The 144,179-nt window shown below is 33.9% G+C and overlaps 2 protein-coding genes and 4 long non-coding RNA genes across 13 annotated transcripts; 4 read left to right on the forward strand and 2 right to left on the reverse strand.

Moving 5' to 3' along the window:
• The first annotated feature begins 19,276 nt into the window (after positions 1–19,276).
• On the forward strand, positions 19,277–27,841 carry LOC140014349 (uncharacterized). 6 transcript variants are annotated; one of them, XR_011821095.1, is made up of 6 exons: positions 19,277–23,006; positions 23,124–23,201; positions 23,565–26,156; positions 26,242–26,773; positions 27,342–27,437; positions 27,511–27,841. It is a non-coding gene; the product is annotated as an uncharacterized lncRNA (long non-coding RNA). The 6 variants fall into 6 exon arrangements; XR_011821093.1 differs by having other exon boundaries at positions 19,277–23,201; XR_011821097.1 differs by lacking the exons at positions 23,565–26,156; positions 26,242–26,773 and having other exon boundaries at positions 19,294–19,642; positions 22,065–22,098.
• Positions 27,842–52,143: 24,302 nt separating this feature from the next.
• On the reverse strand, positions 52,144–55,992 carry LOC113708419 (putative late blight resistance protein homolog R1A-3). The gene has a single exon (XM_027230874.2). It carries the CDS (start codon positions 55,990–55,992, stop codon positions 52,144–52,146), a length of 3,849 nt encoding a protein of 1,282 aa, XP_027086675.2.
• Positions 55,993–58,715: 2,723 nt separating this feature from the next.
• LOC140014037 (uncharacterized) lies at positions 58,716–61,466 on the forward strand. Its single transcript, XR_011820910.1, has 3 exons — positions 58,716–59,238; positions 60,373–60,430; positions 61,025–61,466. It is a non-coding gene; the product is annotated as an uncharacterized lncRNA (long non-coding RNA).
• A 7,995-nt stretch (positions 61,467–69,461) lies between these two features.
• LOC113708669 (uncharacterized) lies at positions 69,462–79,650 on the forward strand. Of its 2 annotated transcripts, none has more exons than XM_072064377.1 (8): positions 69,462–69,766; positions 70,766–71,081; positions 71,728–71,858; positions 74,289–74,388; positions 74,959–75,498; positions 75,660–75,997; positions 76,294–76,438; positions 79,420–79,650. In XM_072064377.1, exons 2-8 carry the CDS (start codon positions 70,913–70,915, stop codon positions 79,578–79,580), a joined length of 1,584 nt encoding a protein of 527 aa, XP_071920478.1. In that variant the 5' UTR covers positions 69,462–69,766; positions 70,766–70,912; the 3' UTR covers positions 79,581–79,650. The 2 variants fall into 2 exon arrangements, with proteins under 2 accessions (XP_071920478.1, XP_071920479.1); XM_072064378.1 differs by having other exon boundaries at positions 69,463–69,766; positions 77,464–79,650.
• A 9,634-nt stretch (positions 79,651–89,284) lies between these two features.
• LOC140014032 (uncharacterized) lies at positions 89,285–91,201 on the forward strand. 2 transcript variants are annotated; one of them, XR_011820903.1, is made up of 2 exons: positions 89,285–89,536; positions 90,295–91,201. It is a non-coding gene; the product is annotated as an uncharacterized lncRNA (long non-coding RNA). The 2 variants fall into 2 exon arrangements; XR_011820902.1 differs by having other exon boundaries at positions 90,337–91,201.
• Positions 91,202–129,873: 38,672 nt separating this feature from the next.
• Positions 129,874–137,016, reverse strand: LOC140014051 (uncharacterized). Its single transcript, XR_011820928.1, has 3 exons — positions 134,465–137,016; positions 130,735–130,814; positions 129,874–130,062 (listed from the first exon to the last, which is right to left on the reverse strand). It is a non-coding gene; the product is annotated as an uncharacterized lncRNA (long non-coding RNA).
• Positions 137,017–144,179: the final 7,163 nt, after the last annotated feature.

Consider the following 144,179-nt stretch of genomic DNA (forward strand, 5'->3'; position numbering starts at 1 on the left):
TGGTGTCCTTGAGATAGGTGCTGTTCCCGGAGTTACATCAATTTTAAAAGCTATTTCCCGTTCCGGGGGTAGAGATTCCAATTCTTCAGGAAAAACATCAGAAAATTCTTTCACTACCGGTGTGTCCTCCAAATTCACCTTATCGCTAGGGGTATTAATAAGAAAAATCAAATATCCTTGAGCTCCCTTATTTAACAATTTTCTATCCCGAATTCCCGAAATAAGTGCAGACGAGGCTAACTTACCCCTCACTTGAGATCTTGCATTCTCAACCCTTTGCGCTTTCTCTAAAGCCTCAGTAAAGGTAGAGATTTGGGCTGCAGCCAGGCCCTCCTGAAGTTCCATATTAAGTCCCTGTATGAACCTTCTAATCCTCCTCCGTTCATTGGCTACTAACTCAGGAGCGTATTTGGAAAGTTTAGTGAACTTCCCTTCATACTCTGCTACAGTAAGGGTTCCTTGTTTCAACTTAATAAATTCGTCCTCCCTCTTCTCTTGGATTAAGGGTGGAAGAAACTTTTCATTAAACTCCCTTGTGAAATTCTCCCAAGTCCAAGGGGTTCGAGCCCTTTCCCATTTTCCTTTTATCAAATCCCACCAAGCACGGGCTATTCCCTCAAATTGGAAAGCAGCAAAGTTCACTCGCCTATCCTCAGTGTAGTCTAGAGCGGCGAATATATTGATCATCCTCTCTAACCAATTCTCCGCTACTTCAGGATCAGGTTCACACATAAACTTAGGCGGGTTAAATTTTAAGAATTTTTCCAGGGCTCTATCCTCTCATCTATCCTGACCCCCAGGTTGGTTAAATGGTTCAGGATCCTGTCTCTCCGCTAGACGTTCTAGGATATCAGTCATCCTATTGATGGCAGTAGCCACTTGGTTACCCTCAATGTTTTCCTGTCCCTGGGTCGGTCCAGTTGCCGATCCCTGGTCATCCCCCTGAGGTTGGGCCTGTCTAGACGCTCGCCCACGGCTTCGACCATTCCTTAGTCCTTCCATTAGTCTAAATGTGCCTAGTGCAAGAAATAGATTAATTTAAGCGAAAAAGAAGAAATATATCAAAATGAGAACCAACCAAGAAAGCATTAAAATTAACAATAATTTACATTCATAAGCATGTCAAGTTCGTACAATTAGCAAGTTAGGGACAATTCACAAAAATATAGCACACAGGTGCTCAAAAGTATACTTTTAGTCACAGAAGACTAAAGTAAGAACAAGTGCCCAAAAGTAGGTCACACAAGCATGCAAAATACAATGGCCTCAGCACTCGCGTCACCCTAACTAGTCCTAACTGTACCGGTCAAAAGTCAAAAAGGGGTCAAAGATTAAGATCCTAATCCACAGCGGGGCTATCAGGAGGAACCTCCTCCTCGGGATCCTCCTCCTCCTCCTCAGCATCAGGAATCACCTCAGTAGCGTCCTCAACCAATCTAGTAGCATCAGCCAGGATCTCGAAAGTCCGATTACGGACATCCCGTCCTAACCTAGTAAGTCGAGCCCTAGTATCCCGAAACTTCTCACTACAGATGTGGCTACCTCACCCTCTAGCACCTCCTCGAGTTCGGCAATCCGCTCACCCTGAGCGCCAACCATCTGCCTAAACTCGTCTACCTCAGCCTGTAAATCGCGGTTGGCATCCACCAACTGACGACGCTCGTTGTTCGGAGCAAGCACTATATGGTTCGGGTAGACGAAAGTCAACCTACACGAACATCGATGGTATCTATCTTACGGTGAGTAGCGTACTCGAGCTCCTCCCGCTAGAGTTCGGTAGAAGATAGTCCTAAGAGGCTCATAATGACCATTCGCATGGCCATTCCCGTTAGCTGTCGGGGCTCCATTTTCGTCATCCATCCCTGCAAAATAATAATACTTTTCAGGTTAGAAACTTAGATCACTATCTAGTTCCAATATCCTGCAATGCATGCCTAACTTAATCGTTGGCTCATCCCAATTGTCACTTGAGGTAGGATTAACTTAGTTGCTAGCTCGCCTCAAGTATCATTTAGGGTAGGATTAAGTCATCCCATATTGAGTCTTAAAGGTACAGTATCTAATATGTCTCCCATATAGACCTCTAACCTAGTGCTCTGATACCAACTGTGACGCCCCACATCTCCCTAAGGCGAACCAAAGGGTATCCGCGGACGCCTGCCCAGCTCTCGCCAGGACTCAATCAATTCCATTCAATTTAAAACCGGACTAAACACTTCGAAGAGTGTAACATGAATACAATAATGCGGAAACGTTCAAGCTTAACAAGTCACTTAACATGTAACCAGTACATCCGTAATCATAAAACAACTTAAATTCAAAATACACGTCAGGGCCCAAACTTTTACATTTCAATTCCAAAAGTACAACTCAAACCAGGGCCTAGTCAAAAAATAGCAGGAGTCTTAACAAAAGTACAACGAAGGGTTTCTCCATACTTCTCCAAGATTCGGTCCTGTTAAGGAAAACAAAACTAAAGGGTGAGCTAAACGCTCGTGAGGCCAAGAAGACACATGCAAGCACTTTGTTCAAATAGCAATTCCAAATTTTATAGCATAAAACCATGATATTTCAATAATCAATCGTTCGAACAGGAAAAGTAATCAGAAACAATTCAAAGATATAGTAGCTCTCAGGAGCTAAGTTCCACTCGCTCTGCCGATGTCATTCGTATACCTTCCCGCGTTGACCCTCCTGTCAATCGGGTCGGTATTTCCATTTCCGTAGATCACCACTTACTTCCCTCCGTCCACCGTACACCTCAAGGGCCCACAAGTCATTTATAAGGCGATACTCCACGAGTATGCCAAGCAAGACCTCTCTTTAGGTCGAGCTTATAAATCTCATGGCTCGCCCAAGTTCCCGACCAAGCCCATTGCCGGCTCGAGTCCAAGGTCGGCCTATGAGTTTGAGCGCCCCTCATTCATTTGAAAGTCGAGGAGGTTCACTCCAACGACATATGTAATCATAACATAACATTCCATTTCATTCATTCATTCAATACATTTCATTCATTCAATACATTTCAATCATTCATTTGAAATTAGAACGAGTGCGATAAAGTACGCACCCGCCCTTATTTTTAAACTTCCAACAATTACCACAAATAAGCAAGTATCAAAGATTCACACACTTGGCACTCACCGAGCAATTCAATAAAAATTGTTTTCTGGGAGTTCAAGTGTCCACAGTGAGATCCTCTTGAAGGTCTCCTTGTGCGCCTGGCAATTAATAGTGGATAATCACTCAATAATCCAATTATCAAGGAAGATTGTACACTAGTACAATCTAAAGATTATTTCACAAAAGGAACCTCAATTACTCGTAAATCGAGTTTCAACTTGCCTTTTATTATGTACAATATTATTTGAGTTTTTATCATTAAAATCGAGGGCAAAACGTTTGAATAATACTAAGAGAATTAAGAGTTTTGGAAAAACTCCTTTGCCTTGAAAATTGAGAAATTTCAGTTTTATCCTAAATCTTTGAAAATTCGAATCTCTCTCGATATAAGCCTAAAATTGGTAAACTTTATACCGTTGGAAACCTTTTGGAAAGTGTTAAAAGTTCTTAGAAGACACCTTTCCATGAATCTAAGTGGAAAGTACTCAGAAGTGAGCTTGAAGATACAGACTCGGCGTACAAGGCAGAATTAAGTTGGATTTCGGCCAACTTTGAAAATTCGGCACGGTTCACACGTTGCAAACCAGCCTCTGAAATTTGTCATTCAAGTAGTGTTGCAAGTGAGGTTTATAACAAAACAAGCGGATCAAAAATCGGAGTTTCGAGTACCGAGATACGGTAGCTCGAAATTGGGGAAATTCAAGACTGGAGAAGAATTTCCAGATTTGAACCTCCAACACTAGAAATTTAATTAGGTATCGAAATGAACTTGGATTGGTACCAAATTTGGCAGTACTTTACTCCTATATGAAAGGTACCGCCCTATCAAATTTCAGGGAAAAATACCTTCGGAGAGATAGTTAATTAGTCAACCAAAGTTCAGGAAAATTCTAAGGCAATCTGCCTTTTGACTTTCATTTCCCAATTTCAAATCGTTTAACCAAGAAAGCTATCCGACCATGGTTCATTGGTGAAATAAAGGTCTAAGATACATCCATGATACCTTTTGTAATGGTTTAGCATCAAAATTTCAATTAATAAGATCACTCCCAAGTTTTTGTCCCAAATCAGTCCAAATATTACGTTTTTCCAAAACAGGGCAGTCCACTTGTTTTAGTCACAACTCAGTCAATTTAACTCGGAATGAGGCATGGTTTATGGCGTTAGAAAATACATTCATAGGACTAAAAGTTCACAGAAGGAAATGTTCTGAAATTCGGCAAGCAACCAGCTCGAAATTGAGTCTCAAGTTGCTGCCTCTACAAACCATTCCAGCAAATCCGAGAGACAGGACAGCCATCTTAAAATGTTTGGTTCGGCTCACTCACAAAGAATCAGAACGTGCATTTTATCTCAAATTAAAGCCAGGAATGTCTAGTTTCAAACGTCACCGACGGCACTTAATTTCGACACCCGAGGACAGAGTTATGGTCAAAATGCTACCGCTGGACAGGGTTACCCGAAAATAACTTTCCAGCTTGCCTAGTCCACGAATAAATTCATTTGTCCATCCAAACGTTAATGTTTTCCAACGAAAATTTTTACACATATAATATAACATATAAACATCAGGTTCATGCCAATAAATCACCAAAAATTGGCCTTATAGTGGCCCAACAAAACAGGGGCAGTTTCGGAAATTTCTTGTCATGACCTCAACTTTGAGTTTCCAACAATAATACTCCATAAATCCATCACTATAATCACTAAACTACCATTAAATCCAACATTAATCCTCTAATCAGCAACAACAACCCAAGTGTGGGAATTCCAAGAGCCCACTTTCACAATTTCCAACTATATCAAGCCATCCATACACATGCAATAACTTAAAGATGCATTTCTACCATCATAATCCAAGTTTAAGGTGTAGGATGAAGTTATACCTCCTTAGTGCCTTAACCCAGAAATTTTCGGCCCTCAAGAGCTCCAAGAAACCGTGAATTGCAGCCTTTTAGCTAGCTAGATCCAACCTCCAAGTAGTTTGCTAGATGATCTTCAAGTTTGGTGAAGATTGGTTGAGGTTTTGGGTTGATTTGATGAAGGAATTTGTGAAGCAAGAGAGTGAGAGAGAGAGGGGTGTTGGCCGGCTGCTAGGTGAGAGAAGATGGAGTGAAGTTTGATCAAAGTTAGCTTCCAAGAGAAGATTAAATGAGTGGTGCACATTCACTCCAAAGTCAACTCTTATTAGGGCTCGTTTGGCACGTTTTAGGCTCGATTTTCTCGCGCGTTTGGTTCACTAGTGCACTGAACCTCCAATGCATTTATATTCATGTAAGTATTATTCACTCTTAATTGTCCCGAAATAAGGGTCTAAAGTCCCTCAAATAAAGTCGCGCGTGTGAGAACGCGTACCGTCAATTTTAACGCTATAACGCGGAACTTCCAATAAATTCTTATAACGATTGCACTACTAACTATCACTTGAGTATTTATTCATAAGATTACCTATTTTAGAACCATAGTACAAGTCTCCAATATTCCAAACTTATTGTGCTCCTACGCGGATAAAATCTCCAAGCACTATTCACTATTTTTACTAAACGCGCTCCAGGAAATTAATTTTTGAAACGAATCATTTTAAAAATATAACGAAGTTATATTACCATGTATTTAGGTCTAATAAGACTAGAAAATATTCCTTGGGATAAAAATCCAATTAAATAATTTATTAAGCCATAAATTAGGCATAAAATAATAGTTTTTACGAGTTCTCACACACTGTCAGTATATACATTATCATGGTTGGATGAATAATATATGAATAAATTTTGAATTTCAAATTCAAAATTTGCACATGTATCATATATCTAATGGTGACAGTGTATACATTGACAGTATATATAAGATTTATCCTTCTTTTAACGGAGGCAAGTTAGCTTACTCACAAAAAGGATATATATATTTTTTGGAAATAAGTTATCCTATTGTTTTTGGTAGGCCTGTCAATCGGGCCATTTGAGCCGATCTTTCATAAATTCATGCTCAACTTATTTGGAACACTATTGGATTTTGGGTCATAAGTTTCCGGTTGATAAATGTGAAACTTATATTTGACTCACAAAATATTCGAGTTTTGATCCTTATTCGATCTTAGTTCAAGTTCACTTATTACTCCTCAATTCTCTTAATATAATTATTATAACTGTTAAGTTGTAAAACTAATTCAACATTCACGGGACCACAATATTCAAATTATACATGAACAAGTAATAATTCTAAAAGTACATAAATTAAAATTTTTTTAACAATATTTATATCTAATTCGTTTAAAATGCATTATCAAAATATAATTAGATACCCACAATTATATATAATATCAAAATATAAATATTATATACATATATATATGTTAGAGGTGTCAAAATGGGTGATTTGGATGGATTTGAGTTGGTTAAAATAGGTAATGAGTATAAATGGGTTAATTCATTTATACCCATTTAATTAGATGAGTATAAATGGTTATGTCCAAAAATGAATTGGGTAATCCAATTATTCATTTGTAACCCATTTATTTTAACTTTTTATAAACTCATTTAAATTTATTTTTGTAAACTAAGTTATCAATTTATACACCATCACATCTTATTAGTTTTTTTTATAACTTATTTATATAAAGCAAACACTCATATTTCTTTTTTCCATTTTTCTTACAAAATCTCATCCTCTCATAGCTCTTTCTTTTTAATTTTCAACTCTCTCTCTCTCTATCCTCTTTTTTTTGTCACTCCCTTTTTAATCAAACCTCTTTATTTTTAATTTATTGATGTTTTCTTCTATCTTTTAATTTTGTTTTTGTCCATTAAATTGAAAAAAGTTAAAAAAGAATTATTTTTTAACCCAAATTATTTAATGCTACAACCACTCACTTTTATCTCATTTTTTGTTTCTTATCAAGTTTACATTTCTATTTTTGATTTTCTTGACTTCCTTCGAACTTCAAACTTCCTTTTTTAAATTGCAATCTCTAAAACGTAAATTAAAATTTAAGTTCACAATATCTAATTCTCATAGACGTGAATTTTGTATAATTTCAAAATATTGTGATATGTTTGGGTTGGATTTAGATATAATTGAAATTGAGATGAAATTTATTTGTTTTAATTTATAATTTAAAATTTTTATTTTTAAAAAATCCAAGTTATTAAAAAATAGTAAACCTTTCATCATATAAAGTATTAAATTAATCCATTACATGTCTTATTTTGTACATATATATATTTATATAAATAATTTTTTAAAAAATTCATTGAACCAAGGTTGAACCGGTCCGACCGGTTGAACCTCGATCCTTTTACTTCACCGGTTCAATTAACGGTCCGATTTTTAAAACATTGATGAAATCTAACAAACAAACTTTATGGTGCCTCTCATACACTGATCTTCTTATGTAATAGTGTACCTGACTCTCTCTCCTATGTGAGGGCCTCTCTCTCTCTCTCTTTCTCTCTCTCTCTCTCTACATGTGAGCTCACTCTCCCCTAAGTGGGGAGTTTTCCAAACTTTTCAAACTTTGTGGCTAGTTTGGGAGTTTAGGCTAGAAAAGAAAAGAGAAGAAACCTTAAGTTATGAAAGAAAAGAAAAGATGAGAAAAGAAGAAAAGAGATTTTAATGTTGTTTGAGAGTTTAAAGAAAAAAATGGAAAGGTTTTGAATATATATGTCATTAAAAATTTGTTCAGTAACCATTTAAGGATACAATTGGTATTTTGAAAAAAATTTATAGATTCTCTTCCACTTTCCGTCCAAATCAATGCAAAATGGGCAGAAAGTTTTTCTCTACTATAGCCTCCAAACACATCCAACCAAATTAGCTCATTTCCCTTCTTTTCTGACACGAAGAATCTCCTAAACGATGAAAAATTGATTCCCTTTATCACTTTTTTTTTCTGGGCAAATCCCCCCTTCAAACGCACCTTATAACTACAAAACTTCAAAGTTCTAAATCTCAAATTTTGCAAACTTAAAAACTGAAACATTCAGACAACCAAATCCCAAACACAAACTCCAACCAACTCAAACCATATTGGTTCCTTTCTTCAGACTGGTTCCTTTAAGTTTCATTATTAGTAACCCACCTAGATTTTTTTTTCATTTTGACTTTGATAACCTAAAAACCATACTACTTTTACTATGTTTTTGCTATCTTTTCCTAGGTTCACTACATATTTGCACATGTCTACACCAGTTTATGTGATTGAAGCAGAATCCCTCAAGTACTCTAGTTTGTTAGTCATGAAGGAGGAGCTAGCAGAGATAATTCAAAGATTTGCACTGCCCTTATCAAAAATAAAAGGAGCTGAATTAGACAGGAATGATGTAGACTGTGGAGTGATGGAATGCCAGAATAGCTCAATCAGCAAGATAAAAGGTGAAAAAGTTGCTAATTTCACGGAGTTAAGAAGTTTGTTAATAAAGCATAGGGATATCCTAAGGAGTTGAGAATGAATGAAATAGGGCCAAATCTATTCCAGTTCATAATCCAAAAAGCAGAAAACTAGGAGAGAATTCTAAAAAGGGGTCCATGGATTCTGGACAACCAAATATTAATAATCAGACAATGGAGAGCTGGAATTGAAGAAGATGAGGCAGCCTTTAACTTAGCTCCTTTATGGGTACAAATATGAAATTTACCCCTGCATTGGATTGCAAAAGAAGTTGGGAAAAAAATAGGACACATCTTTGAAGAAGAGAAGTTATCATACCCCGGGGGGAGGGAGGGAAAGAAGGAAAACACTTGAAAGTATGGGTAACAATGGGTATAACCCAACCATTACCATGGGGTACGGCTGCGAAGATGGATGGAGTTTTCAAATGGGTACAGTTCAAATATGAATGATGCCCAGATTTTTCCTACCAATGTGGTTTGATTGGGCATAGTGATAGGAACTGTAAGACAAAATTAGTGCTAAGTAAAGGACAAAGTGAAAGCCAATATGGTCCATGGACGAGAATTGGAGAAGGAAAGATGTCACCACAGAAAGAGAGCAGTATCAGCCACAGCCAACAAATGAAAAGCAACACTGGATTTTTAGAAATAGGGAGATGATTCCTAAGTTTCAAAATATATCACCACATCAAAAGGAATTGATGGACAAATTGAAGGCAACAACTAGAAACGACCAAAATGGTGAAGGTGCAAGGGATCAAGAACTTATCATTGCATATATAAGAAGGGACAAATTGCAAAGAATAAAAAAGGATCGAGGATCAGGAAAAGAGGAAAGGATGACAAAGGAATTAGATGAGCAAAGCACTAAAGCTGCAACAAACAGCAAACAAAGCGAAGTGAAAAGGGATGGACTAGGAACTACAAAACAAACAGGCACAAAGCTAGAGGCGAAAATAAAGGACAGATTCACCAAGGATAACCAAGAGGATAATAGAATCAATGATTCTGTGGACACGCATGTGGATCTAGAGATACAAAATAGGTCAGAGATCAGAAGTGCAAAAGCTGTAGGGAGGAACAAGAGAGGAGTCAAAATTCAAAATAGACCAAGATAGGCTTTAAAAGATATAACTAACTAGCAAAATGAAACGCAGGAAATGGGAAAAGGAAGCTCTAGATTTGTGATGAACCATGGAAGAGGCAATTGATCATGATCAGCTGGGAAAAAGAAGCAGGATGGAGGAAATCCAAGGACAAGGGAGCAGGAACAAGGAAGGGATGCAGATCAGCCTTAATTGGTCCCTAAATAAGCCATGAAGGTACTGGTGTGGAACTGCCAAGGAGCAGGGAGCCCCTTGACAATTCTCCAACTGAAGGAGTTTAAAAATTTCCTCTCCCCAGATGTTATAATATTAAGTGAAACAAAAAACAAAGGGGCATGCATGCAAAAAATGCAAAGAAATCTAGGAATGGAGAATTGTTATTTGGTTGAGGCAATTAATAAAGCAGAAGCGATGGCAATAATGTGGACAAGTGTGGTACATACTAAAAAAGTGCAACATACCACATTTACCACAAAAGCTCAAATTGAAGATGGTGATGCAAGAATAAGTCGGTGGCAAGTTGGCATATATGCAAGTTGTGAAAGGCAAGTGAGAAAAAAACAATGGGACATCATCACTGAAAGGCAAAAAGTGTGGGGCGAAAAACTAATCATAATAGGAGATTTTAATGATATAATGTTGATCTTAATCCCTATCTTTTGATGTTTACAAAACAAATGGATGATACTAATATCTCTCCAAGAAATATTTTCAGTTATGAAGTTATGTGATTCCATGAACAAGTGCTATTGAAAGAAGACAAAGGTTGCTGAAAGCTGTCGGACGCTCAAAAAGACTGCATCGGATGTCCGACAACCATTGAGTATCTTCGGACGTAGAAAACCAGCCTACCGGACGTCCTAAGGAATTGAAGAAAAATTCCCAGTTTTACATCATACCTTCGAACGCAGAAAACCAGCCTACCGGACGTTCGAAAGAATTGAAAAAAATCTCTTAAACTCTCTGCCTGCTGTCGGACGCATAAAACAGGGCTATTGGACGCCCGACACTGCCAACGGATAGTTGACTGTTCAGTTATTTTCTATCCGTTGGAAGCATTTATGAGGCACTTTCTTGGCTCTATATAAATAGTGGTTGGTCAGATATTTCAAATAATTTTGGCACACTGAAGATACAAAAGATCTAGAGAGATTTTAGTGAGAAAATATTTTTCAAAGAAGATTTGTAGTCTTAGTGGTGTGAGATTCATTGTAAGCTTTTCATTTGTGAGTGAATACTTCATGAGTGTAGTTCTGAGAGGGTCATCCGAGTGATAGTAAAACTTTCTTGCTTGATCAAGTGCGGCTTGGGGCGAGGAGGAAGTGATCATTCCTTTGTACACAAGAGTGATTGTAATTCATCAACTTGAAATAGCTTGTTTGAATCAATCTACAAGCTCAAGAGGAGTTGGGTAGTTAATTGGTTTGCAATTCTTTCCTTTTTATTTACTTATTCTTACGTTTATGATTTTTAAATTGTTTATCTCTTCTACTCACAAGCACTTGTGCTTTCTTATCAACTGCTCCATTGTGTGGTCACCTAGAAAAGGGTTGTTTTCGGGCCTTATAATTGGTATCAGAGTTTGGTCTCCTAGAGATTAAACTTAATCGGCTTTGAAGTAAAGATGATAACCAACAATGCTATGTTTTTTAAAGGACATTCTGTCATTAGACCACCTATGTTTAATGGGTCAAATTATGTGAGTTGGAAAGAAAGAATGATTATCTTTTTGCAATCTATTGATATTGAACCGTGGTTTATCATTAGTGAAGGTCCATATAATGCCTCTCTTATAGATGAAAATACTCAGAGATCTAAACCAAAAACAAGAAGTGAATTAACTGCTATAGATAGAACTCATCTCACCTTAAATGCAAAATCCATGAATGTGTTATATTGTACTTTAGATTCAAATGAATCTATTAGAGTCAAAGGCTGCAAGTCAGCCAAAGAAATTTGGGATAAATTGAGAGAAATTCATAAAGGTAGTGAGAATGTTAGAGAACAAAAGAAATTCATTCTAGTTACAAAGTATGAATCTTTCAAGATGCAACCTCATGAAAATATTGATGAAATGTATTATATATTCAATGATCTCATTAAAGATTTAGAGGTGCTGGAAAAAGAATATTCTCTAGGTGAGAAAAATAGAAAAATTCTGAATGCCTTGTCCAATGATTGGAAAAATAAAGTGACTGCTATTGAGGATGCTAAAGATTTGAATACTATGCCTATTGAATCTCTTATTAATTCTCTTACCTCTTATGAGTTGAAACTTAAGATTAAGGTGCAAGAGGAAGAGGATGCAAAAGTGCGAAAAAATATTGCTCTAAAAACCTCACAAGATGAAGATGATTCTGCCTCCCTAGATGAAGAAGATGTGGAAGGTGATGACAATGATATCGCACTCATCACAAGAAGTTTCAAACGAATATTCAACAAGAGGAGATTCAGAAAAGGTGGACTTAGCAATTCATTCCCAAATCAGTTCAACAACTCGAGAAATAAAGGGAAGCTAGAGTTCAACAAAAAGCAAACTGATAAGTGTTTTGAATGCGGCCAACCTGGACACTATGCAAGTGAGTGTCCAATGATGAAGAAGAATGAAGGAAGAAAACCAAAATTCAACAAATTTCAATTCACATGGAATGAGTGCAACTCCGATGGTGAAATTGAAGAGGATGAAAAATCTGCTCAATTGGCTTTTATGGCCATTAGAGATGATGGGGTAACATCTTCTAACTCTCAATTTGAAAGTGATGATGAAACTGATGATGATATTGAATCTTTCATTATAAAATTGCATGATAGTTTGAAAGAATCCTATGTTAGAACAAGGAGTTAAAACAGAAAATTAGTTTTTTGTTTCGAGATAATGCAAATTTTATTCAACAAAATAAAAAGTTGATTGCTGAAAATGATTACTTAAAAAAGAGTGAAACTGCTTTACACTTTGAACTTGATAGAAAAACAAAGTTTTGTGAATTGTTCAAAAAGGAATAAGGTGATTTGAAAAGAAGAATGGATGGTCTAAATGAGTTGCTTAAACACAAGAAACAAGCCTGTTTTCAAAAGAATAGGTTGAATTCTAATTCCAATGAATTTGCTATCCATAGGAGAAGACAAGTAAGATTTATTAAACATGTTCATGTTAATAATTCTTTGGTTACGTGTAATTTTTATTGTTAAAAAGGTCACATGAAAAGTGATTGTTATGTGAGAAAGAATATGAGAAGATGCATGAAATGCATGTGGATAGTTAGACATGATGCTAACTTTAACAAGTAGTAGATTTTGTTAATCATTGCAGTGATTCTTGTTCACAATATTTTTTTCTTTTGATATTTCTGATACTTTGATCTGAGTTTTCGCTGATATTTTTGAATACTACTGAATCTGTATGATGTCAAAAAGGGAGAGAAAAGAACTATTCTGATCTAACGATGATTTGCTAATCTCTATGTGATATGTTGGTATGTTGGTATTGCTGAATTCTGGTATCAATTCTCTGTTAACTTATGATGACAAAAAGGGGGAGAATATTGATCTTAATCCCTATCTTTTGATGTTTACAAAACAAATGGATGATACTAATATCTCTCCTAGAAATATTTTCAGTTATGAAGTTATGTGATTCCATGAACAAGTGCTATTGAAAGAAGACAAAGGTTGCTGAAAGCTGTCGGACGCTCAAAAAGGCTGCATTGGACGTCCGACAACCATTGAGTATCTTTGGACGCAGAAAACCAGCCTATCGGACGTCCTAAGGAATTGAAGAAAAATTTCCAGTTTTACATCATACCTTCGGACGTAGAAAACCAGCCTACCGGACATCCGAAAGAATTGAAGAAAATCTCTTAAACTCTCTACCTGCTGTCGGACTCATAAAACAGGGCTATCGGACGTCCGACACTGCCAACGGATAGTTGACTGTTCAGCTACTTTCTATCCATTAGAAACATTTATGAGGCACTTTCTTGGCTCTATATAAATAGTGGTTGGTTAGATATTTCAAATAATTTTGGCACACTGAAGATACAAAAAATCTAGAGAGATTTTAGTGAGAAAATACTTTTCAAAGAAGATTTGTAGTCTTAGTGGTGTGAGATTCATTGTAAGCTTTTCATTTGTGAGTGAATACTTCATGAGTGTAGTTCTGAGAGGGTCATCCGAGTGATAGTAAAACTTTCTTGCTTGATCAAGTGCGGCTTGGGGCGAGTATACTGTATGACATGGAGGCATTGCAAAAATGGCCAATACACAGTCTCATCCGGGTACAAGATTTTGCAACAGGGAAAGGGGAAAAAAAAGAAGAAAAAAGAACATGGGAGGAATGCAGCTACCAACAAATGGACAACAAGCTGTGGAAAGCACCATGGAAGCTACCCATCAAACAAAAACTGAAAATCATTGTCTGGAAATGCATCAACAATGGAATGCCAGTGAAAGACAAGATATTCCAGAGGACTCAACAAGGTGATCCAATATGCTGTGGCTGTGCAGAAGTAGTAGAGACCATTGAACATGTATTGTTACAATGTAAAAAGGCAAGGGATATATGGAAATGTGCACCACTGCAATGGGATGGATTGGAAGATCAGACTGGATGTTTCAAGCAATGGTGGAAAACTATAATGCAAGCAAGGAGCAGGAACGAGGGGGAAGATTATATATCTTTAACAATACATGTGCTTTGGCAAATCTGGAAAACAAGGAATGACAAAATCTTCAATGCAACTAAACACAACCCATTCCAAATAATGAGAAAACTATAGAGGAATGGCTAGAATATAGGGAAGCAAGACAGCAGCAACCAAGGAGGAGCATAACAGAAACAATGACGCATCAAGACAACAGTTGAATAGAACAGTTGGACCAGGACATTGTGATAACGAAGCTAGCAATTCAGCACCAAACAGAACAAAAAACTGTTGGCATTGGAGTAACAGCTTCAAATGCTTTAGAACAAGGCATGGAAGCATGGTCTCTGAGAGAAAGACAATTAGTAAACAAAAAGCAAGACGATGTAGATACTGTTAGACTATGTCTGATAAAAGCAGTAGAAAAGGGATGGAGGAAAGTTAGGATACTCTTTGCTAACAGGAAGTTGTTATCTCCTTTCTGATAGGAAGTTGTTATCAAAAATCCAAGCTAACAAAGTGGCTGACAATGGGATAGCAACCATATTGGAGGACATACAAAAAATGGCCTCTTGGTTTTGAATGTGCTCTTTTGGTAGGTTAGATCAGGAAACCTATATCCTAAGTCATAGTTTTAGCAAAATTGCTCTACTTAATTTTTGTGACATGGAGTGGTCCTATACCACTCTATTGTGCCAATATGCATATTTGTAAAGACTGGGGCCTTTACTCTGATACTATACAATTTTGTGAAAGTTATAAAAGCTCCTAACATTTCAAAAAAAAAAAAATACACCGATCTTCTTTCTTTTTTTTTTTCAAGAAGAGGACTTCTGTAGGATCCATAACAAATCTTTACTCTTTTACATGATCACTTTTCAAGGGTAATCCTAGAATGTTGGAAGAAAATTTATAGTATAAATCAAATTTTGGAACAAAGAAAAAGGAAACATGACAACAACAATAGGATGGAGTGAATAAAAAAATATAGTTTAACTATTAATTGAAAAAGGAAAATTCTTCCACCATCTCATTCAACTCCACCACCAAACAGCTAATCGACAACCACCATGAAGCCTCCACTAAAAGAAAAAAGGAAGTAGAAAACAAAAAAAAAGAAGGTAATTGAGGAATAATATGAGCAAAGGCAATGGAATTTTCAAATTTTTTGCGTTCAATTCAAAGTACTGAGATTCTTTTGTTGAACGTTTGATCCCAATCCAATTAGACATAAATAATGGTTTCAAGTTGAGTTCGGGCACCCTTGTATGCTACTTGAATGCTCAACGAGTTTAATCAAGTAGTTATATATATATATATATTAGAAAATTTACCAGAAGTTTTGTACACTAAGAAATTCTTATATGAAAAACAAGTAATAACATAATTCTAAAATACTAGACAGAGCAAACCTTAACAAAAACCACTAAAATTCTCAAAATTCACGAAAAAAGGGAAAAATAAAAAAATCGCAGCATTTGCTGCCTCTCACTCTCCAATCTTCGATTGCCACTCTCTTTGTTCATCTCTCACTCTCCAGAGATTGCTTTTGCCTCTATCGTCTCTACTTTTCCCGTCTCTCACTTTTCGGTCAACTTCTCTTTAGTTTCTTACTCTCATCATCTTTATTCTACTGTTCGTTTCTCGCTCTTTGACCATCACCACTATCTCAACCACACTTTAGGTCTTCACATATGCACAAAAACCACCAAAGCTACAAAAGAGAGTGTTAAATTTTATTCACATACCACCTTAAAGGGGGGTTGAGATTGCAACTTCAATTTTTAAGTGTATGAAGGAGTGGGATATCGAGCACAGGATACACACAATCTCTACTGACAATGCTTCGAACAATGATGTTGTTGTTAGCCTTTTGATGGATGACTTCTCTAGAACAAAAAAAAAAACTGCTGTGTGAGGGCAAATTATTCCATGTCTGATACTGTTATGGTTCAATATGGCCTTTTCGAAATCATGGACATCACCAATGTCATTAAGGAGTTCATGAAATGTGTGAAATGCTCAGAGGGTAAAGCATTGTTGTTTATTAAGATTGCCCATCATCTCAAAATATTGAAAAAAAGTTGCTTTATTATTGTCAAACAAGGTGGAATGTCAACTTTGAAATGCTGAACTGTGCCATCAAATTCAAAGATGTCTTTACCACATTTCCAAGATAGAGACCAATGTTTTAAAACTCGAACTGGCAAGTGAACCGGTTGACTCTCCAATTCACGGTTCAATCAGTTTTACTAGTTGGTTCAACGGTTCACTATCTTTTAAAAAAATAAAATAATTAGTTTTACTAAAGATAACGCTAAGACTGCCAATTGCCGAGGAGGATATACTCTATTCAAGACAGCATATTCTAAGGGAATATTTTACTCCAAAGGAATATTCTGTTAAGAAGCATATTTCAAGAGAATAATTTATTAAGAAAGGCTAAGAAATTAGAAACAATACATGATTATCATCATCAAATTAAAATTTATCCGAACTTTTGCCGATTACCAAGGAGGGTGTATCCTATTGATGGCAGCATGTTCTAAGGGAATATTTTATTCCAAAGAAATATTCTAAGGGAATATTCTATTAAGAAGCACATTTCAAGAGAATAAAAGCTAAGAAATTAAAAAAAATACATGATTATCATCAATACATTAAAAATTTATCCAAACTTGAATTAGTTACATTAGTTTACACTTTACACATCATCACAATCATCTCACTACTGACAGGTCGAGAAATTAGTGTAGGAAATTTTTAGATAAATTTTAAAAAATCCAAAATTTTTTAAAAACTACAAAAATTCTAAAATTTTGAAAAAAAGTTCCTCAAAATTTGGACTTCCAAACAGAATTCCTAAAAACTTAGAAAATTCCAGAAACTAGGAACTTAGAACCCGGTTGTTATGTTAAAAATTTTTAGAAGATGTTGCAATGGAGAATCGAACCTCAGACCTCAACCACAAGAATGAAGCACGCTCACCACTAAACCAGCAAGTCATTTGGTGCTTACTTAGCCCTTCTAGATTATATATTAGACCTTTATTCTTATCTTATTTCTTCAAAACAAAGTTTATTTAGAATCTTTTAATAAAATTTTATTATTCCCCAAATTCTATAAGGTATGAATGGATTTAAAAAATAGCATATTACATAATTCATTTTAAAGACAAATATTATTCTTTATAACTTTTTGCACTTAAAATTCATAAATAAACTAGATAACTACACTTAGATAAAATTTTATACTTGAAATTTGGTGGATTACTAATTAAATTTAGATTTTGGTAATTCTTATAAGAATTAATGATTTTATAATATAGTGGACTAACTGAGTATTTACTATGACATAGTTTATTATAGTTTCAACCATATTAAAAATTATGAAATATAATATTTAAGTATATTTAGTGACCCACCGGTTGGACCACTCACCCATTGGTTGAACCAATAATCTGTTGACCCACTTCTTTTACCGGGTTCCTTCTCGGATCGGGTTTAATAACTATATTTTCAATTGAAATCCCTACAGATTAGCCAAAAATTCCCAAAATTTTGAACTTTTAGATGAAACTTCAAAAAATTCTACAACTTTCTTCCAGACCTCTTGCTGTCTCTTCATCTTTTCCTTATCTGTACTATTCAACATCTCCCATGGATTGCAATCCTTTCTCATGTGAATTTGAAGAAATTAATGTCAATCCCCATCAATTATATGAAAAAAGCTATAAACAACGTATAAATTAACAACATACATAGAATATAAAGTAAGAAGCCAAAAAAATTTTTGAGTGAAAGAACGAGAAGAAGCAAAAAACAAAGAGGAAAACTAAAGCTTCAGATCTGGTAATGGAAAGAAATGGGTTTTGCACCAAATTGGATAGTGACAGTGAAGAAGGGTGATTAAGAAGTTCTGGAGCCATGGAGATTACAAATATGAAAAGTAAACACAAATTGAAGAATTGGAGAAGGGTCTAGAGAGAACATAAAAAAGAGAAGGAAATAGTAGAGACGACTAATTATTGGGCAAAGTGAATTTTAAGGGTTTATGTTTGGTTGTTAGTGTGATGATTAGTAAGACAATAATAAAAAAACTGATGGTTCATTGTTTGTGTGGTTTTTTCGATTCACCAGTTTTTACCGGATTTTGACTACTATCCGACTTTTAATACAATCAGACCGGAGCCATGGCCGGTTTGTGGTTGAACCAATTGAACTGACTGGTCCAACCCGGTTTTAAAAACACTGATAGAGACTCGCATTATGATTTTTTTTCCAATTTTCTACGGATTAAAAAAAAGTAGAAAAAGTTTGCCCCATCTTGGAGAAATTTTAGGTAGGCACATATATAATGTTCGGGGACAAATTATCCAACAATTAATTTGTTCTTTCAAGAGGTTGTGAAGATTAAGAACGTTTTAAATGCTTAAGCCAATGATGAAGATGACTTCATCCGAGCCATGGTTCAAAAGATGAAAGCTGAGTTCAACAAATACTATACTTGTGAGAACTCGAGAAAATTATGTGTAAGCCCTGAATTAATTTCATTTTATTTACTTTGTTATCAGAAATATTATATATAACAAATAGTTGGTTAAATTAAATGTCTAATTGAATTTCTATAAAATTGAGAATTTAGAAATATCCTAGAATGGTGTAGAAAAAAATTTATATGAATCAAATAAACATATGATATGAATATTGTAATTTGTGTCATTTGAATATATTATATAATTGAATAAGTTACACGTCTAGTTAAATTTCTTTAAAATCAAATGTGTGAAAATTTACTAGATCAATGTAAGAAATTTTTCAAGAAAACACAAACCACGTCAGGAGTTAATATATGAAACAATAAAACTATAGCCTTAGCAAGCACATGAGCTAAAATTGAAAGACCAAATCAACCTTGAGTTTCGGTTGAACTACCATGCAACCAACAAAAAAATCAGCCATCAGAATTTTGAGCAAAGAACTGAGGAAAGGACAAACATTTGGAGAATCTAGAATCGACTGGAAGTAAGGCAATCAAATGCTAAACAAGCTTGGGCGGTGCTTGAGAGAAACCAAAGGAAAATTCACAGCCAATGGTCTGCTAAATACAAGCGGTGACCGAAAGGAAAAGCAGAAAACTATCTGCTAAAATTTGGGCGGTGGCTGAGAACAAAATAAAACTTTAGTTCCTCTCTTTACCAAGCCAACACCGAGAGAAAACAGAGAGAGTGAGAAAAGAGAGCAAGATTGAGAAAGTGAGACCGAGAGCCTGGTGAGTTTCGTCATTAACTAACCAAGGACTGGAGAGAACAAAGCTGGAAAGGAAACTGATTTTGGCTGCAATTCCTAACACTTAAGGCAAGAGGTCTAACACTTAAGGCAAGAGGTAAGTTTCGTGAATAACACTTATATACTGAGTATAACTAAGTATATGTTTAAGCTGCAAGTTGAGTTTGGTAGACGAAGAGAATAAGCTTCGGTAGAAAGATTCTATTATGAAGATGAAATGAATATTTGACTGAACTGGTAGGAACTGAGAGGTATCAATAGAAATTGCAGTTCGATTCGTAGTGTAAAAAGGAAAAGATAACAAAGGAAGAACTTGTTATACAGATAACTTAGGTATTATAAAGGTTTAGCTGCAGGAATTTTGGGAGAAAGTTGGAAAATTGAAATGAACAAACGAAAAGCACCTGCTGGAATTTCCAGCCTCATCCGATAGGAAAAATGGGAGGAAATCAGCTGACTTTGTAAATAATAACTCGAAAAATCCTGTATTAATCTGTACATGTTGCACAGCATCTTGATTTCTTCATGCGTGAGAAAGTGAGCATGAGATGGAGAGAATTGAGCACGAAAGAAATCTGATGCATGCTGCTATGCATCAGATTTGCAGTCAAACGCAGACATGAGATTGAATTCAGTTTTTCTCTTGAATTTTGGTCATAAACTTCCACGTTTTGTTTAGGATAATCTGTAGTTGAATAAATATCCTCTGCATGATTAATTGGAACATAAAATAGAAGAGTAAGCTATGAGAAAATGTCAAATGATAAACTACTGCTCTGCTGGAAATTTATTGGCTTCAACCGAGATGAAAAAGTAGGAAACTCTGGTTGTCCTCTGTAAATTTTAGCCTCTAAACCAACGTACTAAGTTGTAACATGTCAGTTTTAGCATGTTTGTTGGATTTGAGTACATAATGAAGTGACTAATGGAGAAAATTCTGATTGAAAGCTGATTGCTACTGAATTTACATCATGGCCGAGAAAGAGAGAAGAGTTTTGATCAGTCTTTCCTTTGAGTTTAGCTACAAATTTTCTACGTTCTGTTTAAGGCTACTTTGTAGCTTAACAAATATGATTTTCCTGTTTAGTTGGAACATGAAATTGAAAGGAAGGATTTGAGGAAAAAAAACAACAAATGTTGGACTGTTACACTGCTAGAAAATTTAGTTGGGGAATGTTATAGTTCATGACAGCTTTTGTATGTGATTTAGCCGAATAACATGCTGAAATTATGAATTACTCACCTTAGTTCATGTTGAACGGGATGTATACTAAGCAACTAATGTTTAAGCAAGTGAAAGATGGAATTTGTTGAAGATTTAGAAACATTTGAGCTAAACTTCTTGCTTTGACTGACCGAATGTGTGAAGAGATGAAGCTCTCATGAAATTTTTGAAAATTTAGGTTAAATGGTTGTGAATTTATATGGAGCATCTTATAGCATCTTGAAACTATTTTTATGAGCAGTTTAAAGAACTTAAAAAAATTTAAACGAGATTTAAACTATAGGCAACTTAGAATCTAGTTTAATCTAAAAAAGAAAGAATGAAAAGTCTATTTGCCTTAATCTTAGAATAATGAATAAAAAATGGTTTAATCTTAAGCTAAACATCTTATAAGACTTTAAACTTGGAATATATGTTATTTCTTTAGTTTAAATTGATAAAGGTGATAAGTTTTGAGGTGAAATGTAAGATAGGTATTGAATATGTTATATCTTGTATTTTAAAGCCAAAACTCGACTTTATTTTAAATCATAATGTAATAAATGATAAGTGGTCATCTCTAAATTGTATATTCACTTTAGAGTTATAAACTTGTCTCAGGGGGGTAGCTGTGAGTCAGAAAGTAAACCCGAGGCTCGAGAGTAATTTATTTGGAATTTGATGAGTGTTTCCACATTTGTGTGTTTAAATTGCCTATGTGTTACTTAAATGATACTTTTATGATTATGCCAGTGCTTTATTATGAAATGTTTTCAATTGTCCCTCGCCTTCTAAGTCGGGAGTGTACTTTATCGCACTTGACTTAGTTTGAGATTGAAGGTTGATAATTGACCAAGTGTTATCGTAAGTGTGCATGACTGTAAGCCGTGTGTGTACTTTACTGCACCGACTGAACTGGGTCCCAAAACCCTTGTTCAACGGATTATTCGAGCTAACAAAAGGGTTTGGTCGGATAGGACGGTAGCTTTGGGTAAGTGTATTGGTATGCTCGAGTATTACCACGGAGTAGCAGATTACTGATATTGATATGGCCATCTAAGTGAGGGAAGTGATTGTTTTGGAGGTTATAAGGAGGAGTTTGGTGGAGTGTGTAGTGCATTGAAATGGCTCTAATGCGAGCATCGTATCCTTTTAAAAGTGATTGTTCAGTGAAGTGTTCTCTAATTCATTCAGTGAAGTGTTCCTTAGTTGTTTAATTTTGTTATTGGCTTAATTGGTTTAAGAGTTTATTGATTGTTAATTGTGTGGAACCTCACTGGGTTTCGCTCAACCTTTTAGTTTGTTTTCCTTACAGGAATTGAAGTTTGAAGAATGATCGAGTTGAATTAGTAAGTTGTTTTGGAAGATCTGTTAGTGTGTATATATTGTAGCTATGGTTTTCCTTTGTACCTTGAAATGGTCGAACCTTTTATCATGAGTTTGGTGTGGTATTAAGAATGGATGTTTAGAACATATATTTTGTTTCTTTTATTGGAAAAATTTATGTTTCAAGCTGATTGGAGTTGTACTTAGGATTGAACGTTCAGTTGTTTAATGGAAATATTATCTCTGAAATCAATGTGAGTGAGTCAGTTCTGATGAAAGTCAGGCAGGCGGTCCGCTAACTTCTAGGGTACGCCCTAGAAGAAGGTGGGGTCATCACAATGTTGAATGTAATTTGCTAATGACAGTTGCTGCCATTTTAGATCTGAGATAGAAAATATGGGTTATAGAGCTTTTCTACCCCAGCTTTTGAGAACATTTCCAATATTTGAAAAGTTATATTTGAGTTGCATGAGGAGTATGTTGCTTTGACAGTGAATGCAAATGGACAAGTAGTGGAAGACCACTCTTCAGAAAGGGTAGGAAAAAATATAGAAAGGGTAGGAAAAAATATACAATATTTTTCTGCTTAGGATGACTTTGATAAGTATTGTGATGAAATATAGAATATTGAACCCTATAAATATGAATTTGTTGATTATTTAGACAAGTCTTGCCAAAAGATTGGAACAACCACCAAAGACTTTGATTGTTTGGAATTATGGAAAATAAATTGGATCCCATACCCAGTATTGTTTCAGATGGCCTGTAATCTTTTGGCCATTCTAGTAAATACAGTTGCATCCGAGGCCACATTTAGTGCCAAGACTCTAGTAATTGGTACCCATCAGGCTTCACTTCACCCAGATACAGCTCAAGTATTGATGTGTGTAGAAGATTAGTGTAAAAATCTTCACGGGATAAAAAAAAAAAGGTAAACTTTATTGTTTTACTGTCAAACATCTACTATCTGTGTACCAGTTACTTGCTTTATTGTTCTTAGAATTTTTTGTAAATTTTTTGTTTTGAATTTTTTTTGTTATATATGCAGGAAGTAAAGACAATCAAAAGAAATTGAGTTGGCAAAAGTTTGAAGATTTATCTCACATGGACCAAGTTGCATATTAAGGTATATTCTTCTTGTTCATTATGAATTGTTTAATCTTTATGGCCTGTTTCATTCCTTCAACTTGATACCTTTCCAATGCCATTATAATTGTTGAAATTTACTAATTCTAGAAGAAATTTAAGTTATTATTAAGAGATCTTATTCTAAGCAAATATACTTTTTTTAGCAAAATTATGGGTAAAATATAGAAAATCCCCTTGTGGTTAGGAAAATTGACACGAAACCCCCTTATTGTCTAGAAACACTCACTTAACTCCCTTGTATTTTGGATTTTTTTGGATTTTAATAGCTAACTGGCTGGAAAGCCAGTAATAATATAAAATACCAAAAATACCCTCATTTATAATATCTGAAAAGGTACAGATGCAATTAGCAGATCTTGAGCGGTACTTCATGTGTAGAGAGAGAAACGCTATATCTACAGCCAAGTTCCGCCCCAATCACTGTCGTCTTCTACGGCACTGATAAACAATGGGATTTTCATGTGTAACTCGTAGACAAAGAAGGCATTTCTGTGCAGATTGGTCGAGGGTTGTGACGTATTGAGCATTGCATAGCTATTAACGAAGTAATCTTAGATCTGAACCCTAAATTTTAGAGGTGTTGATTGGTTTGATGGAAGGTGTTTTGGTAGTAAATTGTTGGGGATATTTTGAAACTTGGTAAAAAGTGTCAGTTTTGGCTTAGTCAGAAGTTTTTCTGACAATCTTTGTGGGAAAAGTTTTTAAAAATTGCTAAATATGCAAAAAGTAGAAAAGAATGGATCTTTTTGGAGTAACCGGGACTATTGTAGCCCATACTGGTATTATGTTTTTTATCCTTCTAGATAGGTGTGTTAATGTTGACTATGTTTTTTTGAAACCGAAAGTGTATGAAATATTGCCCGTTCTTTTCGATACATTTGAAAATAAAATTAGTAAATTAATCTCTGTTACTTTGGTTTAGGTGTATAAGAATGGAAGATCATCCGTTTAAGACCATATATATACACATGCATTATGATGGATATTTCAAATGAAAATCGATAATTAGATACACTGGCAAATATGTCAGAGTATTTTGTGGATGGGATCCTGATGAATTATCTCCATCTGAATTTCAAAAAATGAATGTCACAATTGAGCGCGGCATAACAAATATGAATTTCTGGTACTCTATCCCCTTTTATGACCTTGATATTGGTGTTGTTAGCATTAAGGATGATGTTGACATCGAGTTTTAACATGTTATGAGGGACTTCAAAAAATGCACATATATGCTGAGAGGGGGCCTGATCCCATTGAAGTTATGTTTTCAGATGAAAAATTACTATACAAGAGAGTGACTAGTGATGGCCTACTTGCACTTCCATATCATAACAATTGACATGCTGAAATTAGTTCATCCTCAGTTATTAAAAGCAGTGATAACATTGACCCTTTAGTAATTGGGAATAATGATAATAATGACATTCCACACATTAACTCTAGAGGAAAGGACATCTGTGATGAAGAGTCATCACAAATGAAGTCGAATCCAACTTTTGTGGGACCACATAGAGAGGAGATACATTATTTAACTAACAAGTCCAAGAGGAAGAAAACAACAAATGATAAAAAAGTTAAGTGGCAGAGAGTAAAGTTAAGTGCAAGAAAGTCAGTGAGGCGGTTATTTAAAGAGAAAGAAAAAGTTGATACATCCTCAGAGCTCCGGCAGTCTCCCACAAGGAATTCAGTAGATGAAACAACAGTTGAGAGAGATCCAATAGAAGAAACAACTAATATTAAGGGAGAAAAAATAGTTCATGAAGGCAGAGAAGAAGATGATGTCATACCAGATTATTCAGATCTTCCTGACTGGCTAAGAGAAACACTAGAATGGCCTGAAGATGATGACATATTTGTAGGTTTAAAAGGTTAATAATCAACACAGGCATCTATAAATCTAAAATCTACAAATTCTGTTGGAGTTGGTTCACAGCAGTAAAAAGAAAATTAGCAAGTAAAAACTAGAAAACAAGTCGATTTAGATTAACAAGAAGAAAATCAGCAGGCCTAATCCAAAAAACAAATTGATTCAAAGCAGCAGCAACAAGATCAGTAATCGAAATCAAGGAAACAAACAAAGAACCAGACCCATGAAGTGGGGAGTCAACCAACATCAGGTGTGGATGATAGCTATTGTGCTAATGAACAGGCTGAGAACTCGAATGAGCCAGTAGAGGATGATGAAAACCTGTTTGACAAAGGGATACGATATGATGACGATAGCATTCCTAATTACAGTTACTTCAATGCGGAGGAAGAGTTTAGGAAAGAGCTCTTTGAACTAAAGGTTGGCCATAAATTTACTAACTTCTGTAAATTTAAAGAGGCTTGGTGGAATGAGAAATTACGGAGGGATATGAGCACAAATACATAAAAAATGAAGGCTCTCAAATCATAACTACATGTGCAAAAGGGTGCAGTTGGAGAATTCATGCAAGCAGAATCTATAGAACAAAGATATTTATGATCAAAACTCTTAAGGAAGAGTACCATTGTGGCAGGAATTACAACAATAGACATGCCACTTCAACATATCTAAGTAATAAATTTTATGTCAAGGTGAGGGATGATCTTGGGTACAGTATTCCTGCCATAGTGAATGAGACAAGCAGATTATTTATGCTAGACATTAGTTAGAAAAAAGCTGCAAGAACAAAGCCGAAAGTATTAGAGGCACTTACGAAAAATGACATGGAACAATACCACAAACTTTGGGATTATGTAGCTACTGCAAAAATATCCAATCCTGATAGTCATATTTCACTACAAATTGATAGGCAAAATGTTGAGAAAAGGGCTACATTTCAGAGGATATATTATGGATTAGGTACTCCAAAGAATGATTTTCTAGAAGGATGCAGACCTATGATAGGACTAGATGGCTGCTTGCTGAAGAGTCCCTTTGGAAATCAGCTGCTTACAGTCTTGGGTAGGGATGCCAATAAAAACACGTTCCCTATTTCCTCTACTGTTGTTGAGGTAGAGAACTATGATAGTTGGAGTTGGTTTTGCAGGTATTAACCACCCAAATTGGAAGAGGAAACAAAGGAGTGGCTTACACTTTCATTTCGGATAGACAAAGGGGTCTTGTCCATGCAATTGAGGAGTTGTTCCCTGAATTAGAGCACAAATTCTGCCTGAAACATATGTTCGGGAACTTCAAACAAAGATTCAATAATCCAAACCATAGAGGCATGTTTTAGAAAGTTGCTGCAGCAACAAGCATATCAGAGTATGAAACTACCCTAGCAAATCTTGAAAGGGCAGATCCACAGGAAGGTGACAAGCTAGCAGCTGCAGGATGGTTCAAACAGTTGCCTCCAAAACTATGGTCCAGTACAGCTTGTAGGAGTGACACATGCGTCAACAACATGAGTGAGACATGGGATAATTATATTCTAAAAGCTAGAGATGAGCCAATAATAACAATGCTGGAGTGGATTCGGAGGAGATTAATACAAAGGTCAACAACCAAATGAGAGGATATCCTGAAACATGGTGGCACTTTATGCCCAAAACATTCATGAGAACTTAGAGAAACTAAAGGTAAATGCAAGAAATTGTGCTGCGATTTATGGAGAAAATGAAATTTTGGAAGTTGATGGTTATGGAAGGACAAATGTTGTTAATTTGGAGATAAAAACATGTACCTATGGTTATTTTCAGCTTAGTGGCATTCCATGCGTGCATGCGGTTGCCTGCATTAATAACAGAAAGTTGGAATTCGAGCAATATGTTGATGCTTGTCACCATAGGGAAGCATATTTAAAGGCCTACAACTTCACAATTGGTCCCGTTCCTTTGAAATAATTCTAGGTGGACAGCAAAATGAAATATTTGAACCCACCATTGGTAAAAAAACAGCCTAGTAGGCCAAAGAAACAGAGGAAAAAGGGTCTAGAATAGCCTATAAATCAGTAGAAAGCAAGTAGGAAGGGTCTTGCAGTTTATTGCCGAAGGCATTTGAACTCTGAACTTAACATAAGAACCTGCAAATCAGCAATTCACCCTAAGTCCAAACTTTACAAAGTAATGTAACATTTTAGAACCAAATCAATTCTTTAGTTTGTTTTGTTGTTACTTACACACTCATTCATTTCGATTTGAACTATAGGCATCTAAAGTTGGTCCAACAACTTCAAATGCAACATCTGTAGCTTCTATAGCTCAGGCTAGTGTCTCAAGTACTACTGCTACTACTCTTTCATAGGTACTAGTTCTCAATTGCCTTTTTTTGGGTGCTGCGATCTACTTACATACTAACCATGAAGACTTATATGCAGGAACCAAGTCAGCTTAAAAGTGATACCAACCAAGAAAGCCAACAAAGTAGATCCTCAAAGTGGAGGCAACCAACTGTAAGGATGTCAAGACTATGACATTGTGGCTCCAAGAGACCAAAAAAAATGAACTGCGGTTATTTCCTTTTTGTTGGTTGAATATATTGGTTATGTTAACTAGAAAATTCATATTTTTGACTATATTTTGGTTGACTGATACCATTATGATATGGATGTGGCAATATGCTGCCTTGTTGTGGCTGTATTGCTAATGAACCTTTTTGGGATTTGATTGTAATATTTATTGAAATTAGAAAACTAAAATTTTTAGCCATGTTAGGGTAGATTGATACCATTGTGGTATGGTTGTGGCAATATGCTGCATTTTTGTAGTTGTGGATGGCAATATTGCTGGTTATATCTTTGCTAAAGATGATTTAATTTGACAAGTTCATTACAATGAAATCTCGAATCTTTCAATTTTTGTCATGTATTTTTCCAATGTCCTACAACAAAAGCAGCTTCATTCGTTCTTCTTAATTGAAACTTGAATGTGTACTTCATTACATGCAATTGAAACCAGGATGTGGCAACATATTGGACATAACGAAATCTAGTATTGTGCCCAGCTCCCTCGTTTTCTATACATTTTTTACACTACAATTTGTCCCAACGCCAGGTTCTACTATACTACTTTTACACTACAATTTGTTCCGAATATTCATATCATACATATAACAACCAATGACATAAGAGACACAACTACAGACACCATCATCGTCATCTTCAGTAGCCTCATCATTGCTTCGACATTGTGAATCTTAGACTATAGTCCCATAATGATGTTATAGTTATTACTTTCCATCCCTTGCCCAGACCTGAAAAATCTTTCTGCCATTGCAAGTCCAGTTGGTGGAACCCCTTTTACATATGGACTTTGGCAGGATGATTCATTAGTGCGTCTCTCTCTACTAATTGGATTGTACCATGCCCAAAATGAACAAGCACCATTTTCACATACAAAATACAACATACCTTTTGATGGTTTTTAAGATTCCACTACCTTAATCCTTGATTTATTCTTGTAGAAACATCGTCGGTTTTGATACCTCAGGTCCCTTGATCCATCGCCAAAGTTTTGGGAGCTTGACATTTTCGGCTTCTCCCTTGAATAAAGCTTTTTTTACCCCTTTAAAGCTCTTTTTTACCCCTCCAAAGCTACGCTGCACTCTTACGATTTTGTCTTAGTTTTGCGATTCTCTATCCAATTTTTCCATTTGCAGAATTACAACTATAGTAGGTTTCATTTGTAAGAGACATGGAGGGCAAAATTGGAACAAAAACTAGTATATTAAATCATAAATGTGTCTCTTCCAGTCACAAGTGACCATTAGGTCACGTCAATGCCATTCACTAGCTTCCCAACCGGTTATCAGCTAAAATCCAAATAAGTCCAAAGCACTAGGGAGTTAAGTGGATGTTTCTAAACAATGAGGGTGTTTCATGTCAATTTTCCAAACCATAGGGGGGGTTTCTATATTTTACCCAAAAATTTTCCATTTTGATTGCATAAAAAATTTTGAAACTATACATTTTCATCAAATCAAAGGTTTTTTTCATAGAACTAGAGATAGAAATTTGAGTTATTTTATAGTCTATGCGTATCACAGAAGAAGAGCAAATCCTATGAAATAGAATAAAATTTCATTTTTTTTTATAAACTATGAAATAAATGGAATAACTTTCCAGTTATTGATAAACTATGAAACAAAATATTTCTTCATATATATATGTATGATAGACTAATACATTTGTTGTCTTTGTATCTTATCATTTTATTTTGTATGACATTTTGTAATAAATCCATAAGACTACATAAGAGCATTTTTGGCATGAAATTATCCTTTCTCTCCTCAAATTCATTTTCTAATAGTACTTTTCCTGACATGGACTGATCTGTTACCCAAAAAAAGGACCCAAGTGAGATTTTGGAAAGTTCATGGGATCTCAATGATGTTTTTGAAAACCTTAGAGGAAGTTTATGAAATTATCTCTAAAAAATAGTAAGATTTGATAATCAAGTCCTACGTTTTTCTTGAAAAGTTAGTAAGTTTTGCATAACACAATGATTTGATTTACTTTAAAATTAGTAAAATTTATTGATGACGTAGTAAAATTTACAAAAAAAAAAAAAAAATAGTACGATTTGTTAAGGAAGTTGTACATTTTGCTTGCAAAAGTAGTAAGTTTTATATAAAAAAAATTATAGTTTCAAAAAAAAGTGATAGTCTTTACTAGAAATCTAGTAAGATTTACTATTTGAAGAGTTAAGTTAGATAAATGTGAAACTTACAAAAACTTACTACTGGCTGTGCTAAATTTATCACTATAATTTTGGAATAATTTTTTTATATACTATCAATGTAAAATTCTTTGTACACAAGCAACTTTAAATCATGATACACAACATGAATGTAAAATTTAAATTACGCACAGGTAACATATATCCAAAGTTACTAGTATAAAAAATCAATACACTGTAACTGTATAAAAAGTTAATCCATAATTTTGTCCTTCGTAAACTTGTCATAACAAGTTAACTCCAATACGTGGCATCATAGCAGCCATTCATTTGTGAGTTTGATGACTTTTTACCACTGTGCTTTAGTCCTCATGTATATCCTCTCATTCTTTCATTCTATATTATTATTCAAAATAGGTTACCAAGTTTCTACCAATCATAACCGGCTAACAGGAGAAACTGTAATATAAAATTAGCATTCTGATAGAATAGCATACTTGAAAGAAGAAAGTGTAATATATCCTTCCTCCATTTGTATATGGTTACTTTTCTTTGGTACTAAATTTTCTTTCTTTGTTTCCTAAAATTTGGTATTTATCCTTTTTAAGATTTTTACATATTTCTTTCTTAAACTTTTCTTTAGAAACTTCTCATGTGATAATTAGCCATTTCCTTTATCCATGTCTTTTCTTTATGTTTCATTCTTTTCTTTTCCTTTTTTGCCTTTTTTGATGAATTCTTTTGGGTTAGTGTTATCATTTTCTCTTTTTTTTTTTAAAAAGGTTTTCACAATTTTCTTTTTCACGTCTTTGCATTTTAAAATTTCTTATTTTCATACTATTCTTTTCGAGGTTATATTTAGCTACCATTAATATATTCTTGTTGATTTTATTTTTACTTTATATAATTCAATAGTACCAATTTTGAGTTTGAAAGAATTTGAAAAAATTGTAGTTAATTTATAGGATTAATATTTTATGCACGAACATTGTATGCACTAACAGACCTAATTACATGTCACATCATCTCAATTTCAATTTGAACTCCAAATTTTACATATAGAGCAAGTATCTGGATCTGCTTTTGTATACACTAATAATGCATGAAAGATTTATCCTAATTTTTATGCGAAAGGATATATATGTGTAGACACCAAATTTTTGTCAATTTTTAATATTTTCCCAGGATTTTTCTATTTAATAAGTTATTTATTTTCTTGTATTTTAATGTGCATTTTCTCATTTTTGCAGGTTTGCTTTACGAAAAGAGAAAAAAAAAACAACAAAACAACAAAAATCAAAAAAAATCAAAAAATCATTTTGATCATTTTGTTTCACCAAATTAACTATTAACCCATTTCACACTCAATGGCCATGGACTTGTCTTTTCATTAATTGAGAAATCATCATTTTGGAAGATTCAGCACACAAGCTCCATTTTGGCTACAAGACATCTCTCGGCTCTCTCCAGGACAGAAGAAGGAAGAAAGGAAAAAATTTTCCCTCCCTCTCTCGGCTAGCTCTTAACAGACGAGAACAAAAACCAAACAAAAGAAAAAAAAACTACTTCCTCAATCTCCTCTCTCGGCTCTCACGGACAGAGGACAAGAAGAAAAAAAAGACTCCACCCTTTTGGCTCAATTTGCTCTCTCGGCTCTCTCCCTCATCAGACAAGAGGAACAAAAAAAAAAGGGGGGGGGCTCCCTCTACACATTTTCTTCCACAAAATCCAAACACATTTGCACACAACAAGGCAGCAATCGGTTGGATTGGAGCTTGGCAATTTCATCAAAAATCTTGGCAAAGGGACCAAACTCTTCATTGAGGTATTTATCTCCCTTTTTTCCAGCTTTTTTTTTAATTAACTAGATTGAATGTATGTGTGGTTACTTTTTTTATTGCTTATTTTTGCTGGTTTTTGTTGGTGTTGTATGGATGAAATTTTGGGATGGGTCATGAACAAAATTAGGGAAAAAAGAAACGGTGCTGTGAATGCATGCCAAATGTTTGAAAAAATGTTTGAATGAAAAAATGAATCAAAGGAGTGAATTTGGTGTGTATGGTTTGCTTAAATGGATGACCATTAGCTAGCAAAGATCTGAAAATGCTTGGTTATCCAAAATTTTGGGAGTTTTTGAGCCTTCAAAGCATTAGAATAATTTTCTTCATTTTTGGGGCTGTTTTGACTTAATGCTTTATTTTGTTGTTGTTTATTTGTCAAACTAAGATTATAGTTGTAATGTAGAAGTTATCAGGAGGGTTTTGGCATAATTTTTATGATTTTTGGTGAAGATGTGAAGGTTTTAAAAAAATAAAAAACTGAACTGATTTCTTGGCATTTTGACCACTTTCGACTCATTTTTTGTAAAAACTAACTCCGGAAATGGAATCTACGCGAAAAATCGAGTGAGGGGGTGTATTTTGAGAAAATTTGGTGACCGGAGAGATCGCCGGCGGCGGTCCGGTGGTGGCGCCGCCGGAGGCAACCATGGCCGCCAGCAGGGAGAAGCTTCAGCTTCTCGGTGGAAGAAGAAGAAAGAAAAGAAAAGAAAGAAAAGAAAGAAAGAAAAAAAAAGGATTTGGGCTGATGTTTATTTTTCTGATGGGCCAAGAGTTAGTTTTGGTTGGGTTTTGAAAATGGGCTTTGGTTTATTTTTCTTTTGGGTTTCGGTTGGGCTAGAAGGTCAGAGCCCATGCCTTTATTTTGGTTGGGTTTGAGTGATAGAAGACGGGTTGGCCTTGTGTTTTGGCTTGGACTTTCGGTTGGGCTTAGGTAGTGTCCGGCCCAAGGAAATAAAATGATGGCATGGTGGCTAGAGCTGTTAAGTTAATCAAGTAGCTCGAAAGCTCGTTAGAGCTCGGCTCGTTAAGACTCGAGCTCGGCTCGTTAATTTTGGTTAACGAGTCGAGCTCGAGCTCGAAACATGCTCGTTTAGTTAACGAGCTGAGTAAGCTCGGCTCGTTTGATACTCGAGTAGTTCGTTAGAGCTCGTTAATGAAGGGCATATTTGTCATTTTAGAAATCAAAATTATAAAAATTAAAAATTATAGGTTTTTATTAAGGTTAATTTGCACGAGCTCGAGCTCGAACTCGTGAAGCTCGACTCGATTGTGATAAACGAGTCGAGCTCAAGCTCGAACTCGAGCAACATGTACATTTAACGAGTCGAGTTCGAACACATTTTTAAGCTCGTTTTCCTAACGAGCTCGAGTCGAGCTCGGCTCGAATTAAACTCGAGTCGAGCTCGGCAGCCAAATACTCGGCTCGACTCGGCTCGATTAACAGCTCTAATGGTGGCCCATTTCTTAAGAGTATCAGAAACCGATTTTTGCATTTTAGCCCCTGGTCTTTGGAGTAGTTTCACTGCGGCTCAGAACATTTTAAATTTCTTTCATGTAGGTCCTTAAATTAATTTCACTTTGGTCCCTGAATTTTATCTTTCATTTAATTTTGACCCCTGAACTTTGGAAAATATAATTTTTGTCCCCCAAAAGTTTTCAATTTTTGCAATTCAGTCCTTGGCAAATTTTGGCTCTCTTTATTATGATTGTTTCTTTTCTTCAATAACTAATTATGTTACTTTTGAACATATTCAACTTGTAATTTTTAGATGTTTTAAATTTCTTTATGTTTGACATATTAGTGTGAGTTTAGTACTTATTATTATTGTTTTTTTTCAATTAAATTGGTGCCATGATTCTTTTGTTCATTGTTAGTATAAATAGGACAATTTGACTCCATTTAGTCACCACTTCAAACGGGAGGTACCCCTATTTTTATTATTTCAATGTCAATTACGTGCTCTTATGTGCTCTTATGTGTTCCTATGTGTTTATATTTTTATTTGCTTTATTTATTTGATTTAAATATTCATTCAAATTTTCTTATATATGTTTTAGTTAATTTTTATAATTATTCGAGAGGCATTTAAATACCTCAAAAATGTAATAGATAGGATAATTAGATTTGTTTTATTATATTTTTCCCTTCTAGATTGTAGTTAGGCGTTCCCCGATGTAATAGATAGGTTTGCGTGTTTATGTGGCTTATGTGTTATATGTTTTACCTGCTTTTCTTAGGATTTTTGCATCTAGATATTATGCTTACGTGTTACGTGCAACGTGCTCTTATGTGTTTATTTGTTTTAATTTATGCTTTATTTGTTTCACTATGAATTGTTAATGCATGACGTCACCACACTAGTCCAACGCTAGTTATGGTTTCTCCCTCCGCTTACTTGCTAGTCCAACGCTAGTAAGGACTTTTAGAAATGGGCTAGTCCAACGCTAGACCCTTTAGGTCATCTTGCGCTAGATTCATCTTTGTATGCTATTCACTACATTTTCATGCATATTTTCATTTTTAGGATCTTTTCTCATTTGCATGATATTCCCTATTATATTATCCCTTATTCTCTATATGTGTTAATCATATCATTTAGAATTGCATTTCATTTAGGACATTGTATAATAAGTTAGCTCATTTGCTTGTGCATATTAGGAGAATTATTTTTCAAACATGGGAAATGGGTGATTATAACTTTTTAGTTTAAATACCCCATTAATCCCTGCATAAGAAAATTATGTCATGAGTTTTTGCCTCCCATACCCTTTATGTTGCATTCCCTTTTTCTTTGATCACTTATATCTATGTATATAATTTAATTTACTTTCTTTACTTTTCTTTTTTTCATCATTTGCATACTCGTGACACTTTCAAGGAATCATTTTGGCCTTCGCAATTAATGCGATTGGTTCAATTAAACCCCTTGAATGAATATTTTGTCCCTTTCGATATATTTAGATTTGCATCCATATAGGAAACATCCAAATATGATAAAATTAAGGGTTAGATTAGGAAAATTTTGACTAAACCTCGCAACTAGCTTAGACTAGGTTGAAAGGGTGCCTTAGGTTTGAGTCAATTGAACATTCGCCTTCCCTTTCTTCAACCGTGACTCCCGAACCCATTTTCTCTTGTTTTCAAAGACCTGGAGTTGTCAAAAAGGGTTTTATTTTATTTTACTTTATTTTTGGGTGACTTGGTACACCAAAACTCCATACCAAGTGGCGACTCCTATTTTTTCTTAAAAACCCTTTTAGACCAAATTTTGGACCCAAATTGTCGCATTCTTTTAAGTCCCATTCTAGGTCCTTTTTAATTTATTATTAATAAATCACATCTTTTATAAAACACCTTCTTTCTTTTCCATCGCGAAAAAATGGGGCGCGACAACTTGGCGACTCCACTGGGGAAGTTAGAGAGTCCAAGCACTTGGTTTAGTCGTCTTTTCTCTTTTTAACCCTTATATTTATCATATTTGGATGTTTTAGGTTGCATTTCTCTTTTTTAGGATGTTTTGCATTTCACACTCGTAATCGTTCCTCGTCTTACGTGTATGTGATGAATGGCTTATTTATTTATTTATTTATTATCTCGTATCGCGCTTTGCATTTGGGTGGGGGAAAATATCACCGTAGAGCCTCCACACGTGTTTTAATTATAATCTCTCCCCTCAAAAGGAAGCACTTCATACGTGCATGCATTATTTTTACCCTATTTTTATTTTTCTCGTGGGCGCCATCCCACATCTCCTTGTAAGATTAGGATCGATTTCCTTAGGTAGGCGGATGGTGTGCTCTGCGCCCATAGCGATGCCTAAGGGATCACTTAAGCCACCGATCGAAGGTTTTGGGATTGATGACCCTTAACTTTTTGGTCTGAAGGCTTGGGAGCCTGAAACCTTATCGAGTCTAGATGCATTAGTAAGCCAAACCTCATGCATCCATATTAGAAATTACCTAGGATAGAGTCAACCTATCCAATTAGGAGCACTAAGCACGAGGGGAGGGATTTTACCCCTCTTTGTTTGCTTTATTTACTTTTCATTCTTGTATCATTTATTGTCACAACGTGTTATATGTTACTTGTTGAACTAACCTCTCCTTGTTTCCCCTTTTTCTGCATACACAAACTTTAGAAATAAGAGTCCTAACATGGTACTCGTTTAAGATAAGACCGCCTCTTATATCAAGCATGTTTAAATTTTAGTCAATTGCATATGCATATGTACTGCACATCATTTTAGACTTACCCCGGCATTTAAAGGGGGCACTTTTAGGTCACATTTCAATTATTTCATTGTATATTTAATATGCTTTAATAAATTGTCATCATGCATTAACCATAGAGGGAATGCCGCATAGGGAATCCCACGGTAGGAATAAGTCACCTTTTGTCTCGGATATGTAATCCAATGAGATTTGCACGTTTATATTTTCTGTACCATCCAAAGGGGTAGTGCACAAGGTAAGGTAGGATTCGATCCCTTTTGTGCGACGGCATTGAGAATGATGGAACAGTTTTTACGCATTAGAATATGAGCCTTTAATAATCACTTTTTGGCCATTTTATCAGAATTGGTAAAAATCCCTTGCGTAAAGGACATTAAGTTGAAGAAATTCACAAATTCCTCATTGTTGAGATGATAAGTATGTTAAGGTCAAATCTTGATTTCCGAAGGCTCATAGACTGATGCATCGCAATGAATTTTTTGAAACTACCAATGGGTTGACAATTTAATCAACTTTCAAATAAACCATCAATTCCATTCACCCCACCCCATTTTTACATCTAAGATGATTAAGTCAATTTTTTGGATAGACCATCCACTCTATACAATTTTGCTCATTTTTAATTTCATTTTTTGATAAATCATCAATTTCAGTCAATTCATTTAATCTGTTTATTCATTTTAGGACAATACAATCAATTTTTGAATAAGTCGTCAATTTTATCCAATCCATTTGATCAGTTTTATTTACTTTTAGGATAATCTAATCAATTTTTGAACTAATCATCAATTTCATTCGATCGATTTGGTCATTTATTCTTTTTTAAGTTTCGATCTATGGTTCACCGAATAAACTAGTCGAGACATTTCAATTCTTTCAAAAAATAAGCTTTTCACACTAAATTGATTTTTAATATCACTTTATGTGTCAATCAAAGCAATCAATCCATTCGGACTTTGTCCTCTTTTTGTTAGAACAAATTGTCTCTTGTCACTCCAATTAACCAAAATTTTCAAAATTGTCTTTTATTCGAATTTCAATAAGTCGATCGGATCCATCAGGTATTGTATGATGCCTATCCCTAAGGATTGCATTTTTCATACTAGGTCAACCCTTGGCATAAAAGGGCTCACCCATAAGACATGCATACCGATTTTGCAGTTTTGCTTACTAATTCTGGGTATTTTGCTTTTATTTTTTCCCCCTCCCCTGCATTTACAAAAGTTGTTTTAACAAGGTAAAAGTATTTTTCCTATATCTGATAATATTTTTGGGTCTAATAAATTTTGAAAAATTACAAGTGTTACTTGATTCTTGGACAGATCCTACAATGTGAAAAAAAAAATGAAAAAAATGAATGAAAAATCCATTTGAAAATGCTAGTGTAAAGCATCTCAAAAATCTCTTGATTCTTTGTTTCTAGTACATTTTGTCTCAAAAGATAGAAAGAGAAAGTGTGTATATATTTGAAAGTGTATTCTTTAGAGATTTTTATTTTCTCACATGTATTATATTTGAGAAATTTTCAAACATTTGAATAATAAAGTTTTTATTTAGACAACTATTGTTTTGTATATACTCATTCTTTATTTTCTCATTGGGAGATTTCATGATGAATCATAAGAAATAAGGCTAAATTGAAATTTCTTTTGACCTCTTGTTCGAAATTCATGAGTGTATGTCCAATTCTCAAAATTCTTTGCATACACTAGATTTGTGGTCTAAACTATTCAATGAGAGCAGTCGAAAATAAAGAGGGGTCATTCAAATTTGATAGTTTCTCATAAAAGATCAACCCAGACACTTTTCTTTTTCATTTTTTGTACACTTCTATTGAACCTCTAAGATCAGTCGCACTGGTTGACTAGCTTCAAAGTGAGACAATTTTGTTACCGTGAAAATGTCCTGGTTGTCTAATCAGATTCAATCCACATCTGAGTGAAAGCAAAAATGTACATTACTTCTTATTTATTTTGGAAATTTGGGATGATGCTTTAGGCTTTCATTTCTCTATTCATACAGTTTTTATCATTCCGTCTCCTTTTTGAACCATCGCAAGCACAATTTTGTTTCAAATAAGAGGCTTGGTGATCACAACCCTACATTGATGAAATTTTCAAATGTCAAAAGGAAGTGGATTTTCCCAATGGGCTATTCTTTACTTTGGTTGTCATGAGAAATAAGAATGATACTTTGGCTATCGTTTCTACTATCTACACACTATCCATCCTTTGCATCCTCGTTTGAGCCTAAATTGGTGGTTCGTTCCAAAAGCACTTATGATCGCACCCCCACATTGGGGAAGGAGATTTGAGAATTGAAAAAAATTGCAAAGATGATCAAAATTTTGAAAGGGACATCAAATAAAGAAAACGAGTGAAAAAAGAAGAAGAAGAAAGAATTACGAGTTGGGGGATTCTGACTCTACCATTGATATTTTGGTATTCAATATCGAAAAGAAAGAAGGGCCATCTACACTCCAAATTAGGGAGTTTTCAATTTTATCATTGACTTTGGGATATCAATATTGGTAAAAAAAAAAAAAGAAAAGAAAAATGTGAAAAATGATGATGAACTGAAAAGAAAAGAAAAAGCAAAGACATCCAATGCTGAATTCCCTCTAGTGATTGAGAAAAAAAGAGAGAGAGTCAAATGGGGTCCCGGATTTTAAATCCAAAATTGGGGCAATTTTTGAAGGAATGCGATCTTAAGTGCGTTGTTCTTGAAAAGTTTATTTCTTTTAGCTATCGTTGTTAAGCCACATTACAAGCTCATAAAGTCCATTGCTGACTTCTCTTTCATGACAATTTGATGTGAAAATCTTGCCTCTAAGGAATCTTCCAATCACTCATGATCATAAGGCCACAACCTGTTTTTATATGTTTAGCTATCGTTTCTACTTATATATTACAAGCCTATACAGTTTATATGTTGACTGAGTTTTCTCAAGAAATAAGAGTGATAAACTATTTGCTTTCACCAAAATGTGATATTAGATGTGCTAGATACAATTTGGAAAAAAAAAGACAGATCCTGGCACACCATCTCCCTGAACCACCTCAAAATCATGAATAATACCCATTTGGTTGGTCCTAAAAGATGAGCTCATAAGAAAAGTGATCCTTTTCCCTCAACACCGATCCCAAAATGAGGAAGAGATCTTTTACAATTTGGTCTTATTTTGAGGGATTTATCATGGAATCTTCTACATGAGTTTGGATATGATATTTAAATTCTTCATTTGAAAAATGTAGTTTCTATTCACATTGCATGTGATTATTTTGCAAATAAAATAAGCCCAAATTGGGGCAAATTTTTTGTAATATATTTGCAAGATGTTGTCAAATAAGTTCACATTGAGGCAAAAAAAAAAAAAAAGTTTTATAATACATTTGTAGGGTATGTCCAAGATCAAGTATATATTTTTTAAAATCTTGATAAGTCAATACGTTGCATGAATCTTAATTGTTACTTCATTGCTCAAAAAAATAAATAAACAAAAAAAAAGTAAAAAATTGAAAAATTCAAGTGCTTTGAAAAATTCCCCTTATGCAGGTGTTTATGGTTGAGATCGAGGAAAAAGTGTAATTCAAAACTTGCAAATTTGGAGATTAATCACGAATAAAAATGGAGCAATGATGCTACATTGTAAAGTGGAGGATCGGCCATTTGCTCAAAAGGAGTACATACTTCAGCAGCCAACTTGAAAAAAAAGAAAAAGAGAAAAGAAAAAAGGGGGAATAAAGAAAAAAAAGAAAAAAAAAAGAGAAGAGAAAAGAAAAGGGGGAATAAAGAAAAAAAAAGAAAAAGAAAAGAGAAAATAAAAGAAAGGGGGAATGAGAAAAAAAAAAGAGAGAATAGTAAAAAAAAAAAGGAGGAAAAAAATGAAAAAAAAGGGAAAAAATGAAAAAAGAGAGAAAAAGAAAAAAAAGGGATTGAAAAAAAAGAAAAAGAAAAAGAAAAAGAGAGTTTTCCCTTCGATTTTGCAAATTTTGCAATTGAACTCTGGGAGCATTTCATTGGAGATTACATTTCTAAGTTGGGGTAACACCTTGCCCTCTTATGCTGTAATGGAAGTGGTAATACATGCCAAAACCGAGATTCCGTCCTTGCACATTTTGACAAAGGCTCAGGCAGAAGAAATCGAATGGATTAAGGAGCACAATGAGTTGCTGTCTCTAATTGATGAAAAAGAAGTTGAATGTTTGTCATGGACAATGCTATCATCAAAGGATGGTTCGTTAGTTATGACAAGAAAGACAAATTTCGCTTATTTGAAGTGAGGGATAAGGTTTTGAAGTAAATTCTTCCGATTCAAGAGGAGGTTAAAGAAAAGTTTGCTCCAACTTGGCAAGGGCCATTTATTGTTCAAAGAGTGCTATCCGGAGGAACACCCATTCTCACAGAACTGGATGGACAGGTTTTTCCTCTGCCAATCAATTCAGACATGTGTAAGAAATTCTTTAATCTGATTAGGTGATTTTTCTTTTTGAGATACCATCTAGGGTGGATTAAAGGCGAACCTTCTTCTTTTCTCTTTGAATATCTTACCCTTGATTTTTCCCTTTGAACCTTCAAAATAACTTAATAATTCTTTTTGATAGCCCCCTAAAGATTGCAAATCCCACACCAGGGCAAATTTTATCTCCTATTTGTCATAAAAAAAGAGAAGGAAAATGAAAAGGAAAATAGATTCAAAAGCCAAACTGGGGCAATTTTTTCAGTTTTAATACCCTCATACTGGGGCAAATATTGATAGAACGTGATCTTATGGTTTTTGAAACCTCTTTGAGGATTTTGCTCTCAAGCCTTCACATTTCTTCCACACCCCACCTGACCCCATCATAAAAAATCATGAAGTCCCGACCTCCGCCTTAGTAGTATCTCTAACAAAAATCACTTAATCAAATGGCAAATGATGTCAATACACCTTCACCAATTTTGCATGGGAAGGATTGTCGCACTGATGCCATTATTTCTTAAAACATATTCTTGAGTTGATAAAGGTTGTTGACAAAATTTGTTCATTGAGTGAAAACCCGAATGAGTGTCTTTTCAAAAAGAAAAAAAAATGAAAAAATGAAAAAAATGAAAAAAAAAGAAGAAGAAATAGAAAAAGGAAAAGAAAATGGGGGTGACCTTAGGAAAAATCCGAAATGCTAAGGTCATCAATGTAAGGTTTTGGAGCACAAGAGAATCATGAACGAAGAGCAGAGTGTTGAAACTTGAAACGGACATTCCTTCAAATCTGGTCATTAGAAAGAGTTGATTTGTGATACAAAGGAAAGTATGACTGACTGATGCTAAAAAACTGAGAAGATTCAACATAAGTTGCAGCACAACTCTTGAGGAGCAGTTTTGACATCAAAAGATCATGCTTACATGGTTCTCAAGGCCAAAGGAATCACAAGGGATCACATGGGTGGTGGCATTATGTGATCACTTTTTTTTTGTCTTTTCGAAAGCATGAAAAATGTGGTTTTTGTTAAACATGATTTACGCTGGAGCAAATAGCAAAAGGAGTGAGCTCCAATTTTGGTAATGCATTCTAAATCGGTTTTGTGAAAGAAAAAAAAAGTGAAAAAAAAGAAAAAGAGCCTTTTAAAATCGAGAGGATAGTGACATATGTATGTACCTCTCGAATCTCTTGAAGGGAGAATTGTCATTGGTATTCTTCTAGTTTTAAAATTCGTCACTTTGGACTTTTTCAAAAAAAAAAAAAAAGTGTGTTTCTTTCATTTCTTCTAGAAAAAAAAAATTTTGAAAAAAAAAAAAGAGAAAAAAAGAGAGATTGCAAATCCACCAACTTGAGCAACGTGCATTTAAGCCTTTCAGTTAGATAGTATAGGACTTGTGTGACGACCCCACTTCTCCCAAGGGCGAACCCAAGGGTATCGGCGGTCCGCCTGCCTAACTCGCGCCAGGACTCAAAACTTAAAACAATTAAAGCCAGAAAATTCAAAAGAGTACTATATACAACCCCAAAAGAGTTATAATTGCATTCTCCAAAAGTATCGAGTCAAACCACCAAAACAAAAACAAACATCCTAACTGTTCAACTATTACAAGCCAATCTTACTATACTAGTATACGAGCCAAAAGTCCCCGCGTCGGCCCCTGCTAAGGAAAACAAAAGGAATGGGGTAAGCTATATGCTTAGTAAGTAAACAGGGGCGAAAGCATAAATTTCACGTAACAGTTACACAATAAGAGTAAAGCAAAAGCAGAAAAGTAACATCACATAATAAGGATACAGGTGGCTCCAAAGCCAACTCATGTGCCATGCGATCTCCTGCCGACACTCCGTCGACTGCAAATAATAGTCCGTAGAACTTCACTTGTACACCCACCGACACCTTATCACCCTCACTGGCCAGTCACCTCACAAACTTGCCCGGGCGAACGAAATCACAAACTTGAGCTTGAGTCACAAGCTCGGGTCACAAACTTGGTCACCTTCTCGGTGAACCGGATTCACAAAATTGGTTCATAAAATGAACCTACAAATTTGGTGACCTCAGACTAAGTTGGACTGCCTTCGACCAAGCCCTAACCGGCTCGAATAGTCCAACTAGGTCAAGAGTTCGCCCCAAACTCACAAACTTCACAAAATTATTCAAAATCACAAACTTTGCAAACTTCACAAACTTTATTCGAAAGTCGCCCCGAGCCACAAGCTCAAGGGTTTTGGTTCCAAAAGGTTCATATACATATGCCAAGTACAATTATACATTCAAATTAAAGTTTAGGTCGAGTGCGATAAAGTACACCCTCGCCTAAGTGCCCTTTTCACATATCTCAAACACATAGCAAAGAAAACACACCAAACTGGCCTGAATACTTACTCAAAATACCAAAAGTAGTACGGAAGCAAAATCGCTTCGCGCGTTCGCTAGTAGTGGGCCCCACCGGCTCCGCCTAGCTCACCGCTGTCTGAAATAGAAGATTTTATCACAAACGGCCACTAACATGCCCAAAACAAGCAAAACGGCAAAACAACACGCGCGCACGTAAATATGACAGACGGAAACGGAAACGGCAGATTTGACACTCGTTTCTAGTTTACTCATAAGTTGAGCTACGAATATCGGATTAAGGCGTATGAGACGTCATATCGAAGCTTAAAGGATGAACAACAACTGTTATGAAGACATCCAGAACTGAAACTGGAGGCTTTAGTCCCAAATGAACCAAACACAATCACTTACGAAATCTGGCCAATGCACAAATGGTCAGTTTTGAGTGCTAACTGTTTTCTACGCTACACATGGTCAAAAGAGCTGAAAATTGGCAGTTAGATATTTCATTCCAAATGGAACAACTTTCATGAAGGTCAGCAATCCAAATTCGGAACGGAAATTAGTCATCAGGACCAAAACAGATTTCTGGTCATTTTCACGGGCAGGCCTTGTTTGCTCGGCTATATCTCAGGTTTTATAAATCCGATTCATGAAATTATAAGGGCGTTAGAAAGCTCTGATATAGGGCTATAAGTTTGGTGTTTTGGTCGGAAGCCCAAACAGCTTGTAACTCAGTCAAATGTGAAGCCAAAGTTCCAGCCATAAACTTTCCAAAAACGTACCAGAATCACAAACCGTATTTGACCTCAATATGCGGTAATGGCACCAAATTCACTACGGTTATCGGATGGGGGTGTAAGACCCACCGTTTCGAAGCTAAGGAACAGGGGTACAACAATGTAGAAGGCCACTCAGTCCAAATCCTAGCACAACTAGGTCAAATATGCAAAATACAAATCCAGAATTACCAAAACAGGTTTGCAAATCACATAAAACTGTAATGCCTATAACTTAGTCTATACAAGTCCAAATGCCGAAATTCCAAAGGCATATGTTAGATAAGACATCCAGCTACATTTCATCAGAAGACACCAACTTCAAAATCCAAACCAATTCCAGCCAAAATAGCCAAATACCAACGCAGTTTTCGCATTCTGACCAAAGCAGAACAGCTACAGTAATTTCGTCATATCTCATTCTAAATTAATCCAAATGACCTGAAATTTTGTAGGCACCTCAAACACATCAATACCTACAACTTTCATGTTTTGAGCAAAGTCAAATTATGCCTCTAACCCTATGATCCAAAACCGGACAGAATTGGGGATTTAGGAACCCTAACTTTTCAATTTTCACACCAAATCCAAAATTGGTTGCATTTATCCACATTTCACATCCACTAGAGCCATTATAGTCCATTGCCAATCATCACAAACAACCACACCATCATAATCCAATTAAACCAGAAAAATCATCATAAAATGGAAAACTTCACCAAATCACTCCAAACCAAGATAAAAACCAGAAATTTCAGCACTTTAATCACTAATAAGCATAACTTAAGCTTCATTAAGTGCAAGAGTATGTTAAATCATCACTTACCTAGTATACAAGAGAAGAGGAGTTGTAGACCACCTTAGCTCTTCCAAACAAATCCACAAAACAACTCACAACCACCACTTGAAGATGTTTTATGGAGCAAAATCAAGGTTGGATGGTTGGTTTGATGATTTGGAACAAGATTGAAGTGTTTCTTCTTTGTACTTGGAGCAAGAGAGAGAGAAAGAGAGAGAGGAGAGAGCCGGCCATGGTGAAGAAAGAATGAGGAAATTTTAATGAATTTTGAAGATATTTAACCTTTGGTCAAAAAAGTCAAAAATATGAATAGTAATTCTTAAATCTTCTCCAATGAAATGGTGACACTTGTCACCACCATTAATGCATTCCTATCTTTCTTTTCTCTCTCACATCAATCACTTCACACACACTACTTATCTCTTAACACCCGATAAATTTTAAACAGTATCCGGAATTTAACCTAATTGGCCGAATTTTTCCGAACTTTTCGCACTAGTGGGTCCCACGTCCGATATACGTTCTTAATTTCTCAAAATCTAACCAATACTAGAAAAATCATCTAAAAACTATATTTACTCATAAAAATTATTTGGGGAATTTTCTAATAAAGAAAATGTAGAAAAAACGGGTTTTCAATCTTAACCGGAACTTAGGGTTTAAATCTTAATCCCTACTTAGGGTTTTCGAAATACTCCCAAAACCAAACGTTACCGCCTAATTAATGAATATATCAACGTAGAACGAACTGGGGCCTCACAACTTGCATTTTCATTTCTTTCAGTATTTCATTGAGCTCGGGTCAATCCCACCAATCTGTTATTTAAAAAAAAAAAATCAAATAAAACTCAATTAAGAAGATCAAATTTAATTTTCTGTTGGAGCGTAATCGCGTCCCTCCGCGCATCAATTTAAATTCATGTTGGTGAGTCTCAGCGTCCACCGCGCACCCTTCTATCCCCCTTCTTGACAAATTTAATTTTCTGTTGGAGCGTAATCGCGTCCCTCCGCGCATCAATTTAATTTCCTGTTGGTGAGTCTCAGCGTCCACCGCGCACCCTTCTACCTCCCCTTCTTGACAATTTAAATTTCTGTTGGTGAGTCTCAGCGTCCACCGCGCACCCTTCTATCCCCCTTCTTGACAATTTAAATTCCTGTTGGAGCGTAATCGCGTCCCTCCGCGCATCAATTTAATTTCCTGTTGGTGAGTCTCAGCGTCCACCGCGCACCCTTCTACCTCCCATTCTTGACAAATTTAAATTCCTGTTGGAGCGTAATCGCGTCCCTCCGCGCATCAATTTAATTTCTTATTGGTGAGTCTCAGCGTCCACCGCGCATCCTTCTACCTCCCTTTCTTGACAATTTAAATTCATGTTGGTGAGTCTCAGCGTCCACCGCGCACCCTTCTACCTCCCCTTCTTGATAATTTAAATTCATGTTGGTGAGTCTCAGCGTCCACCGCGCACCCTTCTATCTCCCATTCTTGACAAATTTAAATTCCTGTTGGAGCGTAATCGCGTCCCTCCGCGCATCAATTTAATTTCCTGTTGGTGAGTCTCAGCGTCCACCGCGCACTCTTCTACCTCCCATTCTTGATAAATTTAAATTCCTGTTGGAGCGTAATCGCGTCCCTCCGCGCATCAATTTAATTTCCTGTTGGTGAGTCTCAGCGTCCACCGCGCACCCTTCTACCTCCCATTCTTGATCAATTTAATTTCCTATTGGTGAGTCTCAGCGTCCACCGCGCACCCTTCTGTCCCCCTTCTCGACAATTTAAATTTTTGTTGGTGAGTCTCAGCGTCCGCCGCGCACCCTTCTATCCCCCTTCTTGGAGCGTAATCGCCTCCCTCCGCGCATCTTTTTCTAATTATGACAAGTTACTTTTCTTGACTGTTTTGACCAATAATTGTTGTGCTTTCTCATTCATTTGGTGTTTCATGTTTAGAAGTTCTGAGAGCTCAGACTTTTTCGACTTTGCAAAGACCACAGTTGGTCAATGCACTTGTTTCATTGTGATTCACTTGTAATTCGAACTACGTTTGACCTGATTCCCATGGTGGGATACGTAGGCAACTCTACATGGGTCCGGTCACATTTTCTGCAATGTTATTGCATCATTTTGTCCAATAATTTCAGCCAAGTGTTGGTTTGTTTATTTTAGTTCAGGTGCAGCTACAAGAGACAGATAAGCAATTTGGTGTCTACGTCTTTGTCTTGAGTTTCTTTGAAACTCTAGACAAAGAGGGGCAAGCTGTAGACACCAAATTTTTGTCAATTTTTAATATTTTCCCAGGATTTTTCTATTTAATAAGTTATTTATTTTCTTGTATTTTAATGTACATTTTCTCATTTTTGCAGGTTTGCTTTACGAAAAGAGAAAAAAAAAACAACAAAACAACAAAAATAAAAAAAAAATCAAAAAAAAAATCAAAAAATCATTTTGATCATTTTGTTTCACCAAATTAACTATTAACCCATTTCACACTCAATGGCCATGGACTTGTCTTTTCATTAATTGAGAAATCATCATTTTGGAAGATTCAGCACACAAGCTCCATTTTGGCTACAAGACATCTCTCGGCTCTCTCCAGGACAGAAGAAGGAAGAAAGGAAAAAATTTTCCCTCCCTCTCTCGGCTAGCTCTTAACAGACGAGAACAAAAACCAAACAAAAGAAAAAAAAACTACTTCCTCAATCTCCTCTCTCGGCTCTCACGGACAGAGGACAAGAAGAAAAAAAAGACTCCACCCTTTTGGCTCAATTTGCTCTCTCGGCTCTCTCCCTCATCAGACAAGAGGAACAAAAAAAAAAGGGGGGGGCTCCCTCTACACATTTTCTTCCACAAAATCCAAACACATTTGCACACAACAAGGCAGCAATCGGTTGGATTGGAGCTTGGCAATTTCATCAAAAATCTTGGCAAAGGGACCAAACTCTTCATTGAGGTATTTATCTCCCTTTTTTCCAGCTTTTTTTTTAATTAACTAGATTGAATGTATGTGTGGTTACTTTTTTTATTGCTTATTTTTGCTGGTTTTTGTTGGTGTTGTATGGATGAAATTTTGGGATGGGTCATGAACAAAATTAGGGAAAAAAGAAACGGTGCTGTGAATGCATGCCAAATGTTTGAAAAAATGTTTAAATGAAAAAATGAATCAAAGGAGTGAATTTGGTGTGTATGGTTTGCTTAAATGGATGACCATTAGCTAGCAAAGATCTGAAAATGCTTGGTTATCCAAAATTTTGGGAGTTTTTGAGCCTTCAAAGCATTAGAATAATTTTCTTCATTTTTGGGGCTGTTTTGACTTAATGCTTTATTTTGTTGTTGTTTATTTGTCAAACTAAGATTATAGTTGTAATGTAGAAGTTATCAGGAGGGTTTTGGCATAATTTTTATGATTTTTGGTGAAGATGTGAAGGTTTTAAAAAAATAAAAAACTGAACTGATTTCTTGGCATTTTGACCACTTTCGACTCATTTTTTGTAAAAACTAACTCCGAAAATGGAATCTACGTGAAAAATCGAGTGAGGGGGTGTATTTTGAGAAAATTTGGTGACCGGAGAGATCGCCGGCGGCGGTCCGGTGGTGGCGCCGCCGGAGGCAACCATGGCCGCCAGCAGGGAGAAGCTTCAGCTTCTCGGTGGAAGAAGAAGAAAGAAAAGAGGAAGAAGAGAAGAAAGAAAAGAAAAGAAAGAAAAGAAAGAAAGAAAAAAAAAGGATTTGGGCTGATGTTTATTTTTCTGATGGGCCAAGAGTTAGTTTTGGTTGGGTTTTGAAAATGGGCTTTGGTTTATTTTTCTTTTGGGTTTCGGTTGGGCTAGAAGGTCAGAGCCCATGCCTTTATTTTGGTTGGGTTTGAGTGATAGAAGATGGGTTGGCCTTGTGTTTTGGCTTGGACTTTCGGTTGGGCTTAGGTAGTGTCCGGCCCAAGGAAATAAAATGATGGCATGGTGGCCCATTTCTTAAGAATATCAGAAACCGATTTTTGCATTTTAGCCCCTGGTCTTTGGAGTAGTTTCACTGCGGCTCAGAACATTTTAAATTTCTTTCATGTAGGTCCTTAAATTAATTTCACTTTGGTCCCTGAATTTTATCTTTCATTTAATTTTGACCCCTGAACTTTGGAAAATATAATTTTTGTCCCCCAAAAGTTTTCAATTTTTGCAATTCAGTCTTTGGCAAATTTTGGCTCTCTTTATTATGATTGTTTCTTTTCTTCAATAACTAATTATGTTACTTTTGAACATATTCAACTTGTAATTTTTAGATGTTTTAAATTTCTTTATGTTTGACATATTAGTGTGAGTTTAATACTTATTATTATTGTTTTTTTTCAATTAAATTGGTGCCATGATTCTTTTGTTCATTGTTAGTATAAATAGGACAATTTGACTCCATTTAGTCACCACTTCAAACGGGAGGTACCCCTATTTTTATTATTTCAATGTCAATTACGTGCTCTTATGTGCTCTTATGTGTTCCTATGTGTTTATATTTTTATATGCTTTATTTATTTGATTTAAATATTCATTCAAATTTTCTTATATATGTTTTAGTTAATTTTTATAATTATTCGAGAGGCATTTAAATACCTCAAAAATGTAATAGATAGGATAATTAGATTTGTTTTATTATATTTTTCCCTTCTAGATTGTAGTTAGGCGTTCCCCGATGTAATAGATAGGTTTGCGTGTTTATGTGGCTTATGTGTTATATGTTTTACCTGCTTTCCTTAGGATTTTTGCATCTAGATATTATGCTTACGTGTTACGTGCTACGTGCTCTTATGTGTTTATTTGTTTTAATTTATGCTTTATTTGTTTCACTATGAATTGTTAATGCATGACGTCACCACACTAGTCCAACGCTAGTTGTGGTTTCTCCCTCCGCTTACTTGCTAGTCCAACGCTAGTAAGGACTTTTAGAAATGGGCTAGTCCAACGCTAGACCCTTTAGGTCATCTTGCGCTAGATTCATCTTTGTATGCTATTCACTACATTTTCATGCATATTTTCATTTTTAGGATCTTTTCTCATTTGCATGATATTCCCTATTATATTATCCCTTATTCTCTATATGTGTTAATCATATCATTTAGAATTGCATTTCATTTAGGACATTGTATAATAAGTTAGCTCATTTGCTTGTGCATATTAGGAGAATTATTTTTCAAACATGGGAAATGGGTGATTATAACTTTTTAGTTTAAATACCCCATTAATCCCTGCATAAGAAAATTATGTCATGAGTTTTTGCCTCCCATACCCTTTATGTTGCATTCCCTTTTTCTTTGATCACTTATATCTATGTATATAATTTAATTTACTTTCTTTACTTTTCTTTTTTTCATCATTTGCATACTCGTGACACTTTCAAGGAATCATTTTGGCCTTCGCAATTAATGCGATTGGTTCAATTAAACCCCTTGAATGAACATTTTGTCCCTTTCGATATATTTAGATTTGCATCCATATAGGAAACATCCAAATATGATAAAATTAAGGGTTAGATTAGGAAAATTTTGACTAAACCTCGCAACTAGCTTAGACTAGGTTGAAAGGGTGCCTTAGGTTTGAGTCAATTGAACATTCGCCTTCCCTTTCTTCAACCGTGACTCCCGAACCCATTTTCTCTTGTTTTCAAAGACCTGGAGTTGTCAAAAAGGGTTTTATTTTATTTTACTTTATTTTTGGGTGACTTGGTACACCAAAACTCCATACCAAGTGGCGACTCCTATTTTTTCTTAAAAACCCTTTTAGACCAAATTTTGGACCCAAATTGTCGCATTCTTTTAAGTCCCATTCTAGGTCCTTTTTAATTTATTATTAATAAATCACATCTTTTATAAAACACCTTCTTTCTTTTCCATCGCGAAAAAATGGGGCGCGACAATATGGAAGCCAAGATGTATTTTTTCTGTTGGAGTGTAATAAGCAAAAATATATACTGTTTGGTTGGAAGGTAATAAGTAAAAGTATGTTATTGTAATGACAAATGAGCTCCATAAGGGCATTTTGGGGCTGTCACACAAGCTTTTTGCTAACCTCAACAACATTACTAAAGGTTGAAGTCTTGAAGACGTCAGGCAGCATTTGGTTAAACGTTTGCTCATTCAGGGGTTAGATAGTTATTTGGCCAAATTTCAAGACTTGATTAGTAATTTGACCAAACCTTAGGGAAGGTAAATCTGATCAATCATTTGTTAGTCAAGTCATAAGTTTTGCCTGAAAAAATTGTAAGTTTTGTTAAAAAAAAAAGAGCCGGGGGGGGGGGGGGGGAGAGCGTAAGTTTTACTTAAAAGTGAGTAAGATTTCTTAATGATGTTGGACAGTTTATTAACAAAGTGGTGAGATTTGTTAATAAAATCATTAGTTTGCTTGAAAAAGTAGTAAGTTTTATATAAAAAATGGTAAATTCCAGAGAAAAAGTGATAATTTGTTGTTAAACATCTAGTATATTTGTTATTTAAATAGTAAGTTATTTTGAAACTTGTTTTATGCAAAAACATACTATTAATTACACCAAATTTACTATCACAATTTTGTCTCTTGTGAAACCTGTGCTAGCAGGTTAAAACCTACATATAGCGTCATATCATGCACTTAATTGTGAATTATGGTTACTCTTTGTCACCACTTGTCCATTTTCAAATTGTATATGCATGGTGGAAAGACTTGGATTACATCCAATCCTGAAAAGGCTGATGCATTTTTTCTATACACATTGTAGATAATGGAAATTTGTGAAATAAAAATAAAAAGATTATGTTCACAAAAATATGAAGAATTAACCTTGTATACGCTGTCAGTGTATATACTATCACCGTTAGCTATGTAACATATGTGTAAAATTTGAATTTAAAATTCAAATTTTGCTCGTGTGTCATTCATTCAACCGTAATAGTGTATACACTGACAATGTATATAAGATTTACTCAAATATGAACTCTTTCATTAACCGACAAAAAAAAAGTATATTCTTGAAGAGAGAATTTTGACATATGAGGCAGGAGTGCATCATAAATTTTTAATGAAATCCTTTATGCAAAAACTGGTGATCTTTAATGCAATCAACCTGTTTCCATCTCAAAATATTCTAATTTGATTTCTTTGGAGAAAGGAACAGTTGTAGAGCGAGACAACTGAATAAAGAATTGCTCAACAAAATTGTCATCTTGTTTCTTTGATTTTTCATTTTGATCAGTTTGGACTTCTGTAAAGTACCGCTAGCTTGAAGATACAGAAAGTTTGTACTTGAAAATAATGTAAAGAAGAAAGAAAGACCCTTATAAAGATAACTGTGGCACAAGTTTTCAGAAAACTTTTTTTTTTTTTTTTTTTTCCTTTGGCTTGATATCTAAAGCTATTTCTAGATCTAGTGCCGGTGAAAATGGGCTGCATATAGCAACAATACACAAATTGTACAAGACAACTATTTGAGGCAATTTTTACTATTCTTTTCCTATGCCCTTTCTCTATTGAAAAGTAACATAACCAAATTTTCATTTTTATTTTGATTTATCTCCTCCTAATATTTGTTGCAAGAAAAAAAAAAAAAAGAAACTATTGTATGTTTTAACATATCAATCAATTGGGTGTATGGTTCTTTGTCGAGGAAAAACAGAAGCAAGTTAAAACTTTCTGTACTACCCTGACTGAAATACAAGGACGGAAGAGAAAAATGCAGCTTGCATACTCAGCTAGTTATAAGCATCAAATCAATCTGTAGCTGCATTAAACAGAGTGTGCACGATAATATTGTTGGACTGATTAATGAGTGATTAAAAAAGAATGGGGAAGCTCCAGAAATTGCTTTCAAGAAACATGAATTAGACACCTTGCGAGGGAATTGGATGTGTTTCTGAGAGACTTCTTCTGAGGAACTTCATGCATGACCACAATATTCCATTATGATCTCTAGAACATCATTTCCCATATCCATCTGCTCTTGTTGAATTTGCCTCATTGATCTTACAACAGACTCATCACACCATTTCACCTCAATCATTTCAAGAGTCGGACATTCCCCTAAACAAGAAGGCACCTCTTTCAACCTCGGACAATTGTGCACAACCAATTTCTCAAGAAGGAGAAAACTATCAGAAGATGCAGTCCAGCTGCGCAAGGCCAAGCCTATCAAATTCAAGACTCGGAGGTTAGGGAACTCCCCTTCTTTCATTTCCCATTCTTCGATCCCAACAAAGGAGCCATTGAGCACTTGAAGATTGGGCAACTTTCCAATTGTTGAGATTTCACTCCATGGCTGATCATTATACGAAAGAGTCAACTTCTTCAAATTCAATGGGAATTTAAATCCGTATCCATCAAAAAAAGATAGATTAAGTGATTCTAGTTGACTCAAACAGTCGAACACCAGAATCTTGTCGTCAATTCTGGTAAATTCTTCACTTGATTTCTCCGATCTCTTACATTTCAGCCTGCGGATGCTTGGTAAATATGTCAGCAGCTTTTGCAAGCTTTGAGAGGAGGGATCAATGGCAAGCTTTAAAGTGTTTAAATGATCTAAGCATGGGGATATTTCAAGATCGTCAACAGGAAAAACAAAACCATAATTGAAACCTGTGATACATAGATGCCTCAATGTCTTAATGTTCCAGATAGTTTTTGGTAACACATAATAGAATATTGAGTCTCCTCTTACCAGAAAAGTTTGTAACCTTGAGAGGTTGGATATTGCAAATGGGATGGAAATGGAATTTATTGGGTTGGAAATGGAATTTATTCCTCGAATATGAAGAGCTAAGTATCTCAAGTGAACAAGCAATACTACTTCCATCGGAAAATATGCATCAAACACCAAGTTCCTCAAATCCAACACTCTCAGAAGTTTAGGCAACCAAAATCCCAACTCTTCCTCTTTGAACGACAACAAACTGCGTAAATTGGGAAAAAATAGCATTGAGTGCTGAATCTTCAATTTCCTGGTATTCTGATCACAAACTCGGTGGGGGTTGCTTAGACCAGTAAGATTAAAAGGATCTTTCCCACGACATATAATGTGTAGAAAGTTTTCTTCTTTGGCTTTTTCTACACAAAACTCATGTACCAAATCATGAAGTCGGCAAGCTTTGGCACCACTCGTAGTTCTTTGTTTGGTAACCATGACTAAACTTCTATCAACCAGTGCCTTCAAGTAGTCATCTGCCACATCCACTATTCTCTTTCCAGTTTTCTTTCGCACAAATCCTTCGGAGATCCAAAGCCATAACAATCTTCGGACAGGAACATTTTCGTCTTCTTGAAATACACCAAAATAAAGAAGGCATGGCTTCAAATCATCTGGTAGATGAATATAACTTAGTTCAAGTGTCTTCATGCAATATTCTTTGTCAAGGGCAATGCTGAAACTTAGACTTTTTGCAACTTCTTCCCAGAAATTTTGTGCAGTAGTAGCAAAAATTCCAGCAGCAAGGACAACTGTAAGAGGTAAGCCCCTACAATATTTTACTATTTGAGATCCAACTCCATGTAGTTTTGTGGGACAACCTTCGTTGCCAAATAGCTTTTTCTGCAGCAATTGCCAACTCTCTTCATCAGTAAGGTGCCGGAGATAGTGAGCCTTGCTACCAGGTTTGAATTGCAAATTCAGCAATCTACTCATGACGAGAATCCTGCTTCCATTGGCATCATCAGGTAATGATCTTTCCAACAAATTCCATGCCTCAATGTCCCATAGATCATCCAAAACTAGGAGATACCTATTTCTGAGCAAAACTTGTTTTAGCTTTACAGCCAAATCATCCTCATCCACCTTTAGATATTGTTCTGGGCTCCTAGAATCAATACTACCCAATATCTGAACTAACAAGTTGTGCCGGCTATATACTTGAGACACAGTGCACCAAGCACGAATTTGGAAATGCAACATTACTGAAGGAGAACTATAAACTATATTGGCTAGTGTGGTCTTACCGAGCCCAGGCACACCCACGATGGGAACAACATCCAACTGCCTTGATCCTCCTGTAAGTCTATGAGTGATAGTTGTCACCTCATTGTCGAGAAGCACCAGATCTTCATTGTACGTGGCCGCAGTGACTCGTGATGGCATGGGAGTGAAAGTCTTGGTAACTCTCTTGGTTTCACCAACATCGCTCATGCTACCATAGATCTCTTGGGCCTCAATCTTCATAAGATTGATATCTCTAGCAACAACATCGAAACAATATTCACGTTCATCACCAAAAGGTGTCGAGTCGATCACTAACTCTGCTTTACATGCAACCTCCATAACACGACGCCAAAAAGCTTGGAGTTTTTTGTTCTGATTGCACTGGTCTACTATCTTTCCAAGGAAAGATCTTAAGAATACGAGATCTTCTAAGACTCTGTGGATTTGATCATATGGGAATGCAATTGAATCATCGGCCTCATTACAACTCTGTAGTTCCTTCAGATTTTCAAGTAGAATATCCATAGAGCCCAACTCATTGGTCCTAGGAAAATCAAATCCTGATATTGATGTTATCGGATCCATTACTTCTGCCTTAATAAACTTGAGCACCTGGAGCAAATGAAAAAGAGCAAGATCGGTTTCCTTGGCCAAGCCTTCTTCGATTTGACTCACAGAAAGGGAGAAAATTACAATTGCTGCATCACAGACTACAACTCCAGTAAGAGTCTTCATTCCATGGGGTAGCTCTGTGAACTTCTCCTGATGCCTGAAAAGGATTGTTAGGAATCTCAGCCCATCATGGAGTTCTAGCATTTGATTCATAATCGGAACCAAAATACTGGTACAAGATTCTAGTAGCTCCATAAAATTGTGAATGAGATAATCCATAAAGTCAGCTACTAGATGCTTATTTTTCTCTAGAGCTGAAGTGTCTGATGATCTTGATAACTTTGAAGCAGTCAGGACATGGATACAAGTTTCTCGGACTTGGGGATCACTGGGATTAATCTTCTCACGTATTAGTTGAGAAATTTGAAGCCCGATTTTATTGTATACTTCTTCACCATCTCTGGGAGTGGGATTAATCTTCTCACGTAGTAGTCGAGAAATTTGAAGTCTCATTTCATCGCATTCTTCTTCATCATCTCTGTCAAACCAGCGTGTACAAATCAGGCGTAATGCATTGATAGCCACCACTTCAGCGTGAACCAAGAGATCTATCAAGTGCTGACCCTCGACGCCGTGTAGCAGGACAAAGCGAATGAAACTATTCAAGAACATTAGCTTCTCTTCAAGGGTTTTGAAATGGGATATCTGACTTTTGAGGAGAAGTTCGATCAGAATCTTTGAAACCAAATCAATGAAATCAATAACTAGTCCTGGATCCCTCAGCCAATAATAGTCCAACAGAAAGTTGATACACGATTCGTTGATATCTGTCTTGAAAAACAACTTGATTTCTTTCCGGAATAGGGTGAGCTCTCCTTTCATCTTAAGTATACCTGGTAAACTAGCATGAATAAATAATTTGCTGCAGGCAAATTCAAGATCTTGCATTCTTCTGATAATCAGGCTCTGAATTCTGAAAGAAGTAACATCCTTCTCCTCCACATCTTGTTCCGAACAGGTCTCATGGTTCCTCCTCCTCCTAGAGTTTCTCAGATACAGGTCAAAGCTTTGTAATAGTGTCAACCCGATCTTCAGGTCCCAAATCTTTAGATCAGAATGGAACTTATATTGGAAGGCCTTGTCCAACCAGCCCAGATAATCTAGAGCGGAATCAAAGCAACTAGTGCTACTACCGGAGGATATGTCCATTATTGTATCTTCTAATCTATACTCTCTGAGATCAAATTTGGATCTTGAACGAATTTTGTTCGAGGTTAACTTTCTCATTATTTGAAAATAGTCAAGTATTGTAGGCGAGGCTCTTTCTTCGTTCCTCACTTTCTCGTTGCAGTTTGCAAGACTGTTATTTTGTCTGTGTTCTGTTGGTGGAAGACTTTAAAATGCAAAGGTTCGCCCACATGTTGGGAATTATTCAATTTTGGGGTAGGTGAGATTGGGAATTCAATCTCTTAGCTGCATCATTAGCACTGTATCAGTACTTGTTATTTTTCAACCTTTCTGTCTTGCTTTGTTTTTTGGTTAGCAATATGATTGGCTTTGGCTGTATCTCCTGCACACGGACTAATTACCTTTTCATTAGCCCTTTACTATCAAATTATCCAAGTCCAGGCCCTCCAAATGTGAAAGTTGGTCACATCACATGTGCGCTTTTGATTCGCCAAATGTGAGCTTGTCATCCTTAAGTTTTTTTTTTCTTTTCTAAATATCCGGTCCCCAATATTTCCAATTTGAGCGTATTTAGTACAATTAACCATATTGTCAACCAGTGTTCAAGATACACGCGAATGTGCATGCAACTAATAAAAGAAATTTGTGTAAAATTTTTTGACTACATTTGAAATCATTTTCAAGAGAATTAATTTTATGTTGTAATAGTAAATATATAGAAAATTCACTAAAATAAAATATATAAAGAAATAATTTATTAATTTTAGTAGTAATTCATAATCGCGATTGATAGTTGCTGATAAAAATTAATATTTACTAAATAAATTGAGAAATAAAATAATAAGATATACATATTAGCTGGAAGAAGGATATATTGGAAGTTGAAAGTGTATAGTTATCAAGGGCAATTTAAGAAGAACATAAAGTCATACAAAAGGTTTACACCGACTCCTCGCTCTTGCTTTATGTATACCAAATACCAATGCTATATGTACATTCAATGCGTGTACAATCAAAAAATACACAATATTTATGGCCATATATTTTATATAAAATTTTTATTACTAAAAGAAACTTTAATCTTTCAAATTTTTTTCATACAATAATTCTATATTGGTAGTTGTAATGTTTAGGGTTAGTTATGTTGAAAACATATATTTAAATAGTTAAAAAAAATTAGTCATGAGCAGTTATCTTGACAACATATGTGTAGGTATTTAAAGTAAGAATAATTTTTATAAGGGCAAAAAAGGAAGTTCGTAAAGTGACAATAAATATTTACTCCAAACCCCTTACTCTCCCTTCATATATACTAGTGGTTAAGGCAAATCCAATGTGTGTGTTACTAATAAAAAGTTATCAAAAGCAATTAGTATTATTTTTTGTTGAAAAATAGTAATTTAAAATAGTTAAACTATTATACCCATTTTACAAAAAAAGAGTAGTTTTTTGTTAGGAAAGTGGTGGTTAATTCAACACGCATGAGTAATTGTTGAGAGGTGGGTAGTTAAAATGATGTAATTCTCTTTAGAAATGAGATAGATTAGGCAATACATTAAATGACACAATTTGTTTTTTACCAAACCCTTCCTTCCACTTTATATATAGTAAGACCAGTGATTGACGCACTCAATGTGTATGCTAATGATAAAAAAAAAAAAAAATATCTTCTGCTAAACTAATGAATATAGATTCATTATTTGACAATAAAATCTAGTAGCAGTAAATTAAAAAAGTTAATACAAACAAATCTTAAAAATCAAACAAAAAATTAAATCAAGCAATTATCTATAAGCGGTTATGTTTAAGTAATAAACATGTATTTCATTGATTGTATGATGTTAGTTGGTGAGACGATATTTGAAGGGTAAAGGGGAATTCTAAAAAGTGATAACTGATTACGTCAAATTACCTGTTCCCGCTTTATTATTGTAGAGATATCATTGAGAGAAAGAAAGGAAAGTGGATGAGAGAAAGAAGGACAAGTGGGTCATAAAAAGTTTAAAAGATGAAGGGTATAGGAAATCTATGAAATGACAGAAAATTTTAAAAGGAAAAAATTTTAAAAATATATTAAAATTTTTAATAGTTGTTGGAGTTTTTGTTTAGAAATATGGATGGAAAAATTGTGTTTTTCATCTCTTTTCATTTTTTTGGATAGGAAATTGTTGGTAGTTATTGCTTCATTGAAAGTCTTTTTAGGCTAAAAAGGGTGATATGTATCTGTGTTTGTGTGTGTTTATTATATTGGTAGTTATGTAGGGGTGGGAAGTTCAACAGATTTTAGATGTGGGTAGATAATAGTAAATATTGGAAGGGTATATTTGACAAAACAAATAATGGCACTTTTTTTTTACACCAAACCCTGCTCAAACTTTATATATAGCAAAACTAGTGTTGAAGGCAGACCCACTGTGTGTGCAGTTTAGAAATAATTATTAACTTTTATGAATATATTAATTTTGTTTTTACAAAATTAAATTTTATATAAATTCTTCATGAAAATAATTGCAATTTATTAGTTATTTTTTCTCTAATACAATTTTAGTTAATTTGATAGTTGCAATATTTAAGGAAGTTATGAAAGATTATATTAGCAAATGTGACTAGGCAGTTAGGATAAAAATTAATTTTTTAAGGGAAAAATTAAAAATGATACAAAATGTTTACCCTAACAGCCATCTCTCTCCTTTTATTATTGTATAAATAGTATAGATATTTCCACAATTTGATCATGTGACGCCCCGAAAAGTAGGGTTTTCATTTTATGGATATTTTTGTTGGACGAGCGGAGTAGCACAGTTTTTCAACTCGGAAAAGAAAAGAAAAGTTTCGAAAAATGGCAGTGGCCAAATCCGGCCGGAAATCCGGCCAGTTTCTGGCCGGATAGCTGGCCGGATTGCCCTGCAGTTTTGAAAAAATTTTGATCAGCCTCGGCCTTGTATCCGGCCAGGAATCCGGCCGGAAATCCGGCCAGATTCTGGCCGGATTGTGACGTGTCACAGCCGATCAGCTTTGACCGGCTGCCTTTTCTTCCTTCTTATCTCATTGTTTTGGCCAAAATATCTCATTTTTCTTCCCTGGTTCATCCGAGCTTCATAGAGAGAAATACTCTCAATTTTCCTAGTTCAATTTTGGCAAATATCTTGAGTTTTAACCAATGATTTTGCAAACTATTTCACACAAGGGTGCACTATGGTGGTGTAAAGCTTTTGATGGATTGTTTTTGGAGGGGAGGCTCTATGTTGATGGTTTCTTGAATTTGAGGTAAGTGGCATAAACAAGTTTCCTTTTGGTCTAATATTGGTTAATTAATGATTTGTGGTGGTTAAATGTGTTATATTGTGAAGTATTTCATGGGTTGAAGGAATTGATGGTGAATTGTTGATTTATTGGGTATTTTTCTGATTTTATATGAAAGTTATGATTAGGATTGGATTGATGGATTGAAATGGTGTTAATTGAAGCTTTTATGCGTTAATTGTGATCGATTGCAGAAAATTTATGCTTGTAGTGTGATTTCCGGTTTCTAGGGTTTCGATTTGGGGAAAATTCTAATAGTTGGCTTATAAGCTTCTAATTGGCTTGCTTGAGGGGCATTGTGGCCCTAATTGAGTATATTTACTAGTCTATAAATTGTATGTACAAATGGAGTTGAATTGATATATATTTGGTATTGAATGGTAGGTTGGAAATGTGTTAAATTAAGGGGTAATGCTGTCCCATTTTTGGAGAGTATATGATTGATTTGAAGTTGTGTGATCTTGATTAAATTTATGGAAATTCTTGTAAATTGGATGTTGGGTTGTTAAGAGTCCATAATGGTGACATTTCTAAGCTTTGTTTAAGTTCATTCATCCTTGTTTTGGCATGTACATGACTAGTATAGGCTAGTCTCATGTTAAGTGAGGATTTCTAGCCCTTAATTGTGGTTAGTGATGGTTATTTGCAAAGATTGGCTTGGAAGTGTAATTTCAGCTTTTGTTGTATTATTTCTGCCCTGTTTTCGTACTGTACATTTGACCATGTTAAAGACTGATTCGGCTCTTGCTCAAAACATGAAACTTGTAGATATATGAGTTAGCTAGTTACCTGCAAAATTTTAGAGTGATTGGAGTACTGTAGCTTGTGAATTGACTGAAATACCCTTGACTGTTCATAGACCCTATTTTGCGGACAGTTTTCTGCCCTCTCCGAGATTTCGATATTTGACCCTGAAAATGTATGATTTGGCCTTGGAAATCTTCATAAGAAATGTTGACATATGTTTTAGCTTCGTAACGCCATAAGATTTGTTTTGATCGGATAGGTATAGCTTTACTTGTGATTAAAATGCCAAAAGGCAATAGAAGCTTGTTAATGTTAGAATTTTCCTTTGCTTGACTTGATATTTGGTTTTAGGATTTCAACTTGATCAAGATAGTGAGGTTTGCCGGATAAGCTTCGTGAGCCGTGCTCGGTGAGTGTATCATTAAATGGTTCAATGTACTTGTTATATGACTTGAATAGGTCGAGGGTGTACTTTACCGCTCTTGACCACTTGCTTGCACTATTGTTACTGTTGGACTGTGAAATTTCATGAATATGTGATTTGATATTTGTTAGGGCAATGCCCTATTATTTCTGTGAAAACTGAGCTCATTCCCTTGGACCGTTATTTGAGTCGAGCCGGCAAGGGCTTGGGCGATTCGTTAACGAGCCTTCGGGTCTCTGATAGGCGAGTGGAGTGTTATTTCCTCGACCTTGTGGTATACTCGAGTATTACCCTTTGAAACTATGAGGTGTGCGGGCCCGATCAGGGGGTGAATGGTGGAAGGAAATGGTGAGAAGGGGTGTCTACGGTTCTTGGTTATCCTCGATGGTTGACGGAGTGTCAACGAGTACGATCAAGTGTGGACCTCGGAAACGGCCCTTGAGGGCCGAATGTATCCTTTTATAAATGGATGTTTGAATGAAGGCACTTATGCATATATGTTATTTGGCCATATCATGTACTTGTGCATTTGGTACCTCACGAGCGCAAGCTCACCCCGTTGTTTTGTTTTCCTTACAGGGACACTGTTGGACGCAAGTTTTGAAATGAGTTGAGCTAGTTATGTAGCTAGTTTTGAGTTGCTCCTCGAAAACTTGAAATTTTGATGTAAATGGATTCAAGTACTTTTGAAGTGTACAATTGAACCTTTCTCATGTATATCTATGTCCTTATCAAGTCTTGGATAAACTGCATTACGTGTTTGATGTGTTTATGCGAGTACCGGTTTCGAACAAAGGAAGAGCTGTATTACGTTATCGGTGTACCTGGATGGCTTGTAATTTGTATAGTTTAGATTTGGAATCGTTTGTGTAATTGTTGGGCTAGGGGAATTGGAATGGATGGAATTACACTTTGTACGGTTTGAATTTGGATCGCCTCTTGTGTAATAGCTTGTGGATATGGTTTGTAATGAATGATTGGACTTGAATGGACGTACGTGTACATTCCGCAGCGTTTGTGATATGTAGTTCTTGGAGAATTTGATAAATATATTTGAGATTTATATTGTAATTTTTGGAGAACTGTAGTGATTGACGGAGTCCTGGCGAGAGTTGGGCAGGCGGCCCGTTGACCCCTCTGGTTCGCCTTAGGGGAAAATGGGGTCGTTACAGATCACCTCTCCATTAACTAAATAAAAAAAAAGTAGAAAAAAAATACTATCAAGTACTGATGTGAACTAATTAATCGAAAAAAGAAAATTCTTCCACCATCCTTTTCAACTTCACCACCAAACAACTGTCCGACAACCACCATGAAGCCTCCCCAAACTCCTCCAAAGACCACCACAGCCACGCCTAAATAAATTTAGTAGCCCAAAGATAGAAGAAAAGGAAAAGGGAAGTAGAAAACCCAACAAAAAAAAAAAAGAAAAGAAGATAATTGAGGAATCAGATGAGTAAGGGAGATGGAATTTTCACTTTCCATCCGAAATACAGAGATTCTTTTGTCGAACACCTGATCCCAATACAACTAGACACAGAAAAATAACATCAAAACTCAAAAGTCATCAGGGCTGCTACTTAGTAGTGGTAGGTCTTAATTCAACACGTGAGAATGTGACAGCTATTTCCTGTGTTCTTTTAACTTTTTAAATTTATTTTTAGTTCTTCTGAAATTTGAATAAATTTTGTGGAATTGAAAGATTCGATTGGCTCGTGATTGGATTTGATGATAAAAAACATGTCTTAGGCTCTGTTTGATAAATCAATTTAGCACTTAAATTTAATGGATTTAGATCTTAATATGTTCAAATGTGTTTGATAATAAAAAATTGGACATTTAAATTAATTAAGTGATATTGAATTTTCTAAGCAAAATTTGCTTTAAAAAATAAGTGATAAGTTATTCACTTATTACTAAATATAATATACACTTAAATGCATTTGATTTAATACTTAACAATTCAATAAATTAATAGATTCATATTTCAAATTTTAGATTTCAGACTTCATTTTTATCAAAGATACTTATTTGAAGGAATACACAAACCAAAAGTCAAAACAATAGAAAAAGAGAAAGAGAGAGGTTTGGAGTTTTTTTTTTGTTTTTTGTTTTATTCATTTTTATAGTTGAGAATAAAAAAATATTAGCTTTTCCAAAATCAAAATCTAAATTCAGGTTTTGAAATCCAGTAAGAACAAGGTCTTTATCTAGAACATTAGTTTATAATTTTATCATATTCGTTTGAATATTTTATACTAAGGCTTCATGATTAAGCAAAAGTGAGCATGTGGCAAGCTTCTCTTATGAAATTTTTTCACAAAAGTATAGGCTGCCACTTCGTGAAAATGTTTTCTTTTTGAAAAGTTCATTGTTTAACTTCTCCAATCTGCACAATGACTCTCACAACCAAGTCTTGTTGGTTTTGTGCCTATTCTTTCTCAAAACCTCTGTTTGGATTGTAAGTTATTTGGGATTATTTGAGATATTTTTACTGTAGCACTTTTTGTGATGTGATGTATGTGAGATAAAAAGATATTGGGAAGATAAAAAGGTGTATTGAAAATTGTAAAGATGATGTAAGCAAATAAAATTGGAGAAATATGAAGCAATCCAAACAAAAAATCTTGCTTTTCTCTCCATTTTTTAAATCTCATCCCTCTGGAAAAATTTGAAAAAAAAAGGAATGTCAAGTTCATCTTTGTATATCATTTTCCTGCATCACCAAAGTCTTGTTTGATAATAATCCAATTCAACACTTAAACTTAATGAATTCAGATCTTAATATGTTCAGATGCGTTTAATAACAAAAAATTGAACATCTGAATTAATTAAGTGATATTGAATTTTCTAGGCAAAATTTGTTTCTAAAAATAATTTATACGCTATTCACTTATCACTTAATGTGATATACACTCAAATGTATTAGATTTAGTACTTAACAATTCAATAATTTAATGGATTTAGACTTCAGATTTTGGATCTCAGACCTCAGTTTTCAAGATTCAGTTTTATCAAATGCATCACAAATCTTAGCACATTTGTGAATTTAGTTATAATTGACATTAATTTATTAATAATAGTTTTTTGTCTATGTTTAAAATAATTTGTTCTTGTTTTGCTTGTGTAATACCTAAGTCCCCAATACCCTAAGTAATTTAAAATTTAAATTACTTAGGGTGTGGTTAGAAATTTTAAGAATAATTGAAGGCTCAAAGTGCAAAAAGTCCATGTATATCTAACCACTGGTTGCTTGCTGCTATTGTTACTTCTACTGTCATAGGTAAACAGCTAGAAACAGAGACCTTTAGGAGAGACTTAGAGCACAGAAGGGAATCATCAAATTCAAGCTCCTTAAGGTGATTTTAGGTAAGAAATTCGTAATTTAAAACTTCATGAGTTTAATTGTAAGATTAAGAAGAAGGTTTTGGTGTTTCTTATATCTCTTGCTGTTGAATCTATAGCCAAAGATTTGGGATGCAAAGTGAAGGTATTCTCGACAAATTGTAGCTTAGAAGAGTTGAGTTTAATCAATTTTGTAACTAATAGGCACCCTTGCGCAGTTGTGAGAAATCGATCATAGCTAGGTGTAGGAATGTCAAAAATTCAGTGTCATCAATAGCGTTAGAAACTATATTTGTAGATCTTTTCAACGGTATAAAATTCAATCTCTAGTTTGCTGCCTATTGATGTCAAAAAATTTGCAAAGTTGGCTAAAAATCCGACTTGCACAGCTTAGGATTCAAAACTATATTGACTTGTGACTATTTCCGAGTGTTTTTAAAAAAAAAAAAAGATTTTTAGCACTTCAAGTTTAGTTTGTAATAGCGCGAATTTTTGTAACTTTTTTTAAAAAGATATATAACTTAAGTTATGGTAGTTCAACTGAGCATTATTGGTGTTGAAAATCTAAAGTAGACTGCCGTATGTGGAGCTGGTTATTTGATTAGCTAATCTTGCACTGAATTACATTTTAGGTTTACCAAAGGAATCCTACAAATTGAATTTGTTTGTTTTAGGAGAAGATTCAAGGACAAAGAGATGAATTTGAAGTTATCCTGGTTGTCAAGTAAGTGATTATTTCATATCTCTATACTTTAAGATGAACTTTTAAAGTACTTATGAATTTAATCGCTAAAAATGTATTTTGTGATATCGAATTGGATTGAGCATATGTACTTATTTAATGATTATATGTCCATGAATGATTACAATTTGTCTTCATGCATGATTAAATATGTGTGACTCTGGACATTATTGGATTTGTTAAAATAAGTTTAGGGCGGGAAAGATTGTAGAATTGCAATGTTTAAATGCTAGCACAGCTCTCCCACGAGGCCCAAGCGCAGGCTGATCTGAAGGCTAGTTTTTAGGCATTTACATTTACCTCTCCTGAGGTATGACTAAATTACCAATCAAACCCTCAAGTTTGACCAAATAATAAATACCCCCCTTATGATCAACTTCCGTGAAGTATCTCAAACAGAAGTGGAGAAAAGACCAAAATGCCTACTACTGTGAAAAGATAGTTTAATAAATCTTCTTGTTACTTTTTTTTTTTTTTTCCTTTTTTATTTTGTTTTCATCTCTTTCCTTACCAACTTTAGTAGAAACTTTTAAATTTTTAAGAGAGTAACCTCACTGCCGCCACACCTGCCGCTGTCATCGACGGAGGAGGGGCTGGCAACCGTTCCGGAAGGTTCACGGCCATGATTAGGTCAAAAAAATTTGTGCGGCTCAGATCACTCCTCGTAACTCTATTTTCACGCCGTGTGGGACTCACAAAAATGTTGTTCTATTGTTACACCTTGTACAGATGATGTTACACCGTGTGCAAATGGTGTTACACCTTTCGGAACGGTTGCTCTGACAACCGTTTCAGTCCCGGATCCCGTCATCGACCACCTCTAGCCAATAATAAATTCTAGCAAAAATTGCATCTGAGAGTCATTTTTTTAGTGCAAATCATATGATTCCAACCTTAAAATTGGCTAAAAGTGGCTGTAGAGCCACCAAAGGAGCCTAAACAAGTGGCTATTCCTTCCTTTTTTCCACCAAAACCAAAACCAAAACCAAAACCCAAAATGTTTACAGCAAAATAATTCTCACCAGGCATGGAACACAAGTAAGCCCCAAAACCTCGAGACCCAGCTCGTCAAATTTTAGGTTCATAAATTCGTGAAGTTTTAGTCATAGAATCATCAAAGGGAAAGCAGCCGGACTAATGAAAGAAAAGAGAAGAAATTTTTACGGGTAAAAGGAAAAGGCTTATGTTAAAGTTGAAATCAAATTGCCGTTGAAGAAGAAATTGGCAGTCGATTCATTTGCTTGAATAATTCTGATTTGAAAGGAATATTTAGTGAATTTGAGTTTGATTCCATGTGAAAATGTTTAAGTAGACAAATTATTAGTTCTTGGTTTTTGGTTTTAAGTTATTGATTAAAACATATACAACGAGCCAAATCAATGTGTAATTAAATCGGGGAGAAACATCAATTGCATTACATTTTTTTTAGGTCACTTGCATTAGAAGATTTTACTTTCTGGTTTACTCTTTCCTTTTCCATTTTTTTTGAAGTATGAAGCGGTTATTCATATTTTGGGAATAAAGAAAATTATTTTTGTGATATATAGGGGTGGCAATGGGGCGCCAGGGGTGGGGCGGGGGATCCTCCCCCACCCCCTGCCCCGTTGCCTACTAATTCCCCCTACCATTGCCCCGTCCCCTGCCCCCCGCTTGCCTCGTGGGGTTAAAAGAAATTATTATATAATTTCATTATAATTAAATTTGAGCAAATAATCAAATACTAAAATATCAACATATCACCAAATTATTATTCATTGTAACATCACAATTGAAACTTATAAAAATAATTAAACAAAAGTTATTTGAATATAATCTAATATGATAAAACAAATATAACTAAAATAATCAAGTTTTTACTTTTGATACAAATATAATCACTAAATTATTATTTTATTTTTTTTAAAAAAAGTATTATTGTATTAAGTGTAGTTAGGAATTTAATATAAATGTATTAATAAATTCAGTATAAATAATTAATAATTTTTATCAATAGACATGTATAATTAGTAGTATAATTGATAATATCATGATATATATAATTATGCACATATATATATATCTTTTTTTTTCCAAACTGGTGGCAGGGCGGGGGTATCTCTCAAACAGGGGGAAAAAATCCCCCCCCCCCGCCCCAATAGACCCCTGCGCCCGTTGCCATCCCTAGTGACATACATGGTTTATAAGGGCATTTTTTGGAGTCTCACACCATTTTATTTATTTTTTGCTTACATTAGCAACATTTCTAATGGTAGAAGATGTCAAGGGTATTTTTGGATAAACTTTTGTGCATTCAAAGGGTTAGACCATTATTTGGTCAAATTTTAAGATTTAATTGGTAATATGGAAAAATTTAAAGGGAGATAAATGTAATTAATCCAAAACTATATGTGGTTGAATTTATCAGATATTACGATTTAAATGCTTCGACATAGACTCTTAGGTCCTATTTGATAATTCAATTCAACACTTAAATTTAATAGATTCAGATTTTAATATATTCAGATCATTTCATAAAAAAAATGAACATCTAAATTAATCAAACGACACTGAATTTTCTAAGCAAAGTTTGTTTTCAAAATTAAGTGATAAACTATTTACTTACTACTGAATGTGATATGCACTCAAATGTATTAAATTTAATATTTAACAATTTAATAATCTAATGGATTTATACTTCAGATTTCAGACTTCAGTATTATTAAAAACACCCTTAATCATTTTTAAAGCAAAAAATGTGAAAATTCTACATTTTTACACATATAACATACCAAAGACAAATTAAAAAAAGTAATAAAGCATGTTATATTCCATAAATTAATTCAAGACATTTAAGTCAAATTTATATGAGTTTTTTTTTCCACAGTGTTGACAAATATAATCGTTGTATCCATGATACATGTAAAAAAATGAATTTTAAATTTAAATTTTATATAATTATCATTTATTCAACACTAATTTCAGTGTAAAAAAGATTAATCTAAAAGAAAAGTGAATGAGTATACGTTCATTGGGATCCCTGTCTTACCAAATCAAGGATAAATAAATGAATTTGTCTACTACTCGGAACCTTTTCACCAATTTTTCCATCATAATAACCTCCAAAATTCCTCGTTAATACTCCTTAGAAATTATTGGGTCCGTTTGGATTAGTTGTTTTTGGGGTTATTTTTCAAAAACAATACTGTAGCATTTCATTTTTGAAATACAAGTCCGTTTGGATTAGTTGTTTTTGGGGTTGTTTTTAAAAAACTATATGAAAAACTTTTACTGTAGATGTTTTTTGGATTATTTTTAGAGGTTTTTTAAAACATATTTTTGAGTATTTTATAATTTATAATTTATATATTTTTATATTTATATACATTTATGCATTTATAATACATTTATAAATATTTATAAATAAATATATTTATATATTTATATAAAAATACATCAATATATTATAAATGTATTATATTATACATAATACATAATATAAATATATTTATAAATGTATATTATTATAAATGTATAAATTATAAATGAATATTATATAAATGTAAAAATTATAAATTATAAATTTTATATTTTATATAAATATATATTTATGCATTTATAATACATTTATAAATATTTATAAATAAATATATTTATATATTTATATAAAAATATATAAATGTATTATATTATATGTAATACATAATATAAATATATTTAGAAATGTATAAGTGTATATTATTATAAATATATAAATTATAAATGAATATTATATAAATGTATAAATTAATATATCATAAATATATATTAATATTATGTATAAATGTATTAATATAATTAATATAAATATATAAATGTATTAATATTATGTATAAATGTAAAATTAATACTATGTATATTAATATAAATGTATCAATGTATTATATTATATATAATACATAATATAAATGTAAATTATAAATATACATAAATATATATATTATGTATAAATGTACATTTATATAAATGTATAATCTATATAATATATATTATATTATATTATATATAATTTTATAATATATATTTTTTGCATAAATATATTATAAATATATAAAAATATAAAAATATATATTAAATAAATAAATTATATATATTATGAATGAATAAATTATATATAATATGAATAAATAAATATATAAATACATTATTTATAAATATTTAATATATATAATATACATTAATATTAATTATAAATATTTGAATATTAATAAATATGGTGTTTATATAATATTTCAATTTGTAATATTTATTGTATATTTCATTATATAAATATTTATATAATATATAAATATATAATATAAAATTTTGCAATTTGTATAATATACATAATATTGTATATATATAATATAATATACATAATATACATTTATACATTATTACATATTATGTATATTATATATTATACATAACTTTATTATACATTATTATACACAATAATGTACATAATAATGAAAGTACATTAATAATGTATATATTATAATATAATGTACATAATATATTATGTATAAATATTTATACATTTATGTATACAATATTACATACTATGTATATTATATTATATTATGTATAATATTAATGTATGTAAATATTTATATAATATATAATATATAACATATATAACATATAAATATATAATTTTCAATTTGTATATTTCAATTTACATATTCAATTTACATATTTCAATTTATATATTTCAATTTATATTATATTATTATAAATTGAAATATACATATTAAATTTGTATATTTGGAGTTGTTTTTGATATAATGTTTGGATATGGGTGTTTTTGGAATTGTTTTTGAAATACACATTTACTGTAGCATTTGGAATGTGAAAAACAGTTTTTCAAAAACAGGTGCAAAAACAAGGAATCCAAACGAACCCATTAGTCGTTGTATAACATAAATAAATAATACTGCACTTATTACTAATTGTGTGCTGGAGGCCAAGTCTACGGCGCCTTCCTTCTCTGTCCCTCCTTTTATTCTCTCTCTCTTTCCCCGACGAGTCAACTACTCCTCCCTTCTCATACCCTGACGACCCGACCGAGTCCTGTATCGTCGCCGTCGTCGCTGTTTCTCCGGCGAACCATTGATACTCCTGCATCTTTGTCTTCTCCTGTCAAACGACCTTTAGCAGCATCTACTAAAACTAGCTGTTTCTTTTTCTTTTCTTCGCCAGAGCTCGACTAGGATCCACTGATTGAATCTTCCCCCATGGTTAGGGTTTTTCTTCCCTGTTTCCAATCTAAGTCGTAACTTATTTTGTTGTAGTTGAATATTAGAGATTGAGTAGCTCCGGTTTGTTGTTAGATGTGTGTAATTTTATGTTTTAGTTAGTTGACTTTTCTCAACTTTTGTGGTTTTTTATGTGCTTTTAGTTGCTTCTGACAGATAAATATCTGTTGTTTTAAGTAATTGAATTGAATGTCTTTTTGTTTGAATTTGATTGTTGGATAATTGGGTTTGTAAGGTTTTGACCTAGGTTGAGCTTCTTGTAATACTCCAGTTGAGATCAAAACCTAGTCAAAGTTATCCGCAAACTTGGTTCAGATACTCCCGTTTTGAAATAGTGAACAGGATTTTGCTTTTTAGTATTTTGGGTATAGGAGTAATTTTTTATTTTTTTCAATTTTTTGGTAATTGGGTTGATGAATCTCTGTTATGAATTTGATAGTTGGATAATTGGAAATAAGGTTTTGACCCGAGTTTGAGTAGTTTTGAACTGAGTTCAAACCCTACAAAAGGTTTTTGGTGAGCCCAAGTGCTGCAGATTGAATTCTATGGAGTTAGATATAGGCCTTAGATACAGCCTCTAGATAAATTTTGCAGATGAGAAAATTTTCTGTTTTTAACAACCATTGATGTGTTGAATTAGGTGAAAAGAAAACGGATTATAAGTCTCCCATTGTTCATGCTTGCTTTTAACATGAATACCTGAATAATTTTAAAGTATGTATCCTCAATCAGCAAGCATATATTTGGTTTGGCATTATTAGTTGCCCCAGAAAGAAGGCAGGATAGAGCCTGTCTTGGCATCCACTGTAATTAGTTAGGAGAAATAACAACTTTGTTCTTGTATTGGTTTCTTTTTTATGTCATTATATTTTTGTTCTTTATGTGTGATCTTGTGCACTTGAATATGGGAGCTAGTGCAAAATATTTTTTTATCGTGTGTCTGGACTGATTGAGTTCTATTTTTTTTAAAATGTGTTATAGCTCCTGGAGTTGTTTTGGCCTTCCTGGATGGACTTCTCATCCTCAGCATTTCAGTGACAGTGGTTGTTCCTTACTGTTTTGAGGAGTTTATTTTCCCGCGAATGTTCTTAAATCCAGATTTTGGTGCATATCAGAAGTATAGATCAAATGCCATCACTCAAAATGAAAACCAAGTCAACTGTGGGCTGTTTGAAAGAAAAAAGAGGTCTCCGCATATGCCCAAAATCAACCATGATATCCAAGAATTCTCTCTTTGTTTCCAAAATAGCTCAGAATGCTGACGAACTTCAGACTATTATTCAACATACTCACGATGGTAAGTAAACAATAAAGGATCTCAATCTTCTAGAAGAACTGTCTTTTGGTGGTCTATAAGGATCAAATCAATTATGATTAAACATATTGTTCTTTTGAGAAGAACTTTAAGTATTTGTTGGTTAGAAGGCTTTAGAGTCTATGACAAAGGATGTAACTAGTTTAGTTATTGTTTGCGATAATAGGATTCTTTTGTTGTGGTAATTTTTATTTATTTTTTCTGCTGTAACTGGATGAGACTATACATATACTGTGCAACAAGATGCATCATTCCAAGGGAAAGATTGAGGTAATTATTCTGTGAATTTAAATTTGAAGTTTTAGTTTGTGTAAGAGTGAGCATAGTATAAATTCAGATTTAGAGGCTGGGTGCAAGTTAATCAGACATTTGCATCCATAATTTTTTATCATTGAAGTTTTTTGAGGTTTTTTTTGAAATACAATTTTATTATGAGGTTCTGGAGATTCACTGCTTGAAACCTCTGTTTCTTGATTATTAATATCTATAAACTGCTATAGTGCTACAGGCCTGGTTGTCTCATTGATATGGTGTATTAACTACTTCAATTTCAAGTAGCCCCTTTTTCTTTGTCTTGTGTAAAGGTTAAAGTGTCCTCAGGATATGATTTCTTTCATTGTCCTTGTAGTTTGTTCATGTGACGAAAAACGTTCTCATGATAGCGAAGCAAGCGATGCTGACCATGGGGAATCATTCAATGGAGAACTCCTTCAAAAGCAGTATATGCCTTTCATTGATTCTACAGATGTCAGTAGAATGGTAAAAAAAATCTTTTTCCCCCCAATTTAGCTGTTTGTTTATTGTTTTTTTGTTTGTGGCAGTTTGTAGCTTATTATCCAGTTCTTTTTGTGGTCTTGGTCATTATCCTTTTTCAAAGCAATGTACTTGATGCTTTTGTATATGAGACAAGAATTCCTTGAGTCATGTAAAATAATTGTTGGACATCTTTGTCTTAACTTAGCTCTAAACTCACTGCACGTCTTTGTCCTAAGTTAGCTCTGTACAAATCACACTTCTTTGTCCTAACTTAGCTTTATAGTAGCCTTCTTCAAGGCATGATACCAAGTGGTTTGTCATCTAAATTAATGTAAAATATGGTGCATTGTCTGATAACGAATTTCAAGTTTACATCATTAGAAAAAGAGCTCTCTCTCTCTTTTTCCTTGTTCTGCATTCAGATTTTGTCATTTACTTGTATTTCTTCAGTTTATTTGTCTTAAACTTTGTTCCCATCCTTGTTAGTTCACTAATTGGGAAGTTTTTGCAGTCAACCAAGAGCTCAGGGAAATACAGAGCTAGAGATTTGTGTGATTTTCCTCAAGCTTTAACTAGGCATCCCATGTAGATAAGGAGCGTAATTAGGAGCAATAATATGTTAATCGAGAGTCTTTGTTTATGTTGATTATAGTTTTATTTTCTGAGTTTAGTAGTTTTTGAAATATTGGGTCTCAAGGGTGTTTTGGTCTTTTACTTGTTGCAGGAATTTTCCAGCACATGTGTTGCTGAGTTTTTTTTAGTTATTTATTAGATTAGGTAAGTCATTGTCACAGAAAAGTTCCTAAAAGGCTTTGCAACTTGTTAATTTCCATATTAGAAGATGGAAATACTAAGTTTAGGAAAGTTTGAAGTTTATAAATTTTAATATTCCTATGTTATCCTAGGTAGGGTGAGATTGATGAATAGGAATTGAGTTTTTTGTTTCGTGCTCCCTCCGTCCCATTGATGGGTGTTATGCTTTCCTTTTTGGCCTGTCTCAAAATTTATGTCACTTTCTAAATATGGCAAATAGCTACACAACTACTTTCACTTCCTGTCCTTCACCTACCCATTGGGAATTAGTATGACTCAGCCATCAATTTAGGTCTAATTTGTGCTGAGAAATTAACTCATGAACAACGCAGTCAACAAAACAAGACCATTAAGGTGCGATAGATTTTGGTGGGATTTCGACTGACAACCAAGATGTCCTAGGCACCACTTATTTTTCTAGTTGTTTTGGTTGTGAACCAAATATAAAGCGTGTGAACTACACAACCTCAGTAATGAGGAAGTATGTGCTGCACATATAAAACTTGATATATAGACAACAATTCTTATTTGGCCCCACACATTTATCACAATGATGTTATGAAGGATAAAGACACAACCTGGCTCAACTTTTTCAGCTACTTATACGCTGTTTTTTTTTTTAAAAAAAACTCTTGAAATGCATAAAAAATTTGGGTCTGAGGGAGTACTTGGCTTGTCTTCTTCCCCCCTAAATCCCTGTTCTTCTTCCCTTTTTCTCCAATGTTATTGTTCATGGGTACTGTACAAAGCCTGAAAACAGTCCAAGGATCGTCCCATTCTTCTGCTAGAGCTAGTAGGCGAGGACCTCACCTATTTTTCCGACATCAGAAGTATCTAATCGCCAGGTTGTAATCATAACTTATGTAATTTCCCCGGAATTTGAAATTTTTGGTAAACTATGATTATATGTATCGAGGTATCTTTGAATCTTCCAATACCAAGCACGTAAACATAGAGCAATTGTGGAAGATCTGAATAGTTGACTCAAAGTTGCAAGCTATTATAACTTGAGAAGCTTATTATGTTACAAATGGTTACTTCAACTTGGACTATTTTAAAAGTTCAAATATAGATTTTTGCAATGTGATATTTTTTAAATACTGCAGTTTCGATAGATCAGATGTCTTGTGTGTGTGTGCGTGTGCGTGTGCCCAAGTTCTAGGCTTCTAGTAGGATATCCTGCAGAGTCACTGGCTGTAGGAAGTTTCAATGGGGAGAATTGATGTGCTATTTCCTAGTTGCTGCATTCTTGTAGTATTGCTAGATTCTCTCAGTTAGTGTAAAGATTTTGTGATTTTTTGAAATATTTACCGTTTTCATTCTTTTGCAGAATATTTTTCTTTTCATTGATCACATACTCCATAGTTGTATTTATGTTTTAGTGAAGAATGTCAGCTTGAGTTATAGTATTTTGTGTTATTCCCTAGGATATATCTTTCCCGTTGTGATTATGGATCGAATCATTTGAGATGCCTGTTTTATTTGCACGTACAAAGCTAATCATACTGAATATGATAGCAGTTTCTGATTCACTTTCACTTCCATACAATGTTTACCAGAGTAGGTTTGTTATTTAGCATGTAACAGCATAACTAATTGTAATGCTTTTTTAAACTGCAGGAGTCTGCACCAGGAACCTGTACAAGCTCAGAGACGATTTTCTCTCCCATTTTAGAGTCTATTGACATTCATAGTAAATCATATACTGACTATTATGGAGGTGAGATGCAATACTTGGTCTGATTTGTTCTTTCCTCTGAAGAGTACTATCATGAATATTTCATAATTGATGTGAATTGAATGTGAGGAGACATGAGGTTTTGAGATTGTGTTTCCCTATATAACACTTTTTCCTTCCATATGAAGAGGTAACACAAGAAAAAATGAGAGATATGATGTAGTAGCTGCTAGTGTTAGAGAATTTCAGTTAAATGCAATGCTTCTTTTACTTTGTTTTGCGCTGAAAGTGTGGAATTGAACTAGAAATTGTTTTTCATCTGCTGGGTCACCTGATTTTACTATCACACGGAGACAAAGTATCAGCATTTGGTATTCTGGTTAAATTGCTTATCCTACAACTCTCACAGGAGTTGAAATTCTCATCTGTTTGATATGTGTATGTTTTTCCTCGAGTCATCAAATTAAATCCTTATAACTTTTGGAATAGAATCTGTTATGCAGAAGCCTATAGACATAAAAGATAATCTCTGTTTATTGGTTTTATCTAATTATAATATTATCTTATTTATTAAAAAAAAAAAAATCTTAACCTTGCTACCAATCCTTCCAGGGAACAACAACCTGTATGTGCCACAGTTGGAGACAGAAGATAGTGATGACAGCAGTAAAGGTTCATGTGAATACCAGACCTGCAGCATATCAGATTTCTTTATATCTGACATGATTTTTTCTGGGCTACCAGTTGATGGCAACTCAGTCTTTAATGATAGTACAGACACTAAGTTCTTGCCTGATTACAAATGTGAAGAACCACTTAATTCTTTTGATTGGACTGAGGAAACCATGGTAATGCCTTATCTTAAGAATGCTATGGAAAGTGGCTATATTCATGATATCAGAACATGTGAAGATGCTACAATAGATTCTTCTGATTCGAGCTTGTATCTTGCTATCCATCAATTGAGATCGTGCAACCAGGAATCTGATATTAATATTTACTCAGATGTGGATCAGCCAGATTCATTTGATCCACACATGTTTATAAGGAATATACCTGACTTGCCAGATTTGGCTTCAGATTTGCGGCCAACAATACTGCCTAAGGATAGCAAGAAAACAAAATCTGTTACTCTTGTTCTTGACTTGGATGGTAAGAGAATTTCTTGAGCCTGCTGAGCTTAGAAAAAAAATGCAGGAATGAAAAGCTAACCTGATCAATGAGTCTTACTTTTAGTTTCAGTCCAGTTCTTTTGGTTTATGTACTCAGATCTTTGCCCTTACAGTTGGGTGACATCAGTTTTTTGTGGACAGAAACCCTAGTGCATTCAACATTGGAACACAGTGATGATGCTGATTTCACCTTTCCAGTGTTTTTCAATATGAAAGAGCATACAGTGTATGTGAAACAGAGGCCTCACCTGCGGACATTCCTGGAGAGAGTTTCTGAGATGTTTGAAATTGTAGTTTTCACAGCTAGTCAGAGCATCTATGCGAAGCAGCTTTTGGATATATTGGATCCAGATGGCAAGCTTATCTCTAGACGAGCTTACCGCGAATCCTGCATCTGCTATGATGGAAGTTATACTAAAGACTTAACTGTTTTAGGTGTTGATCTAGCAAAAGTTGTCATAATTGATAATTCTCCTCAGGTAATTAGTGTTCCATTGTTGTGTCAATTCGTGTGGTCACTATACTTGTATGTTTTGTGGAATTCTTATTGATTTTAAATCTGTAGATTACTAAAATATGTCATTTTTTTACCTTGTTAAGTCTATATTGTGCATGTATTTAAATGCCAAATGGTTGCGTAATTCAGTTATGTTCCAGTTTTTGAGGGGCAAGTACCGAATTGAGTCTGCTTGTTTGAATAACAGTCATAAACAAACTTATGGGATCTCAACAGTTACTTGATTATTTATAATGCTTATCCTTTGATGTTTTGCAGGTATTCCGCTTGCAAGTCAATAATGGAATTCCCATCAAGAGTTGGTTTGATGACCCCTCAGACTCCGCACTAATGTCACTACTTCCATTCCTTGAAACACTGGTTGACACTGATGATGTTCGGCCTATCATTGCTAAGAGATTCGGTAACAATGAATGAGTGCTCCTTGCACTCATTAGTTGTTTCTTTAACATTTCGTGTCCCTTTTATATCATTTTAAGCAAAACTTTCCTTCATTTTAGATGCTCATTATTCAATTCTCTTTGAGCATGGATACAATTTTTTTTCATACAACAGGGATATTTTTCCATGTTTTGGTCAGTTTTTCTTCTCCATAGCCCTTTGATGACTTGGTTAGTTAAGCTGATTTCTGGGAGAAGGTAGTTTTAAAGGTTTTCGCCTTGTCTGCATTGTACAGTTATATGCTTAAAGGTTTAAAGATTGTGTATATTGTTAAACTCTTTTTTTGGGGATATTTTAGTGATTTTTTCTTGGCGTTTACATCTCTTTACTACAGCTGGAAGTTGCATACCTAATTGTTCAATTAATATTGTGCCCTATGCTAAATAAAACGTTCTTGAATTTTGGGGAAGCATGCAACAATTTGCTTCTGGGACTAAGATATGAGTGGCATTGACTTTACCTCATACCGTGGATTGAGAGATTGTTAGAATCTTGTCAATTAATAATAGCATTCAGGGAGTATTTGAACCATTATGTAACATGTATGAGCCATCGAGATTTTTTTTTTAAGTAGAAAAGGACAATTATGAGTTTTTAGAAATAGGTGACTCCTGAAGAATTTGGGGAAATAGTTAATCCGCATAATTAAAGATGTTTTACATTGTAAAATTACAAAATTCAGAAAATACTGTTACTGGATAAAGAAAAACAGAAATCAATTCAAATTTATATGATGAGTGTTAAATTTCAATACTGATTTTGTGTTCTTTTTAACTGGATAAAACTACTAGTGATCTCTTAATCTGGATTGAGCTTCTTGTTTTCACAAGATAACTTCGCAGAATTAGATTTATCAAACTTGGTAGGGTGAGGATAGAAAACGATAGTATTGGATTGTTAACGTTTCTTGCTGTATGTCTTTAAGACTGCTTTGCATGAATTGGTATTTTCACTCCCTAAACCAGTTCCTCATTCTCATCCACCCAGGTGATGAGAGTGGGAAATGAACAACACCCGGATACATGATTTGAAGTCACTGCATGTGGCAGTTTAGTTGTCTGTACTAAGACTGCTAATTTTATATTTTTATGCTTTACATCTTTGGTGATAAGCTTTGTGAATGTTTTTAAATTTCCTCCACCACAAAAAATGGAGAAATTGCTTCTGTTGTTATCACTTTCAGGATTAGGAATAACATATGTATCTCAACCTATGTATTTTTCTTGTTTATATTGACAGAAGTGGATGATGGTAGTTACTTATTTCCTTTTATTTCTTTCAAAATTTTATACAATTAAATTGACCTCTATTAGTTATTGGAAATTATGTTACTAAGTTCGTTTCTTTCTGAAACCATTGACTTAAATAGAGTTTCTTTACTAAAAAATTAAAGCATAATTATGTCACTGGAGTAAATACCTGAAGCTTGTGTATAAAAAAATGTAGGTCAAAACCCTGTTTGCATGGGAGAATATTTTAAAGAGCAGTACCTTGTTAGGTGTTCTTCAGCAATAATGGTTATAGTCATACTTGAATTTTATAGGTTCAACATGGATAGTTGAATTTTCTGTCATCTTGAATGACTTCTTTGAAAGTATGTGAGTTTACACATGAGTGGCACACTAGGTCTGGTCATAATGTTGTTTGATTTTAGTTTGTGAATGGAAGTTAAATTCAGTGGTGAATAATAGCCAATAAGTAATCAACAAGAAAGATGGACAATGGAAAATATAATAGAGAGATCCTATGGACGAAAACCTTAGCATCCTTTGGGACAATAATCTTGTTCTGGAAATTCTATTCTAAGTGATTCACAAACTTTGGTGAAATGAGGAGGTCCACACTTGGAACTCTTCAAGCAGTTAGTCTATCCCCATTTATACTTCGCTTTGAAGGAGTGTTTGCCCTTTTAGTGGAGGTTTTGTGGTTGATTGTAGGAGGGGTTTGAGTTTTTTCTTCCTGTTGGGGTTTGCTTTGGAAAGAAGTGGCATACATTAGGGTAGTGCTTTAAAGTTGCTTGGCATGTCTCTTTATCAAGTTTTTTGATATCTGATAAGTTTAATGTTGTTATTGTTTTCGGGATAATATCACTGGTTAGGTTCAACATAATTGGCAAATAAAAAACAGTCCAGCTTCTGGTGGCAACTTTACATCCTTTCTAAACCAGTCTAAGATGGTATCCTTTTCATATTTTGGTTAGAGGTGCTTTAACAGATGAGAAACATCTTTTAGCTTCAGAATGAAATTAGTGGTCCTAGTAATTATGGATACTTTTGCTATTTTAAGGTTGGAAAATTTAATCTTTGGAGTAATTAAGCTACTGGGATACGATGTAATCTATCATTAGATTGTAGTGGTTATTGAGTCTCAGCTACAAGTGGGTATCATTCTTAGTTTACCAGGAAGTATTTAAGTGGTTGTTAGTGGCTGGGCTGCATCCATTGAGCTCCTACAATCTTCATTTGAGCTGTTTGATATATGTGTGTGGTATAGCCCTTGGGGACATCTGGATACCTTTTGAAGGATGTATTTCTACAATGCTTTTAAGTTTAGCAAAATATGGGAATTTTTATTTGATTGATTATTGGACGTGGAGGATAGATTTTTGGAACAGCTTCCTGTTTGGCACATGAGCAATAATTACAATCATACAGGACTAGGAGATTAGGACACGTCATGTTTAGCATAACATGATGAACTTTACAATTAACAATTTCAACATTTTGTTTAACAAACTATTTATGAACTGAGAGAGGTCATTTGATAGCTTAATGAACAGTAAACTAGACACCAAGGCGCAACACATTTTATAGTCTTTGCCAGATGAAGGTGATGGCTGGTCGACTTGCATGGATCAGGAGGCGATAATGATGTTTGACAAATATCCTCTGCTCATGACATTTTTGTATAGTTTCTTTACAACTTTGAATGCCTTATCTGCAGGTCATGAGAAGATACATAATGTTATCGCTACCAAATCGCATAAAATTAGGTACGCAGTATTGAATTCATGTTTGTTTTTGCTAAACATTGAGAGGAGAATCAACAAGTTTAAGATCTGTACTGATTTTGACACATTAAAATTGGTGGGAATATTAGAATAAATTCATGTTCTATGTTACATTGTGATCAAATACTAAAGCAGTTATTTATTACCCCTACCACTTTGAACAATTTGGTGTAAAGTTTCAATTGCTGGAATTTACCGTTTGTTTATATTTTATTCCGCTAGTGTATCTCAATACGAGCACCTTTTTTTTAACAAGTGGTGGATGTATTTAATCAAACTTTGATTTACCAATATCAGTTTAAACTCAAGTAGTGGGTGTATTACATGTTCTATATCAACATTTATGTTGTGCAGTTAAGCGTTACATACTGAAACTGATTATATGTTTAACCATTTGGATACATTATGGATACTTCTAAAGAGGTTTTGGATTGACCTAATCGCAAGGCAATTAAGCTGTTGTTTGTTTGCTATGGAACTCCTGAATGATTGTGTATGTGCATTGCCTGGTCCAATACAACTTGAACCAGAAGAGGTTTCAAGCATTCAAATTCGGTTTTATGCTGTGGAATCATGATTATTATAAACCATGAGCCAACAGTAGTACGCAACATAATACCTCAGTAAATGAGAGTTTGCGTACAAATTTTAATGGGAAAAATCGAGCGTTGATTTTTCACTTTTTGTCATGTTGGATTCTTTCAGTGTTCCAAATCAAGGGTTATCGTTCAAACACACTGGGCAAATAGCCGGTTAATCTAATATGCTGTGTAACTAGCCTGGCAGAATTTGACGCGAATGCTTGGTGTCTTCCTATTGTTTCAAATAATTCTTAATGCCTGTTCTTTAAATTTGGACATTCCCTACATTATTTTCAACTTCACAAATAACTCTTAACTCGAAATGACTTGATAAAAAAAATCAGCTGACTTGGTCTTTGGTCTTACAATAGTCAATGATAATTTTTTCTTCTTGAATCAACTCACAAATGAAGTTATACTTGACATTGATGTACTTGTTTCAACCATGAAAAATTGGATTTTTTGTCAACTTGAATTGTGAATTTGCTATCGCAAACTATTATGGTAGGATCATCTTTTTCATGTCAAATAAAAGCAGCATTCTTCTTAACCATGATACTTCAATGCCACTACTCGTTGCTGTAATATATTCTGCCTCAACTATTGACAAAGTCAGATTACACCATTTCTTATATAGCGCGGGTGTTTGGTGCTTGTGGTTAAAAAAGATTTTACGGTAGTTCAAGCGAATATCAAAAAATTCACACACATTGAGTAACAATATAAAGTAACAAAATATCTAATGTATACTGCAAGATGGAGAAGAAAATTATGCATGCTATCTTGCTTAGTTCATACATTTTGAAACAAACACTTGTATATGAGTTTTTCATTAACAAGACTAAATGAACTTTAAACAGATACCCAAATGATTAATGGCAATAAACAAAGTGATTATCCACTTAAAGATGCATCTACACAACATTCTTGTTGATGAAAGTGGCCAACTTTTTTAGCAACGACAAAGCCTAGCCTCAAAAGGTTTGGTTTCATACGAGAATTCAGCAATGGATCATCAATCCCCGTAGATTTTGGGTGAACATAATGCCAAATGTCTTTAACATAGGCCTTTACCTGTAATTTCATTAACTCAATACTAATTAGATCTTTCCCCAAAAAATAAGGACAATTGAGAAAAATCACATCAAGATCGAAACCGTCTAGTATCTCCGGCCAAACCCTTGATGCCATGTTATGTGCTAAATTGCCACCAGCACTATCCCCACCAAAAAACACCCTATCAAAGCTAGCATAATCCCTAAGCCATACCTCAGGACCCTCGCCATTTGAATGAGGGGCAACCCATTTGACTGCAATCTAAGAATCTTCATAAGCAATAGGCAAAGGATGCTCAGGGGCGGGCCGATAGTTAATTGAAACTGCTACAACACCAGCTTCTGCAACTACTACATTAAGGTGCGCATGATGTGTAGGAGAGAAGGCAGATTTGATCAAAAAGCCTCCACCATGTAAGTAGACCAAAAGAGGAAGTTTTGTATCTCCAAACCTATTCCAACAAAACCACATCATTTAAATTGTATAGAACAACCAACTTTGTGGGGAAACAATAATATCAACATTAAATTGCGCTAACAGAGTATCCAATTTTGGAATGAAAGCATTTAGCTAACAAAAGAAATTACGATTTTACAAAGCAAATCATACCATTAAAAAAAAGAATGAAACCTCACCTCAAATTGAACCGCCAAGAATAACTTCACCAGAGAACCATATTGAAATCCAGAGTACAATGGCAATACAAATAAGTATTTATCGGAAGACGAAAGGAACATAACGGAAGAATGTGAAGGAGCAGACATTTGAAAAATTGAAGTTGAAACTAATGCTCAATCATAAATTCCTTAATAAATCACATTGTCCTTACTTTAATTGAGATGATAATGATGTTTGAAGTTCTTCAAGTTATAATAGCAAAGTAACAGTAATAATTGATACAAACCAAAATGAATGTCTCTGTAAGGACATTTAAGTAATTACACCAATAAAGAAGCTATTATGGGTTGTACCCATTGTAGAAAAGATGATCAAATAATCTCACATTCCCAAACTACCCAAACCTTTTAACAAATCATCACTGCATCTTTTAGAATACAAGGACATTTCAGTAAACATAATAATACACATGCTATCAAAGTAGTATCCAATACTATAACTACACTCAAAACAACCTCACAATCCCAAAATACTCCTACTCTTGTGGTTGAAATTCAAAACCATTCTTCGACCCAAACTCATTCTTATATAGTATAAGGATACATAGAGGTACTTACAAGAATCATGTCGCCATCCAATCACCATTTGTCAATTCAATAAATCTATATTCATCAATATGTTAATAAAAGATACCGTCAGACTGCATACTTTAGATATATCTTAAATTTTTTTGACCACTTGTAAATATAATTAGGATGGAGATTCCGTGAATCTACTAATCAATCAAACATACAAGTAATATTAAGTCTTATACAAGTTAGGCATCTAAGACTACTCATTAATCTTCTGAATTACGTGGCATCAACAAATTTGCCAATGCAATCTTTTATTAATTTCAACTTTTCTTCTACAGGAGTCATTGTTGGCTTGGCAGTGTTCATCTTGAATTTCTCTAGAATATCACCAACATATTTCTTTTGTGAAACAAATATTCCACCATCCACTTGAGAAACTTCAATGTCAAGAAAGTAAGGCATTAATCCCAAGTCATTTATTTTAAAATGACTCATCATAGCCTCTCTAAATTCAAAAAATAACTTGATAGAAGCACACAATAACTACATCTCTTCTAGGATTGAATTTGAAATACTCCATCCGTCCCAAAAATCATATATTAAGCTCAAGGAGCTCGTTTCAAATCATATAATGCTTTCATCAATTTGTAAACTTTATTTTTTGGCCCTTCCACACATATCTAGCAAGTTGCTCAACATATACTTCTTCTTCAAGAATGCCATTCAACAAAGAAAAATTCACCTCCATTTGGAAGATTTTCCAATAATTATTGGCAGTAAGGAAGATAATCATACCAACAAAAACTTTGAAATAATCAATATGTGCATTTAATTTGTGCCATTTAGCAACTACCTTGCCTTGAAGCGATCCAGTTCTCTAGTTGACTTGTATTTGGACTTGTATACATACCCATTTGACTCTAATTGATTTCTGTTAAATTGGAAGAGTAGTCAACTCCTATATATTATTCTTCCCAATTGCTTGACTTTTTTCATTCATTGGTTGAATCCAATGATCACCTATGACAGTGTTTTCAAAAGTTACCTGATCAAAATCTACACATAAGGCAAAATTTAGCGCATCCTCATTAGATAAATTATTATCCTTACCAATGGCATAATCCTCCAAATAGACTTGTAATCAAGGTTGTCATTGCGCATGATTAGGTGATTGTATAGGAGTAGAATACATATTAGAAGATAAAAGATCACTGGTGTGTTGCTTCATTTATTGTCCAGTAAAACTTCCTCCTATATTTGAAGACAATTGTAGATGTTTAGTGCATGGTTGTCAAAATCGCGATCCGGATCGTAGGATCGTACGATCCTACGATTCGGATCAGTAAAATCAATCTAGATCGTGTGTAGAATCGAAAATTGCTTTAATATATATAGGATCATTAGAATCGTTTGTGGGATCATAGGATTGTACATAGGATCGTATGATCTACGATCCTATTGCTATCCTACGGATTTTTGAGAATTTTGTAAATATGGGGCTAAATTTTGAAACTAAATGGAAACATTTGGAGCAGGTTTTGTAACTTATCAAAGAATTGGATCTTTAATTATAATTTTGCAACAATTTTTGTCTCAAAAACAAAAGTTACAACAAAAACAAGCTTTGAGAACAAATGAATGAAACAAACAGAGATAAAGTCACAAAAGATGAAGAGAGAGAAAGTTTCTTTGGTTCTTCCCCATCTCCATTCTAAACTTCTCCTCCATCTAGATTCCAATAAAATGTCACAAAATTTTGCCAATCTCCCATCTCTAATTCTCAATTGTCTTTGTATCCTTGTCCAAACTCAAGGAATTTTTGGCAGAAGAAGTTGTCCAATGAAAATAACTGCGAGTACCCGTAACCCTAATTTGATTGTTTCGTTTAATTATGTCTATCAGCTATATATGTGTACTAAATGCTTTTACTATCAATTATTAAGATGGGTTGTATTCTTATTTCTGATTAGGCAAGACGTCTGGACCTTTTCTTTTCATTTTGGGGTTCCGTTGCTTTTCTTTCTTTTTTTGTGGTTATTCTGTGACATTGAAATATATAGCTATGGACTTCATTGAGGTTCCGTTTCTTTTTTTTTTTTTGTGTGGTTATTTTGTAACATTGAAATATATATAGTTGTGGATTTCATTCTAGTGCTTGTTTCTAATATTTGTTGTCCTTGTACTACTTAATATTATTGTAATTGCATATGAAGTTGTGTCAATGGTGTTTATTGTTCTATGTTGATCTGAGTTTTACTAATAATCTGTCAATGGTGTTTATTCTTCTATGTTGGTCTTGGTTTTACTAGAAGTCTCGATTTTACTAGAAGTCAAAAAAAGGTCTAAAAATAATTGAGATACGGAAATAATTAATCTAGTTTCTTTAAAAATTTTGAGATATTTTAGGAGAATGATATCTTGAAAGTTTTGCTAGTTGTAGCCAACCACATAGCTGAATTGTTAAAAGAATGAAAGCAAACAATTAGAAAATCATGCGAGGAACCTGAATGGAAAAAAACAAAGGTGCTATTTTAGCATATGACATTTTACTAGTTAATTTTAATGTTGGAGATCTTGGATTTGGAAGTTATGACTTTTTATTATTCGTGTAGATTGATGATTATCTTACATTTGAAATTATTGTTGTGTAAATTGTAAATCATTTGGTTTTAAGACTTGTAATTATAAATAATAACTGTTTATATTCTTCTTCTTTATTTCTTGTCAAACTATAGGTAAAAATACTATATATTTATAAATAATTTACTTATTTGATATCTTTTAGGTTGTGCAAAGCTATATATGAACTTCAAATTAGTTAATTTAGTTAATTTGGGAGTTTTTGGTGGGATTTTACAATCATACGATCTAATCCTATGAAACTAAAATCGATCCTATAAAGGATCCTGATTTTGCAAACCTTAGTTTAGTGTAGAATCTAACAATTTCTTTGACCTATTCTTAACACATTGTTTATCAAAAAGTAACATCTCTACTAATAACTACTTTCCATGTGTTTGGATTGTACTGTTTATAAACTTTGGTTCATTGCCATAACCAATGAAAATGCATTTCTCTGACAAATCATTTAATTTAGTTTTGATAGGATCTAGTACATGGGAATAGGTAAGACAACTAAATATTTCAAATAAGTAACAATTGGTTTCTTATTTGTCCATGCTTCTTGTATATTTTTTCCAAAATTGCACCTTATAGGATACTTTTTCCCTATAGAAATATAAACAACACAAGCAACAACTTCTTGTATATTTTTTTCCAAAATTGCACCTTATAGGATACTTTTTCCCTATAGAAATATAAACAACACAAGCAACAACTTCTGCTTAAAACCCTTTAGGTACAGTTTTAGTGTGCATCATAGACGTCACCATATCTATCGAAATATGATATTGTTTCTTTTAGCCACACTATTTTCTTAAGGTGTGTATCTGGCTGTTAATTGATGTTTTCACCAAATACTTATCACAGATAATAAATCTGGTGCTTCTATCATTTCTTAAGATTTTAATTATGTGTCCACTTTGTTTCTCGATATACAACTTAAAACTTTTGAAAACAAATCACATGCATCAGATTCAATTTTCAGAAAATATATCCAAGTTTTTCTAATAAAATCATCAATAAAATAATATAATATTTGTTACCTCCATTGGAAGGAACCCAAATTGAGTACAAACCTGAATGAACCAACTCCAAGGGTCATTTAGATCTCTTAGCTTTGCCTTTTGAGAAAAGAATCTTGATATTTTTTTTCCCAAAATACTATATCCGTATTGCTTATTAGAAAAAGCAATAGGAGGTCACCCATCCACCTTTTTTCTTTCTAGAAAGAAAATTTGGAACTCCTAACAAGTGACCAAAACTCATTAGCCACAGCTAATTATAGTCAAAAGCCATAGAACTATAATAAGATAAATCACTATAATTAAGAGTGACATGCCACAAACAACTACGATGCATGTAAATCTTGCTTTAAGTCCTAATTGATCATAATGAATAGTATCAATTTATAGTTAAAATGTAAATCATATTTGTTCTCAAAATACAACCTAAAGCTCAATAAGTTATGATGAAGGTTTGGCACAAAATAAATATTAGATATAAAATTTGAAGATTCATCGTTTAGAATTTTACCAATTTTTCCTTTACCCAACAAGTACTTTTTCATTATTTACAAATTTAACAATAATTTTGAGAGAATTCATCCACGGTAGTAAATGTTTCCTTATCATCACACATGATTGCTACAGTAAGAACCTAAAAACCAAATATCTTTTTTGAATTTCTTACTTCTAGGGGTGGAAAACAAAATAGTCTCACCTTTTTCACCATTATTTTCAATCACTTCAGCATGCACACTCCAATCATCAAATTTATTAGACCAACATTCATTTCTATAATGGCCTAACTTTCCAAACTTATGGCACTGAATATTATACCTATGATAATTATTATTTTTCTACTATGTATCGGAATTTGTATTACTTTTTGCTTTTAATGAAAATATCTCTACCCTAACTTCTAAAATTACTCCTATAGCTATGTGTCCTTCTTCTACGGTTTTGATTTCATTGATTTGAAATATCACTTTTTCTTTGGTCTTATCTTGTAATGCCTTTATTTCTATATCATTTTCTCCATGTCCGTCCAAGTTCTCATTAATTTCCCGTTCATGAAATAGTTGACAAACCTTGCAATTCTTCAATATCAACACTGATAAATTTTTTGTCTCTTAAAGCATGATTACAACATGATCAAAGTTCATCAGAAAAGTATTCAGAACTTTCTCGACAAGCACATCATGAAAACATGACCATTGAACTCAATTTTGATCTTGATATCTATTAATCAGAAAAAATAAGATTCAATTGTCTCTAATTTTTCCATGGTAATGAGTTTATATTTCCTCTTTAACAGTATCAAATTATTTTTCTGGACTCTGTTGAATCCTGTGTATGTATTGCGCAAAATATCCCGTACCTTCATTGTAGTTTTGGCATTTGTAATTTTTTAAAAAATTGAGACATCAAGCGCCTAGTGAATTTGAGATAATGCCATGCTTGTTTTCCTCTTGGTATTTTCATTTGCATCTATATTGACTTCTTGTTCGACAAACATGTATAAATTATATGCCTCAAGACGGGTTTCTATGTGCATATTCCAAAAATTATAACCTTTCTTTCCTATGAGTTTTGGAACTTCACAATTAATATTGCTCACAGCCATATCGTCGAATCAATCTACTTTTGGTACGATTTTGTAGGAAATAAATTTATTTCAAATAGATAAATATATCAGTCTCTCAAAAGGAAAAGTTAGGTATCGAAAATAATATGAAGAAATACGGTACAAACACACGGCACTAAACATTTGCAACGCAAGCTCAGCTTTTTATTCTAAACTTCTCAAAACTTATACTACTAATATATAAGTAGGATGACACACACAAACACACACATAGTGTGTGCAAGTAAATATATAAATACATGTCAGGATCTAAGCATCTGTGAACAGTCCAATTTCGCAACCAAACTCTGATACGACTTGTTAGAGAGAAACATCTCGAGAGAGCTCACCAAAGAGCCAAATATGTAAGTCATTATTAGGTTTCGGACCCCTACTTACATATTAGGTGCTCTTTCTCCATCTCTTGAACTAATGTGACACATAAGCCTTTATTCATGAATTTAACAAATCTCCCTCTTCATGAGTAACCCCTCATATTAGACCCAAGTTTATAAACTCTTTTTCGAATCCATTTTAATACTCAATGCAAACCCACCTTATCACCTAAGGTTAGCTCTTCTCCCAATCATGACACAACTCTTCTTCAATATCTAAACTGTATTCTGGACCTCTGCCAACCCTTGGTTTCGTGGTCCAATACTAACCAAACTCCTTAGTACTTTGGCACTTTGGTTCCCGATCAAGAAAAGAATTTTCACCGGTCCAACTCCGAGAAGAATCCACATGCCCATGAGTAGTCCAAACTCACAATCTGAAACTCTAATACCATTTGTTGGGATCCAAGTGCCCGTGAACAGTCCAATTTCACAATCAAGCTCTGATACCACTTGTTAGGGAGAAACAACTCGAGAAAACCCATCAAAGAACCCAATAAATGAGTTAGGAACCCAATTCTGACCTAAAAACTTAAGTTATTAGGTTTTGGGCCTTACTTATATATTAATCGTTCTTTCTTTATCTCTCGAATCAATATGGGACATAATTCTTTACTCATGAACCCAACAATACGTATACATATACAAATAGTTGACTAAGGCAGTCACAACTGCCGACTAGCTTTCTTAGTAATATGTAAAAATCCCTAACCACCACATCCTTTGCACACAGTCTTTATTCTGATCAATGAGAACATTTGCTTGGCATAAATTGCCATATAAAATAATTTTTCAAAACCCAAGATAATCACATACCAAAGAAGCCTACCATTTTTTTTTGGACATATAACCAACACACATGCAACTTGTTTAATAGCACATTTATCAATTATTTGGTTTAGACATTATTTTGGTCTTTAATTCTTTTGAAATGCAACAATATACTCCCTCTGTCCCAAAAATAGGGATGGCTTTAGGGTGTGAGAGCTCAAAAATTTATACCTAATTGCGCACATTATGAATAGAAAATTTGATCATGCAATCTTGTTGGATTATCGACTACTTAGAGTGTTTAATTGATTGCCTTATATTTAAGTGTATTGGAATATTTTAAATTCAAGCATGATTGACATTGATGGAAATTTAATACGAATTAGACAAGAAACTAGTGGGGTAATAGTGAGATGGAATGAAAGTCCAAGATCTAAATTTTTATTTGTTCATGCATTTGACACATGGCATGAGTTGGACACTTGTCCAACTACTAAACCAAGCCTGCACCAGCTCATTTGTCTCTTGACATACAAAGCAACTTTTGACCGAGAGAGCAAACACATTTCTAGTTCTTTTTTATTCTAGCCTGCAACCGAGAGAGTGAGTGAGAGAGTTAGTCCATTTTCCTCTTATCAATTCAACACAAGAGAGAGAATTGAGAGTGAGGAAGCGATTGCAGCTTCTTTGTGCCCAAACCAGCTGCATTGAGGGGAGAAAATTGGAGCATTTTGCCTTTGAGAAACCGAGAGAAGAAAGGTGAAACAGTCTGCAATTTTCCCAGCTTTCATTGTCAGGAAACAAGAGGTAAAACCTGATAAATTTCCCTTATTTCCTCTCTACCTTAGTTCTATACTGTCTTAACTTGAACTACCCTCAAGAAAAGAGAAATTTAACCAAGGAAAAATGCCTCAAAGCTGGAAATATTCTGCTGAAATTACTGCATGTTGTTCTTCTCTCAAAATTTGTTAAGTTGAATTTGTATACAACACACACACACCCTAGCTCTTCTACCTTGTCATGCATGCAGTGTTTAACGTGAAACAAAGAAGGATCAGCGTAAAATCTGAAGGAAAACTTTGCTTAAAAACTGATAACCTGCTGGAAAATTCTCTGTGTTGACCGAGAGGAAGAGAGCTTGAGTTTCACAACTATTCATTAAAAATCTTGGAAGAAATTTTACTAGAAATGCATGATATATATTTTATCTCTTGCCTTATATATATAGTATGTTTTATCTTTGAAACTAGTGAAAAGTTGGTGAACTTGGCTGAAAATATTGAAGGACCTTGCTGGAAATTTTGTTGAGATGGCCAAGAGAGAGAGGAAGAACTTTTCCAGTTTTCCTCCATGAATTTTGGCTGTAAAATTGCATATTGTTGTTTAATACATGATAAGTGACTAATTTACGTAATAATTGTATGATATTTTATATTATTTTTAGTCACTTTGGGTATATTATTGGAAGAAAATGATTCATTTTGGCTATAATTGGTGAAAAATGTTTTTAAGTGGTTAAATGAGGTTTTTATCACTTTTTACTTGGATTTTGTGTATTTTGACAGTTTTGACACATTTTCGTATTTCGGCTATAACTTGAGCTACAGTGATCGGATTAAGATGATTCTTGAACCAATTTGAAGATAAGAGATAGATCTACAACTTTGGTGAAGACATCTAAATCCAGTTTGAAGGTTTTCCAGGTCAAAATGCCGAATTACAATAGCAAATTTCTACTGGTCGAAACAGGAACAGGGCAATGAGCAGGTAAGGGTATTTCGGTCATTTCTCAGCCTACACAGATCCAAATGAGGTGATTCTTGATGCATTGGAAAACTAACTCAAAGGGCTACAAGTTTTATGTTTTGGTCAAGAGCTAAATCAGCTTTTATCATCAAGAAAAGTTCAGTTGAAGTTGAGTCAAAATCGGAGCAGAGCTGGAAATTGAACCAGAAGTGACCAAATGGTCACTGTAGCAATCCGGCCGGAATTTGGCCGGATTTGTGGCCGGATTCCTGGCCGGATTGTGGTCAGAAAAGGCTGCTTTGTACGCGTAAAACTCAATTTCACCTCCACCAACTCACATGTGATGCTATACATGTGAGAAACATTCCCAGCTGTAAAAGGGAGATGTAATCCTCATTTCTTGACCAACTTTCATCATTAAATAGCCAAAATTCATTGCAAGAAAAGGAGATGGAGTTCATAGCAGAAAAATAGGGAGAGACATACGGGAGAAGCTTGGAGTCTGCAGAAATGTAGCTCTTTCATCTTCCTAGTGTTAGTTTAGCGTAGTATAGAGTAGTGTAGCTTTTCCATTCTTGTTTATTATCTAGATGAAGAAGAAGATGGAGGATGAAGAAGGCAAGGAAGAAAGCTCATGTGACAAGGGTTGTATTCCTTCCAAACTCTTTATCTTTTGTACTTGATTCTAAGTTTGGTTAATATACAAGTTCTGGATTTTGTGTTTAATATGTGTATCTAAAGTTTAAGCCTTGGGTTTGGTTGAACTTTCTATGATTGTTAGTGTTTATTATTTGGTTATTTGATTGCTATGATTTGAGCAAGTTATTTAGCACTTTGACTCTTTAAATCATGATTAATCTGGTACCATTAATTATGATTATCTAAGGTGTTGTTTCTGCAATGAAAATTGAGATTTAACACTAGTTCAAGAGGTGCTAAACATAGGGAGTACACTCACGAAAGTAGAGGTGCACTTATGTGGTTTTTAGTGATTCATTTCATGTAATTTCATTGAAGAAATGAACTTGTAGCTAATTTCATAACCATGAAAATAGGTATGGATTAGTTATGAGTATAGTTGATTCACTACGAAAGTAGGTTTCACATGTTTAAGGAAATTACACTATAACTAGCTTAGATGTAGTACTCAAGGATCCAAAAATAGCACTTGCATGAGTAGTTAGGGATACCACAACCTAAGGAGCTTTTATTTGTTATTTTGTATAATTTCAGTAGGTTAAATTTGTTATAATTCATTGATAGTCTAAATAATAGAGAAGCTTTAGTAATACCGGTAATTGTTCACTCTTCCTTGTGGGATCGACCCGATATATACCCTAAACTACTAGTTGATCTGTATACTTGCAGTGAACGGGTGTAATTCGGTATTTTTTAGCTTGCACGTATGTAAAATACCCGTCAATACACCTTATAATACATTAATATTGACATGCATGTAGTACTTGGCTTGAATCCAAAGTGAGATAAGTGGTGGCGTTGAGAGAACCTTACTGAAATTTCCAACTATGATAGATACTTGAGGGCCATTGGAATAGAGCCGAGAGTTTGCAACTTTAACTCCAAAAATTTTGTTGGTTTTGGTCAAGAACTCACTTCATGTACCATTTACTTCTTTTATCTAGACATGCATGTAGTATTTGTTGAGTTAAAGGCTAGAAAAGACTGATTTTTGGAGGAAACACTAAACCTGGAAATTTTTAGTTTTCTTGCCAAGAGTTTTGTTGAACTTGGTTAAAACTTACTTTATGCATCATCTGTTGTCCTAATCTAGCCATGTATGTTGTATATTTGGCATTTTCAAACCCTAGCATACTGGCCATAGAGTTGCATTAGAGCTTTCAATTGATTTAAACACAAAAGTTAAGGCTTTGTACAGGGGGAACGGAAGAAGTGAACCTGGACAATTATTCCACCTTTAAGACTAAATCTTAATCTTAATTAATTTTTGGTTTTAACTTGAATTGTTGGGTAGATTTTATACAATATTATTGTGCTTGAGCTTAACTAAAATTATACTAAAGTGAACGTTACATATATAGTTTGGGGATCTTTTAATGATTAAACTTGGTATAATCAACTTAGAATTGGGTTCGGGGATGGAAGTAACTGCATTTAGTAATTATTCCTAAAGTTATACCATAACTATAGTACTTGTAATTTGTCTCAGGAACTACTAATGGGTGTGAAAGCAACCCCCGAGACTGAGGTGTAATCCACTTGATTTGAATGAATGTTCTATATTTGTTTGTAATGATTGAATATTTGATGAATGATAAATGTTATGTGCCTAGTTGATTGATACTTGTTGGATTATTGACGTTTGAATTGTTTAGAGTGAAAATTGACAATTGCTACTGTTTTACTGAAAGGCGAGCGCATACTTTATTGCACTCTACCTAAGTGAATACTGGAATTGTGCATGAATTAATGTAAGTCAAATGTGTACTTTATCATATCAGTTGAACTGGGCCCAAACCCCATCGACGGTTGACCTATTCCAACCAACAACGGGCTCGGTCAAGTAGGTTGATAGGCCTTGGGCACTGTTTATTGATATACTTGAGTATTACCCCCTTAATGAGGCGCCTATTGGAGTGACGAAATGATTAATGATTGAAGGGGATTGTTTACTATTTTGGAGGATATAAGGAAGAGTTTGGTGGAGAAGTGATTGCAGGGAGTTGTGCAATGAATTACTAAATGGAACTAAGTGTTACGTTTAGAAACGGACGGGAGCCATCTCTAGAGTCCGTATCAGTACCATATCCTTTGATAATGATTGTGCTATTTGTTAAGAATTGTTTCATGAATTATCTTGTTATTAATTGGTTTGGTATTCCTATTATATTACTGAAAGTACGAAATGCTATGCTTAAGGTTGTCTATTTTTTTAGAAGCTCACTGGGCAAAAATTCACCCCTTTAATTATTTTCCTTAATAGGGGTTGGAAACATGGAGCCGGAGAATAGAGAGTTGAAGTCTTTGTTTTAAGTAAATTGCCATCCTAGTTGTACTTAGTGAATTGATTGAACAACTTGTATTTTGATCCGTTTAGTTGTACATATAAGTATGGATGATTCGGAATGTTAGATGGTTTGTAATGTTTAATTGTTGTGTTTTAATACTTGTTAATGTTATTGATTGGAAGATTTTGAATGAGTCTCGGTGAGAGTTAGGCAGACGATCCGCTAAATTTTAGGGTACGCCCTAGGGGGAGATGGAGCCATCACATAGAAGTACCCTTTTTTTTTTTTTTTTTTTTTTTTATGTACAGTGAAGTTGTGGGCAGTACTTTTCAAAACTTTTCGATCTTAGCCTTGTTTAAATAAAGGAGCTTGCTGATGAAAGACCAAAAGTCATGGTCCTTGTTGAAGTGTGCATGTATAGTGGCGGGCTCCGTGTGATTGTTTATTATGAAATGATAGAATCTTATAATCCTTAGTGGATGATGGTAAAAAGGAAAGCAGATTGAAGAGTTGTTTGACTTTTGCAATGAAACTCTTATTTTGGGATAGCCAAAAAATGAAACATAACATTAACAATATATCCTATTTTGGAATTGCTTCTATCAAACAGTCTTGTGAATAATTAATTCCCATGAGATACATTTTGGGTTGAAAAAGTTTGATTGATCTCAATATATTTTCCTTCTAAATGGAAAACTTTTTCGAATTTTGTATTTTTTATCTTCTAATTAGGAAATTACTTAGATCATTGCAGTGTTAATTTTATGGTGAAACTCTTCTATTGAAAGCAGTATAGTGCTTGAAGAAAGAAATTAAAACTATTACAATTAGATGCTGGCATTCTTATCCAAGCAAAATCATATGCGTATAGCATGGTGGCAATTCAATCGCATCAAGATCGCCAACATAGTCCACGAACCTTCCCTAGGAAGTTCATTCTTGCATGGTTTTGTTTGCCATTGTAATCGTCATGCGCAAGCAAATTTGCCTTCAAACCTTTGATAATTTTTTCAATGGACCAACAAGAATTTATGTGTGACGTCGGGGTGGCAACAATTGCAGTGTATGGAGGAGACTTTTTTAGTAAGTTATAATACTATGGATAGCAGGATAGCCTGGTCCTTTTTTATTTAAATTTTTTTTATTAAGAGGATCAACAGTGTTTCTTCACTTACCTTCGTGATGACTCGAACTTGTGACTTTTCGGTTACAGGTGAAGTATCTTTTCCAATATCTTTTCCAAGTAGGCCAAACTTTGTTGTCACGGGATGGCCTTGCCCAAAGAAACTTTTGTAAAATTGTCTAACAAATATAACTCATGATCAGTAGATAAATAAAAAAGGAATTAAATCAAAGGTTAAGGAAAGAAAACATATGAACTTTATCTTCAAAATTTTTCCGTGATGGGGTACTATATCAACCAATGACCGTAACCCACTCCCAATCCTTCCTACAATTTCTTTTAGCAGTTGAAAACAAAGGAAATAAACAATACATACTTAAAGAAGCTGCGTTCGAAATAAAATGTTGGAATCCCTTTTAATCAGGTCATATACTAGGAGAAACAGCTTTCTTAGTAAAATGTTAGAATAAAATGCAATTTCACTTTATTGCTCTTTAAATTCATATGAGATTACTAAAATAGCACGATAAAAAAATTGTAAGCTTTCATAAAACGTAGCTTTTTCATCCTTCTAATTATGACTAAGAACGAATTACATAATTTAAAGGCAATAGCAGTTAAGGAAGCAAATTATGTTATTTTGTTTCTTGATCATACCCCACATGCATCAATGATATATTTGTTGTTTAATGAGTATTGTTTGTAGTTTAATCTTTTTTTGTTTTTGCTATTGTATATATTTCATTATATTAGCTGTAATATATGAAACCTTCCGTCCCCTTGAAAGTGTTATACTTTTCATTTTTATTTTTCTCAAATCTATTGTCACTTACCTAAAATGGAAAAATAGTTTCCCATTCAATTCGAATTTTACCCTTCTTACAAGACAAAGTAATCTTACTAGTACAAAAAATATGGGTCCCCAATTTTAATTCACAAGTCAATAAAAAAATTAAAATACTCATGTATAAATGCATTAGACATACCACCCAAATTTGTCGATTCTGTCGTTTATATGCATGGCTTTAAGTCACATGCATTTTGAGCCAAACCAAATAAATAGACCCCACATATATTGACTCCTAGTACATTTCATTGCTTGTGAGTATGTTTTGGAAGGGCAAAGTGTACATAATTGAGCAACTATTTTTACTGTTGATAAAAAAACACTCCTAAAAAGCAATAATGTTTTCAGGATCAAGGGAATATTATTGTTTGCCATTTATACACTTCTTTCGATTGACAAAAGTTTATTCAATTTCTTGAATTTAATTTGAGCCTGCATTTCAAACAATATTTTAAAGCATGTGGATTATCCACATTAAATTTAATTAAGGAGACAATGATACTTTTTTCAAATAAAAAATATTAAACTTGTGCAAATCTAATGAAAGTTAAGAGTAACTATATAGTTAAACCAAATTATGGGTTGCTTATATGTTAAAAATAAAGTTGTAGAGTTTTTTTTACCATCCTGCCCCTATCCAGACCCTTTTCACTCCTAACTGTAAGACACAGAATTTGGCATGTGATTATCTTAGATTTAAAAATTATTTGATGTGCTTTCTTCATACATAAATTTGGTCTAATTCAATAATATCGACTTGTGCTATAACATATATAAAAATATGTGAGAGAAGTGGAGTTTAATAATTACAAGTGCACAGCACATTCAGCTCTTATACTGAGACCAACATAAAATTTAGATAGAATTACCTTTACAAGCACCAAGACACTCACTGGTCTTTTATAATTTTTTTCTCATTCTTCTAAATTAAATACAATACTAGAACACCAAATATAGAGTAACATGACTTATAGTAAATAAGCAACTACCAAATAATTTCTCTATATTTTTAACAAGTAAACTACTAAAATTGGATTAATTATGTGAACAATGGCTCCCTTAAACCAAACTTTCTATGAATACAACTCTATGCTACCCCAATAAAAATCTTCATTGAAATTATTGCACTATCTTCTAAAATCTTTATTCATTGTTGTAATCCATGTAACTAAATAAATTAATTTTTGTTAATCACATCACCTTCAATTTTTATTAACCAATCTTAATGATAACTAGTATCAAAATTCTTACTCTAGTAAATCATCACAACGACCAATCTAACATGATTCTTTTTTCCAATCCTCTTATTTCACTAAAATGACGAAACATGATCTTTTTGTCTCTGATGACTTTTTGACACCAATAACATGAGGTCTTTATTTTTAGATCTTTGTCCAATTATTTTCCTAATTGTTAATAATAGTTGAATATCTTTGGACCAATCTAGGGATCCAATTTTATCCAATGTTCGAGTACTCTAACTCATTAAAAAATTTACAATCCTGTAAGCATCAACCTTGTAGATATAATTTTCGCCAACACATTGAGATCAACACATTAGGATCAAAGTCTAGGGTTTTGATACCAGACACAGGCTCTAAAATCTAGGAATGGCAATGGGGTGGGGGACCCCTCACCTGCCCCCCGCCCAACTTCACCCGCGAGCCTCATAAAAATTTGTCATATAATTTCATTATAGTCAAATTTTAACAAATAATCAAGTACTAAAATATCAACATACTACCAAACTATTATCCATTATACTTTCACAATTGAAACCCATAAAACTAATCAAACAAATGTTATTTAAATACAATCCAATATGATGAAACAAATACAACTAAAGTGGTCAAGTATTCACTTTTGACACAATACAATCACCAAGTCATTATTGTGTTTTTTTTAGAATAAAATGTAATTATGTTAAGTGTAATTAGAAATTTACTATAAATGTATTAGTAAATTTAGTATAGCTAATTAATAATTTCTATTGGTAAACATGTATAATTATTAGTATAATTGATAATATCAATTATATTACATATACTAATATACATCATACAATACATATAACTAATAATATCATTATTATAAATTTATAACTAATTAAATTAAATATTACTGATATAATTATATATATACATATATATATTAATTTTTTTAATAGGTGGCTAGGTAGGGGGTATACTCACCCGCCCTCGCCCCGCCCCGCCCCATTAGCCTCCCGCGGGGCGGGTGCCTCCAATTGCCATCCCTCAACTAAAATCATATAGCAGAAGCATATTGGCATATATAAAAATATGTGAGAAAAGAGGAGTTCAATAATCACAAACTCATAAGCATATATGGTTCTCATATTGAGATCGGTATAAAATTTAGGCAAAATTTGCCTTTACCAACACTAAGGCTCTCACTAGTCTTTCTTAATTTTTCTCTTACTTTTGTCAACTAAATAGAATACTAAAATGACCCAATGTATAGTTAACATGACTTGGTAAATAAGAAACCACTAAGACAAGAAAATATTAAAAAATTTCTCTATATTTTAAACAAGTAAACTACTAAATTAAAATTAGACTATACTTGACCTTCTAATTTAAAATAGGAAACAAAAACTATTACAAAGTTTGGTTTAATTATACCAACTTATTGTTTTAGAAAAAAATTTCTGCAAGGAGAAGCGAGAGATTTAAGAAGCAAGGTAAGGGAAAGAGAGATCAGAACCCAGGACCTCTAGGTCTTGAGGTCTCAACCTTAGCTACTAGTTTAATGACTAACACATATATGTATATAGATGTGTCTTTGTGTATGTCTACACACACACATATGTATGTGTACATACATATATATATACATATACACATACATACATATAATATGTATGTGTATTTGTATATGTGTGTTTATATATATAGGAAAGAGAAAAGATGAGAAGAGGGATTAGTCACAAATATATGATTGTATCTTTAATCTTTCTTCATCTCTTCTCCTATCAATAGCATGAACGAAAAAAATGGAAATGCCAATGCATCTAGAGAAAAAAATTAATCTCTATAAATAGACTTGTCAAAGTATCGAACTATAGTGTACTTAGTATTGGTGCCACGGACAGACATGTTTCTAAATCTTGCATTGAAAGCCAACACTCTCTTATTTATTTATTGTAATACTAATAACGCATATATACGATCAAATGCGCATATAGTTAAGGACTAGTTAGAATTATGCACATAGTCTTTAAGTTAAATTAAATTGTATAATGAACCGATGAATAAGATTTCACCCTTTCTTAAAATCTTAAATTAAAACAAAAAAAAAAACCTCTATGTATGTATGTATATGTACACATTCACACACACACACACACACACACACATATATACATACATACATACATATATATATATATATATATATATATATATATGTAATACACAAGAAAAGTGTAATGTAAGAAATTTTTAAAAAAATTTAAGGTTGCTTTCCGAAAGGCTTTAGTAACATTTGTTCCTTTGTTGCTGCATCGCCTAATTTTTTATTTGATTTTCATTGCCAAACTTTTTGTCATATGAGATTGGTATGCTTATTTATTTTGAGTAGGGCTTTCTTTCCTATTTTTATAAATTGGTATCATATTGAAGTTGATTAGAAGACATGGCTACAATCAATATTACCACAAACTTGTAAGGAAGAAAGATTACAATTTTTTGAGAAGGTTACTATCTTTGTAGAAATCGAATAGAAACTCATCTTTAGGCATATAGTTTATTTTGATTTGTCAAACAAGATGTCGTGACAAATGCAGATGCAAATACTAAGAGGAGAGTAAAAATGACCGTGTCTCAAATTCATCATGTGGTTCATGTCTCAAAATTGCAGACTAGACATTGAATATTTTGGCAAACATATTCAATACAGTTGATAGATTCCATAAAAATAATTTGCTCATATTGAAAAGAAAATTTGAACTCATCGCCATTAAAGTATCAGAGACAATTGATACCACTTGTTGGCATAAAAAATAAAAATAAAAATAAAAACAACAAACAATGGAAACTATTTTAACATATATAAAAATATATGGGAAGAGGAGGAAAATAAATACGCAATAAGTACTTAATAATTTCATTACTCAAAACTCAACAATAATAATATAAGCCTTAGCTTTTTTTCACTTTAGCTTGTGGCACAATTTACTCAAAAAATTGTCAAGATTTATTTCTCTCAAATTTTCTTTTTGGCTATCTCTCTGAATAATTGTTAGCCAAACACTAGTTTATATGGACCAATAAACTATCTTAACTAAAACCATATAAAGATAGGAAACAAACTAATCAATAGATTAAAGGACCAACACAAATTCAAGTATGGATATCGACTTGAACTTATGGAAACTAAAATAATTTTGACCAACCCAGTTAATTTGACCACTGATAAAAGTACTTTTAACACATGATATTTTGTTGGTGATGGTTTAGACTTGTGTTCATAGAAATTTGAATTAAGAAAGGTATTATTGTACAATTAAACCAAAATTTCTAATTATTAATGTTCTTTATTTTTAATGTAGAACTTCTTATTCTAGTCAAATTTTTGTCGTTACTTGTGTAAAGTATGGAGTAATTATTTGGTAGTTTATAGTCTTGGTAGTTTCTTAATTACAAGTGTTGTGTGCTATATATAGGATGTTTTAGTATTATATTTAGTTGAAAAGAGTGGCTCAGAATTCTATAATATTTCTATTAGTAAAAAACTAAAAATAACGGTGGAAAATTATATCTTATCAATATTCTTCTCATCTCCTTCACTCTAATTCTTCAATCCTTTTTCAACTATTTCCTCCTTTTCAGACTCTTCTCTATTTTTTCTTTTCTTGATTTCCTCTTTCAACTCTCTATTCAATCTAACCTTTCTGAACATTCTCCTTAGTTTTGTTGATCTTGTCATCGAGTTACTTCTTCAGTAGTATTGCTCTCCATTCAATCTAACATTTCTAAACATTCGCCTTAACTTTGTTGATCTTATCCTCAAATAGCTTCTCCATAGCATTAATACTCCTTAATGAGAGGTAAAAGAAGAACGAACCTAAGCTGGATGCCTCAAGAAAGTTAACTAATATTTTTTGTTGGCGATATTGGATAATAGTAACAAGATGATTGTACTTTATGTACTAGGAACTTATAGTTGGCTAGTTCTTGGAACCCAAAACCCTAGCAAAATAACCCATAGCAGTTGTTGCTATTTTCGATATTTTGGGTAGGGGTGTGCAAAACCAAAAAATTTCGATTTACCAACCGAATTTGAATTGAATCCGAAATTTTCGAAATCGATAATTCGGAATTTGGCACTGAAATCGGAATTTTTGATTTCGAATTATGCGAATTTAGTTTGAATTCAGTAATGGAGTTTTTGAAATCGGAAATCGAAATCGGAATTTTCGATTTCAATTTCGTTTTGTAATATATATATATTAATATTTATTTATTTATATATATAATAATTTTTTATTTCAATTTCATTTTATAATATGTATATTAATAAATATTTATGTATATAATAATATTTTAATAATATATTTATATATAATAATATTTTTTATAATATATGTAATATAAAATTTATATTATATAACAATACAACTAACAAAAAAGAAAAAAAAGGGAAAAAGGTTTCTGAATTTAATAAATTCCGAATCGAAATCAAAATCGGAACTGGTAAATTCGAAATCGAAATCGGTCAGTAATTCTTATACCAAAATTTCAAAAAATTCCGAATTTAAACTTCTAAATTACCGATTTCGATTTTGATGCACATCCCTAGCTAATTTTGGGGCTCAATTTGATAAGGAAGAGATTGACAAGGAAAGAGATAGGGTAAGGAACTTGGGAGAGAGAAACTCTTACATTATTTTGACAAATTTGATAGGACGCTCTATTCACATGGGGAAGAAGTTTTTCAGATCAGAGGTCTTAGGAAATAGCAAAGAATTGTCAAAGGTAGGAACTGATTAGTTTCAAATAAAATTGTAGAGATTAGTTGGTAACATAAAATTTCAATGTGTCAAAAAAATATGTTGTATTCTTTTTTTTTATTGTGGTTGGGTCTTGTGCATTTTATTGTTACTCCCTCCGTTCCACTTTGATAGGTTTGATTTTTTTTTTTTTGGCACTGTTTAAGAAAGTTTGTTAACTTTGTTGGAAGAATAAGTCTAGCTTACTATCTTTCTAAAATACCCTTACATTAAATGAAGTTTACACTAAATAAGTTAGGTTATACTCAATAACAACCTACATTAAATAAGGACATTTTAGAGAAGTTGCACGTTAACCACATTTTTCAACTGGAAAGTGGACTATAATTTGGGATGGATAAAAAAAGGAAAACAAGCCTATCAAAGTAAGATGGAGAGAGTATTATCTACACTGTACTTTTGTGTTTGTTCCTAAATGTTTATTGTATATTGTCTACACTACACCATACAATTGCAGTTGAGAAGAGTAAGAGAAAAATTATTAAAAAAGTAGTGAGATTTTTGGTTATTTGTAAAAGTAATTTTACCTAGATGTTGGTCTCAATATGAGAGTTGGATGTACCTCATGATTAATATAAACATTTCTTCTCCTACATACTCTTTTGTGTCAAGTATGCTTCCTCTGTGTGTTTTTATATACTAACACTCTTATTTTTCCAAATTAATAGGCATAAAAAATAAGATGAGGCCTCAGTCTCCATGATCTCAGAGGTGAGGTGTTTATTATAAAAGTTGTCAATGCTTTGCATGCAATGGTGGCCATGTTTCAAGAAGCGAAAGATTTGTCAACCACAAGTATAAAAAATTTGCAGGGCCCCATGATTAATGAGTGTAGACCTGTTAGATTTACACACGGTGACTAGGCAAGTAACATAATTCAAATACAAAGTAACTCCAATTTTGTGTTCTATTTCAAATAATGATGTATTAATCATTATTTTTTTAGTCATCCAAAAAGTAACAAGTCATGGAATCTTTCATAGCTAAAACTAAGTATATGGTAGCAATAAATAGTTCTACTCAAACACTACAGCTATGACAAATGCTTGAGAATTTTTTATATTAACAAGATGGTCCGAACAAAATATTTTTGTGATAGACTGATAATAAATCTACAATTGAGTTGACAAAAATTCTAGTGTTTATGGGGACAGTAAGTACATTGATATCACGTATCATTTCATTTATGAGTTAGTTTAAGACAAGAAAATTGTCGTTATTTATAGCAAGACAGAAGATCCAGTTATCAGTATTTTTATCAAACCACTCAATTTAGAGTTTTTTGTGAAATTGAAGAAAATACTAAATATTTGGCAAATCTATCAATAACTTGATATAAAGGCGGCAATTTAAAATTAAACTAAGTTGTGTTTGCTTATATGTCAAAAGTTATTGATAGATTTGATAGTTGGCATGCAATTACCTAATAAAATAATTAGTAGGTTATTAATCCAAATTTCTTCCAAGAAATCCAAACAATGTAGAGAAATTTGAGAGGATTTTAAATATTTCATCAAATCCTTCAATCCAAATACAGGATTTTATGCTTTCTTTATGCATGGATTAGGTTGGTTCCCAAATGCTTTAGCATTGTTCGTTCCTTCTCTATTGAGTCACCTCATTTTTCCTTTGCTTTCTATTACCAAAATTTTCTCTTATAAGCTTAATTTACTTCTTTGTCTGGAGTGAGTTAGTTCCTACAAGAAATATTCAATTTGAATGAAGAGATTATAGCTCATTTTTGAGCATTTTTCTATTATTTTGCAGAAAAATAGTAATCAATCCACTTGAATCTCACTTTAAGGGTCTGTTTGGTTGGAAGTAAAATGTTTTCCTTGGGAAAATATTTTCCGTGGAAGTAATTTTCCATGAAAATCATTTCCCTTTCATCATTTTCAGGTGTTTGGTTAGTTTATTGAAAATATTTTCTTACTTCATTTTTCTGGTGTTTGTTTAACTTTTGAAATATTTTCACTTTTATCTCTATCTTTACTTTCTACACATTATAACTACATATTTCTTCCCATGCAAAATAAGAAAATTTATCTCATTGTTTAATTTTAAAAAATCTTGGAGAAATGTATATATGAATAAAAAATATCTCCTTAAGCAATAAACAAATTGCTGGCCATTTAGTGTCAAATATCAATCACATGCAATGCTGATTGTGACATATATCTTGCACTCTCACTGCTGAAAGTTTCTCTAGAAAAGAATGTCCTTATTATACATAATTAATTACTAGCATAGGATGAGTAGGGTGAGGTTTTTTTTTTATTTTTTTATTTTGAATATACTAGGGGGAGGGTTGGGTTGGGTTGGGTGGTACGGGAGAGAGAGTGTAAGGAAGAAGTCTTGGGTTCGAGTCCTCCTGTTTACACTAAAAAAAAAAAAAGAACATACTACAAGATATTTTCAGTAAGTTTGAAATATACTACAGGCGGGATGCATGCATTTCGGAAAACAACTTCAGTAAGTTTGGAAGGGAAGTTGTTTTCCATAAGATGAGTGAAAATATTTTACATAGGAAAATGTTTTCAGTAACTTTTGTGCAACCAAACACGGGAAATTAGGAAAATATTTTCGTGGAAAACATTTTCACCTGAAACAAACGGACCCTAAATGTAGTACCAGTTGTAAATTAGAAGAACATACTATAGGCTCTCTTATTGCAAATGAAAAAACATACTCCAATCTTCATTTCATTTTTCTTTCGAGAATTATAATTTCAATGCAATCAAATTGGACATACTACAATTCGTTTCCTTTAATAAATATAATTGGGAAAAATCCAAGTAAATTTAGAAAAATACATAGAAGATAGCATGGCCCTATAAAGGATGATGTCTGTCTCTAGACCTTGAGGTGAACATTTTCTGCCATCTTTGATTCTTGTGGCAAAGATAAGTCAACGGAAAGTAATATACTATTTTTTTTTTAGGGTGTCACGCAGGAAGTGGATCCCGCAGACTATTTCCCACCCTCCACAACTTGCTGGCAGCAAGGTTAGAACCAGGGACCTAAGGATCCATTTTCAACAACCTCAACAGCTAAACCAAGCCTCGGAGGGCCTACGGAAAGTAATATATATACTAGCAACCAATCATGACAATCATATAGCTGGTGATTATGCTTTATGGGCACTTAAATTGTTCTTTTTTCTTGGTTATCTCATTTGTTGGTCGGATATCTTCTTAATCAACTTTGAGCTAATAAGGGGGAAAGTTATTTTAAATCTATTTGACATTCTTTGATATCACAATTATCTAGAATGTTCCTACAAATCCACCACATATTTTACACAAACTATGTCCGTACAAATTGTCTTCTCACAAATTTCTAATCATGTAGACAAACTCTTACAAAGCTAATTTACGTGTCAGAATACCATTGATTGTTGTAGCAATGAATGGAAAGAACAATAAAAATTATATAATATTTTATATCATTAGTAATGGAGCACGTACTTTGCATGTAAACATGATGTTTTTAGATTTTTCCTTTTTTTTTAATTTTGAAAAAATCAATTGTTTTAAAAGAATAATTGTAATTGAAAAGAAAAATGTACATACATACACACACATATAATATATATATTTATATGTATATGTATATATATTGAACTTGGTCTGCTCTAACCACGACAAATTAAGCACAAGCAAAAAGGCTTCCTTTGTGATGAGAGCACCTTTATTCTATTCCACTTTTGTCTAAATGAGTTGAATGTTCTCTTTTATGTTATTTGGGTTGAACTTCTCATCTTTTTAATTATTTTTTTGTTTTCCTTTATACCACTCTATTTTTTTGTTGAATTAATAATGGATTGTAAATGACTTATTGTGCTATTTATTTTTCTTTTTTTTTTAAGAGATCCAAAGTACATAGAGAGAAACACCACGACTTATTGTGCTATTTCAATTATAACACTATTTCGACTATATTGAAATTCCATTACTTATATTTGCAATATCCATGTAGCATAATATTGGGGAGAAATATTTTGATTTGGTAAAACCTAATCTTATTTCTCATTGATGACATGCTTTGTGTTTATTGAGGTTGTATGATTAAAAACATTTAATCATTAGGATTGTTTAGTACTTTTTAGCATTGGATATGGTATAAATAAAATTTGTTCCCTTTTTTCTGGCTTAATTCATCAATCATCATAATCTAAAGGGATGTTTCATTTTCATAATAATTATCATAATTAATATTGATTTAACAACTAGGACTCATGATACATTTATAATGAGTTCAATCTAATCCACTAATTGATTGTATTTTAATGCTATTAGTTGTTACAAGAATACCTATCATAAAATTCATTAAATTTAGATTTGATGGCAATAAAAAAAAACTTCCCAACCTAAAACCCTTTGCCTACCCTTGCACTCAATCTCCTATAACATTTTATTGATTGTATTTTAATGCTATCCATTGTTGCAAGAATACTCATTTTTTTAAGTTCATTAAATTTAAAATTTGGTGGCAATAGGAACAAAAAAAATCTCAACTTATAATTTTTTGCTTATTCTTGCACCTTGTCTCCTATTATATTTTGTATTAAATTTTCTTACTCAATATCAATATCAACATGAATACTACAAAGGTGCTCTTCAGACTTGTGATACTTTTGTTGGGAAAAAAAAACTTATGATACTTTTAAGGAGACTAATGGTAACAATACATTTCGATTCATGTTTAAAGTACTCTTTGAACTTGGAAGGATATTTTGTAAATAAAATTTGTTCTTTTTTTTTTGGCTTAATTCATCATAACTCATAGGGAAGTTGTTTCATTTTTTGTAGTTCTTAGCATAATTGATATTAATTAATAATGAAACACAATGCAATTCATCTATTTAGCGGAGAGAAGCATAATTTTGACATTATAGAAACTAAGATGAATTTTTGCTTATACTCTTAATCACTAAAAATCACCATACTTCTAATACAATAATAGATAACAGATAATTGTCACAGTGCCAAAATTAGATTGGTAGGCCATATACATTATGAAGCATCTAATAAATGTACATAGTAATCACACCAAAACCATGATATATTGCATGTTGGAGAGGCTTGCCAATGGCACTCCATCTCCTGTGCAATCTTTTGCAAAAACAAATGAAGAAAATGGAGTACCAATAAGATTAGCCTATGGCATATTGCCATCTTTGATAAATGTTGGATGGACCATATCCAGCAAAAGTTTATGGATGACTAAAGAAAATTTTAAGCAAAAAAAGAAAGAAAAAAAATTTTGATTGAACTTCAATAACATAATCATAACAAAAGCTCAAGGTTCATTTTATATAAATCTATGTTGATATCTCTCTATACTATATTAGAAGTGTGAGTTAGATTGATGTTTCAGATTTTGTTTTCGTTAATACCCTCACTATAAAATCTATCATATAATAGTAAAAGTGCAACTTGGAGAAGTGTTTTAGAATTTCTTTCCATCAATACCGTCACTATAATGTCCAAGTGATAATGCCAACCTTGAATGACATTTTCATAATAATTGAGGCTGTTTGTGCAATACTGTAACAAATTTTTATTTGAGAAATACAAGTAATTTAAAAGTACCCAATGGGGGTAAAATGAAATAAATTCTTTGCTACTCCCTCCGTCCCAATTTGTTTGCATGTTTCGAAAATCTATCTTTTTAAAAACAGTAATTTGATTGTGATGTTTTGTGTTTCACTTTTCAATCATGCCTCCAAAAATTCAAATTTTGAATTTGAATGGTAATATGCATACGATTAAAAGAAGTGATGATGAGGAGGTCGAGAGAGCTATCCAAGTGGAGCAAGTGAAGGTGCCATTGGGGCCTATGACACGAGCTCGCGAAAAAAGATTGAATGAGACACTACAAACATTGGTTTGTGCGGCCCGAGAGTCGAGGGGAGAGCCAAAGGCCATTGAGGACCTCAACAAAACTAGGTTTGTTGTCCTAGTTTCGGCCGTCACTTAAGATTAGAAGCCCATGAGTTGGCTAAGGGGTCCATAGCCCATTATTAGTTTAGTATAGTGTAATAAAGAAGTCTAACTAGCTTGTGGTTTGGACCTTAGTCGTTGTTAGTCTTTGAGTCAATGGGCTAGGCCATGTGGGCCTTAGGGTCAATAGCATTTTAGCGAGCCACGTAGTTAGTCCCTACACTGAGCTGGTTCGGGAGTCTCGCTGCCCGGTCAGCGAGTCGGGGGTCCACGGGGTGAAGCGCCCCGGTGGGGACTCGGGGGCAATGCCCCTGGAGCTTACGGTAAGTATGTTGTGTCGCTAGTGTCGGCCCAAAGAGAAGCCCAAGGGCTGGCCGAATTTCCTTCATGTTTTCCAAACTTTGTTAGGCATTAGTCACGGCTACAAATAGCCTTAAGTCATTGTTTACATTCAGTTTTTGATGATTAATAAAATTACATTGAGAGTTCTCTCAAAGCTTCATTGAAGCACCTTGAATATCTTAGATTTATATTTTAAGTATTCAATTGACTTATCAATCTAGGACCGCGCTAGATGCTAGATTGTGGCGTCTTCTACAAATATCAAGGTTCGTTGACCACGTGATCAACGGGTTTAGGTGATCCGCTACGTACGTCGTCTTCAACGTGAATACCTTCTAGATCCAAGCCTTTCTGTACGGGTTGCATCACAGGGTTGGTACCAACGAGTCGGGGGACTAACTACGTAACTCGTTAAAATGCTATTGACCCTAAGGCCCACATGGCCTAGCCTATTGACTCAAAGACTAATAACGACTAAGGCCTAAATCACAAGCTAGTTGGATCTTTTTATTACACTATATTAAACTAATAATGGGCCATGGACCCCTTAGCCAACTCATGGGCTTCTAATCTTCAGTGATGGCCGAAACTAGGACAACAAGCCTAGTTTCGTTGAGGCTCTCGATGGCCTTTGGCTCTCCCCTCGACTCTCGGACCGCACGAACCAATGTTTGTAGTGTCTCATTCAATCTCTTCGCGCGAGCTCGTGTCATAGGCCCCAATGGCACCTTCACTTGCTCCATTTGGATAGCTCTCTCGACCTCCTCATCAAGCGATTATATTGAAAAGAAATTAAAAGAGTTTTGACTTTCTTATCATGACATATATTTTAGGATATCCCAAAATAGGAAGTAAATATGACACTTTCAATAGAACTAAAGGAGAAATAACTTTTAAAATCAATTTTTATTTAGGAATACAAGTAATTTAATAGTAAATTACCTTATGCAACATGGATACATTGAACTAAATTCTTTATTAATAGCTTTTAGAATCAATTTTTATTTTAAAAATACAAGTAAAAGTAATGACCTTATATAACATGGATACAATGAACTAAATTCTTTACTAATAGCTATCCGAAAATTAATTAAACAAGAATACATACAATGAATGAAAACTTTCTTATGTTTCAGAAGTCAAAGAAATCGATAAGACATATTTTATATAGTTTGGCAAGATTTGCAACAAGGAAACATAAGTAAGGAGAAATTCGAAAATAGAAAAGAATAGAAAACAAAGTTGTGAGAGAAACTATTCAATTAGTGGTGAAATTTGAAAATCTTATATGCAAAGTCATGCATCAAATTTTTTTTTTGGAATACAAGTAATTTAAAAATAAATTACCTTATGCAACATGATTATAATGAACTAAATTCTTTACTAATATCTTTTAACAATTAAACAGGAATATATATATATATATATAAGGAGTGAAATTTTTTTGTGTTTCAGGAATCAAAGAAATCGATAAGACATATAACATTTTATATAATTAGGCAAGATTTCCAATAAGGAAACATAAGTAAGGAGAAAATTGTAAATAGAAGAGAGAACGAAACTAAGTTGCAAGGGAAACTATTCAATTGGTGGTGAAATTTGACAAACTTATATGCAAAGTCATGCACCAAATTTTTATTTTAGGAATACAAGTAATTTAAAAATAAATCGCCTTATGCAAAATGATTACAATGGACTAAATTCTTTACTAATATCTTTTAGAAATCAATCAAACAATTAAACAAGAACATATATATAACGAGTGACAATTTTTTTGGGAAAATACTTAAATGATAGTCAGTAACTCAAAACCGGGTTACGCACGTCTTGGCCATAGAATCATTTAGGTGGGTTAGGGCTACCAGCTTGGCCGGTTTAAGTATCAAATATGACGAAATTATCACTTGGCCCATCATCATTCCTTTTTTTTCCAGTTTCTGTCTCTACCAACAAAAATCTCATGTTCATCGATATTGGTCTATCTATCTTCCAATCAATCTCTCACTTGTTTATCTTTTTTTTTTGGGATTTGTGCAAAGAACGAAAGCAAGAAACACCAAAAGTAAAAAGGTTGAAGAATTCGTATTTCTTGGGTTAATAGATATTAATTAAAGGGCATCTCTTAGGGAATGTAAAAGTATAAATTCAGAATGACTGGATGGCCTTGAGTTGAATCGTGGGGGCAAGGAAATAAGGCACCATCAGCATGGGGTAGAGAGATTGAAGGCAATGAAGCCACCGTTTGATGATTTAGGCCATTGAATCTGGGCTTTTCTTTTTCATGGATGGTGCTCTTGAAAAACATTTTCTTTTGACAACCCAATTACTAATCTCTGCTACATGCATGTATAGCTGGAGGGAGAGATAGAGGCTGTGAGTCAGGGAAGACAAATTATAGGGAAGTGCTGGATTTCACGCAAAGGTCAAGAGGTTTTAAAAGGAAGAAGGGTGTCAGAATTTGTTATGGGTTTGGGTTATTCTGTAATTAATGAGATTATGGTGCATTTTTTTTAGTATTGAAGAACCGCAATAAGAGGATGTTGTGAGTTTGAAACTCACAATGTCTATTATATAAGTGGGACTCTTTTTGTTTTTTTTTTTTGGTTTTTCAGGTATCAAATAAATTGATAAGATATATTTTATATGATTTAACAAAATTTGCAACAAGCAAACATAAGCAAGGAGAATTAGAAATAGAAAAGAAAAGGGAACTAAGTTGCGAGGGACAGTATTGGTGGTGAAATTTGAAATTCTTATATGCAAAGTTACATACAAAAAGAGTTTGTACAAATGCTTGAACTTGAATTAGAAAATGTTACTTTTGTAAAGATTCAAAACATGCCACAAGAAATGAAAACCATATTAGTAATAATTAATTCAAAAGGATTCTTATGTAATAATGATTGTTGAACTTTACGTTGTGAAACAATACTAGAAATTAGGAGAGTTGATAAAGAAAAGGAACATTAATTGAGGAATACTTTGTGATATAAGAGAAAAATGATTCAACGGATTGTAAGTTAGGTTAAAGTTCTTAGCCTTGCATTCTTACCACTCCATTAACAGGTATCATTCTTATGGCCCAAGAGTTGAAAAATTAGTGAAATTCAATTTTTTTAAGTCTTTAACTTTTACCATTATGCCTACAATAAGCCTTGAAGTACCTTTGTGTTTTAATTGTGGTTTAAATCATCATATATTTTTCTGATAGATTGTTTTTTATAACATGGTTGTATTAAGTTTTTCTTTCATGTGTTTAATATGACAAAATATGTTACTTTAAACTCTCAGATATGTCATTTTTCTTCTTTTGTTTTTCTTTATTTGTGGTTATTATTCTCTCAGTGTACGATAACTAGTCACTTTTTGTTCATAATATCATTTTATGCAAAGGACAATAGTACTTATATATTGTGCCATAGCTGAAAAGTTTCTAATATTTTTTTTGTAAATTATTTAAGGTTGTTTTCTTACTTTCATGTGCAACGTGATCTACTCCTAATAAAAATGGCAAGGTGCTACTCCCAATAAAAATGGCAATAGCTACTGTTTAAGTAATTTTAAGTTTTCTTTTTCTTTTATAGTCTTTATAATTTCAATTAAACCTTGTGACAGTATTCTAATTTGCACCATTTGTTGACTCTATAGAGAGCTTTATTTATTCAAAGTAAATTTTTATATTCAAATCAAATTTTATTATTAAGTATGAGCAAAGTAGGCCTTTATGTTTTAGTACATTTTAAAGAATATCGTAGAGTTCTTGTATATTTTTATTGAAGCAGTAAACTTTGAGTAATTTTCATCATACTACTTTAGGTTGTTACTATAGGTTGTTAAGAGTTATCCTAATGTACATGAATACTCCTATTAGAATATTTAAACCTCTTAGTTTAACTGCTTGAATGGTTATCGTTTATATTCCATTGTTAATAGAAGCCAATATAATTAGGTTCAAAATTAGGTTTCACTATTATTATGTTTAACTTAATTTTGTATAATAAAGAAGAATTAAAAAAGGAAAGTTCTTACTTATCAAAGTTAATTTGTATACAACTTTTGAAAAATAAAGAAGGATTTCAAAAAAATTAGCCAAAAATTTTTTTTTTAAGAAACTAAATAATTTTTTATGAATAATATGTATTCTGAATCGTGATTACATACTATTATAAATTATTTAATGCTAAAAATGCTACAACTTTTTAGGTGAAGATCTTGAAATGGTAAATCTATGGGATTCGTCCCAATGGCTAGAGTAGCCCTCCACGCTGCTAGAGTTAGGGTAGGTTGAGAGGATGTGAGAAGGGATGGAAGGAATTTAAAGAAGAAAAATAGATCTTGAAATAGCAGTAAAAGACATATTTCATTAACAAGAGCATTTAATTCTACCGCTTTTGGGAAAAAAAATTAACAAGAGTATTTAAGAAGGAAGTAATGTGGTGAGATAGTAGATTCAAAAAAACATTAGAGTTGAGATTTCACTTTAAAAAATGATTAAAAAAAAGACAAACACTTTAGTCCTAATCTCTTCTCTAAAGATTGTGCACTTAGAAAAGAAAATTAAATAGTATTACTATTGTACGCATTCAAATTTATTCTTCTACTTCAACATAAATTAGCAAGTTTCAATTGTAATACTTTCAAGTATCCACCTATAAGATATACTTTTCTAGAATTATTTCAAAGTTTGAAGCTTTTGGAAAATTAAGAATTGGAAAAGAAATTTTCTTGAGGAACTAAATGATATTTTGTAAATAATGCATATTATCAACCGCAATTATATACAATTATGAATTTAAACAAAGTTTCTCATATTTAATCTATGGTTGGGGATTCCCAAAAATACAAAACTAAAAACTTGCACCATATATAGTTGTAACATAGTAGGAGTATTTGATCTCATGGGGCCTCGTGTTTAGTTTTTAGTTTATACTTAGATACGTAAAACAAATTTTGAAACTTCATTGTTCATTTTACAGCATCCTTTGCTTTACTAGAACTATATAATCGAGTTGAGTTCAAACTCAAACTACTCGTGAATGGCTTGATTTATTTGCAATCCTAGTTGCAACAATAATATGTAAATTGATCCAAAAAAATGTAAATTGAGGATTTGAGGTGGATAGTTTTAGTACTTTTTGTCTAAATAAAATTTTAAATCTTATATTTCCGATAAAATACACCTTTAGCTTCATATTCTGGTTGTCAAAACTTTAGAATATTTCCCATCTTGTGTGTACATACCATTATAATGACACATGAAATGATGGGCAAAATTCTTGGAATATGGGTAAAATCCAAAAATATCACCAAAGTGGTGTAAAGCGGGAGTATTTTCTACATTAAAGGTTGCCGCAAGTGGCAATGGAGGCTTCATTAAAAAAATGTTTTAAATTTCTATTTTTTTTGGTGACGAAGTTAAGGGTGAGCGATTTTTTTTTTTTTTTTTTTTTTGTGGGAAAAGGCTTCAAGAGTGGCGAAATTTTTTTTTTTTAAAAGCTTCGTTGCTCACTTGATGAGCGGCGAAGCATAATTAGTCACCAACCTATGCGGCGATTCCTTTTAATTTTTTTAAACCTAACCCTAATCCTAAAACCAAAATCCCTAAACCTTAACACTAAAACCCTAACCATGGAAGCCTAAAATTTAATTTATGTACAAGAATTACGTTAATTTAATAAATGGTGATTAAGCATGCTATTAAACAAAAATAAAATTTACCCAAGTCATCTTTTTTTTTTTTTTAAATTTTTTGGTTTTAATGTTAATTTAAATCACGATAAATAATGCAGTATTCAACGATAAATGAATATAATAATTAGCACATAAACTTGAATGATAATAAAACGGGAGGTTTGATAAGAAAAATTCTTAAAATCTAAATATCACTTTTCAACGCGCCTCTTCCCCTTATCGTGCGGAGTGATAGAGCAGCCACATTTTCAATATATCCTTCTGTGTGCTAGATCTCGTCCCAATTGTAGTCGTTTGAACCTCCAAGGTGGTGCCTACACTTGTTTAGCCGTTTGATCCTCGTAATTATCAACGGAGGGGTCCAACACGGGAGTTTGACCGCATCTGGAACAAGAACCATGTATAGAGGTCTGAGAAGGAGTACTAACGGAAACGCTATTGTTGTCCACATGAAAAATAGGTGAAAAGCCTATCGAGATCTCTAGGAAGTGATACATATGGTCAAGATCATCCTAGAACTTATTTTGTCGATGAAATGATGTATTAGGCAAAGTAGAGGATGGTGTAGTAGCAGACGCATAGCCAAATACGGGTATGGGAGTAGGCATCTCACCAAAATGACATCCGAAAGTTGGCACAGTAGGAGGTGTGAAGAAAGGTTTAGTGTGAGAAAAATGAGTGCCAATAGGTGGGTCGTATCCAGATAATGATGATGTGACGCCCCCACTTCTCCCAAGGGCGAACCCGAGAGTATCGGCGGGACGCCTGTCTAGCTCGCGTCAGGACTCGAAAATGTAAAATAGCAAAAGCTAGATAAAACAAAAGAGTACTATTTACAAGATATACAACCCCCAAAAGTTCGATTTACATCCTCAAAAGGAGTTATCTAACTACTACATCACCTTATGATAATGACCAAAGTCAGAAAATAGGCCCGAAGAAGGGTCCTTACACAGATCACTAAAATAAGGATAACCATCTTAACTATCCAACTATTACAAGCAAACCTAACTATACTAGTGAATGTGCCAAGGAGTTCCCCCGCATCGGCCCCTGTTAAGGAAAACAAAGGGAAAGGGGTAAGCTATATGCTTAGTAAGTAAACAGGGGTAAAAACGTAAATTTGACATTAAAATGAACAAGTACATCACAAAGATGTCAAATCACAAGTATAAAAGTAACAACACAGTGAAGGATACAGGTTGGCTCCAAAGCCAAGTCGTTTGCCATGTGTGACCTCCTGCCGACACTCCGTCGACTATATATAAGGGTCCGTAGAACTCCACTTGTACTCCCACTGTACACCTTATCACCCTCACTGGCCAGTCACCTCACAAACTTGCTCGAGCGAACGAAAAGAAATTGAACTTGCTTCGCAAGCTCAGTTCACAAACTTGGTTCACAGAACCACAAACTTGGTGACCTTAAGACTAGGTTGGACTGGTTTCGACCAAGCCCCGGCCGGGTCGAATAGTCCGTCTAGGTCTTGAGATCGGGCCCACAATTTCATCATATTTCACAAATTCCACAAAAGTCACCCCGAGCTACAAGCTCAAGGGGTTCAGTCCCAAAGCAAGTCATATACATATATCGTGTACAATTATATGCACATATTAGGGTTTAGGTCGAGTGCGATAAAGTACACCCTCGTCTAAGGACCCTTACATTCATATCAAAACACATAAGCAACTTATACAAACAAACGGCTTGAGTACTTACACAAAGATCAAGTATAGCAAAATGTGAAGGTCAAGTCACGTATCCCAGCTAGTAGGCCCCACTGGCACTGTCTATCCCGTCACCGTCTGAAATAAAAGATCGTATCACATTATTCCACAAACGGCTACTAGAATGCATAAATCAAGCAAAACGGCAAAATTGGCACATGCACGTGCGGAAACGGCAAACGAAAACGGAAACGGCAGATTTGGCACCTAGAACTGTTTTGATCAAATTTCAGGCTACGGGTATCGGATCGAAGTACATGAGGTACCGTTGCGAAACTAAGAAGAAGGGCTACAACTTTCATGAAGACACCTCAAGCTGGATCTCAATGGAATTAGGACAAAAATGTACAAAACAGTTCCAGCCATTTCATTTTGGGTTACCAAACAGGCCCTGTTTGAAAGACCATAACTCATGACTCAGAGATCGGAATCAAGAAATTCCAAAGGCATTGGAAAGCCCATTTATAAGGCTATGACTTTTATGTTTTGACCAAAAGCTGAATCAGGACAGAGCATAGGAAAAAATGGGTCCAAAGTTCCTGTCAGAACTGTCCAAATTCAAAGGAAGTTCTGACAACCGTTCTTGTTTTGGTCATAACTGAAGCTATGGAACTCGGATTTGGATGAACTTTATACCGTTTCGAAGCTAAGACCAAGATATACATTTCTTATGAAGGAATAAATACCCAGTTCGCACGTTATCAAGATGAACAGAGCATGGTCAGAAGCAAAATTCAAAAACATAACACAATCCAGTGTTCAAAACAGGAGTGAGTGTTTTGGCTATAACTAGGGCTACACTGATCCGTTTGACCTAAAATTTTGCAAGCACATTACGGACTTAAGAAGCTACAACTTTCATGTTTTGAGAAACTTCTGAATCAGCACGCAGCATAAAGAAAAAATAGTACTCAAGTTCGGATTTGTGGACTACCCTGTTTCCAGTTTTGCCGGTTTCGCGCGCTGCAACCGTACAGTCCGTTTCTATGGTTCTCATACAAACTTTCTAGTCAAGCTCATACCAAACAATACTACCTATACCAGATTCTAAAAGACCTACCAATGGTCCGAAATTTCTTCCCCAAATTACCACAAAAATTACCAAACACCAACTACAATCTAGAATCCAATTTCACTAGTTTTTCACTCACTTCAAAAACCCTAACCAACTAAACCCTAGCCAAGCTAAACTAACTTCCATTTATATTAGGGTTTCATAACCAAACCTGATTTTATTAAGAATTCACCATTCAAATGAGATAATCACACCAAAAGTTCCATTATCAAGTTTAATCACGAACCCAATCAACTAAGAAAACCTATAACAAGAAGCCCTAATTTCTCTTGGTTTGACCAAAATTTCAGCAGCAAAATATCACCAAGATGAACCATTAAACTCTATATAATCACCATCTATATCATATAAGATCATAAAAACAACAAAAACATCACTTTTCATGGATTCAAGACTAAAGCACCAAACTTTAACTTCCAAGAGAGATGACTTACCTTCTAGTTGCAAGTTTCTTAGGTTGATCTTCCAAAACTCAAGCCCCAAGTTGTTCCTCCAAGATCCAAACTCAAGGTTGATGAAAACAAATGCAAGAAACAAAAGCTTTTCTCTCTCTTTTTCTTTCTCTCCCTCTCGGCTCTCTCTCTCTTTCTTTTCCTTTGGTTTGTTTTGTTTTTTGCCTTATGATTATCTTACAAATCCTATGGTATAATATAGTCAAAGCTTATGGAAGATATTTTCTACTACCACCAATCACATAAAAGCTCCCAATTTGCTCTCAAGCCCTTGCACCTTCAGTTTTGCATTTGATCAACTCTTGCCCTTAAACATTTGGAACTCTTTCAATTTACTCCATAGGTTATAAACTTAATCTAGTCCAAAACATGTAATCACACTTAATTGCTTCACTAATCACTTTTCTTTCTTAATCACCTATATTTAATCATACATTAACTCACATAAAAGCAACTAAACAACAATATTTTTGTCATAGGCAAAATTAGGATTTTAAACCCAACTTAAAATTCTAACAAATCATAACACTAGAAACTTTTTTCTAGTTTAGGGTTTTCCTAACTTCTAAACTCACTTAACCTATATAAAATGGATCAAATCCTCTACTTATCTGCATGAAAACACACACTAGCATAACTAACTTTAACCACCACTCGAACTTATGATTAATACAAAAACTAGGGTTTCAATCCTAACCCCAACTCAGGGTTTTCTAATTAACCCTAAAACCCCAAATTTTACCACACAAATAATGAATATCACCTAATATTAAACTTAAGAACTGACCGGGGTCTCACTGATGAAGTCTATTTTTTGTCTGTGTTAGGCACATCAACAACATGTGTGAATGTGCTACCTATGCGACGTCTAACTACTTGTTTCCTACCACGAACCTTCGTAAATAGATGCTCGACAAGCATTTGAAAAGGGGCAATATGAGAGACAATTGGACCAACATCTTAATGGTCGAATGGACAACTACTATTTTATGTCCTAGATTCAAGAACTGTATGCCCCAAATACCTCCTCGCGAATCGTTGTTAATTTCCGATGAACACACTGCGTAGGATTGCAAGATCGAGATACATTCTACATATCGATCCGATCCGAGATAGAGAATCAACCTAAAAAAAGAGAATTTTATGTATTTTAGTCATTTTGAATGTTAATAAATAAACATGTAGAAGCATGTGATTAGATAAAAAAAAGTAAATATTAAATAATTTATCAAATGGTCGAACTGTCCCCCATCTGCCCGATGAGCGTCATCTCGAACCTACTGCGAAACAAGAGGTGTTATATAGCTAACAGTAATATTTGGGTATCATACAAAGTACTCATCTATAGGTATCATTGGATCGCATCAATAGCCACTAACAACCGATTAAGTACGACGCTCCAAGTATTGCACACAATAACTATGGTACTGATCCCAATCATTTCTGGAACGGCCTGATTGATCTAGAAAATGTAATTTCTGGTCTGTGTCGGTGTCAATGAAGGCCGGTGCCGGCTGATACATTCCAAACTGTCATAGTACCATTGTGGAAGGTGAAATTCTACAATCTCTCAATATATCAACGGAACTACTGACTGCTATTGTGTTGTTCGGCTGAGCAATAAGTGGGAAAAAGTGCAATAATGTCAGCAGAATAAGGCTCCCAAATAAACTATGACAATGAGAATGTGAAATTAAGCGTGACAGTAAATACATAATGACAGTACGATAGCAAAACTATATATCAGTTGAATACCTTGTTGAGTCCCATCTTGATAAGTGCATCACGAAATAATGATAGGACATGCGATGGTACATATTTAGTCGTAAGTTCACCTGCTCAACGACCGTTTCTAGAAAAATCATTTCACTATACAGCAAAAACCAATACGGTAGGGCGAATCCTTGGCATCCTCTCCTATGCCCATAATTGTTAAAAATATGAATTATTCATGTCAAACCAATAATGAATTCAACTAAAATATAGACGTTCAATCATCCTAAAGTTATGCATCCAGTACCTATAAAAATATGTATGGCCCAACGTGCAACTTGTGGTCATGTAAGACACTTTACAGTTGGGAGTACAAACAGGCAAGTGTGGAGCTGTTTCAACTAAAATGACTCAGATCCTCTATATCTCATAAGTAATCCAACCAATGGCAACTTACAACGTTTTCATAGATATCAGTAAACAGCTGTCTGACAAAGATCAAAATATAGCACCGAACATGCTATCGTACTAATTCTTCTAGTGCATCATCTGGAAGAGACTCATTCAAAAAGCTAAATATTGGCATAAGTTTCAACTTTCCATCCTTGAAGTGATGGGTCTCAGGCTTAAAGTCTAGAAGTTTCTCGATCAAATCTTTTTGACGTGCAACTTTCCTATTTCGATCAATTAGCATTACTGATAATCTATCAACACACAGATCCCATAATACCTTCACGTCCTATAAAGTGACGGCCGCCTCACTCACAAAAAGATAAAATGTGTGGGTCTCCTACATTCAGTGCATAATAAGCTCAATAATCAATTCATAATCCAATTCAAAGTAGCCTCCTATACGATCGACCAAAAATTTACAGCACAAAAATAGTTTGCTATTCAAGAATTCAGTTGATTCCTAACCAGGTCTCAGAAAAATTCGTCGGCACACTTTATATCGAGTTGACTCTTGTGTCCTAAAAAAATTGCTTTTGATCTATGTATATCTTGTAAATATAATGTGTCATTTTTGTGTGAACCCTGTATAGGATCGAATGCCTACCTAGACCAATTTGACATGTATATGATAATATGCACAAACAAAAATTTATTAATATACATGTGAGATATTTTTAGATTTCTAAATTATACGTCAATAACAAACATATAGTTGAAAATGGTTAACACCTAACATAGATTTTGAATATAATTTTGGATGACCACACAACTTCTAACTAACATTTTTATACTTTCATATTTTTACACATGAAAATGACTAGAATAAGGGCAATTGAAGGTATTGTATCATATCTGTGAATAATGGCTACAGCGATGAGGCGAATCGAGGCATCGACGATCCATCTGATTATGTATTCTAACTATAGCCTTAAAATCGGGTTTATTTTGTTTTATTCTTCCTGCGTCGAAGTTAAGTTGAAACTTCAAAAATACCTAATAAGCTAAGTCTAGCAGTGGTTGGAACTGTCCTTGAAACGAAACTTGCCAGACTAAAAATGTGTACACGTGACCAACCAAATAGTATGAATTAGTGTCCAACCGATAACAAATTGCAAATACTGCGAGTATAGGAATATGAGTTCAACCCACTTGCTACATGTACATGTGCCATTCCCAAACTTGACAATCTGCGCATTGCCACGTTTTCCATTATCGCATTGACAAACGATAATATAGTAAATTTCACCTCTGTGATCATACATTTGTACTGAGAACGTCCTTGCCTTTAGTTCATTTTTCAAGAATTTTTTTCATATTTTTTGGAAAAAACGTATGTCGTGTTGAAGACTAATTTCGTTTTGAAATGAAAAGTTCAACTGTTTGGTTAAAGTGAACTATACGTATCCAATTATTGATAATAACCGAGTATTGCGTAATATGTTGTTGAAACACTCGGCTACATTTGTCGATGTGTGGCTCCATCGATATCTCTCATCTTTGCATAATGCCCACTGCTCTGATTTGATAGAGCTGTCATTAAGCCATTGATATGCCTTATCATCTAACAGTCAAATCTGTTCTATAAATATCTCGTACATCTTGACTTGATTTACTGCTCTGACAGCCCACATAAGATCTTTCAATTTAAATAAAGATAAATAAGCGTTGCTTAAACTCACATTTAGTACATTTTTTGATGTATTAGTGTGCATTTCAAAGTATAAAATGTTCCTCTGACTCCAAAATTTTTTCATAAAATTGTTCTACACATGTACTAAACATTATTGATGCACAGCCATCGATTTCTTCCACTCCGATAAAGTATTCATAGCGCGCATTATGCCCTTGTGCCTATCCAAAATAACGCATATATTCTCCGCATCATGACACACATGACGTCGCAATTGTGACATGAACTATGTACAACTCCGATTTGTTTTCTCGTTTACAAATGTGAATGCAATTGGTAACTACCAATTCGAGACATCAAAATCAATAGCAACTAATAAATTTTGTCATATACGTGTCCTTCATAAATGTGCTGTGTGACAACCCCATCTCTCCCTAAGGCGAACCAAAGGGTTTAGCAGACCGCCTGCCCAACTCTTGTCAGGGCTCACTACAATCCATAAGCCAATAACAAGAAGTACCTCAAGCATTTCAAAAATAATAACCTTAAGGTCCTCCAAGATATATTGCTTACAAATCAAGGAGGAGCAAGTAAACAACTAGTTCCGTACTGTATTAATGCCCTTCAAATACAAAATACTTTCAACCTACGATTCAACTTACATACATTCAAAAGATTAAATATTAGGTAGAACCACCAAATACAAAATAATAATAATCTTTCCATAGTATGGTACAAGATTTCTAACAAGAAACTACCTCGGTCAAGTCTAACCTTCAAACCCTATAAGGAAAACAAAGACGTGGGATGAATTAAAGTTCAGTGAGGTTTCAAGTATCATGCAAGTAAAGTACCAATCTCAAAGCAAGTAAGAAAATGGTAACTAAGCAAAACAATAACAGGCAAGCAGGAAACAAGTAGCACTTTCAAGTGGAAGGATACATTTCTCTCCCATTGGCCGCTTGTCTCGCAATAGTTGATACTCCGTCAACCTTGAAATACACTATCAAAGTCAGTAGATCACCACTTCACGCCAATATTTGTCCACCAATCATCCCCTTTATCGGGCCCGCCCGCCAATTAAGTGACAAGTGAGGTAATATTCGAGTATACCAAGGCCAGAAACAAGATATAGGACCTATGGTTCATCGGTCATCTCAACCAAATCCTTACTGGCTCGATTTGATCAGCTAGCTGATAGGGTTTAGGATCCCAATCACCAGTATAGCCGAGGAGATAACATCTCCAACCGACTTTCAAGTCATGGACATGTATATTCGTTCACTTGTAAACAGGATGATAAAAGTTCAGTCAAGTTAGGTCAAGTGCAATAAAATACACACTCGCCTATTCAATATCAAGTCAAGAGATCTAGCAATTTCAAACAACAAGTCATATGAAGTATCAATCAAGTAAATTACATGGTCCTAACATGCAATTAGAATACACACCCATATAATGAAAACTTCAAATTTTAGTACCAGGCTCACGTTCTTGCCCGCTTTCAAGTCCTGAGACCAAAAGAATATATCAAAAGTTCACAATTTCAAACTACTATATTTGAGACTTGTCAACTTTCAAAACTCGTTCACAAGATCATAAGGTTTCCAAGTTCGAAACAAGAGAAAAATCACGTGCAAGTTAGATCAATATTTGCCAATGGTACATGGAGCAAAAGAGATCAATTATGGCCAAGGGATTTGAAGAAAATTGGACAAAATTTCATCCATTCTCTCAGCTCTAAAACTAGAAGTGTACTATCAAGAAAAGGAGTTCGAAAGATGAGTTTCTTTCCACTTAAAACACTTGTTTTCAGCTCAACAAATCACACATATATGTGGAGTAAAGTCTTATACAATATATAGAACAAATTTGTCCAAATCACCACGAAATTTTGAAAATAGACACGAAAATCCTTTCTTTCTCTCCCTCAACCAAACACAATTTCTAACAAACACTTTCAAAACTTTTGTCAAGATCCAGTTTTTCACTTGTTCAAAATACCAAACTCATAATAACTTTCACATCTGGCATAGAAATAAACATATAGCATAAGTTATTAGCAAAGAAATCCATCAATCTCACAAGTATACAATCATAATCAAAGTTATTTGTCATGAGTTTAAAATCATGAATTTTCAACAAGGAAAGTTGAAATTCGTAGCGCTCGAGTACTTTTGAAACTGGAAGTTTTCAGCAAGTATCATTCCTTTGAAAAATCATAATTTGAGTTATAAATGTCAAAAAATCATACAACTTGCCCCGTTAAAAATTAAACTTGAAGTACTAATAATCTTTAAAGGACACCTCAAAGAAATTCAATTCATAAATTGGTCCAAATTGAGTCACAAACTACTACAACATTCCAGTTTTAACTTGTGCAGAGCAAAATTTTCAGTCAATTTTTCTGATTTTATGATGCATATATAAAATGTGACGCCCCCACATCTCCCAAAGACAAACCCAAGGGTATCCGCGGAATGCCTGCCCAACTCTCGCCAGGAATCGATACAAGTCAAATTTAAATTAACGGTACACAACCAACAAAAATTCAAATTAAGGAAAAAAAAACTGTCCCTTAAATAAACTTCCAAGTCTTACATCACAAGTTATCAAAATTACCTCAATCTTCAAATTTAAATACAACCCAAAAGAATATGTACTATAGTCATCTGCCATAATACAACTTAAAATCTCCAAGAGAAAACAACTTAGTACTATTCGTGAGCACTCTCGGCCTTGAACCCTGTTAAAAAAAACAAAAACGTGGAATGAGCTAAACAGCCCAATGCGGTTCCAAGATACTCTAGTAGTTCTAATAAATCAAGTAATTTGAGCATAACACATTTGTGGTTCAAGGTTGCACATTGGCACATTAACATGAAACAGTTATCATTCTACAGAAATAAACACATTGTGAAGGATACGGTGTTCCAGTGGAACCATTTCGGTCAGCTTCACCTTGTAACTTCAGATCCCCTCAGTTTATCTGGTCATCACTTTATCCCTCCAATAGTAATACTCGAGTATACCGAAACGATGGCCCAGAATTCCAACCTACCCGACCGAGTTCAATCCTGGCTCGAGCAGGTTAGTAACCAAGGACAAGATCCAGTTCAACTTAGAACTTATAACATGCGCAAGCAGTCAAGTAAATCGATAAACGGTAAGTAATCAAATAGATCGGTAAACGGTAAGTAATCAAATAAATCGGTAAACGTTAAGTAGTTCAAATAAATCGGTAAACGGTAAGTAGTTCACGGTTCACGATAGAAATTTGTCATTTTAGTAGGTCGAGTGAGATAAAGTACACACTCGCCTTAAAATGGTGAAAAAGTTCATAGGAGCAATTATCGGTAGCACTTAACAGTTAAACACATAATGATCATGGAGTAAACATGTCGTAAAACTATTCAAATCACGTACTCCTATATGGAACGCTCACCAATTTAAAATAGAGTGTAAGTGCTCAAACAAACTTTTAGGCATCCGCTTCGAGATCCTCTTGAAGGTCCCCTTGAGCACCTGAGCAAATAATAATTGGCTATAACACACTATTATTTATAAACCCCTCGTTAACAAGAAAGGTTGTACACTTATACAATACTAAGAATATATCAGGAAATAGAGCCTTAATTACTCGTAAATCGAGACTCAAAAGTGGGGTTTAATAACATAAAGAAAAACTGATTTCTTCCATGAAGTCAAGTTTAAAACAGTCATTCAATATCGAAGGGCAGTGAAGAGTTTCTAAAAACTCATTTCCTTTCAAGTTTGAAAATTTCAGTTTTAAGGAGTAACTCTTGAAAAATCGGATCTTTCATTCAATAGGTCCAAAATTTAAAAACTTTGTACCGTTGGAAACTAGTTCCAAAGTACTAAAAGTTCCTAGAAGACACTTTTCCAAGATTCAAAACATAGGATATTCAAAATTCAGCTTAAAGTGGCTGATTCGAACCTATAGGCAGTTTCAGTCTTAGTTTTTGGCAAATTTTGAAAATTTGGCAAAATTCACAGAACGTGAACTAGCCCATGAAATTTGTAACTCAACTAGAATTCCAATCAAGGTTTAAAGCACAATAAGCAAAAAAAAAATCAGAGTTTCGAGCGTCAAGATATAGCAGGTCAAAGTTGATCAAAAATTAAAAACTGTTTGCACATTTTCCAGATTTTAAGAGCAGATTTGGGACATCATTTGTATATTGAAATGGCCTTAGATTGACACCAAAATTGGTACAATTCAACTTTCATATGATAACTACTCCTCTATCAAATTGTATTTGAAAATTCGCACGGGAAGATAGTTAACTAAACTACCAAAGTTCAAGTAATTATCAAGACAAATCTGTCTTCTTGCTTCCTTTTCCCCTTTTCAAACATTTGGCCCAATGAAATCAACTCCAATTTGGTTCATTTGTGACACTAAGGTCCAGAAAATATCTAATATACATTGGGTAGGTGATCGACACCAACATTTTCAAAACATCATGTCCCAAGTCAAGCTAGGCCATTCGGCTATCAAAATTAGGATTTTCCAGCCTTGGTACAGTTCAGGAATTGGGCTATATTTCACTCAATACAACTTGAAATTGAGAATGGTCAGTGGCATTGAAAACTAGATTCAAAAGACTACATTTCATCACAAAAAATCTTTAGGAAAATCAGTTCATAAATAGCTCGAATTCAAGTGACAAGCCTCAGCTTATTACTGCCATTCGAACAGAGCAGCAGAACAGAACAAGGAAATTTGGCAAACTACTACGGTTCACTTAGTTCGAATTAAGAGATGCATTTTACACCGTTAGAAAAATACGGATGTCTAGTTTTGAATGTCTCTGATGGCACTCAATTTCAACCTCCGTACAGAGAGATATATTCGTTCAAATGTGCTCTGTCCAGACCATCTGAACACACTTTTCCAGATTTCCAAAATTTCGAAATTTCTACTTTTACTCAATCAAATTAAATGATTCTTGGTAGAAACTTTCTACACATTATATACAACATATCTAAATCAATTTCAAAGTCATTTGAGCAACAAAAATTCGAGTTAAAGCCATGGCAAAACAGAACAGATTTTCGGTTAGCTTTCCTAGGAAATTTCCTTCAACCTTTCTTTCATTTTCTATCCATAATCTCTTCAAATAACATGTAAACAACATCAAACAATCATTATATCATCATCTCAGCCCATATATCCAATGTGGGAATTCATAGAGCCCACTCCAACCATTTAAATCCAAATAACAACAACCATAATGAGGCTACAAGCTTCATGCAACAATTAAACCCACTAAAGCCAAGATTAAATGGTTGGACGATTACCTCCTACTCCTTGAGATAAACTAGAAATTTTCTCACCTCTAAAATCCAAGAAAAACTGTGAGATGATGCTTTTCCCTTAGCTTAAGTCGCTCTCCAAGCGAAGTGGAAGTTGGTTGCAAAGTTGGAGGTGATTTGGAGCAAGAATGGAGTAGATGATGAAGAGCTTTCTTTCCTTTCTTTTCTCTAGTTCCAGCCAGCAGTAAGGAGAGAGATGAGAGAGGTTTGTGTGCTGAAACTTGGACTGGAAGAATGAAATAGTAGGTATAGGTGTTGGGCCAAAAAGTCAACTCTTAATAGTTGTCGAGCGCGCGGGTTTCGTCTCCAATTTTTCTCGCGTTTGTTTCACTTGTGCACTAAACCTCTAATGTAATTTCTTTAATACTATAATTATTCACCCTTAGTAGTCTAGTATTAGTTTTGTAAATCTCCACTTAGCCGTTCCGGCTTGATTTACGTGAACTTCCAATTCGTGCGTGTTTAAGCGAAATTGAAAAGAAATTCTTATAATGATAATATAATTAACTACTACTAAGGTAAATAATTATAAAAATAACTATTTTAGAGGTAAAAACCATAGTTATTAAACTCGGCCCGGAGAGGAGACCGGCGAAGGAGGTGGGTCAACGGGTCACTGGTTCAACCGGTGGGTGAGTGGTTGAACCAGTGGGTCACTACATATATTTAAATATTATATTTTATAAATTTGACATAGGATATATGAGATAAATTGTAATAAATAATGTCATAACAAATATTCATTTAATTTAATTTGCTATAGAATATTTAATTCATATAAGAATCAGCAAAACATAAATTTAATTAGTAATCCACCAAACTTCAAGTGTAGATGTTTACTGTAATTATCTAGATTATTTACAAATTTTAAATGCAAAAAAATATTTAAAAAATAATATTTGTCTTTAAAATAAATTATGTAATATGTTATTTTTGAAATCTATTTTATAATTTATAGAATATAAGGGTCATAAGTTTTATTAAAAGATTCCAAATACATTTGTTTTGGAGAGAGTTTAAAAAAAAATAAAGATGAAATTAACAAAACATTCATATAGCATAAGAATGGCCATTAATGAACAAATGACAAAGTGGTCTGGTGGTGAGCTACGCACAAACAAAGTTGAAGGTCGGAAGTTCGAATCCAAGCAAAGGCTTGGACAAACATTTTTTCCTCAAACTCGGTCTGCCCACAAAACCGGCCGGGTTTCCGGTTTAATCCGGTTGAACCGCCGGTCCGTTGAAAAGTCAACGGTTCATATGCAGAAACGATCCAATTGAAGAACCGGTCCGGTTTAGTGGCCGGTTCGCCGGGTTGATCGGTCGAACCGTCGGGCCGGGCCGGGTTTAATAACTATGGTAAAAACACGAGTCTCCACATATATTAATTCTCTAAATCTCCAATTAGTTTGTACCGGCGTGACTTTCGAAAAATTTTCGACGCGTGCGCGGTATAAGCTTAAATTTAAACTCACTTATATCTAATTTCTCAATTAACTTTTCTTAGTCTATTCTTAATCATCCTTAGTTATCCAAGACTAATATACTCTCGGATCGAATTTACTTGAAAAAATGTTTTTTCGCTATTTCTCGCTAAACGAGCCGTAGAAAAATTAAATTTACTAACGAAACGTTTTAAAAACATAATTGGGACATTATTTCATGAAAATAAGTTTAAAATGGTTGAAATGAATTATTCGGAGAAAACAGGTGAGTAAATAATTAATTAACTCAGTAAAATAAAATAAAAATAAGAAAAATTGCGAGTCCTCACAACCTTTCCCCCTTAAAAGAATTTTGTTCTCAAAATTCATACCTTTTATAATTTCAGATAACCCTGAACCTTGTTGTGTGGTCATTTTATTTGTTGTTGCAGATGCCACTAGTCGATTTCCTCCTCCATTGACTTGTCGAGGGATAGTTCTATTTCCTTATTGACTAGTAGTCTCTCGTGGATACCTCTTTGGACGGTTATGAACTTTATGGTTGGTGTTCCCACATCCCATACACTTTCGCCCCTTCACCCAACAGTTTTCTTCAGTATGATTCATCCTTCCATAATATCCACAGGTCAGACGAGGCATTGTGACTTGACTTGCCTGCGAAATTTTTCTTGATTGTATCTGTCCTACTGGAGCTCCTCTTGACATAGTCCCTTTTGATTTCTTTATCATGAGTGGTGAAGAAAGTTATAGTTTCACTCCATCCACTTCTTTTCTAACATTGGGTGGTGGTCCAATTTCTCTTAGTTTGCTATTAGATACATCTCTTTTCCTCGCTTGAAAGGCTCTCAGTTAGGATTTTGTGCTCTCCACCCTTTGTGCTTTCTCGAGAACGTCACTAAATATTTCAATCTGTGCGGCGACAAGTGCATCTTGGATTTCTAAACTTAATCCTTGAATAAATCGTTTAATTCTCTTCCGTTCCGTAGCCACCAATTCTGGAGCATATGTAGATAATTTCGTGAATTTGTGTTTCGTACTCAGCCACACTCAAAGTTCCTTGACGAAGTTTTATAAAATCGTCTTCTCTCTTTTATTGGACTAGTGGAGGAAAAAAATTTTCATTAAATTTTCGTACAAAGTTTATCCAAATCCTTGAAGTTTGATCTCTTTCCCACTTGTTTCTTATAACATTCCACCAAATTCGGGCTACTCTCTCAAATTGAAACATAGCAAAAGTGACTTATCTTTTTTCTGTGTAGTCCAAGGCATTGAATATATTTCTTATATTTTCTAACCAATTTTCAACCACTTCTGGGTCAGGCCCTCCAGAAAATTTGGAAAAGAAAAATTTCTGAAACCGCTCTAAAGCTCGATCCTCCCCGCTAATTTCCTTGTCCGATCCCCTGACCCTGTTGAGCTACCAACAGCTCTAGTACATCCGTCATACGAGTTAAAACTAATCCCATCTAGTCATCTCCTCCTCCAGCCCTTGGCTCGACGTTTTGATCAATATCAGATCTATTATCTACTCTTTGGTTTTGGGGTTGTCTAGGTTGACGTCCCTTTCATTGTACTCTAGTTTCCATGTTCACAGCTAATCGATATGCGTATGCATAAATCTCACACTAACCCGTAATTGAACTACACACACATACTAGTAACAACTTTAAAGCAAAATGAAATCACTTGCACAAATAACATTATCACCATACAAGTAAACACAAACTAGACCTCATTAAATTATAACACAAGTTATAGTCAAATAAAGTTCATACTAAGTCAAAGTCAGTAAACAAACGTAAACAGGTGATTATCAAAAGTATATTCATTTCCAAGGCACAAACTCTTAAGTTCTGCTCCTCTCATCCCACTACAAAAGATCACAAGTAGTGCTTCACTAAATTAATTGAAACTAGATGGTTCCCATTCCCTAACACGTTCAACTTCATTCCCAACACTAAAATCCTCTGGGCCACGATCCTTTCCACCTCTCTCTTAAGTTCAACTACATTCCACTTCTCTCTGGCTGATATTGTCCCACACACGATTAAAATATTTTTCGTCCGATGTCTCACTACTCTTACTATCCGAACTTGACATCCGTTGACCTATTGCACTTGCTCTCACAAAACATTAGTCCATTTTTATTTCTCGCAAATGGAGATCTCAAATCCTTAGCATTGCCCTCAACTCTTAAATACTCGGGTATAAGAATTCGAAATAAAATAATTCACAACTCGAACCGATCGGTCCCAAGAGTAAATCACCACATTCGAGATTCTTACCCAACATACATATCTAATTTTCTTCAAGTATCAAGATAAAGGGTTTATACCTATCACGTTCATGATTCACAGCTTATGCTATAGAAAAGTACCTAAACCTTTACTCATTCACATAATAAGGACTATAACACCACTTGGTCCAAACTCACCCCGCGCAGAAACCATGCGAAACGGCTCTGATACCACCTGTGACGGCCCCACATCTCCCAAGGGCAAACCCAAGGGTACCCGCGGAACGCCTGCCCAACTCTCGGCAGGACTCGATACAAGTCAAATTTAAATTTAAAGGTACACAACCAATAAAAATTCAAATTAAGGAAAAAAATATGTCCTTTAAATAAACTTCCAAATCTTACATCACAAGTTATCAAAATTACCTCAATCTTCAAGTTTAAATATAACCCAAAAGAATATGTACTACAGTCATCTGCCATAATACAACTTAAAATCTCCAAGAGAAAACAATTTAGTACTATTCGTGAGCACTCTCGGCCTTGAACCCTGTTAAGAAAAATAAAAATGTGGAATGAGTCAAACAGCCCAGTGAGGTTCTAAGATACTCTAATAGTTCTAATAAATCAAGTAATTTGAGCATAGCACATGTGTGGTTCAAGATTGCACATTGGCACATTAACATGAAACAGTTATCATTCTACAGAAACAAACATATTTTGAAGGACACGATGTTTCAGTGGAACCATTTCAGTCAACTTCACCTTATAACTTCAGATCTCATCGGTATGTCTGGCCATCACCTTATCCCTCCAGTAGTAATACTCGAGTATATCGAAACGGTGGCCCATAGTTCCAACCTACCCGACCGAACCCAGTCCTGGCTCGACCAGGTTAGTAACCAAGAGCAAGATCCAGTTCAACTTAGAACTTACAACATGCGCAAATAATCAAGTAAATCGGTAAACGGTAAGTAATCAAATAAATCGGTAAACCTTAAGTAGTTCAAATAAATCGGTAAACGGTAAGTAGTTCACGGTTCACGATAGAAATTTGTTATTTTAGTAGGTCGAGTGAGATAAAGTACACACTCGCCTTAAAACGGTGGAAAAGTTCATAGGAGCAATTATCGGTAGCACTTAACAGTTAAACACATAATGACCATGGAATAAACATGTCGTAAAACTATTCAAATCATGTACTCCTATATGGAACACTCACCAATTCAAAATAGAGTATAAATGCTCAAACAAACTTTTAGGCGTCCGCTTCGAGATCCTCTTGAAAGTCCCTTTGAGTGCCTGAACAAATAATAATTGGTTATAACACACTATTATTTATAAACCCCTCGTTAACAAGAAAGGTTGTACACTTATACAATACTAAGAATATATCATGAAAGAGAGTCTTAATTACTTGTAAATCGAGACTCAAAAGTGGGGTTTGATAACACAAGAGAAAACTGATTTTTTCCATGAAGTCAAGTTTAAAACAGTCATTCAATATCGAAGGGTAGTGAAGAGTTTCTAAAAACTCATTTCCCTTCAAGTTCTAAAATTTCAGTTTTAAGGAATAATCTTTGAAAAACAGATCTTGCACTCAATAGGTCCAAAATTGAAAAACTTGGTACCGTTGGAAACAAGTTCCAAAGTACTAAAAGTTATTAGAAGACATTTTCCAAGATTCAAAACAGAGGATATTTAAAATTCAGCTCAAAGTGGCTGATTCGAACCTATAGGCAGTTTCAGTCTTAATTTTCGGCAAATTTTGGAAATTCGAAAAAATTCACAGAACGTGAAATAGCTCATAAAATTTGTAACTCAACTAGAATTCCAATCAAGGTTTAAAACACAACAAGCGAAACAAAAATCGGAGTTTCAAGCGTCAAGATATAGCAGATCGAAATTGACCAAAAATTGAAAATTGTTTGCACATTTTCTAGATTTGGGACATCATTTGTATATTGAAATGGTTTCAGATTGACACCAAAATTGGTAAATTCAACTTCCATATGAGTACTACTCCTATATCAAATTTCATTTGAAAATTCACAACTACCAAAGTTCAAGGAATTTCCAAGACAAATCTGTCTTCTTGTTTCCTTTTCCCCTTTTCAAACATTTGGTCCAACGAAATCAGCTCCAATTTGGTTCATTTGTGACATTAAGGTCCAGGAAACATCTAATATACATTTAGTAGGTGATCGACACCAACATTTTCAAAACAACATGTCCCAAGTCAAGCTAGGCCATTCAGCTAGCAAAATTAGGGTTTTCCAGCTTTGGTACAGTTTGGGAATTGGGCTATATCTCACTCAATACAACTTGAAATTGAGAATGGTCAGTGGCGTTGGAAACAAGATTCAAAAGGATACATTTCATCAGAAGAAATTGTTTGGAAAATCAGTTCATAAATAGATCGAATTCAAGCGACACGTCTAGGGCTGCAAACGAGTCGAGCTGAGTCGAGTTTTATGCTAATCGAGTCGAGTCTCGACTAAATTTTACCGAACTCGAACTCGAGTTCGACGAGCCGGCAATTTTCGGCTCGAGCTCGAAAAAAATAAAAAATAATTATTTATTTTAAAAAAATAAATAAAATAATATTTTTTTCTTAATAAATAATAAAATATTAAGAATATATACGTAATTTTACTATGAAAATAAAAAATAAAAAAATATATATAATATACGTAATTTTATTATTAAATAAAAATAAAAAAAAAAATATATATATATATATATATATATATATATATATATATATATATATATATATATATATACTCAAGCTCGCGAGCCGGCTCGTGAGCTAACGAGCTTAATATTCTGAGCTCGAGCTCGACTCGAGCTTGACTCGAGCCGCTCACAAGCGATTCGATTCGTTTGCAGCCCTAGACACGCCTTAACTTATTACTGCTACTCGAACAGAGCAGCAGAACAGAACAGGGAAATTTGGCAAACTACTATGGTTCACTCAATTCGAATTAGGAGATGCATTTTACACCGTTAAAAAAATACGGATGTCTAGTTTCGAATGCTGCTGATGGCACTCAATTTTGACCTCCGTACAGAGAGATATATTCGTTCAAATGTTCTCTGTCCAGATCATCTGAACACACTTTTCCAGATTTTCAAAATTTCGAAATTTCCACTTTTACTCAATCAAATTAAATGATTCTTAGTAGAAACTTTCTACACATTATATACAACATATCTAAATCAATTTCAAAGTCATTTGAGCAACAAAAATTCGAGTTAAAGCCACAGCAAAACAGAACAGATTTTCGATCAGCTTTCCTAGGAAATTTCCTTCAACTTTTCTTTCATTTTCTATCCATAATCTCTTTAAATAACATGTAAACAACATCAAACAATCATTATATCATCATCTCAGCCCATATATCCAATGTGGGAATTCATAGAGCCCACTCCAACCATTTAAATCCAAATAACAACAACCATAATGAGGCTACAAGCTTCATAGCAACAATTAAACCCACTAAAGCCAAGATTAAATGGTTGGATGATTACCTCCCACTCCTTGAGATAAATCAGAAATTTTACACCTCTAAAGTCCAAGAAAAACCATTAGATGATGCTTTTCCCTTAGCTTAAGTTGCTTTCCAAGTGAAGTGGAAGTTGGTTGCAAAGTTGGAGGTGATTTGGAGCAAGAATAGAGTAGATGATGAAGAGCTTTCTTTCCTTTCTTTTCTCTAGTTCCAGCCGGCACTAAGGAGAGAGATGAGAGAGGTTTGTGTGCTGAAACTTGGACTGGAAGAATGAAATAGTAGGTATAGGTGTTGGGCCAAAAAGTCAACTCTTAATAGTTGTTGCGCGCGCGGATTTCGTCTCCGATTTTTCTCGCGTTTGTTTCACTTGTGCACTAAACCTCCAATGTAATTTTTTTAATACTATAATTATTCGCCCTTAGTAGTCTAGTATTAGTTTTGTAAATCTCCACTTAGCCGTTTTGGCTCGATTTACGTGAACTTCCAATTCGTGCGTGTTAAAGCGAAATTGAAAAGAAATTCTTATAATGATAATATAATTAACTACTACTAAGGTAAATAATTATAAAAATAACTATTTTAGAGGTAAAAACACGAGTCCCCACATATATTAATTCTCTAAATCTCCAATTGGTTTGTACCGGCGCGACTTTCAGGAAACTTTCAACGCGTGCGCGGTATAAGCTTATACTTATATCTAATCTCTCAATTAACTTTTCTTAGTCTATTCTTAATCATCCTTAGTTATCCAAGACTAGTATACTCTCGGATCGAATTTACCTGAAAAAAATGTTTATTCGCTATTTCTGACTAAACGAGCCGTAGAAAAATTAAATTTACTAACGAAACGTTTTAAAAACATAATTGGGACATTATTCCATGAAAATAAGTTTAAAATGGTTGAAATGAATTATTCAGAGAAAACAGGGGGGTAAATAATTAATTAAGTCTGTAAAATAAAATAAAAATAAGAAAAATTGTGGGTCCTCACATAAAATGAACCACAGCTCAAATTCTATATCATTAGAAAGTCCTCTGAGTCTAGTCTCAAACGCAATTGACGGCACTCAAATTCGATTTTTCTACACTAAGTTATGATCATTTTACTAAAACTGCCCAAAGTTGACTGTCATCTGAAGTTCCAAGCTTTAACTTGTTTGAAAATACCAAATATACAACATATAATATATCCAACATAAAATGAAGCAATTAGAAAAACCTATTTCTGGTGCGTACTTGTTTCAGCCAAGCATTTCACCAAAAATTTCACAAACTTTGTCATCAACTACCACAATAAAGCAGTTATCAGTTAAGCAGAATTTCCAGCAAGAAAATTGAAACTTTTCTTTACCAAAACTCACTCTTTTCTGCCCAAACTCAACTTACATCCTTAAAGCTTAAAAAGGCATGGAAGAAGGAAGGATTTACAACCCTTTTTACCTCTTTTTCCTCAAGAAATTGAAGCTGGAAATTGAAGAATCAAGGTTGGCAGTTCTCCACTCTTTTCTTCTCTCTCTCAGCTGCAACAAAAAGGATAGAGCAAAGTTTCTCCAATCTTTCTCAATCTCTTTCCCTTTGGTTGTGAAATTGGTCATGGATGAAATCCCTTAAGTTCCCCTCAAGTTTCCCCCTCAGTTTCAAGACTTAGAAAAGGAACAAAACTTCTCACTCACCACTCAATTTCTCGGCTGGAACAAGCTTGGAATGTTGGAGCTTTTCTCTTTTTGATTTGTTGGGAAAAGATAGAAGGAGGTAAGGGCTACTTTTTTATGCTTCTCAAGTTTCTCAATTACATAGCTCAAGAAGGAGATTTTTTTTTTTTTCAAGCTTTCTCCACTCTTTCTCGGCTCTCCTCAAGGGAAACAAGGGGAGCAAGAAAACAAGGAAAGGAAGGCTGGATTTGGACTCTCTTGGTTGCAAAAAGGGAAAAGGAACAAAAGCTCTCAAACTCTCTCTCTCTCTCTCTACTCTCGGCTGCAAGACAAGGAAGAAGTGGCAAGGATTTCAAGCTTTCTCTCTCTCTCTCACTCTCGGCAGCAAGGAGGAAGAAGGAACAAGAATCTCTCAAGCTCTTGGCTGCAAACAAGAAAAGAAGGAAAAAGGAGGAATTGTGGTGAAATAAAACTTGGGTGCTTGTTGGGTCAAGAATTGGGTAGATGATTGACAAGTGGCGGCTTATCATTGGACAAATAACTCTTGTTTACTCACTTAGCCCCTTGTTTACCCAATTATCCCTCTTTGCACGCAAAAAAAAAAATCTTTTCACCAAAATATCTTTGCATAAAAATATCTTTTCCCACAACAAGGCCCTTTGCACACAAAATTTATTTTACACACCCCATAAAAAAATCAACATGCAATAAATTGAAAAAACATAACAAGGAACGAAATCATTGAATGCAAAGAATATAACATGAAAAGAAATAAGAAAATAACCTTCAAATTTTTGGGTCCTCACATGCCGTCAACACAAATAAATGGTTTAAAGTATTGAAATGACTCGATCACCGGACCAAATGTCCAAAACACGTAATAAAAGATTGTGCATCTAGCAATGCTTTGCCAATGGTACTCCCACTCGACAACTATTTTTGGATTGGCTTTTACCAACTTCTGCATGTATAGAGGTAGCGCGGTTATAAAAGTTGGTCAATCACTATACACAATAGCAACCGCACGTCGCTTAGTATACTATACTTTTTTGTACGAAACATTTGTATCAAAAGGCTTAATAGTCGTCTGTATTTTCTTGATGGCATAAAATGGGTTATTCTCAACGTGGTGTATTATGTGCTCTGTTATGAGTTCCGAACTCAACTATCGATGATCATTGGTATTCAAAACTCGCACATATGTGTGCTCCTTCACAAATGTATGTATGTATCTCAAAGCGGCTCTGAGCTGCCAATTATATAGTAGAGAGGCAATGTGGGACTTGCAGCGAACATACCAGGTGGTTGGTTTATTTTCCTGCACTATGTACTCCCTGTTGTACTTGATCGACTAAAGCTTGATGGCTCGTTGAACGTCGTTCTTTGTTTCAAAGACCATTCCCAATCTAAGCTCCTTTGTTTGCTCATCCCACACATTATGCTTCTCCAAAACTGCCTTGTTAAAGAAGTTGAAATTCAGTAAGACTTTGACTCCTTTATGGTCGTGCAGATAGGGTGGTATATGACACAAGGTTGATGGACTAGCACCTGACTGCAAAAACAAATTGCCGGCTTCTTCATCGGTTTGATCCTACTTGTGATAACTATTGTATTAGTCATCGCTATCAGATACTAGTTTTGTGTCTTGATCAACATGAACGTCCTCACTTTCCGATATGTTCGATAGGAAGGACATCGAGAAAATTTTCATTTGAGGAAATTCATCAAAAGAACTATTATTACAGAACATGCATTTACTTCTACCATCATCGCCGTTTCGATTTATACACCCTTCCCTACGACTTGGTTTATCATGCAACATTCGTTCGTACTCCGATTGTACTACTATTTTTTTATTTTCACGTATAGGAGTAGGAAGCATGATGTTTGACTTAGTTTCAAAACCAAATTGGACTAATGATGTTTGTTTGACATCATGATCATTGTGGATATGATGGGTTTGTGGCTCCACTTCCACATATATCTCACATGCCGTGTGAGATGACATCGATTGATATAACGTGTCAATATCATTTTTGCACAAACAAATGTATTTTGATAAACAGAATTCCTAAACCATAGATTCAACTTAAAAACATTTCGATATAGTTGCATGTATGTGTACGCTTTATCCACCAACTCATCATAACTTATTCGATATTTCACTAATATGAATTTTTTGCAACTCGGAGGGTCATATGCAAGTGATCCTCCAGTCTCAACTATTTTGCCTCCCTAATAAAATTGAATCACCAATGCAATGTCTATCGACATTTTTTCTTAATCTTACGAAAATTTTTATGTCAACTTATATTTTTCGACAATTTCTCGTAATTACTAATATTAACTCAACAAACATCTTCATTAGTAATAACATCACTAATAAAATAATCAACAATTACAAATAAATAAGTAAAGATAAAGTTATCAAACAAATAGTATTATTCAAACTGTATGATTAATGGTTCTTCTTTAATATTAATCAAATAATTATTACTTGTAACCACCAATTCCTTCTTATAATTTACTACTCCCTCCGTCCCATATATTTAGTCATGTTAGGGGATATGTGCTTTTTATGCATTATATTCTGCCAAAATTTTTTTTCTTTTGTTCTACTTTTGCCCTTAATCATATGCTGGTCAAAATGAAAAGTAGAAAGTAATCCTATCATATTTGTCTTTATGCATCATTAATGAAGGGCATAAGGAAAATTTCAGAGTATAAAATAGTTAAAATGTCAAACATAATAAATATTTTGGGACAGTCAAAAAAGAAAAGTATGACACTTTTAATGGGATGGAGAGAATATTATTTACTACTCACTAATTATAGTTACTATTACACTATGATTGTATAATGTAAATTAGTGCAACTAAATTAGTATTATTTACTATTTACTATACTATTAATATTAGGGCAAAAAATTAAAAAATTTCTTGTGGTAAATCTAATATACAGAAAAACCTTCCGTGGTTTCAAAACATACAAAACAATATCTCATGTTTTGAACTAAATTGTAAAAGTGACGGAATCCATTAAAATTAACAGAAATGATTTATTGGAATTTAAAAACAAATTTTTATACCTAATTTCACCATTAAAAAATTAAAATTTTCTTTTAAAATTTTTTTTTCACATTTAAATTTTGACCGTTGATATATATTAATCAACGGTACATCGGCGGCTAAACTAAAAACTTCTATAAAAAATTTAACTTAAAAAAATTTCTTAAGCAGTTGCAAATAAAATGTAAAAATACGTCAGATTTTTTTCGCCAATATTCACACCAGAGGCAACCCTTATATTATCCACGTATCCCACCTAACACCACTTTTCTGATATTTTTTTTATCTTAACGTTATTCTGAGAAATTTGCTACAGCACTTTTAATGAGAAAGTGTCACACTTTCATACGAAATTATATGCGATACAAAGTAAAATTGTCGATTTTGAAAGTTTTTGTGGGCTTCACTACCTTTTATGTTTTAAGGTTTGCATAGAAAGGCACCACTAAAAAAGGCTTTTCTTATTTACTTCTTCGTTACTTTTCTAAAAAAATTTTTCATATATATATATATATAGATGGTGTTAGAGGTACAACTACTTTTTTTGTCAATATGATATAATTTTATTGATCAAAATAAGCCAAAGTCATACAAATCTCCTACGAAAGTTAGGACAACCTAAACAATCCATGGTAATCTCCCCACAAACAATGGCCGGCAAGTCGCCGAGGCTATTAAAAATGCTCTCATGCCTCCTATCTGCTCCCCAGTTGGCTAAATAATCCGCGGGCTTGTTCGTCTCTCTATAGCAATGGGTAATTTCCCGGAAATGCCGCTGATAGCTGAGCAATTCATCCACCTCCCGTTGCAGCTTTCATGGACAACCCTGCCGCCCTTGCATAATCTGCACCAAGCCGAGCAAGTCGGCCTCGACATGCAACACATGCAAGCCACGAGCGACACATAGCCGCACCCCAAAAAGCATGGCCTTGAGCTCCGCATGTAAACTCGTCAAAGAACCAAAGAAACAGGAGTAGCCAAAGATGACCTTTGTTGACCTTGGTCGATCAATCCTTGGTTTTGATGATTAACAAACCAAAATGTAGATTTGGGCTAATGTTTTTATGTGAGTAATTTGTTAGAACAGATTCTTGTGGCATAAAAGAAGAAGCAAAAACAGGGCACTCATGTCGGACGCTATCGGACGTCCGAAAGGATGAAGAACATCAAGAAGGAAACTCTGTCGGACGCTCGTGAGGAAGCATCGGACGTCCGGAAGGATCGGACGCACGCCTCGGACGCACATCGATCGCATCGGACGTCCGAGAAATTTCGCAAAGATTTGATGACTCTCTGCCTACGTTCGGACGCAGGATTCGGACGTCCGACAGGTGGTCTCGGACGTCCGACAGGCCAACGGCTAGTTTTGACATCATTTAATATTTGACCGTTGGAGAGCCTTTTGAAGCCATTTCTCACCTTCTATAAACACCCCAAAGCACAAGAAGACAAGAGACTTTTGCCAACACAAAATACAAGCTTACAAGTGAGATTTTTGAGTAGAAAGATTCTTTGTTGGTTGTATAAGGGGTTGGGAAAGTTGGGTTGTGAGGTTGCTCAAGTGAAAACTTTGGTGAAGGTGAACCTATCACTTGGAGTGGTAAAACCTTGGTGAAGGTTGCCTCATTTGTATAAAATAGTTCTTAATTGGGTGAGTGATCTTTCAATTGTAGATTGTTGAGGGTTAACTAGAATTGTTGTAAAACTCCTTGGCTCAACCAAAGAGTGTTTGGGGTGAGGAAGGAGTGAACCTTCACTTGTACATCTTGGTTAGCATCGCCATCAATTGAAGAGACTATTGGATTGATATTTGGTTTGCATTTCTTATCTTTTCTCTTTAATTAAGTTTTCTTTATTGTGCTTAAATTTGATATATCTTTGTGCATCATTGTGAAATTGTTTGTACTCATTGGGTTGCACCGGGCTCTTACAATTGGTATCAGAGCTTGGTTTCTTTTGATCAAGCTTAACCGCTTAGAGTAAAGATCATGGCAACCATAAAAGTTTCTTTTTTAGAAGGGCAATCTATTGATAGACCACCTATGTTTAATGGTTCTCATTTTAGCATGTGGAAACAAAGAATGATGATTTTCTTACAATCCGTTTATATTGAATTATGGTATGTGGTAGAAGATGGTCCTTATGAAGCTAGAATAGTTGACTCCACCACCAATTTGAGTAGATTAAAGACTAGACAAGAATTGAATGAAAAAGACAAGAGATACCTTTTTTTGAATGCCAAGGCCATGTGTATATTGTACAATGCATTAGATGTAAATGAATCTAGCAGGATTAAAGGTTGTAAATCAGCTAAAGATATTTGGGATAAATTGTGTGTATTTCATGAAGGTAACCAAGATATTAAAGAACAAAAGAAATCTTTGCTTGTTTCTCAATATGAATTTTTCAAAATGCATCCTCTTGAAAATGTTGATAAGATGTGTAGTAGATTTTGTGACATTATTGAAGATCTTAAATTGCTTGGAAAAGAATATTCTTTGGGTGAGAAAAATAGAAAGATTTTGAATGCCTTGCCAAAAGAATGGGAAAACAAAATAAATGCTATAGAAGAGGCAAAGGATTTAAATTCTATGTCCATTGAATCTCTTGTGGATACCCTAACCTCTTATGAATTAAAGCTGAAATTCAAAGTGCAAGAGGAAGAAAATGCAAGAATGTATAAGAGAGGCATAGCTTTTAAAGCATCTCAAGTGGGGGATAACCCATCCTTCATGGGTAATGAAATCATGGAAGTGGACAATGATACAACTCCTCACATCAAAAGTTCCAAGAAGACCTTCAACAAGAGATGCTCAAGAGGAGATTGCAAAATTACATGGGATGAATGCAATTCAAAAAGAGAAAAAGAAGAGTTGGCCCAAATGGCACTAATGGCCGTTGGAGAAGATGAGGTAAGTTCTTATCACTCTTCTTGTGATGAAGATAATGAAGATGATGATGTGAAAATTCTTATGATTAAAATGCATAAAAGTTTGAGAAAATCTTATGCTAAAAATAAAGATTTGAAAACAAAAATAAATGATTTGTTGGAAGAAAACTCCAAACTGTTTCAAGAAAACAAATGTTTGAGAATGGAAAATGATGATTTAAAAAATCAAAAAAGTGTTTTTGATTGCAAAAATAATTTGAAAAGGAAGTTAGAAGAGAAAACAAAGTTTTATGAAAAAATGTTGGAGGAACAAAATGTGTTAAAGAAAAGAATTAATGACTTGAACGAGTTTCTCCAAAATGAAAAACAAAAGTTTTCTCAAACAAAAGGAAGCAAATCTTTTTAAGGCACAAATAAGTTTGCTATGATAAGAAGTAAGAAAATTAGTTGCATTAAATCCACCTATGTGCAAAATACTTCTATCATGTGTAACTTTTGTTGCAAATTTGGACATATGCAAAATGATTGCTATGTAAAGAAAAATATGAGAAAAGGCATGAAATTCATGTGGATTGTTAGATCATGTCGTATTAACTCCCAAGCACCCTATAAAGAAAGGGTACCAAATGAAATTTCCCATATTTAGGCACATCATGATGATTTGATCCAAGAAGTGCTATATGGTTGTAAGTACAATTGAAAATTTTGATATTCAATATGGTCTTGATTTGAAAAATAAAGGGGGAGTTTGTTTTTGATTGATGCCAAAAGGGGGAGTAGGATTTATTGAAATTTCTTTGTATGTTGGCACTTTCTAAGGGGGAGCTTTATTTGAACTTATTTGATAAAAGAAATCTTCATTTTGTTTGTCATCATCAAAAAGGGGGAGATTGTTGACCTTGGTCGATCAATCCTTGGTTTTGATGATTAACAAATCAAAATGTAGATTTGGGCTAATGTTTTTATGTGAGTAATTTGTTAGAACAGATTCTTGTGGCATAAAAGAAGAAGCAAAAACAGGGCACTCATGTCGGACGCTATCGGACGTCCGAAAGGATGAAGAACATCAAGAAGGAAACTCTGTCGGACGCTCGTGAGGAAGCATCGGACGTCCGGAAGGATCGGACGCACGCCTCGGACGCACATCGATCGCATCGGACGTCCGAGAAATTTCGCAAAGATTTGATGACTCTCTGCCTACGTTCGGACGCAGGGTTCGGACGTCCGACAGGAGGTCTCGGACGTCCGACAGGCCAACGGCTAGTTTTGACAGCATTTAATATTTGACCGTTGGAGAGCCTTTTGAAGCCATTTCTCACCTTCTATAAACACCCCAAAGCACAAGAAGACAAGAGACTTTTGCCAACACAAAATACAAGCTTACAAGTGAGATTTTTGAGTAGAAAGATTCTTTGTTGGTTGTATAAGGGGTTGGGAAAGTTGGGTTGTGAGGTTGCTCAAGTGAAAACTTTGGTGAAGGTGAACCTATCACTTGGAGTGGTAAAACCTTGGTGAAGGTTGCCTCATTTGTATAAAATAGTTCTTAATTGGGTGAGTGATCTTTCAATTGTAGATTGTTGAGGGTTAACTAGAATTGTTGTAAAACTCCTTGGCTCAACCAAAGAGTGTTTGGGGTGAGGAAGGAGTGAACCTTCACTTGTACATCTTGGTTAGCATCGCCATCAATTGAAGAGACTATTGGATTGATATTTGGTTTGCATTTCTTATCTTTTCTCTTTAATTAAGTTTTCTTTATTGTGCTTAAATTTGATATATCTTTGTGCATCATTGTGAAATTGTTTGTACTCATTGGGTTGCACCGGGCTCTTACAATTGGTATCAGAGCTTGGTTTCTTTTGATCAAGCTTAACCGCTTAGAGTAAAGATCATGGCAACCATAAAAGTTTCTTTTTTAGAAGGGCAATCTATTGATAGACCACCTCCGTCTCAATCCGGATGCCGCAAAGTGAAAAACCTCCCAAGAGCCAAAGGAACTCGTTATCTCCAGGAAGTGGCAGTGAAATAATACTTTTCTAAAGTTTATTAATAAGACATACAAAGAAAATAGAATGCAATTGTTTACATCAAAAGAGAAGTAAAGTATTTCAATTTGGGGGGCTAACATTCTTTTCGTTTATAGAAGTAACTAGAATTTTACCCGTGTTTTAGCACGATTTTTTTTTATTTATTGTGAATTTATACAAATATGAATAATTTAAATATGAAAATTAACAACAATTTTACATGTTCATTCATATTAATTTTAAAAATTAATGTATTCTAAATGTTTAATTATTTACTAATTTTTAAAAATCTGTTTACAAACTTTCACTATAATATGATAATATACATCAAATAGTGTATTCCATATCAAAAACTTGGTAGATATTCTTTTTTTATAAATATTATTTTAGATAATTTAAATGTTTATAATGACCATAAATTTAGAACTATGTATTCACATTAAATTAAGTAGAAAATTTCTAGCAATCCACTTTTTTTCACCAATAAATATTTAGTTTCCAACAATATTGGTAATTCTATCGGTGTAACAGTTAATTCTCTTTTTTACACTAAGATCCTTTTGATAACTCAATTCAACACATAAATTTAATGAATTCAGATTTTAACATATTCAAATCGTTTAATAACCAAAAACTAAACATCTGAATTAATCAAGTGACACTAAATTTCTTAGTCAAAATTTACTCTCAAGATTAAGTGATGAACTATTCACTTATCACTGAATGTGATACGCACTCAAATGTATTAGATTTAATATTTAATAATTCAATGACTTAATGGATTCGAACTTTAGATATCAAATTTTAGACTTCAGTTTTATCAAACGCACCCTTAGTTAATTAAAAATTAAGGAAAGAGGTGAACAATTTAAATACTAATCAATAATATAATGATGAAAGGAAGTAATTTATCGAATATGTAAGATTTTAATAATTGTAATTTGAAAAATATTTTACTATAGTTCTAAGTAATAATTTGATATAAAGCAGATATCATTAAGATAAAATTAATTATTTTTTAAAGTTATTTTAGATATCATTAATATAAGATTAGTTATTTGGGATAATTTCAGAAACCTCCCTTGAGGTTTCAAACAATTTCACTCGGCTCCCCTTAGGTTTAAGAAATTACACTTGCCTCCCCTGGCATAGTAAAGTACCTAAAATGCTCTTCACTTGGTAGCCAATTCTCAATTTAAAGCAATAGATTTACAAAACCCAAAAAAAAATTCTATTTGCCTATCTCTTGTCTATTTTTGCTTCTTTCTTTTCTAGTTAATATACTATACCCTTTTTTATTATCTTCTCTTTTACGGATATAAGCAAATTGAAATTGCAAAATTGACAGAGGGAGCAGATTATGTATCAAACTAGAAGGAAATGAAAAGGAAGAGACTCGTATTAATAAAGAAATAAATAATGAAATTGATTATTGAAATTGGAAGAACCAAAGATATGGAATTAGTCATATTTTGGTTGTTGTCAAGAAAAATTTATGTAAAATGCCAATAATTGCACGAG

The sequence above is a fragment of the Coffea arabica genome, chromosome 9c (genome assembly GCF_036785885.1).
Source record: "Coffea arabica cultivar ET-39 chromosome 9c, Coffea Arabica ET-39 HiFi, whole genome shotgun sequence".
In the NCBI taxonomy this organism is placed as follows: domain Eukaryota; kingdom Viridiplantae; phylum Streptophyta; class Magnoliopsida; order Gentianales; family Rubiaceae; genus Coffea; species Coffea arabica.

Coding starts and splice junctions, on each gene's coding strand:
- LOC113708419 (XM_027230874.2), bottom strand. CDS start 55,992: ATGGACATATCCTCCGGTAGTAGCACTAGTTGCTTTGATTCCGCTCTA.
- LOC113708669 (XM_072064377.1), top strand. CDS start 70,913: ATGCCATCACTCAAAATGAAAACCAAGTCAACTGTGGGCTGTTTGAAA. Junction 71,859..74,288: donor CTACAGATGTCAGTAGAATG/GTAAAAAAAATC, acceptor TTTAAACTGCAG/GAGTCTGCACCAGGAACCTG. Junction 75,499..75,659: donor TCTTGTTCTTGACTTGGATG/GTAAGAGAATTT, acceptor TTTTGTGGACAG/AAACCCTAGTGCATTCAACA.